The sequence below is a fragment of the Tetrao urogallus genome (assembly GCF_951394365.1).
Source record: "Tetrao urogallus genome assembly, chromosome: Z".
Classification (NCBI taxonomy): Eukaryota; Metazoa; Chordata; class Aves; order Galliformes; family Phasianidae; genus Tetrao; species Tetrao urogallus.
Window position 1 is genome coordinate 49,702,727 of NC_136816.1, and position 144,179 is coordinate 49,846,905.

Below are 144,179 nucleotides of genomic sequence, written 5' to 3' on the forward strand. Positions count from 1 at the left end.
CCACTCAGTTCTGAACACCATCTCATACTGTCCTGATGAGACATGGAACGTTTCCTATCCAAACTGGGACACCCAAGTTTGTCATCTTGCTTAAGAGAACTGGGAGTTCCCAATACTCACGGAGCATTTTCCAAACATAACTTGAAATTGCTGTTATTGGGAAATGCTAACATAACCATTACCTTTTGCATATATATGTAATATAAGCGGTAACACACAAAGACAATAGACCGTTACATCATTATGGCTGCTATAAAGACAAGAGATGCAGTTATAGCAGTCTCAGCTACAGAAGTGCTGAAGCTGCAAAACGAGGCTTCAATTCTCTTCCCATTTAAAACATGAGAGATTTTTGCAATGAGTTCGTTATGCCCCAGATTTGACACAGTATGAGATAAGGCTTGAAGAGATGCACAAGCAAATCTGAAAAGCAAGGCAATAATTGATTAAACTGGATGTAAGAGGAAGAGAACAAAGTGCCCATGTTAAGGATATTCCAATTTCTGCAAATCTAACCTTCTAGGACAGAGTAAGCCAACTGCATGAACAAGTATTTCAAAAAGGAAGACTAAAAGATCTCCAGGAGCACTTACATATTATTACAATCCCTCTGAAATGTTGAATATGCATATAAATCATGTGGCTCATGTGCACCTTTTTCCATTGGCACAGCCCATGCTTACCCACGGATGCTCATACACATCATCCAAACTTGAAGTACTTTCTGTCAGTCTCATAATAACACCCACAGCTGCATCTCAGGGCTTTGCTTGGGGACTAATTGCAATGCCTTGGGCCATGTGTTTATACCTGTCAGTCATTAAACCAGAAGCAATGCTCATCCCTGATCATTAGTACTTAGTTCAATATCAGTCTAGTTACAAAGCAGATGAGCTTTTACTGAGGTGGTTAGGTTGTGAAAACTGCATAGCTGTGAGCAAATCAGATAATTCCCAACCACTATCCATGTTATGTATAAAAATAATTCTTCCAGGTGGCTTAAAGCAATTGGCTGTGTGCCTAACAACTCACCTAAACATTCTGGGATTGCATAATGAAATACTACTTGCCGTGCCTTATTGCTTAATTATTGCTATCAGCTTCCAGAATTGCAGTAAAGTAAATGCACTGCACAATGAGGATAAGCCAGAGGCATTGTGCCATGGGTACAAAAGAACTGCAGTACTTTATTGTACTGAATATACTATTACCCCAACATAGTAAACTTTTAAGTCTCTTCTATTTTGACTGGAACTAAAATGTGTTTATAGCGTGCTTTTTTTCCAGTGTGCCTGGATTTTAAATTCTCTGAGATATAATGAACTTCCTTTGTTAACGCTACCGCAGAAAGCAAAAGCGCATCTGGAGAATAGATGAACAAACTCCTCAGGCTGAGACAGCAAAAGACAAAGCAAAAGGAGAACAATCACTCTCCCATGCTATGAAATCTCAACTTCACTCTTTTGCACAGTGACAATATCTCCCTTTTTAAAAACAGTGTTGCAGAATCACAGAATTGTAGAATGGTTTGGGTTGGAGGGGACCTTAAATGTCATCCAGTTCCAACCTCCCATGATGGCTGCCATCCACGAGATTGGGCTGCCCAGGGCCCCATTAAACCTGGCCTTGCACACCTCTATTGATGGGGCAGTCTCTCTGGGCAGTTCGTTTCAGTGTCTCACCACCCTGTGAGTGAAAAATTTCTTCCTAACTTCTAACCGAAATCTCCCTCTTTTAGTTTAAAGCCATTCCCCTTTGTCCTATCAATATCAGACTGGGTCTGAAGGCTTCCCTCCTGTTTGTAAGATCCCCTCAAGTACTGAAAGGCCATAATAGAGAGAGAAACACTTAGTAAAGAAAACAGTAGAATAAAAACTAGAGAAAAAAGCAACCTTGGAAGTAATATATATAGGGAGAAAATTGATTAGAAGATACCAAATGTGATACACAAAAATGGAGAAGAAATACCTTTGGTTTTGCTGTTTTTCAAGAATTGAGTATCTTCTGGCAAAATGCAACTAAATGTGGCCTAAAATTTGAAAATGATTGAACTCTGCAACATTTACCTTTTCTTCCCATGTATTTCAAGCAGCTTTCCAAAGCTGAGCAAGTGCAGCTTATAAATGAGAGGAGACTAATGAAGGTCAAAGATGTAATTTACAATAAATGCATTTATGTGACAAACATAAAATATATTGTTTCACTTGGCTGAGTGGCTCCTCTCATTCATTCATAATTACCTAAGTTTACTTTCCTCACTAAAACAAGATTTTAATAATTTTTACTGCTATTAGCAGTGGAGAACAAATTCAACTCTTGGAAGATGAGCTGGATTTTATTCGGTTTATTTATCATGAGAAGAAATGTTAATTGAATCCTCAGTGCAAAATATCAGTATAGTTGCATCAACCCAAAATAACTCAGCTTGACTTTCAGTGTTTATTAGATTCTAGATTGTGTGTTCATCCTCAGGCACAAGGAAAAACTAAAAAAAAAAACAAAAAACAAAACAAAACAAAAAATACAAACAGAACTAAGCTCTAAAAAAAGCTTTTAAATGGAAATGTGTCTTGGAAATCACTGGAAAATAACGCTTATGAAAGCTCTAGTGGTTACTCCAAATCAGACAGCAAGGCAGTGCCAGGCTGGAGATGGCACTGGATGCCTCAGATTAGTTCACAGAATCACAGAATCACAGAATCACAGAACTGTAGGGGTTGGAAGGGACCTCCAGAGATCATCGAGTCCAACCCCCCTGCCAAAGCAGGTTCCCTACAGCAGGTCGCATAGGTCGGCATCCAGGCAGGTCTTGAACATCTCCAGAGAAGGAGACTCCACCACCTCCCTGGGCAGCCTGTTCCAGTGCTCCGTCACCTCACTGTAAAGAAGTTCTTGTGCACATTTGTGCAGAACTTCCTATGCTGCAGTTTCCGGCTGTTTCCCCTTGTCCTGTCTCCATTCACCACTGAAAAGAGTCTGGCCTCGCCATTCTGCCCCCCACACCTTAGATATTTATAGACCTGGATCAGGTCCCCTCTCAGTCTCCTTTTCTCAAGGCTGAACAGACCCAGTTCACTCAGCCTTTCTTCATAGGAGAGATGCTCCAGGCCCTTCACCATCTTCGTGGCCCTCGGCTGGACTCTTTCCAAGAGATCCCTGTCTTTTTTGTACTGGGGAGCCCAGAACTGGACGCAGTACTCCAGATGAGGCCTCACCAGGGCAGAGTAGAGGGGGAGGATCACCTCCCTCGACCTGCTGGCCACGCTCTTTTTAATGCACCCCAGGATGCCATTGGCCACAAGGGCACACTGCTGGCTCATGGCCAACCTGTCGTCCACCAGGACACCCAGGTTCCTCTCCGCAGAGCTCCCCTCCAGCAGGTCATCCCCCAACCTGTACTGGTGCATGCAATTATTCCTCCCCAGATGCAAGACTCTACACTTGCTTTTGTTAAACCTCATCTGGTTTTTTTTTGCCCAGCCCTCCAGCCTGTCCAGGTCTTGCTGAATGCAGAACAGCCTTCAGGCATGTCAGCCAATCCTCCCAACTTCGTATCATCAGTTCTCCTGCACTTGTTGCTGGTGCCATACGTAGTTTGTAAACAGCCATCAGTGGCACAGTGAAGAGGTAAGGGAGTCAGGCAAGCAGCCTTGGGAAAAGATTCCCCCTAAAAGGAGCAGTTCAAAGAGATCACAACACACTCAGTCTGGAAAATGCTTACTCACAAGAGCATCCAATTAGCATTTGGACCTGGAGCCAGAGCACATTGGCATTGCTTGAAAAGCAGCTGACAAGCAGCATGCTGTATAGCAACCCCACGGCATGATGCTGTCTATGCTCCTGCTTTGGACAGACAGCCATGTTAAAGGCAGCAGAGTTTGTTACTGTGAGCTGGAGGTCCATAGGACTCTGCAGGTGCCTTCTCAGAGGATGTAAAGCAAATCAGGAAATCTAGTCTGTTGTCAAAGATCTAAATTCTCTGTGGTAATCAGCATCTCCAAGGGACAGTCTGTACACGTGATAAAGGCTGGAATTGGATTAAAATCATAGGGATGGAAAAATGGGTGCCACAGGGATCCTGACAACAGATCGCAGGGTGCTGCTGCCCTGGCCAGCGCTCTTCATGGGAAAGGCAGAGGACCACAACTGTGAGTTGTTGTTCTTCCATCCTTAAGGGATGAGGTGACCGCTTCAGCCTGTGCCCGCCTTGGCATACCTCTGTGCAACTCTTTGGGCTTTGCAGGGCTGGGAAATAGTGCTATAATCAACACTCTTTGATTTTTTTACTTTTCAGAAAGGGTAGTCAGGCACTGGAATGGACTGCCAAGGGAGGCGGTGGAGTCACCGAGCCTGGGGGTGTTCAAGGAAAGACTGGATGTTGTGTTGAGGGACATGGTTTAGTGGGAGCTATTGGGAATAGGTGAACGGTTGGACTGGATGATCTCTTAGGTCTTTTCCAACCTTGGTGATTCTATGATTCTATGACTCTCTCCCTTGCTTTTTCCCAAATTATGAATTGCCATTCCACTGACTCTCTTGAGGAGAGAGGCCATTGTCTAAACTCTGCAGAATGATCCTTGCTAAGCAAATCCCAGCCTCCTGCACAACATGGATGGCCAGGAATAACTTATCAAATAAAAGGGAAAATAAAGCAGAAGGAAACGAAATATCATAGGAAAAACACCCCTATATCATCTTCACTTTGTATCACTACTGAGAGTGCATGGAACAGACAGATAAATGGTAGATAAAATATGAAGGGACATCAAAAACAAGACAAAACTATGCTGAAAAATTGAGTGATAACAATCTTGCTATTAAGCCTAAACAGAAAAAGCAAGAAGATAGAAAGGAAGCAGATGGTCAGTCTTGCAGGTGGTATGAATAAATAATTCTGGTGTTTTGTTTTCAGGTAGGTAAAATGAAGCTAACAATTCCTCTTGTGCTGTACCATACCAAGTTCTACTGAAAATGAGCATGTTTTGTTGTAAGTGCAACAGTTTAAGATAATTATGAGAGTATGACTAAAGGGGACCTTAGTATTAGGACTGCTCTGAAAGTAGTGCTCCTTATTTTATTATGTTGGCTCACAACAACAGAGGAAAATGTTAGTAGTATGGCAGTAGAAGTTGACCTACATAGAAAGACTAAAGCCTACTTAGGCAGAGCTATACATTATTCTCATAAGAATAGGCTGCATTTCATTGCAACTTACTACATCTCTTCAGGTAAAATCCAGAATGAACAGCCACAACAGAACCCTTGCAGGAATGTGGTCTGCATGCATATTAAAAGTCCTGCATCGGCATGCAGAACGGTGCAGTGCCCTGGTTAGAGCTGCTAATTACATGAAATGGCTGTGGCCTTGAAGTGCTAGCAGTGCAGGACTATGATCTGCTGGACCTGTGCAACATGCTGATGAAATAAAGTTCACCTAGAATTCTTGCTTCCTGTTCCTTTTTATACAGTAGTAATATGGCATTTGTGCTATGGCATGTTCAAAAGAATATGCAGATTGTTACTTTCCTGCCCATGCTTGCAGTAACTAACAAGCCTGACACTGAAGAACACTCTCAACCCCCTGATGGGCCCCTGAAGGGTTGCAGCATAGGCAGGGAGCTACAGTATTGAATGCATGCAGGCAGCACCATGCCCATCACAGAATCACAGAATCACAGAACGGCCAGGATTGGAAGGGACCTCAAGGATCATGAAGCTCCAACCCCATGCCAGATGCAGGGCCACCAACCTCCCCATTTTATACTAGACCAGGTTGCCCAGGGCCCCATCCAATCTGGCCTTGAACACCTCCAGGGATGGGGCATCCACAACCTTCCTGGGCAGCCTGTTCCAGGACCTCATCACTCTCTCTGTAAAGAACTTCCCCCTGACATCCAACCTAAATCTTCCCTCCCTCAACTTAAAACCATTTCCCCTTGTCCTGCAGTTATCAACCCTTTCAAAGAGTTGATTACCCTGCTGTTTGTAGGCTCCCTTTAGGTATTGAAATGCTGCAATGAGGTCACCCTGCAGCCTTCTTTTCTCCAGGCTGAACAAGCCCAGCTCCCTCAGCCTGTCTTTGTAGGGGAGGTGCTCCAGCTCCCTGATCATCTTCGTGGCTCTCCTCTGGACCCCCTCCAACAGCTCTCTGTGTTTTTTGTACTGGGGGCTCCACGCTTGGACACAATATTCCGGATGGGGCCTCACAAAAGCAGAGTAGAGCACTAGCTCATGGGAGTCCTCAGCTTCTAGCTGGTCCCAAAATTGAGCAGGTGACAGTGCAGATGTTGTCATTCAAAACCTGAGCCTTGTTTTTCTCCTCCCTCCCCACTCAAGAGAGAGGTCTGAAGCAGGCTTGGAAGGAAGCACATGCTAAGGCTCTAGGCTGTGGTGCTCCTTAGGATGGTGTCACATCACGACAAACAGCACTTTGTCCTTAGAAGGCAAAGGATGTCCTTCAACAAGTATTAAAAAAATACAGCAGAACTCACTCTTGTAAATCCTAGCCACATCCTGTACCAACAGATCATTTTTCTCTCTCTTGTTCTTCAGGGCTTAGAGATGCTTAAATAGAACTAAAAATCTACTGCACGATGCTGATTTACATTCTCTTGCCATTAGTTTTGTTGGTGAAATTTTAATTATACATCCAGCTATGTAGGACAATGGATATCATCACTTTTAATGTTCTTATTATCAACTATTACTGAATTTTAAGTGTCACCCTTACCAGTAAACAGGGTCTAATTACCTAAGATTGTCTTATTTCCCCTCACTGCAGAAGAAATGTTTTTTCCATGCAACTATGGACTATGAATTTTTTGTAATGTATGAGGATAATTTTATTTAAAATAATTAATTTCTGATTTGTTCTTTTTAATAGGAAGAAATTCCTTTTCTCACATTTCTTTCTCATTGGTGACATAAAATATATTTTCATTTCCCTCCTTTTTTTACTTTTATCCTTTTCCTTTTCCATAGAACAAATAGGGGAAAAATACTCTGAACATACATACATACACACACACACACACACACACACATATATATATTGCAATTGGAATCTACAGCAAAATGTTTCTTGGTGTTATTTTTCTCTCACTTCAAGAGAGAGAGTCGAAAGTGAGATAAAATGTTATTTTTAAAATCAGCAGTGCTGCTTTCCTCACTTTTTTTTTCTTCTGCAATGTTTTTTTTTTTTCTTCTTCACTTTTTTTCTTCAGAGAAAGTGGGAGGAATGGGAAACAGCAGAAATACCATCTGAAATGGGTATTTCACCACAAGCATATGAAAACTTCTTGCTTTTGCTGTGTAGAAAATAGTAATTAAAGTGGAAGAATATAATTTAAATTAGTTGAAATAAATGTCAGCCAAGTAGTTTTTATTTGCAATGTAGTTAAGCACAAGGCTCACCATATTAAGAAGTCAATGTCTCCTCTTAATATGTCTTTCCCAGAGATGAAGTCCTTCAATTCTCTCCCAGCTCTCTCTGCTGCCACTGCCCCTGACTCCTTCTATTCCTGACTGACAGATGGGAGAAGCAAGAGCTACACACCTGCTTCCTGCAGACCGCTCTCCTGGGCTAGGGTCAGTGCCACTAAGGCCATCACTGCTGAGCTGTGGACATGAAGGCTGGGCTGAGTGGGTGCAATGCACCATGCAGCCCTTGCTGCTGTGGGTCACACACAGGGGAGCACTGGGAGTAGGTAGCCTGGGGAAGGCACAGGGTACTCTGCTGTGAGTGCCCCTGCTGGGGCTGGGGTTGGGCCAGAGGGGCACAGGTCCCTTCCAGCCTCAGCCAGTCTGCGGTTCTGCAGTCTCTGCTGTAGGCTGGCAAAACTTAATTGCCAAAATAAACAACATTGCCTCTTCTTATGAAAAACCATCCACTTCACGAACCCATTTCATAACATGTTCTGCAGTCCTCAGCTTAATGTTTTATTTAGTGAAGAGAGACTAGTTAAAGCCTAGTAGAGTAGAGTAGCCTTCTGAGCTACTCTCTTAAGTTCTTAAATTGGTCTGAAGCAGCTTACATGGACATGCATTTATTTTCTGCTGGTGGTAACATCTGTCCTTGGTTGAAGGGACAGCCTGAGGGCTTGGACATCACTGAGATCTCATTTAAAGCCTGAAGATATGACTCGAACAAAACCTGAATGTTAGTGGGTAACAAATGACAGCACCACCAAGAAGCGTCTTCTAGTTTTAGACTTCAAGAGCTTTATTTAAAACTATCTGTTTACTTTAGAAAACACCATATCCACAAGAAAAATACAGCTTTATGTGCAATGTTCAACTACATTCAGTTGTGGGATACCAATCTGCTATTAAATGCCCTGGAGAAACAAAACTGAACCAAAGCAAACAAGAACAGAACACTGGATATCAATTGTTGTCCCTTTAAAACAGCAAGACATTCTCCATAGTCCTCCTTCCACCACTGGAGTGGCATACTTACGTGATTTAGCTGCAGCCAGAAAGCTGACATCACTTCAAACACGGAAAGTCACATGACACTGAGTCAGCTTTACACAGCACATCTCCACATTTCACCCAGCAGCCGATCTGTTGATGCGCTCCATACTGCAGAATACAAATGGGTTTCCAGATACATAAAAACAAACAGACATGGGAGTGGCCAGCAGGGCCAGCTGCAGTTTACCCACAGGCCATGGAGCTGGGAGTCTGCAGGTTTCTCAAGAGGCATACTCATGGGGTTAAAGCATCTTCTCTTGTCTGACTTCCATCTCACATGAAGTGATGTAAGCTGGTGAAAACATGAGGGCAGAGGTCTACATCTCTTGTAGCACAATGCCATTTTCTCCCAAAGGCAGCCCTGATGCTCAGAGTTTAATATGTGAAACATCTCCACCATCACAAGGACTGGCTGTAACCCTCCACCTGCTGTCATACAATGTGCTTACTGCATATTCTTTACCACGCAATATCCTCATAGAACAGAGGACTACCTCAGCAGGCTATTTCAGGTATAACTGTATCACCTACCTGTACATCAGCATTTTCTTCGATTCAGTAGATTCACTGAGCCTTTTACTCTGTGTATCTACACGTATTTTTCCACAGATGTTTATGTCTTCACTTTTTCTTAAAAAAATATATATATATTGAAGTGCTAAAAAGCAAATATAATTCATTTTGCATACTGGCTTGCATTTCCAAGAAAAATGCCTACTTGTGAAACAGGTTATCGTTTTACCATTATGTCTGGGAATGACTACCCACATTTTGCAAACAGTGAGCAGATCCTCAAAGAACCTTCCACACAACAGGGATCAGATGCTCATGTTAGTGACTGGCACAGGCATATGCCCCAAAACCACATACTGCACTAGGAGAAGCAAGGAGCTGGCACTAGTGGGCACCACGTGGCAAAATACTGGGGAAATGTGTATGCAGAATACAAACTATCAGGGTGGGAGCATCATTGCTAAGCAGGTATGCATTTATCTTAAACTGCATCTGTCTTCTTTTCCTAATGGAAGCTGCAGGCTCAACAGAGAAGTACTGTAGAACAGAGGTGCCCATGAGCACAGGGCCAGTTTTAGGAGAAATGCTACTAGCCTTTGGGCATCTGCGTGACTTCATTTGTTCTAAAAGAAGTGTCAGACCTAACTCTGGAGGAGTGCTGCTCTTATCATCATCTCAGCCACCTGATGTGGCTGTAAAAGTGCCTACAGCCCTTGGTGTACAGCAGCACAGCAAAAGTCTCTCCTGGATGCAGCATCCAACCACATCATGCTGTACTAGCCAAGGAACTCAGTGCTGAATACAAGCAGAACTACTCATTCTGAAGCTTCTAGGTATGGTGGGCATAGATGATGCTATGGACCTGCATCTAGAATAGCAGAGTTTCAGTCTGAGATCTGGGCAGAGACAATCTGGAATTGTCAAGTAAATGACAAGTGCATGTCAATTAGAATGACTGCACTGTGCCCCAAAATAAAGTGCTTACTCTAAGAAAGCAGAGCTGGGGTATCAGTTCCTCCAGGCAAAGACTGAGTGCAACCAGGGCACACCAGGGCGTGGGAGCAGTGAGTGCTGCAAGGAGCTGCACGTTGACATCTCCTCAGCCAGCAACCAGAACATGTGTTGTAAATGAGGCTATCAACATTTATATCCTCTCCCAGGTCCCACACCACTTCAGTCACACAAATGATGCTCAGTGTATCCCAGCACCTGGTAAAGTGAGAGGAACATCTTCAGGAGGCTGATTTATCCCAGAGCGCTCCATCCAGATGGTAACTGAATTCACCTCTTGAGGGACTTTTGGTGAACACGGGAGAGCAGATGTCTGGCTTTTACACAGCTTTCCTGAGGAACCCGCCCTTCCCTTTTGTGATGGAAGCTGTTTTCCAGCACTACTGGAGCTGCCTAAGTGTGGTGAAAAAGAGCCACCTAAAGCCCTTTGAAATTCCGAGGCCTTAGCACTATGGTTTCCCAATGCTTGTCCTATCCACAACCCTTGGGGTGAGTCGCAAACCCATGCACCTTGCAGGTACGCAGGAGCCCTACGTTTGAAGCATCTTTTTAAGCAAGCTGTAAGACTATCACTTAGCTTGCTGGCCGTAAGGGTTATCGAGCTGTACTGCACCACCGCAGGGCGTTGCAGAAGGCCGGGTCCCAGAGCCGCATCCCGCCCGGCTGGGCGCAGCCGTAGCCCCGCAGTGGCCTTAACCATCGAGGGCCGCGGACTGCGAGACAGCGGGACCTTGGGGTCCGCCGACGACCCTCGGGCGTTGTTCGCACCCCGCGTCCTTCCTGCTTCCGGGGGCCGCCGCGGGGAGGATTTGCTGCAGATGACATCAGCCGTGGATGCTGGAAAAGCGGCGGCGGGGATGCGCCGGCTCCCCCCCTTCCTCCTCCTCCTCCTCCTCCTCGGCAGGTCCCTGCCCTGCCCCGTCTCCGTATAAAAGCGCGGCCGCCTCCCCGCCCGCCCTCACTCCCTGCCGCCTGCGGAGCCGCCGCCGAGCGGCCCTTCCTTCTCCCCTCAGCGCCCCGGAGCCCCGGGGCGGAGCGGGGGGCACGATGGCCACCGTGGTAGTGGAAGCGGACTCGGAGCCCTCCTGCAGCCTCCCAAACCCCGCCGCCCCCTCGCCCAGCCTGTCGCACCGCTTCCTGGACAGCAAGTTCTACCTGCTGGTGGTCATCGGCGAGCTGGTGACCGAGGAGCACCTGCGCCGGGCGATCGCCAACATCGAACGAGGTGAGACGGCGTCGGCGGAGCGCTCGGAGCGCGGCGCCCTCTCCCTCCCGCACGCTCCCGGCGGCCGCTCCCCGCCCGCTGCCCGCGGCGCCCCGGCGGGGGGCTCCGTACTGCCGCGCCCGCTGCCCCCTGCGGGGCGGGGAAACGCCCAGCCCAGCTCCGAGCGCCGGCGCTTCTCTTTCTTTAACCGCGGATCCCGGCCCCGCCCGCACCCCTGGGCGCCCCGCGGGGTCCCCCCGCCCCGCGCCCGCAGCCCCTGCCCCGCGCTCCCGCCCCGCGCCATTGTCGGGGCTGCGGCGGACGCCCAGCCTGTCTGCCCGGAGACACCGGCGGGTGGGCGTGGCGCAGTCCGCACTGCGGTCCCTATGGCAGCCCGGAGCGGACAAAGGGCGCCCGCGCCGCCGCCGCCGCCGCCGCCGCCGGGAAGGAGCTGGGTGGGGGCTGCAGCCGATCCCCGTCCCCATCGCCGTCCCCGTCGCAGAGCCGCAGACCCCGGCGGCGATGGGGCGTTTTCCCAGCGACCGCAGGACTGCGGCTCCATCCCTGCGCATTGTGCCCAAGTTTCGGCAGCGCGATGCAGAATCCTTCGGGACCCGAGCGTGACACACACCCACCCCTGTGTTGAAAGAAATAAAAAGATGCTGGTAACGAGGCTGCAGTCTGAGTGCCCAGCCTCATTATTGTCCATCTCGGGCTGCTGTGGCTCGCTGCTCGTTTGTCCTTTCCCAAAGGCAGCTTTAGGTGAAGGTACCGTACGTGAAATGACCAAGTTCTGTAAGTTTTTGATCCGGTTTCTAATAAAGGATATTGCAGTGTGCATGGGGAGGTGAAAAGCCCTGTTGCTGTAACAGTGGTATGAAGCACAAAGGAATGATTGGCGGACTCCGTAGTTTGCTAAACTAGCTTAAGATGTGATTTTTTTAGCATACACCTTGATCTGGGCTGATGAAAGTGCAAAAATCAGAATTGTGCTATTGTTAGAAAGGAGAGAGGGAGCCTGCAAGGGGGATTTGGTAGCAGCCTTGCATGTAGGTGTGGTTCAGCACTCCAGCTAGGACTTCGCTTGTCTCTATTGTTGTGTTCTCAATCCTTGTTGCTGCAGTTGGCGATTTTTCATGGTTCTTTCTCATGGCTGTTCACGGTAAAGAGCTGCCTCATCCCAGCTTACCAGCTTCACCGAAACCCGTTGATCTTTATCGCAACCATTGTCTCCTAGGGAGAACTACTGATGCAGATGCTTTGTCATTCAGAGCTTCTTCAGCACTGCGCTTCCCTCATTTTAACTAATTGTTGATTCTGTTGGAAGTGAATTGGCTGAATTTCAATTAAATTGATGCAATTTATAGAGCAAATGGATAAAACTTTTGTAAAGACATCTTGATGTCGTCCTTGCTCAGAAGAAATGTTCTTCAGTTGCTTCTTGAAGCTTCTATTGTACAGCTGCTGCTGCATAGCTCTGTTGCTGCTACCAATAAGCGTAGCACCTGCTTACAGTTCTAGATATTCAAAGGAAACTTTGGCATTTTTGTTCATCATTTTGGATGGGAGAGTCACCTCACTCTTCCTGGACTGGGATCTTGCCTGCTAGGAAGAAAACCTTGGTCAGATTTTGGGGTGCATTGTTCTGGATCAGTACACTCTTAAGTCTGAAGGTCTGTCTATTTGAGGGCTTGACTAATCTTTCTCTTTGGGAAGTGCAGTATAATTGGGAAAAACTGGCTTCTTTCAACCTTTGTCCTCAGCAAAGCCATAAATTATTTTAGGGTTCTTGATAACTCTGCCTCAAGGTCTTCTCTGGTGCATCTTCTAAGTACCAGAGAAAATTATGGATTCATGCACTGATCTGCAGAGCAATACGCCAGCGAAAACATCTCCTGATAGGACATCAGTGGCGTGATGCTACGTAACCTGGTGGAATGCAGAGTCATTTCTTAATATATCATGAAGTGGGAATTGCTTGGCAAGCTGCATTTTCAGTAATCACATTTGGGATGCCATTTTGCTGAGGGGGCAGTCTTCCAACCCACCATCCAGTAAAGAAGAAGAGGGGAGTAAGGAGAAAGCTTCAGGATCTTTCCACTGATTTGGCAGATGCTGCTGGGTGTGCCCTGTCTGCCGTCTCATTAGCCCTGTGTCTAGTGGCGCTGTGCTCCAGAGACTGCAGAAAGAAAGAAATAGCTACAGCTCAGTCATCCTCCCAGTAGTTTCTTCCATGCTGAGAATAATACACATCATTGGATTGACCTTGGATTTTTGTTCAAGATTTACTTCCATTGTATCCAAACTTGATTTGGTGATATAACATACTTGATACATTTATGTTACATTTTAAGGTATTTGTATAATTTTTGCATCCAAAATGCTGATTCATGCATCTGCAAATCTGGCCTATTTTACCCAAATCTCATTTTCAGACTCAGTGTGGATAGCATATCTAAGCATTTCTTTTTAGTTATTTTGCACCAAGTAGTGCATTTTGGACACTGATGGGCTCAGTGGTATGACTATGCCTAATCAGAATGATACACCACTGCAAAAAAAAAAAAAACAAACAAAAAAAGAAAATGGTTTGGGATGGTGGGCAGTCTCTGTCATTAGCAGCAGTGCTGAATCATAGTCCATATTGCTTAACTGACCTCCAGAAAGCTTTGCAGCCTTCCCACGCAGTCTCGCTGTTGAAGACCAGTGAGCTGCTGTCTTCTTGCTTCTTCAGGTTCAACACTCAGTGCACTCCAACTTCGTTATCAGCATCAGTTCACTACTCATATTTCATCTGTGCTGTATGTGTGCAGCAATATATCATATTCACTTTCTTGCTCTCAAATATTCCAACACCTGGAAGATATTAAAGCTTGCTGAGCTGTGTCTGCCTGCCAAAACTACGCCCTGAAAATGCACCATATGGCCAAGAGATTTTTGAGAAACGAAAAAAAGGAGACTTGCAGAAGAGTCACCGCTTATGCCTCTGAACAATGATGTCTAAGTCAGGAAACAGAAGTGTTTTACTTCAGAGTGGTAGTGAAACATAAATGATACTGTGTTTTCAAATCTCTTTAGAGATCTTTAGAGAGCTTTGCATCTACCTAACTGGGAGGATATCCCAGAGACACCTTGACTGGATTGCTGACAAGGAACAAGTACTCAATGAATTCTCTCTGAAAAAGCTCTTGAAATGCAGATACCTGTATTTGCATGGAGAAACTCCTCGGAGCTGCAATGGAAGACCAGGAGAGCAGATCCGGTTTCTCTGCTCTTTCTCCTCCTCATCCTTCAGCCCTGCAACATGGGATCTGCCAGAGGGAGCCCTGATGTTTCTGCTGCCTTAAAACAAGATAAAGCACAGGAGGCAGTGCTGACAGGAAAATTAGTGGCCTTACACCCAGATCAAGTTACCAGCAGAAGTGCTAGTACTGGTCGCACAGTGTAAGGAGTTGGCCACATGCCTTTTCAGGCTTCTCCAGTCCAGAAGTACCAAGACCCAAAGTGGTTTAACCCAATGTCTTCATGCACAGACGTGGCCAAACTTCTGGGAAGGGGCCAACAGATGCTTTCTCATCCGCAGTTCCTTTGGCATTTGCTACCTAATCTGTATAGGTTTCAAGACAATCTCTTAGGAAAAAAACATAAAAATCACAATAATGTTGGTGTTCAAAACTACAACAGTGTCTGGACCTATATAAAGTGCAACTGTCTGCTCATTGTTTTTGACAGGAAAACTATGGAAAAGTATTAAAATGTATTCTGTTAATTTGACTTGTTTGTTTGTTTGTTTTTAAAGATAGTCATCAAAATCATACAGTAGGAAAATAAACTTATCTTTTGGTTTCGGTTATTCTTCCTTCCTCCCCCATCAAATGTCAATTCTTAAAATGTGTGATTCCAAAGTATATTTTTATGATCATGTGTCAAATATCTCATTTTCTTTGTAGCTGAGGGGAGAACACAGATGTGATGTTTATCTTTTCTAAAAGAAAAAAGATCAAGGGTAGCATTTCTAAATATCAAAACTAGGGTTTTGATATTCATAAATAAAAGATCACTTACATTTTAATTTGAAATCTTGGATGCTTCAAAGGTTTTTGAATAAAGAAGTCATGAACTCATAGAATGACTTAGGTTAGAAAGGACCTCAAAGATCATCTAGTTCCACTCCCCAGATGTGGGCAGAGTTGTCAACCACCAGATCAGGTTGCCCGGGGTTCCATCCTGCCTGGCCTCCATGGATGCACCTCCATGGATGAGACATCTACAGCTTCTCTGGGCAGCTGTGCCTGCACCTCACCGCCCTCTAAGTAAAGAATTTCCTACTAGCCTCTAACCTGAATCTCCCTTCCTTTAGTTTAAAGCCATTCCCCCTTGTCCTATTATTATCTGACTGCATAAAAAGTTGGTGTTCATCCTGTCACTAAGTTCCCCTCTAGTAATAGGAGGCTGCAATAGAGTTTCCCCGGAGTCTTCTCTTCTCCAAGCCAAACAAGCCTAGCACCCTCTGCCTTATAAGAGAGGTGCTCCACCCCTTCAGTCGTCCCTGCAGCCCTCCTCTGAACCCATTCAAGCAGCTTCATGTCTCTATATTGTTGGTGGCCTTAGTACTTTGTATTTAAATATTAACTTGCAACGTGTTAGGTAATGCTGTCCTTCTTTCAGGGGAGCAAATACAGTGTCACCTGATTCACATTTCACATTTTCACTTTTATAAATTAGTCTTCTGCTATTTTTAAGTCAATTCAGGGACATCAGTGACTTCTCACCATGTGGCCACTAGGATGTGGGACAAGCAATCATTAAGCAGGGGCTTGAAAGGAAAAGGAAAGGAATCTGCCATTTGGAAAGGCAGATTTCCTCTTGCGTCTGACTGATCCCTGTCCAGAGTGCTTTGTCTGGGCACTCAGCACTTTGCAAAACTTGGTTGTGAGGTGTGACAGAAAGAGAGACTGGTTTTTGGAATTTAAAAATATGCAAATAACCTGGATGTAAACTGAGAAATTTTCTAGTGCTGATATATCAAGCTAGATGTGTTTTTGTATTTTGAATTTTAGGAATCCGATCATGGGACACAGACCTGATTGAATGCAACTTGGATCAAGAATTGAAACTTTTTGTTTCTCGCCATTCAGCTCGATTCTCTCCTGAAGTTCGAGGTGAGCTTTTAGGCATGTTTGACAAAGTGTTACATCGCCCATTTTCCTTTGTGGATCTTTACAATGAATACTTTGCTCTGTTTTGTTTTTTTGTTTTGTTTTTAATATTGCTTGAAAATTACTTATGTTTTTTAACTGTTAGGGCAAAAGTAAACGTCTGAAGCATTAAACTAATTAGACTTTAGGTTAGATTGATATGTATCATTGTGATTAATTTTGGGGCCCCATTAAAATGAAATGAATCTCAGTTTTTGACTGGATCACTTGTGTGTATTGCACTAATCTGTGTGGCTAATCCCAGAGACTGGAGCTTGTTACCTATGGTAGGCAGAGCACATACATAAAATAACCTGAAGGGTTAGCTCTACAGTTTGACAGAGCCAGAAACAGTATTACCTTTTCTTGTAATGAAAACCCAAGGGGTGGAGGGTCTGCCTTCACTCACAGGAACATTCATAGGCTCTTACGAGGAAACTGGCACTTTACAGGGCTTATGATACTCAGCCAATTCTTCTGCTGCCTTTTCTTCAATCCTGTCCTTTCTTTAGGAGATCCACACAGGTTTAAAAAAAAAACAACCAAACAACCAAATGATACAAACACCACCAAGTTGCCTCCCCTTTCCCCCAATAATTTTGTGAAGTGTAAAATTCAATTCTGTTCTGGTTACATGGGAATCCAGTTTGGTAAGTTTTTCTTTATCTCTTCTTTTTAACCATCTCCTTACTTTAACACAAATGCTAATTGTGCATGTGTGAAATTAACCTTGGCCTCCATATATAAACAAAATATACACTTCTCGAAGTACAGCTTGCTTTCATTGGTGAAAACACTGTGATCATGAGCACATTGACAAGTACAACATAGACGTGAGAAATGTTCTAAACTCTGGCTTCAGGATCATGGTGAAAAGGGCTCTGAAATGCTGTGTCATACTGCCACTTCACATGCATACGGTTTTTTGCTGTGCACAGTTGATGAAGAGATCCTGATAGCTTGCTAGCATGATTGCACTGACTTATGGTTTTAAATAAAATACCAAAACATCTCATGTAATGAATTCTTCCTCTTGCAGCATTGGATATAGCAAATTTTGCCATTATTTCTGCTTATCTATTGAGCCAGATTCAAGACAAAGATGTACCTCTGTAGCTTTTCACCTGGTTCAAAAAACAACTGGTAAAGCAATACTCAGGACTGAATTACTCCAATGCACTCAATGTTTTTTGCCATCTCATTAAGATGTTACTTTTTGATAGCATTGAATGAATTAAAATAAAGCTAGTTTCACATGGTTAAATACTGTGGTTTCACGTAATAAATGAAAGAACATTATGAACCTTTTTTTTTCAATTCAAATTTGAGTTCAATTTCAACCAATAATATAGAATCTTCTAGGAATTTTTCTTTAGGAATTATATATTTCATTGTGTTTTTTTTTTCTTGTTTGTCTAGACTTGTCTGTTTTGTCTGTCATTGTGTTGAATTACAGCTTAATTGCATGTGACTGGAATTCATCAACAGCTCTATGACAAGCAGTAATGAATGTGTTTTTCAGCACTGCACAATCTTTAAACAATAAACTGCCAAAATCTACATTGAAAGAGTACTGAGAGAGCTTTAAACCTGGAAAAAAGAGAAACATCCAGGAATAAAACTAACCCTCTTCACCAGCTTCTTCTCTCAGACTGTGTGGAAACCCACTGGCACTTTTTGAGTCCCATGGCACAGATTAAAGGACAAGATTTGAGTCTCTCTCTCTGGTTCTTTGATGTTGAATCTGCCTTGAGGCTCCTTTGAGTTCTCATGTCTGATAGAGTGAGGAGGATGGGATTTTTTTTGTTGCCCTATGTTGATATAATTTCAAAATATTTTCTGTTACAGTGCCTGATTGTTGAATTTTGGTGAGTGCTCAACCTGTGAAACTGGCAACACATACTACACGTGTTAAAGAGATTATTGTGGGTACATATCACATTGTGGTCTCAAACTCAGAAATTCAGTGGGCTCTGGGTAACTAGGTGACCTCTTGTCCAAAGCAAGTATTCATCCCAGGTGATGGGATAATGTGTGCCATGTCAAATGGGGTGTAATTAAACAGTCCTTTTCTTCAGTCTTCTGAGACTGAACTCGTTTGTATGACTCAAACATAGGGACAGTTTACTCTTGAGGAATGGGAGAATCATTTAGTGAGTCTGCACAGCCCTTCGTACAGAGAGGTCTAAATACTGACTGAAGCTTGTTTGATTATCATGTTTAATTATGATAATTGCTGTGCTGGCTCAGTGCATTCTTGTATGCTTCTCAAATCAGCTCAAGGATACACACAGCAGAAATATGAACAGTATGACTTGTTCTCCAAGACAACTCTTGGAAGAAATGGGGCCAACCCTACCATATGCCTGCAATGTTGAAAGAAGGACATGTGAGAGAAGATGTTAGTCATAGCAATAATTTATGTGTTTTCTCTTGAGGAATTTGAGGGGTAATCCTCGTTTGCAGTGAAAGCCATGTACATATTGATATAGAATAGAGCATGACTGAATCTGAGCACTCTTTTTGTGCTTTTACCAAGGGAATGGATTGTCACAGTGGTATTCATGTATCCTATACTCAGCTTCTGAACAATTTATGGATGATTTATATTCCTTGAAAAATCAAATTCAGAACGGAAATGCTAGCGAGATCTTCTCTGATACCTTATAAAGGGGCTGAGTTTGCACTCTCTTTAATAATACCAAATGTGCAGAGATGTTGTCAGGTGCTGGTGAAAAATGAGTAACGGCACTTATTAACTGGTTGCCAAGACAACAAGCAACATGACTTAAAATGGGTGTTTGCCTCTGTTTTCTCTGTCGTGTTCTGGCAATGACTTCCATCTTATGTTAACTTCACAAAGACAAAAAATTCAAACAATGTGTTGCAATATGTACGTGCTGGAAAAGGAACCATGTATCTGGTAAGGAGGCAGAGCAAATGGAGATTGTTCAAACTGCAGCTGTTGCTAACAATCCTTTCTCAATTAATGGATGGATGTATGTTTCAGCAGCATAAAGCTGTATATCCTGCTTGACAAAAGACTGAGTAACTGGATTTTGCTTAGGGGTGAAACCATTGAGGGCTTTCCACAAGACATCCACACCTGCCATTTTGTCCCGTTTTTTCCACCTGGGAGTTCAGCTGTTGCCTTGGTGTGTATGCAAGCTCTTGTCTAGATAAAATAATTTTTATTTACATAGCTGATCAGTACATAGCCGATCAGTACATAGCATACATACCCTTAACCTCGTTCTCTGAGAAGAATTATTGCTAAAGAGAGCTCTGTGGCTATTTTATGCTTCAAACATTTCATGAAGAACAGGCTTCTATGGAAAGCAAAGTCCAAGCAGCATCAGGTCTCTTATTACCCACAGGTCAGCAGCTGGTCACTGCACTGATTTAAGCAAGTCCTTCCATACCTTCCTCACCTTGATTTTCAGCATCCTGCCTGTGGCCATGGAGGAACCTGTCTAAGTGAAAGAGGTGTTTGGTATCCCAGCAGTATCCTCCTGCTTCAGCTGTGTCTGTGGGCTTATCTCCTCTGGACTTCCTGTGGAAGGGCCTTGTTCTCTGAAACTGTCATTGATCTCGAAAGCCTAACACCCTTCATTCTGAGAGTTACCATTTCAGAAGTTACAATTAAGGATTATTAGTGTCCTGTGGTTTTGAATCAGGAGGGTTTTAGTCATTGAAATCCATAGCTCTATTGTTTGCCAAAACAGTCTGTAGTCCCGTTAGTGTTACCAAAGCAGTTAATATATGCCCAGTAGATTGTGTGAGCTCATGGAGTTGCTGATGAAATCCTAAAATGCAGTGTTCTTGTGCTTTAAAAAAAAAAAAAACAGGAAATCAAAATTCATCAAGTCAGATAATGTAAATTCTTAAGCAAAACCTATCGATTACATTGAAACAAACAGAAAAAAAAGAGCCACAATGGCAAGGCCAGATCTCTATTTTGCTTAACTCATCTGAGGTGGAGGGGCAGAGATCATCAGTCTGACTCTTTGCCCGTCACTTTGAGGTCTGTCCCGTCAATGTCCATCTGTGCAGATGAGAGGAAGAGGTGAACTCAGCTGGTATCTGAGCCTCACCACTAAGGGCCTGGGAGTTAATTCAGACCAGGAACTCAAGTAGTCTAGTAGGAATATTCAGGGGCAGTCTATAAATATGATGTCACAGCTATTAAAGGCTCTAATAGCTGGAATAGCTATCGAGAGGAGTCATTTGAGCTCATTGTATGTTCAGAGAGGTTAATTTTAGCTGTCTACCAGACTTGTTTTGTGTTTTAGAGTATATATGCCTTAGATGAAAGAAAATGGAGGTGAAATAGGACTTGAATAGGGAGTCGATCTGACTCACTGCTGCAGCAGTGGCTGGTGTCCCCACAGTGTGTTGCTGCCAATGGCACAAGGGTACAGGGCAACGCTGGGAGAACAGGGGAACCAATGGAGTGGCATGAGCTCTTTTGTGTGCGAAGCTGGGGTTTGTTAGCTCAGGAGAGGCTTACAGCACAACTGTTTCTGTGCTTGGGTACATTCATCGACAAAGCCTTCCTTTTTTAGTACTCATCAGAATGCCTAGGATGGGCTAATAAGTAATTCTGTCTTTCTCTTTACTTCCCCCCCCCACTTCTCCCCCTTCCTCCCAGTGAATTAATTCTTGCACTTCTGCAACAATCATTCTGGCACTGAATTCCACCTCTGTTTTTTTTTAAGGAATGATCTCGAAGAAAATTAGCATGAATTTACATTAGTGCCACAACACTAGTACCTGCTGATGCTAAGCTGCTAACATGAATCAGCAAAATGACTGAGAGTTTATTTTTAACTGTGTTGTATCACAAGTACTTGCAGTGTGTTAGCCTAGCCCGTATTTTGTGGAAATATGTTTTTGACCTGTGTGAGATGGCTAGCAGAGGCACAGGATTAAGTTATTGGTGAACAATGTTTGAATTGAAATGCTACTGTGAAATTTGTCTTCCCATCCCTACTTTTTAAGTGGATAATTCACACCTAATGGTATACTCAAGGGTTATTTTGTTACAGGTTATTTAACAAATACTTACAGAATTATACTTTCTTTATCCTCACAACTCCCCAGTCTTCCTTTGCTACCATTATGTCTGTTGGATATCTGAAAATGAAGACTTAAACAATTTTTTTTTTTTTACCCTTGCTAAGTATTATTTACAGATGAACTACTTTTCATCCCTTCCATCATGGATTTAAAATAAATGTGTAGCCAAAACATCACTGCATTTTTTTCATCTGTTTTCTGGTTGTCACACGTAACTTTTTTTTCACAATATCTGTTTCTCTTAATTCTCAATTGCCTGCATTTTCTATTAGTTTTTGGGAACTGCTTATCAATTACTTGGGAGAATTATGAAATGTTTCTAATTGGACTTTATTGTATGGGGAAAATTTTGATCCATACTTCCTGGTATTTTTTTAGGTCAAACAACAACCAAATTGTGTGTCACAAAAATGGAGAAAAGGCAAATTTTAACTTCTGTTTATTGTCAGATTAAATCAGTCCTTTATTTTCCATAGTTGCTTACCACAGTGTTCCTCAGTAAGACCAAACCCATCCTGCACTGGGAAGAAGAGTTTAGAGACTCCATGTCTCCATGCTTGCTGGAATGGGGAGCATGTTTTCAGTCCCCCTTGCCCATTCTTGCATGAGAAGTACCACAGTGGGGTACTACATGAAGAGCTCCATCTCTAACTCACCCTGTAGAGACAAAAGCAGAAATCATGGCAAGAGATGCCTTACTGCTGACCACAGATCCAGGTGCTCCTCCTGTCTGTAGTCGGTCAGGAGCAGTCCTTAGTACATCACAGTCCATGTGATTAAGTGGAGATGATCATGCATTAGAAGGTAAAAGTCATAAATAGAAAGGTGGGTGTTTCCGTAGCAGACAGCCATGTATATGCACTGTATATGCCTTCTATGTTTCCATCAAAGACATGGTGGGTACTGGTTGCACGCTGTTTCTAGAATCAAGCAGAGAAGTCCGTATTTCTGATGTTCTGTGCTTGCAGACTGTGTGTGCGTTCTGTCTGCGCAATATAGACTCACATGTAAGTAAGGACATGATTCTTCTGATTCCTGGATATTTTGCTGGTTGGAGTATGTCTTTTATAATTCAAATCTGGTTGCTGATAGAAGACAAATTAAGTTAAAAAATAATAAAACTAATAACCAAGCACTGCTTGTAGAAGTGAATTTATGTGAATTTCAGCATTCTTTTGATGTAGCAACTTCATATGCTTTGGTAGCTGAGAGTTTCACTGTAATCGTCAGCAGAGTCATTCTCCTGTGTCTTTGAGTCTGTCTTCCCTGTAAGTGGGAAGCATAGAGTATAATTTAATAACAAAACAAAACAAACGAAAAAACAACAAAGCAAAAATCCTTCCAAGGAGGCAAACCATATTCTTAGTGGTATAATCTCAGGCTTTGTGATCTCTGAGTGATACTAATGTGCTATAGAGACTTCCAGCTGGAAGTTAAGTCCCCTCTGGAAGTTGTTCCAATGTTATGACAAAGAAGATTGGTCCCAGCTTTGGCTTCTCTCTCTGGGGGCACAAATAAAGCTCTGCTCTTACAAGCTCTTTGTGGTGGGTTGATCTGGCCAGCAGCCAAGCACCCACAGCTGCTCACTTGTCCTCTCTATCCCTGCCCCTCCCAGGATAGACCAGAAAGAGCAAAAGCTATAAAACTCATGGATTTGGATAAAGAGAGCTTAATAGGTAGGTAGTGGGTGGTGAGGGGAAAAAAGGCGAAGCGAAGGAAGTCACTCACAGTATCAAGTAAGGCATACACACAGGTGTATCACATAGGCCAGCCAGTCTTTAAGCAATGGACCACCTCAATCTATACTTCTTTCTTGACCCCAACTTTTATTGCAGAGCATGAGTTATATAGTATGTGTTTGGTCAACAAGAGTCAGCTGTTCCAGCCTTGTTTCCAAAGATTCTTGCCACCTGCCAGCCACTGTTGGGTACAGTGGAAGAAAGAAAGCTTTGACACTGTGCAAATACTTTCCAGCCACCGTCAAGTCATTTGTGTGTTATCAGCAGTGTTCAGGGCACAATCCCAAAACACATACAGGTTGCTATGAACAAAGTTAAGTCCATCTCAACTAGATGGACTAGTTAGAGTCCATCCTATTTTTCCAAAAAATAAGTTGTCTTTTAATATTTGTTTGTGTATGAATCTTTTCAAAAGACCATAATGAAAGGACTGACATTTCCTGGATTACTTCAAGTGTGAGGAAATCAGCATCTTGAAAACTGATCTGGCAACAGTGGATGGACAAGATGGACTAGAAAAACATTAATACAGGAAAAAATTACAAACACTACTTTTATGTTTTCATGTTCAAGTCATGTTTTTTGTTTTCTGTTATTGGACTTCTGGAAAAAAAATATGGGATGCTAACTGACATGGTCTTAAAAAAAGTCCTCACTAAGAGATCCCTCCTGGGGTACCTTCTGATTTGGTTGTTATGGCCATTCAGATTTCATAACCTCTTGCAGTTTTCTCAGTCTTCCAGGATGTGCATAGGGTTTAGGCGAGCAAAAAAAGTGCAAAATGCAAAATTATTTTGTGTGTGAACAGGACTTGAAGTGGATACAGAAGGCAGTACTCCCAAGAATATCTTTAGTAGGATTTAATGCTTGTAGCGGGCTACTAATTTAATGTCATTAGTCAGAATTGTCTCGTGTTGTTGGATTTTTTAAACTTATCGTTACTAGCTTCAAAGCTTAGATTCTGAAAGCTCCTTAGGCTTGGAAGATTTAAATCTTTTTCAGTGCTAGTTAGATTTTTGTACAGTCAACATTTCCTACCAAGTTAGTTAGCTTTTAATTTTTCTACATTTCAATAATTACATTACAGAATGCCTTTTGTACAGTTCAATCCATTATCCATATAAAAGCTTGAAATTTTTGCTTATTTCTTATTGTGTCCTACAATGTGATCTGCTGGATCAAATGAAAAACCAGATTGTCTTTCAACAGAACACATGGAAACACAGATGTCACCAAAAAGAAATCCAAATGGGGCTGGTGTATTTGACTCTTAAAAAGTAAGGATGGGCTCCTTTGATCACAGCACTGTCTCGGCTCGTCTTGCATAGTTTAGGTGCACTAATTGTATTCCTGAAGAGTCCCTGGCAGACTCAACTATTCCTGGTGGGAACAGTTGCTCTGCACCTAACAACCCTGTGTACCTACTAAAGCCTATAAATACAGCAGGAATTAGAATTTGTCACTGGTTTCTCTGGGATAATGTCATTGTATGTCAAATAGGGGATTACCATGTGGAAGGAGCTCTTTGTGACATTCTTCCTTCATGTTGAACTGGAGAATCAGCTTGTATTAATTTGCTGGGAGGAGCTTTCTACAGTGGGGAATAAACCTATTTTATAGGGCTTTGTTAATGGATGTAGGTCCTCCACTACGATTTATTGATGGTAATCATGGGAAGGAGGAGATGCAAAGCCTTCTGATTTCCTTGAACTGTAGGCTTACTCTTTGGGCCATAGAACAGTATAATACAATCATACATTAGAGACATATGTACCAAAAATGGGGTAGTTTCAACCTCTGGATTGTTTCTTGGCCTGTGCACTCACTTTGTAATTAAATTGACTTAAACTGAAAGCAGATTCCTAAGAAACCAGTTTCTTGCATAGAATCTGGAGGGAATATTATATAGAGATTTATTTCTTAGGTTACTACTATTTTTCAGCTTTGCATGTTATTGATTTGCAGAACTGATGCTTTTCTAACTTTCTAACTCTTCCAAACTTGTGTTCTTTTTCCTGCTGCTGTTGGACACAGCTGGTCATCTGTGAAATTGCCTGCTTCCTCCAATGCTTTTCAGGCTGTTCTAGGTACTCTGAGAGACAAACAGTGCTGGCTATTTCCAGGGAGGTCGTAACCTGGTGTTTTCAGCCTAGAGCAGTGTTCGTTTTGGCATGATAACTCTTTCTCCCTTCCTGTCTCAATTTGTGGTCAGAAAAAAAGCAGAGAAGACTTTAAAAGAAGTGACCACTCCAAAATAATTTTTTCACTATCAGAAGTGAAAGTGTGGTTCAAGGCAGTCCTGCAGAGCTACTTTACCTGGTCCTGGTGAGCTATTGACTCCAGCAGGATAGGGCAGTGCTGTGTGGGCACAACCCCAGACTCCCCTCTCTGGGAACTGAGTGATTACATCAGCAATGGAGGAGACTCTCAGAAGACCTGCAGGAGGGATCATTCTCCTCATCACATCACTATTCAATTTTGCTACAGCACTGTGTTGGCAGAGCCCTACTGCTGTGTTTTAAAGACAGTTTTTCCTCTGCATTGGCAGTTTTTGCATAGACAGAGTACAGATTGGAGACATATTTGATGACATTTGCATCCAAAGCTTTTTTCCAATTTCCTGTTTCATTTTGTTATTTCTTCAGCGTGTTCTAAAAATTGCATCCTATGCCCTTCTTCTTTCCTTGAATGGAATGCTGAGTTTGGAGATTTGTGGATGTTTTCAAGGTGACAGTGAAGTGAGTGTTGAAGAGATGACACTCACTCTTCTTCCTTTCCCCATTACTGTTCCTCCTCCATTCTTCTTGTGTGTCACAGTAAGTCATGGTGATATGGTGGTAAAATGAAAATTGCACATAGCTAATACTAGTACTAGGAAATTCAAGCTTGCTCTCTCTTTGAAGCCACACTGTAGATAGCAACAAATTCTTTTTTTCTTCTTTTTTTTTTTTTTTGAGTTTAGAAAAAAATGATCAGAAATCTCTCTGTTCACAAATGATGCTTTGTAATTTTTCAATTTTTCATCCTTCTATTTTTGCCTTCTTCTGGCAGTTCCAGCTTCTTTGATTTTCCCTTTGAGCAGATTGCTGTATATGTCAGAGATTCTTAATCTGGGCAGAATAATCTAGTAAATTTACAAGATTAGATTTAGGCCAAAGTTCTTTTTAAACTTCTTCAAGTTTTAGTTCCCATACTATTCCACATCTGCTGCTTATTTGCAGAGAAGGGACACTCTCAGACAATAGCATCTAGATGTGAGACCAGCTGTTTGTCACTGGATGTTCTAGGTAAGTTGGCTGTTGGCTAGGTGTGGTCTGAACGTAACAGACATCTCATCTGGAATGATGGAAGGAAAATGGATAATGCAGATGTAGATTAAGTGGATCTGGCTTGCCATAGTGCTATGACAATAGTTACTGCTTTGTAAGTGGAGTTAATAGAGCAGATATTCTCCACTGGGATGTCTGCTATCAAATCATGCTTTGGCTGTGTAAAGCTTGGAATTAGTGTTGCTAGAGCTGGCAGCCTAATGACAAAGAGATTCACTGCTGAGTTTGACACTGTTACAGATTTTAAAATGAAAAGCTTAAACTCAGTATTCCAACTAAATATTTAAAGAACTCTGGAGACTAATTTTTGAGATCCTATGAAATAAGAGGAATCACAGGAAAGTAAAAGAAATGTCACTCTACTCAAATTTAATCATACTCTCATCTCTTTTAAATTGCTGTTTTCAAACATTACTTTTCTTCTGTAATAATACTTTTTGTAGTAATAGCCTTCAGAACTCACTTCAACCAGATTTTCTACACAGAAAGTCAGCATTGTATAACGCAGTTAAAATTATGGAATTAAAAAACAAAACAAACAAACAAACAAACAAACAAACGAAAAAGCCAACTTCATGAGCAATTAATAAAAAAAACATACCAGCAATCTGCATCATGTTTTCTTACCCTTTCTCTTTTCTGGAAATTGCCCATTGTGGAATTAATGCTCAGTCATGCCTTTTTGCCAGTAGATGGCATTCTCAATGCCCATACTTACTGCAGCGCTGCAAGCATGTTCGAACCTCAGTAGGAATACTTCTCTACAGTTTTTAGGTCATAGTACCTAATATGATACACATGTTTCTGTTTTCTCTGAGGTTTTGTTTGGAGTTCATGTTTCATACAGCTGAGATCTGTTAACTGCGAAGGACACAATCCTCAGTGCCAAACAAGCTCAGCAAACTTGAGCTCTCTCATAGTCAGCATGGTAGCTCTCACAGTGTAAAGATCGCAGGTAGCGATCATTTATGAAAATGCTTAACATTGCAGTAAGTCTGCAGAACCAGTAAGGAAAAAAGCAAGACCACAGTATGTGTGGTTGTATTTGTGCATGAATTAGTGCATGCTGTAGATATATCTGAGGAAATATTTATTAAATTAGCCTTACAGATGATGCATTCTGTGTACTGTCATGTTGCTCCCAGTGGACCTGAGCTTCCTTCCTCTTGAAAGTGGAACAGAGTAATCACACCAAGACATGGTAATACCTCTTCTCAGGTGTTGAGTTTAGAGTGCAACATGAAATAATAGAACTGAGACCTAGGCAAGTAGACTCCGACTCACCTGTCAAGTTTAGTACATCTCAGTTTTTTTTCGCCTGTCTCAGTCTGTGGTGTGACTGTTAGGAACAGAGAAATACAGTAGCATGTAGTTTGACAAAGCACTTCAGTATTGTCTGTCTAAAAATACTCATTCGTACAAGTTAAATCTCAGTGAGGGATTTTTGCATTTCTCAGGAATTGGGGAAAAGAAGTGTCACTATGTGACTGCAGAACACTGTATTTCCTAAATTAAGAGATACAGAACTTAGTTCTTAACTTTCTCTCTCCACAGCATAAAGTCTATGATACTCAATTATTGCAGAAAAGCCTTGATCTGGATTATTCAGTCGCAGAGATTTAATGATGCTTAATTCTTTTTGTCTTGCTTCAATTTCCCATTAAGGACTGCTCTGCCAAGTGTGCCAGCAGGGAATCTAATGTCAGTGATTTATGTGGCATGGTCTTCATTAGAATTCAAAATGAGGCCACAGTCTCTCTTCAAATAAGCCACCAGCCAGATGTTAGAAAGTAATCAGTACAGGGATCACTCAACTTGCCTTGAAAATAACACAAAAGATGAAAAGCTGAGATTAGCCATTCACCAATTTAACTTCTTCAGATTTCAGTCCCGTATTTTTTTGTAAAGGAGCAATAAAAAAAAAAGACCATTTAATAAAATTGAACACCTGCATCCATCTGCACATGGAAAACCTTCCAATATATGCAAATACTGATGGACATCCTATACATGTTCCTTCAGCTGATTTAGCTGTGGGCAACACAGCAGGGCTTTGAATGCTTTCAGGGAGCAGGTGTCTGTTACCACTTACAAAACAAACACAGCCATCACTTTGCCTTAAATTGCAATTGCTACATCAATTTGGCAAATTCTGCTCCTAGTAAGTGTAAATTCTTTGTAATTTTACCGACAACCAAAGAATCCCTCTACATTTACCCAGCTATTTATTAGGGTATCATTGGAGTTCTTTTGAATAATTGCAGCATGTAGGACCTATCAGTAGATGGTTTGAAGGAATAGGCAGTAGAGAGCTGATCTGTATTTTATCACAGGGTTGCACACAGAATGAAAGGCAGTACTGCTGAGTTGCTGTGGCACCACTTGAAGTAAAATACTTGCTAGTTTTGGCATTGCTGGAGCTGGCAATAAATCACCTGAATTTCATTAAAACTAAACTCCTGTAGGAAGCTGGATGCTTGTCCAAAGTGTAATCCGAGATGGTGAAATACTGTCTGCCATCACTAACAAAGCTTCATCTCAAGTGGAAGTGAAATGCTTGTAAGTGGCACCACGTGTCCGTGGCAATGTGTGTTCTTTGATTACTGAAACGTTCCTGCCACTCCCAAATCCAGAAATGCTTACCGGCTAAGGTTAAAATGCCATGGGAGGATGAAATAAATGACATTTTGATTACCTCTCAGAGCTTGGCTTAATAGCTGACACAACCTTCAAATCCTGGAGGAAGTGGCAAGCAGGGGTCCTTGCCTTTTGTCACCTCTGCAGTGCCAACCCCGCCTCCTCACGGCTGCTTATCTCATGGCAGAGGGTTAACGAGAAGACTGTAGGGCTGGAGTTGTGGAAGGCAGTTTGAATTCCATCTGTGTGGATTATGATCTGGTGGAGTTCATTAGCATGCAGGCAGGCTCGAGCGCATATCTTTCAAGAGGCCCATGACTTCCAGGCATTTTCACACTCCGGCAGATCTGTTGTGCCGTATGGGGTTGGCCCACATTTTTGTATTAGCACAGTTTAATTAGGCAAGGAGAGATGGCTACATTTCCAGAATGATCTACTGATACGGTGATAAATACTGATATTTATTACAAGGACTCTTTGAAACAAATGTCTGTTCTGTTACACGGGTTTGCTCATTTGAGGACCCTAGAGCCATTCATGAAACAACTAAATCCTCTCTGGTGTGAAGTAGAATACTAAAAAGGATTAACACTGGCAGGGTGAGGATTCCCACTAGTTTCTGCTGTGTTCCCATGTCTTGTTCTTATAATCTGATATTTAGGTTTGATGAAAGGAGCTGTGTTCAGAGACTGCTTCCTGTTTCTTGCAGCAGTGTAGTAGGAAAAAAATGGGTTAAGGGATTGGCTAAAAATGATCAATCCCAAAGTTGTTGAGGGATATACAACTGCTCTGATGAGAGGAATGTTGGATAGCTCAATTCCATATGTTTATTGTGGTTATTCAAATTGGAGATGAAAGGCAAATATGAAAACATCCAGTCTTCTAAATATTTACGTGACAGCCAGTATTTCAATAGCCATCCAGTGAATGTTACATGAGGAGAGGTTGCATGTTCAAGTCATTTTTGATTTTTTGCCATAGATTCCAATAAAGACAAGACTTCTCCCAACATTACTAATTATTCTTGTTTTCCATACGTAAGTACTTTTTCTTCTCAAATTAGGAAAGAATGTTCCTTTGTATTTTTTCTGCTTGGAGCTATCAGAGAGGTGTAGGTGAGTTTGTTAAATCTAAGAGCTCTTACAGTATACACTTAGACAATTCCCTTAGACAGTGAAGTCGGGCTTAATGTGAATTGCACTTCATAAAAAAAAAAAAGTATAAAATTCTGCGTACAGTACAAGACAGTGATGCTTCTGATAGAGATTTAATGTCAACCTTAATATTTCTCTGTCAAGAGAAAATATGAAAATGTCAGAGGATATCTTCTCCCAGAGATGAGGAAATACATTAAATATTGAGTTATTTTAATTAATCATTGTTTAACTGATTATGGTCCTAAGAGTGTACTTGTGTAATGTTCATTTAGTATTAAGTGTGTTAAATGTCTCACCAATGCTGACACTTTGTCGTTCTAATGAAGTATAGTTCATGAATGTCTGTAATTACACAGTCTGTGTGTAATTAGCAAGATTTCTGAAGGGAATGTATCACATCTAAAATAATGTTTTCTGCTTTGCACAGACTTACTTCACCTGACATTTCTAAGTCAGAGCAGTTTTCTGCAGGCAGTATCTCTGGTCTCCCTTGTAAATATAAGATGGAAAATTGTCTTCTTCTAATTATGTCTACTGAATATGGAATCATGTAGATAGACCTGCTGTAGATGATAGATACTTCCATTGTTTTAGCAATTTGCTGTATTTGTTATGCATGAAAAATGCTTTTGATAACCCATGTTAATCACAGTTACTGATGAAGCAGCGCCTGCAATTATTGTACTTAACTTAAATAAATCTTCAGAAGATACAATGTTAGAGGGTTGATAATGAGCACACATAGAAGCTGGAAACACTGATTAATTTAATCGGGGTTATTTTGCTTGCTGCCAAAATAAGGGTGAGTATGAGTGATGCCACTGGAAACTGTGAAAGTATTTAACCCAGGGCTTTATATCTAGAGAAAAAATCAGTTCCTGTTTCAGAAACATTGGTAATGCAAAGTATTTTCTCTATTATAAAAGCAATAGACATTTACTAACTTGTTCAGATTGATTATTTATGAAGCAGCATGACAGTTAATACTATGAAATTAATAATGCCCAGAGGCATCCACGTGAAATGGTGTTCACATTTAATTTTCTCACTTAAACAACTATAATAGTGTAAAGCTATGCACAAAGATCTGATAGGTTACAAACGTCCTTCACCTAATTCTGAAAGATTCACCTTTTAATTTACTGCCTCAACTTTCAAAGTTAGATCAATATTTTAAAGACATAGTTAAACACCAGTTGTTGTTGTTGTTTTCTTGTTTGCATTGGTTTGGGGTCTTTTAGCTTTGATTTGATTTGATTTGATTTTTGCTGAATGTGAAAAACTGAGTATTTCCGACTTGTTCTCCTGAGTCAAAGTAGGCTACTCATCACCAAAGGCTACAGGACCTTCTTTGGGGAAAGCTTCACTCTGTCAACCCAGCTGGTTGAAAGAAAAGGGGTGATAAACACAACTTCTGTGAAAAAGGAAGGGCTCGGCACAACACTTTCTGTTGTGGGAAATCAGACACACAAGAGATGCAGTTGTCGTTGAGATGGGTGTGTATACTGGTAATGGAGTTGCCCACAGGAGCATTCTCGGTCGGGTGGTTGATTGGCGCAGTACAGCTTCTGAAAGGCTGCTGGTAGCAGAAGGATTTGTTACTGACTGCAGGCTTCAGAGGCAGCGAGAAATACATCAAGGGGAAAATTGGTGGTGAGGAGGCAGACTGGATGCCTTTTGCTTGTGGAATCTCTGGATGTCCCTGGTGACAACAAAAGACTCAAATGGCAGAAATTCACTGTACTTGCATCCTTTCAGCATCCATGGGCTGAAAGAAGGTCTTTCAACTCTGTTAGTTTTATTTTGCCCATTTTACGATACCTTCATGTCAGAACACTGTCAAGAACAGTGTGTTTTGTCTCTGCTGCTCGCTGAAGCTCTGCAGGGGCTGCGGGAGCTCCTGTACTTCTTTTTCTGCTCTCCCCAGTGCTTGACCACCACCCCTGAGATGCTTAATGGGAATCCCAAGACACAGCTGACCTGAGACCCCTCAGTTTCCACAGCTACTACCAGTTCTCTTTGTCATAGGATCATAGAAAGCTGTAGTGACCATGGCACTAACACAGCAGATGTGTTTATTCACTTCTTTTCTGATTGAGTGGGGTCTAGGTAAAGCTGAGAGAAAAGAACCACTCTGGATTTTATAGAGAAGATCCAGATTTATTTCTTGTGTCAGCTTTATTTGAGAGATTTTCAAACAAGCCCGCTGCAACTTGGCACATCCCTCCATCCTTTACCAGCCCTAAAAGTAAATTAGACCAATAATGAGAAGCATGGAAGAAGCTGATGAGAAGACAGACTAGAAGTAACCTTATTTTCCTGGATGTTGATCGGAGGTGCACAGAGTGGGATTTGTTCCTTACTAGGGAAAGGGTTTGTTGGCTGTATCAGGCTGCTGTGTAACTAATATTGGCTTCATCTAAATGTTATGTGAAAAAGACAGTGAAGAAAGTGTGCTGAACTATTAAAAAGAAAAAGAAAAGAAAGAATGAAAGAAAAAAAGAAAGAGCCTATTTCCTTTATACTCTATATAGCCCAAGGGAAATCTTGATATTTTTGAAATGATACAGATTTTTCCCAGGGGGCAGTGCTTATTAATAGCCTATGGTGAGATTCAGACCTGGAAAGTGCTTTTGTGTTCTCGTGAAAAACAATGCAGTACACACAGTATGTTTTGTGTACTATATAAACACATTTTTCAGATTAATAATTACTAAAAGAGAGTTCTTAGAAAGCTTACACCTTTCAAAATGTTACTAGACGAGTGGTTCCTCTGTAGATAGACGACCTGCTTCAGTCCAGTTCTCTGTGTAGTAATGTTCAAATGCAGTGATAATGCATGACGGTGTTTTTCCTTACAGGTGTTTTTTCCTCTTTTTTTCATTGTCCCATTCCTTTGCTAAAAGTACCTTTCCACTGTACTAATCTGGTAATCAGGGAGGTATTGCAGCAAATCTTGACATGGTCAAATACTTTAGAACTTAAATGGTTAATTTAATTATGAAGAAATCAGCATTTATTAACAAAGTCATAAAACGCAGAAAGAGGGAATAAGTCCCCAAATGGGAGATCATACATGCTGCTACTAAACTTGCAAAGGAATGCTTACTCTGCAAAAATCGTTAGCTATTTTTATGTGTTTGTATAATTTGCATAAACAGTGTAAATGCCAAAGCTGACACAACACACTCAGAGAAATGATTTTAGTATTAAGTGGAGCCAAGACTTCCCTTTGTGCTTTGTTTAAACCAACTTCCATTCTGAAGTTCTGTGGAGAAGAAAAAGAAAGAAAAGAAAACTGTCACTAATACCAGAAGAATTCAGTATAGTTCTTCTGTTATCAAGCATTATTAAATATTAGATACTATCAAGCATTAGATCATTGTGTGCTAGAACAAACTATTGTATCTGCGGAAGTTCTGCAGACATCACCTTGGTCATATGGCTATGGGGACCACAGGATGGTGCAGGCTAGAAATGGGGGTATACAGAAGAATTGATTCCCCCACTGAGAATCTTTGTAGTAGAGATGTTCTGGATGTACAGTCTGGGACCACAAGGCACCATGGTGTGCTTGTGCTTTTGGAAATCCTTTATATTCCAAAGCCTGCCAGGTCCTTCTCCTGGCAGCTGACAGTCCAGCTCCTTTTCAGTGAAGGATCCTCCTCATTCAGCAGTACTCTTTGCATTACCTTTTTTCAGTGCTTCTTTGGATTCTCTCATATATTCCTTATTCTGCTCCACTTCCTTTGTGGGTTTCCCATCAAGTTCGCTGCCAGCATAGGGAATATGTAATTTTCATAAAAGAGAAGACAACCAAAGGCAGAACTAGAGATTCAGAGTGAAAATTTAAGCTGAGGAAGACAATTTTAAATGAGAGTTTATTGTCTTTGTCTGTAGAAGAAATAAAAACAATTTTGGCGCTGGAAATGTAATGAAAACCCAATGTTTTTGTGAACTCTCATTACTCATTGAAGTATTGTACAATAGATCTTCTGCCCATGCATTTTTCTAAGGGAAGCAATTTACAACAGTCAGATTCTAAAACTTTCATGGTGAGCAGTTTGTGAAAAAATTGCTGACAGTGTCTTATCTGTAGACAAATGCAGAGCAAATCCTGGTAGGAGATTACAGTTCAGCTTTGAAAGGTGTACTTCAAAGGATCTTATACTGTCAGATGTAGAAATATACCTGCATCTCAGGAGGAAATGCAATAAAACAGATTTTTGTCAAGAAATTACATTATGGTTATATCTGGCTCCGTGAACTTCCTTTGCCAGATTAGATGACTTCACAGAGAGTGTTATGGATCCAGACGCTGTCATATGTTTATTCTGTACTCCACACAGAAACGGGGAGCAGCTGTATGGTTGTGTGTAAATCTTACTATCTGATGTATTATTATAAAAGGTAGCCAGGATTTTTGAGACAAATCTTGTAATAATATGATGCAAAACCATCATGAGAAAATAGTACAGGAAATTCAAGCCTTGTACCAAGAGAATGCTTACAAATTCTTAAATCTGCCTTTGGACTGGGCAAATGATGAAGTATGAGCCTTAGTTTTAGGCCGTAAGTCATAATGTTCAAAAGCATAAAGAACTGTGAGAAGATCTGTTTGCCTACATCAGGTCCTTGGGCTGTGAAGAACAGAATTTTAATGTTTTCTCCATTTTTGTCCACACAATTCATGAATATAAGTGTCATTTCACTTGTCTCACTGTCTTCTGAGTGATTAATTTGAAGTTAATAGCCATACTACTGTGATTTTGCTCTGCTTATTAATTCCTACTGAATTACTAGTGTTCTGATCTAGTGAAATTAACTAGCTACACAGTACAGAATTCTGCAACCTTAGCTGAAGAGATCAGTGCAGATTTGGTGATCTGCAAGTAGAGAATGAGCTAAGTTTGCTAAAACCAAATGCCAGTACTAGTTTAACAGGTAGTAAAAACTGCCTTGTTTGTTAATTAATAGGGAAACTTTCGCAGTGTAATACATTTCAGACCTTCCAATTTAAAAATTCACAGCCTGTAATTTTGGGTGGGGAGAATATTTTTTGATATCTTCAAACAGGAGAGAAGGTCAAGTATCTTTTTCTTTTTGAACTACCTGCACTGATGCACTAAAATGTTAACACTAGTTGAACTGTAGATAAATAAAGTTTGTGTCAGTGTAGCATTACATTGTGTCATTAGCACATGCTAATGACAAAAATATATTTTAATTTCAAACTGTTTTTTGGAAGATGGTGTCTTTGAGCTTAGTCCAGTAATGTAACTGATATCGCTGTCCAAGAATTTGAATAATTGTGTGCTCCACTGCAAGGTACAAATGCATGATAGGAAAATTTAATCTATTAGGAAGATACTGGATGATTTTTTTGTTTGTTTGTTTGTCTCAGCCATGTGCAAAATATATTGAATGTGCTTGTTTATCAAAATCAGATTTCACCTATTAGTAACAGTCAGAGAGAATACAGTCTTTTCACTTTTCTTAATGCCACATGGAAAAAGAAAGGAAGAAATAGGAAAGCCTACAAAAATGAAAGGAGAAAATGATAATGTAAATTCTGTAACTGAAGCTTCTTTCCTTCTATGGTTTCCCCCATGCCCAAAGGGCAAAGACAGGCTGTTAGGGCAAGACAAAAACACTTTTTTAAACTGGGCACTTCAAGGCAGTGTTCACTGATCCTTTTAACAAGGCAAATAAGGAAACAAGAATATTATGCCTCCAATTTGGACTACTACTGCATATGAGATGCTTGTGGGTTTTGCCAAGCCAGCTCTCTTTCGTGGCTGGAGCAATTGCTTATTGAAAATTTTACAACAATAGGAAGCATATTAAAACATTGCAAACAATTCATTAAATACAAGAACTGAAGTTGCTGATTTTAAAATAGCTCTGTATGGGCAATATTGCCATCTTTTTTTTCTATTGAAACCTTAGAGATCACCCAAAAGTTACTCAAGGTGCCTGAGAAAGAAACTAATTACTCATTGCTAGTAGCAATTGAGATGGCACTGCAATTTGAGCGATGTGAGAAGACAACTGTACCTACCCTTAGGGAAAAGGGTAGAAGTCTGACCCGGCAGTTTATTTACATTTATATTTAGCAAAGCTCTCCTGCTGTTGTAGAATATTTATTATGCATTCATCTTTGTGTCAGTTGATAAGCCGTGTGCTGTACAGCAGGCGATCACAAAGACAAGCATAAATAAAATCAGACATGCTAGCTGATAAGAGAGTGAAGGGAAATAACTTCTTTCCAACTTTCTGTTGCCCTTAAATTGTCACGGGCAAGTATCTAATATGATAGGACTTGTCCTCATCAGCAAAAGAGAACATAAATTAGAAGTATTTTATCTTTTCTTTATGGACTTCATCGTACTTGAGATTTCTTAATGGTCCGAAGAAGGGTAGCAGTTTGGGTGGTGACTTCCACACACACCCAAAAACATAACTGCCTGTGAATGTTAAATGTGGTGATTTAAAACAGCTGATTCTCAAATATCTTTATTTAAAATATATTTTAAACATATTAAGATGCAATAAAAAGCTAGAGTGTAGGATTAAAATTAAGAAAGCAAGAGATTGTCCTCAGAAATTTTTAGAACAGCTTTGGCATTCCAGTAGCAATACTGTGTGGTTGAACATTATTCTGAACATAGGTTACTCATTCAGTGGACTTCTGAATTTGTCTGGATTTTACAGATTAAGGAAAATGGCGCTTTGAAGTGTGGAGTTTTTCAAACTTCGTCTTTGTCTTCTTATCTGTCTCCTTGGTCTGATTTCTTTGAGAAACGCTTGAATGAAAGGATAGAAAGGACACACATCTCTGCAGATGCTTGGAATGCATCAATGGACCTATATGACTGGAATAAAAACAATGGCTTTAATTAAAAAAAAAAAAAAAAAAAAAGAAAGATAAAGGACATTTTTTTCTTACATGTTGCATTTTTCTCTATACTATTTGGTACAGCACTTTCTCTTCTAATAGGTGAGAGTTTATTCTGGTGTTGCTGCTGCATACATGTATCAAAATGCAATCCACAGAATCTGCTCAGTTATTAAAGATATTAAGTAGAATTTTTTCAGCCTACTGCTAAGTGCATGCTGAAGACAGAATTACTGTTGCTATGCCAATTTATATTAAGTGGAATCTGAGCCAGGGGGTAATTTCCATATAACTTGCAGATGGGATGTAGAGATATATGAGAAAGGATGAATAATTTATGGCTGAGTTCACAGTATTGTAGAATCAATCTACAATTAACTTATTCTTGAAGTCATGGGAAAACTCAGATTGTGGTGCATGGTGAATGTATTAATTCATTGAAAATCTGTCACCATTGAGGTTTCTTGGGATTATTAATTAGCAAGTTAAAATATTTTTGGCAGTGTTTTTATCTTGTAAAACATATTTTCTAGGCAGTTATTTTTAGTGATTTTATCTCTAGCAGTTTTATCCAACTCCCGCTGAAGCCAATGGAGAATGTTCTATTGTCTGAAGGCTGGAGGGATTGGCCCTTATTCTGTGTAACATTATAGGTTGTTTTTTAATAATTATCACCCAAACTGGCAAGTATATTAGCCAGGGAGATACTAGCATTTGGAATACAAACTACTTATATGTGGGAATTGTGTTGTGAGATGCAAACTATATTGCAAGATGCTAGGAGATGCTTTATGGACAGGATCTTGGTGTTATGTCCAGATGAGTCACCACTGCTGTGAGTGTGTCCTGACAGCTTGATGGGATGATATGACTCCCTGCAAGATGCTTTGAACATTTCCCATCCTGAGCTGGAAGGCAGAATTGTAACCCTGATTCTGCCACTGCTTTTCCTGGATGATTTATTTAGGCATAGCTAAAAGAGGGAATTAAAAAAAAAAAAAAGAACTGGGGAAGGCTAATACTTACCTTTTTACACTGAGGGTGCACTGAGGATCCCAGAGGTCCATTAAGAAACAAAGTGCTCTTGTTATTAGCGTCCCAGCCATCAGTTTAAGAGGCCTGATGTCATAGCCAGGGGCTCTGCTGCCATTTCCCATCCCAGTGCTCCCCTCCTGCCCTGTCTCCTAGGGAATATGGTGTTTTTGCCAAAAGCGTTCATGGATATTGGAGGCAATGATGTATATATATCTTTTGGAGGTACAGGGGGTTATGGATGACAGTGCTATTTGGAAGCAGAGGGAAACAAACATGATTGAATTGCACTCACGACTTTTATTAGAAGCATGACTGGAAGTTGTCTTTGCAGTGGAAGTGAGAAGTTAGTTTCATAAGTTAGTTTCATGCACCTTCATCTGCTCCTCACAGGAGACCTGCCTGCGTGCATATGTGCAGGAACACCTTGAGCATGTTCTGACACATAACAGTACAGTGTATAAACTAGGGCTGCATTCAGTCATTGTTGCAGAAAACTTGCATGGATTTTCCATAGGGATGTTACAGCTTCTCTCTGGCTTTTCTTCATTTATCTTCTCCTAAAGTATTGATTTACAGCGCTTTCTGCAGTTGTTTGATTGTATCTGGCACTGGCCTCCAAAAGAAGTCTCCAAATCTGTATCAGTCAAACTAAGAAATAACCTAAAGGATGTGAGAATAGGCCTAGAATAGGTAATGATCTCTGCAGGAGATAAGAAATAGGAACTGTTACAGTAAAGGTACTTGAGGAAGAAGAAAAGAGGAAGAGTCATCAAACCAGTTTCTACTTTTTCTGTTTTTCTATTGCACTGTTCTTGGAATCCTGCTGTAATGTGTTTAAACCGAGCAATAGAAGCGATTGCCTATTGAAACTAGGTTATCATCAGCTAAGAAAATGTTCCAACTTTAAATTACAGCTTTTGACGTATAGATAGACTGGATCTCACCTGAATTAGGGACTTGGCAATTTTAACAAGTTTTCCATGTTCCAGTGCTTCAGTAGCTGAGTCATATTAATAAAGAGTGTTTGTCTTCTAGGCAGAACTTCAATTTATTTTGTAGCTTATTGCTCCTATTGACTCTGTTTGAAATGCAAATAATGGCAAAAACAAAACAAAACAGAACAATAAATGGTTGGCCAACAACTGCAGCTATGAAACATAGTGTTCTCTGGCAGTAAATGTAGCACACAGGGATGAGCCACCAGCCCTGGGGGTTGTCTAGAATAAAGCAGGCGGGGAAGTGAGCTGGAAGGAGCACTGTAGAGAAACCAGAAGGAGAATTTCTACCTCTATCACACACACACACACACACACACACACACACAAAAAAAAAAAAAAAAAAAATAGAGTCGGTCAAAGAGTCAGCTAAGTATATTTTAGCAGAAATTTTCCCTTACATAAAATTCATGCTAGGATAAAAAATGCCTTTTTAAAAAATTCTTTGTTAAGCAAAGGCTTTTTCAGATGCGAAACAAGCCACATCTTTTCTTCCTTCTGCTGCTCCCACAGTCTCCAAGATGACATGGTGCAGAAGTTCAGCTCCACCAAAAACCACTATGTTGGTTCATATAGCCCTCAGGAGAGCCTTTATCCTGAACATTGCAAAGCATGTGGAAAAAGGGTCAGGCCAGGGAATCCAGAGCTTTATGGGCTGCCGGCTCTGCCTCAATGACTGCAGTTCCTCTGATGGATCTGTAGGCCTTGGGAGTGTGTTTGCAAACAGGGAAGAGCAGAGCTATGGAATACATCGCTGAGAGCCAGAATTAAGATCTTCCATGATTCAGGAAGTGTAGAATTTACAGGCTGTATAAACTGAAAAGGTTCTTCTGTTCATTAGGCTTAAGTCACTCTATTAAACATATTGCTTGATGTATTATCTAATGCTAAGATGAGCAATGAATGTTTTAATGGATGGTAAGGTTTGGAGTGAATGTTGAAAATGTGGGTATGTTACTGTAGCCATAGACCATATTTCAGTAAAGTGAGAATGAAACACCATCTTGTAGGTATATACAGGAGAAGCCATGTGAGCAAAAAAAGTCCTTCTCTAGAATGCACAGAATTGCATTAGTGTCATTAAACTTTAATTCAAATATCCTAACTGATTTTATGCTTGTGAATATATCCTTCCCCGAAAAATAGCCTGCATACCCTACTTGTGGCTTGAAAAATGACCCATACTCTGGTGATAGAAATGAGCCTTTAAGATTTTTAAGGACTGTCTGATATGACTGTGGAATGTTATAAAGTGTTTTTGAATGTTCCATGCAATAAACGAAATATTACAATGCTAACTGAATTCTCACTGTCCCTGAGCAAATAATGAAATCAATTTATAGCATTCAAAAGAGAGTGGCAGGGGACATTTTATAAATATATTAAAATAACAGCAGACATTCTGTGGTTTGGTGATACATCTATAAAATGTAAGTCCACATGCAGTGACCTGAGGGAACAGCAGAGATGTGTTTACAGTTGCATATCAAGATTTAATATTCCCTAACAGCAAATGGATTAAATCTGTATACAGTGAGATCTATGCCAAAGACCTTGTGTTTTTTGTGTTACAGACACCAAGCCAAGGACAGTTTGCAAATAAATGTGCTGATTTATTCGGATTCTTTGATCTTATTTTACTTTTTTATTCTTTGGAATATGAAGGAGAAAATATTTCCTTAATATAATATATTCCAATATAATTATGGAAGGTTTACTGTCAAATATAGAAATGTTGTCATGGTCTAATGTTCATACCAGACCATATCTCTGCTTAGGATTTGAGTGGATAGTAGCCTATACTTCATTGCCTTCTAAATCAGAAACAAAAGCAGATCTATACTTGTCTCATGGTATTTGGGAGAAACAGAACAAGAGAAAGTTACTGGAAATCCTGGAATCTTGCTGAAGAGTGGGCAGTGAGGGATGCAAGGGATATTAGGGAAAGGAGACAGGTATTATTTTGAAACCTCAGTTTTATCCCTACACTTTTGATCACTTAAAGCATTGGAAAGCATAGCTCTTATTCACAAGCCTTTCCCTGGAGGTGATGGGCACACAGATTTACTCACTTCTCTGATACCTGCATACAGCTGCACTCATCATTGCGGCTCTCAGGGTCCTCTAATTAGTATTAAAATAGGGGAGGTTGTGGGAAGCACTGTGTGTCCAGGTGATACTTGCTCTTCTCAACATTCATTTATTTTTTAAGTCCCCACTCCTGGCTGACCAAAACATAGGTTTTCTTCTGTTTTTTTTTTCCTGTAACAGTATTATGAGCAGCTTCAGGGCAAGAACCAAGTGTTCCCAGCAGCACAGTCCCAGTGTCTGGTGAGGATAATTGTAAAGATGTTTACCTTTTTTTTCTTAGGCATAAAGAAAAAGAAAAATCTATAATAATAAATAATGTATGTAAAATAAATAATCTACGTATTTAAAGAAACAATTACTTATCCCTTGCTCACCAAGAATTGTATAGGAATATTAGCTAAAATTCAACATTTTTTTTCCTATGGAATGATCTATTAAAAGTTGAGTCACAGTCTGTGGTAACTAGCCCATTCTACTTGGCTTGTGTGGAAAAGCCATGGTTCCCAACAGGTTATTTTATCATCATGGGGCACTTTTTTTTTTCCAGGTACTTACAAAACAGGGGCTGAGGGACTGTTTCAGCAGAGAGCTGTAACAGTTCCGATGAGAATGGCAGACACCAATCAGGAGTGAGTGGTTTTCTTCAGTTAAACTTGGACTCTGTGGTAACAAGGAGTGTGAGTTATAGAGCGTATCCTCTGCATCATTGTGTGAGCAGAATATTGCAGAAGAGACTCATTTTATGTATCAGATGAAAACAGGTTAAGAAATGTTCTTAAGAGAACAAAGTAAAATCCTACCTTGTGTGCAAAGGTGATGTTGCCTTGCCTAATGCCACATATGAAGTCCTAATGCACACTATTGGCCTTCAGGCAGATATGGCATAAAAATTACATTCAGTTTGAGTTGGTACAACACCTGTCTGACTTAAAGATAGTGAACTTTTGGACTTGACTGTCTTTTTTACTCCATAGATATCCATTCCTTGGCAGTACAGCACTGAACCATCATAGTTGAATAAGGAAAATGTTTTTCTCTTGATTGTTCCAGTGGTTTTCTTGAAGACATCTTGCAATAGGTCCCCTTTCAATTGTGCCTGTCAAGGACGCTGTATTAAACCTTGTGAATATCCTCATGAAGTCTTGCCAAATTCCCACTTTCTGCAGCTGTAGGTTCTGCAGAGTTTTGGGGCAGAAACCCTGCAGGAATTTTTAAGACTAGATATATCAAAATGAAGATGTTGTTTATTGTTAATCTACTTATACTCAGAAAATTTCAGTAAAACTCTTCTTACTCTCTCTACCGAATTTACTACTCTCCCTCATTTGCACCCATGTGAAAACTGAGATTTTTTGTCATGTTTTCTGGATTGTCTGCACATTATCTTCTGTTGTTATCAAACTCCCAAGATCTGTTTTATTTTCTTCTGCCTCTCATATTCCCCAATTGCTTTATCTGTTTTAAACTCAGCATGGAAATAATTCAACAGTATGACCTGGAGGGCTACAGTTGAGGTCCTCCAGAAGTGAGGAATGCTGGAGAATATTTTCAGGGGCAGTTTACGCAAGCTGATGGCAATGCCTGCAGCCTGTCAGACAGATGAGCAAAAGGAGCAGAAGGACGATCTTTGTGACAAAAAAAGTGGACAGTCTCTATCTTAAAATCTATATTTTTTCTAAATCAATTAGTTTAAATAGAACCTTTACATCTCTAGGATTTGCCAAAGATTGTTTAAGAGCTGTAACTTTAGATAAGTTGTCGATGTGAATCATGAGATCCCCATATGGAACATATGTATACAAAACACCTACAAAAGCATACAAAATAAAAATACAGAACATTTATTTCTTCACTGTTTCCTTCATAGTTGGAGCCCTCATTTCTCTATTTCGATATCAACAGATGAGCTATTTTAATAGTGTTCTGCCAAGACATCTCTAGATTTCAGTTTTGATACATGTGTAAATTCCTATTCTTCTCTAGTTATCTTTGAAGTCTCATCTTGGCAACTCATTGCTGGAAGGCTAGTTGGTGTTAATTGCCAAAAGGAATTAGAAAGATAAAATTTGTTTAAAAAGTTGATAATCACTGCTCGCCCTGCTTGTTATCCTAAATCATTGCAACTGGATGCAAGCCAGATAAACTAATTCTAACCTTGTGCCTAGTGCAAATGTCTTTCACTAAAGTTTGATTTTTCTGGATTTCTTGATTTGAAATAGAGAGCAAGGGTTGCCAACATTGTATATATGCATTTTTTTTCCATGGCATTGTGGAATTTGGATGATAAAACTTGCTTTAACTGCTTAGTTGGAGCCTACAAATGGTTGCATAATTATTGTTGTCCTTTCTGTTCAAATCTGTGGGAAAACTAATTTGTGTGCTAGGACACTAGCTGATGTAAGTCAGCATGACCCTGCTGATCTAATTGGTATATGTTGTTGACCTAGTTGAAAAAATTCTCCATGCTAATTTAATAATACTGTGGATAGCCTCTGTAGAAAAGACAGTGATGACCAATGAAAGAGATGTCTCGCATGATTTTCAGTGTACTCATTTCTCTTGTACAGATGCTTTTATTTTCTCTCACTGCTGTACTTGAGAGAGTATTTAAAATCAGCGTTGCAGCAACTGTACTTTTGGAAAGTACTAGGTGAATCTGATCAAGAAGTCCACTCTGTGTGAAGACTGCAGTGAAAAGCATCACAATATGCTCATTCCCAAGTTAACATCTCTGTATTTGAATCCATGCTCTCCATCTCGCCTCAACAGAACAATAATGTTTTAACTACCTACAAATAAACATAATTTAAAACGCTCCATACTTCAGTTTCAAATATTCAAACTGAAAATAAAACACATGTTGTTCTCAGTGGGGGAGAAAGTGTCAGGAGAATAGAATCATAGCAGCTTACAGATTAATCTCCTTGGCAGAGACCAGTCGGTCCATGTGTTGAGGGAACAGCCTTCCAGCTACAGGGCACCAGGTGGTCACCTATGGTTGATTTAAGGAGCACACACTGCCACAAATGCTATTAGCAGTGTGTAATGAGATTTACTCTGCATAGTACTTGCAATATCCTTGAGGTTTTTCCTAAAGCAGCGCTGTGTTTGATCACCACATCTTAAACAACGAAGAGTTTAATCTTTCATTGTTATGTGCACATAACTCCCATGGCCATTAATAGGTGTTAAGCATGCACATAAAAGGAAGAATAGATCTTAAAGTTTAATGAGTCATGGTATGCTAAAGGTTTCTAACAGTTCCACAAAGAACCAGACCGAAATTGGACGACTGTTCCCAGTGGGTGAAATTATTAAGTATTTTCAGAGATTTGTATTTTTGAGGCATAAAGGGTGATTAGAGATTCCTAAATAACAATGAAGATTTAGGAAGAGGCAGGAAGACTTAGCTGCAAGGGTTGGAACCTAGGGTAGAGCTCATATTTAATTCTTTTTTTTTGTTTTGTTTTACACCACAGGGTGAGCCTTTGCTTGCTTGAAAATTAAATTATGTGTTTTCAGAAGCAGGTCTATTCTTCACTTTTATTTTTACCTTATTTATTTATTTATTTATTTTAGTTTTTCTTCCATATTTAATGTGGCGCAGAGAGAATAAACAGAGAGAGAAAAGAAAAAAAGAAAGAAAAGCTAAAATTCAAGCTGGACTTCTTATTAGCCTCTGGAGTCTGCCCCTTTTGTCATAGAATGGCCAGCTTTTATTGTCATACTTACAGGTTCATTGATTTCTGATTTCCAAGCCCCTCTGATAAGAATTATCTTTTCTTTGTACCATGCCAGTGGATATGAGCTGTCTCCATTGTTCATGTATTGCTTATGATACTGCAGATTACAGCAATAATTATTGCAATTGTGTTGTGATTTTGTTTTTTAATTTCAGGTATTAAAAGACACAGATTTTTCAAGATAATAGGGGATCATATTTCCTGAAAATATTGCTTTTTTCCCTCTCTACTTGTTTTCGATATTCCAATCACAGGATAGCATTGTTGGATTATTTTTTTGTGTGTGTGTTGTATTATGTTTCAACTGGTTGAATCATTGCACATCATTGGTTAATGCAAGGGCAAATACTGGAGGGACTACTTTATGCCTTGTTTTAATTACAGAAAGGAAAGCAAAAAGAATTTTCACATTGTGTTGAAACACATTGCTAGCAGGTGTGCTTTCTCATTTCCTTCTTTATAAAAATTTGTAATTCATAGTACTTGACTGTGTTGTATACAGAGGTAATTTATTTCGTATTACATTTGCAATTTGTATAAGACTGTCGTGCTGATGAACTAGATGCACACATCCAGTAAAGAATCAGAGAATTAAGGTGTTTTGAGGCTTTCAACTGAGTCTCCCATTTGGAAGAATGAGATCTCTGTCTTGGAGTAAAGCAGTTGCCTTCCACTTTCAAACCAGAAGACCTTATGCTACTAGAATATCATGGTGAATTTGAACTCAGAAACTGATTAGTAACACTGTTTATCTCCATGGTGGTTTGATTATTTGCGTGTTTTATTTTTCTTTCTGTTTTCTTTCCTTCTTTCGTTTCCCGCTGACTACATGCAAAGCAAAATAAAAGCTTTGGGCAAGTTTTCCCATAGAGCTGAGAATCTGGATGGTTGCCGAGGGAAAAGCTTAAACCCAGTTCTCATTAAGGGCTTAGAAATGGGGCATCTAGTTATGTTTTACAGTGTTTGCAGAGGCTCAGGGATATTCCGCAGCTGGTAAATTAGTAGATAGTAACAATGTATGTTTGACAGACTTAGAAATTCTATAACTCATAAAAGTAAAATCGAGCATTCAAAAATACAACTTTTCTTCTGTAACACAGCTGTTACAATTCTGTGATTTGTTCTGAAAACAGCAATCAATAACATTACATGTAAAAGAGGAACTTCACCAGAACATAATGTCCTTTCAAAGAGCATCATTACATAAATTATGTTTAGGGAATTATTTTGGCAAGCAATGTAGAATTATTATTTTACGTAAGAAGTATTACAGCAAAAGTATCAAGAGTAGGTTGCAAACTGGTATTTGTTTTCTAAAAAAAATTTGATTGGCAAGCTCGAGGTAGATTCAGCCATAAATAATATTATTTTAGAAATATTTAGAAATTAAGTGTCTGGTCTGGAGTGCCAAGTTTGCTTCAACAGCCCTTAGTGCTTGCAAACAGATCTGTCACTCATTATTCATGGACTGCCACACCATTGAAATTCCCTCAACTGAAATAGGAGGAAGGATAGAAATTATATACAGACTGAGAATAATTCTGTAATAAATACACATCAAAGAAAATCTCTTTGAAGGAAGAAATGGATTCCCCACATACAAAACCCCTATACCTTGTCTTAAGAATTGTTTGACTTTTCACGTAGACAGCTGATGAACTTAAAACGAAGTTGCATTTGCAGTAATGACCCCAAGACAAGAAATATTCCCTAGAGGATTTTAACTGCAGTGATGTGTTTGGCCTCAGCTGCCATAGTGACTAAAGCCCATTAGTAAGCTAAAGCAATTTGGTAACGTTAACAGAGACCTTCTGAAATGATCAAACTGCAGAAAGGAGAAAGACTAAAAATTTGTTCAGGTAAATACGTCTGAGAAGAGAAAAGACAGATTACTGAAATGATTTCATTTTCTGAAATATTCATTTTTATTTGCATCCTTTTGCTGCATGCTTTGCATATGAGAGCTCCTCCCAAGTGTTGCTGTGCTCCATTTTCCACATGAAGCTGGGAGCTGTGGAGAAGTTCAAGCAAGCTTCTGCACATAGTGCTGCACAGAAGAGGAAGGAACTGCTGAAAAATTTCCCTTCTCTAGTAGTCAGGATGATGTGGGCAAAAAGGCACAGCCCAGCACTGCAGGACAGGGAAGTAAAATTGAAAGAATATTAAAAAGAGGGTTTAGCAACAATGATATTAGAAGGGCAGTAGAGTACATTTTACAGGTTTTTATTTATTTTTAATACAAGGATCTTGGCTACTTGCTTAAATTCCGTTAAGGAGAAACATAATGCTGACATTTCCTGTCTTGTTTTCAGCAGTATGCATTTAAAATTAGAGAAATTCTTCCAGTTTTCATTCAGCTCATTGGCAATTTTCCTATTGATTTCACTTGGATTTGTGTTAGACACCATGTTGTTTAATAAAAGATCGGCGCAATCATGCTTTATTTTAAGAAGCTGTTAAAATTAATCTGATGCTTTTTTTTTTTTTTTTTTTTTTTTTTTTTTTCCTTAAAGGCATTCATTGGAAACAGCTGCAGTCAGTTTCCATTTGATGCACAAATTTGCTCAGCATTCTTAACAGCCTAGCATTTGGTTTTGTTTGTAATGCTGTGTGTATACTGGGTGTCACTGTAGCAAAAGAGTACATACACTTCTAACTGTTCCCATGAATTACGATACATGGCGCTGCTTGGTAAACTCCAGAGAGTGAGGTAATGAGCCACAGAGGTATTGAGAAAGAAGTTGTATTTTTTTCCAAATAAGATTCTCTTTGGCTGTTTGACAGATACTGCAACCTAGGATGTGAAGGAGAGGTTCCTTTTCTGAATATCTCAGCAAAGTTAAAAATCACATTGTTGCAATTATTGCAGAAGCAATTACACTGGGAAATCAACTACTCTGCTCATGGTTGTTTTGGTTTTTGGGCCCAGGGTAATTTCTGGTGGTAGAAGAAGAAATGTCCTTCACTGTAGACAGAAAAGATTGTTTCTGGAACAGATCTGATGTACAGTTCTCTTTTCTCTGGCTAGTAGTGCTCCCAGAGGCAGGCTTGAATGCGGACTTTTTGTGACCTTCAGGATGATGAGTCAGCTCTCTGCACCACTGCAGTCTCCAGTCGGTGTCTTGCTGCCAATTGCTATGCAGTACCAGAGCAATGTGCTGCGCAGCTGAAAACTAAAGCTCCAGATCTACTCATCAGTTCTGCAGTGTATCTCAGAGCTGCCCTTGCTGCTTTTACAATTTAAGGGCAGGAGGGAGATTAATATGAGTCAATGAAAAGATTGCTGCCTACATTGTTGTATAGGGTTGACTATAGTATGCATGTCATTAACTTTCTAACCAGCTGCTGACAGCTTTTTAAGATTACTACTTGTAATGGAAATATGTAACTCAAGACCACTGCTTACATTTTTGCCAGCCTGCTTGTATCAAGTTTATGAGGTACAAATTCTAAGAGAGGAAAAGATTAAATTCATATGGTTTTGCTAGATATTCCCTGCCAAATCTCTCGCTAACTTCAGGAGATGCTGTTTTCTCTTTTCTGCTGCCATTTGTAGCTAGAGTTCCAATGTCTGGAGTGATAAAGCTATTATTCATCAAATAATATCTTAATAGCCAGGGAAATGGTTTATGGAAGAATTTCAGCTGTGGAAAGTAGTTAACGGCGACTTACGAGGTCTGCTAAAAAATAGTAATTATGCATAGCTTTTTAAGTATTTGGTATTTTATAATGCATAACAACACACTGATGTACCCAGCAGAACCAAAAAGATTGTGTAGCCAAGGATTCTGCCTGGCTTCTAAAGATTTGGGTTTTTGTTTCTGTATGACCTTGAAAAAGGTTTCCTTATCTCTATTTAATGGAGTTAAAATGTTGTCATATCTACCAGATGTGTTCAAAAGACAAATTTGATTTCTATTTTCTGAAGCCAATATATGGAAATATTCCAAAATAAGATTAAAATGTGCGTTTCAGGAAGCCATTCAGGAAGTCATTCAGGAAGTGAATCACAAATACTTTGTGTTTTATTTATATGAAGCATTAGTAAGTGCTACTTATTGCCTTGAAAATGAAATAATATGTGATTTATATAAAAAAGCAAAACAGTTTAAGAATAAGACAGAAAGCTGCCTATGCATATTTTTATGTTGATGAGTGCTGGTGTTCCAGTTGTTGCCGAAACCTCTCATGAGTTTGCAGGTGCAATCCTTGAGGAGGATTGAGGAGGATGACTTCAAGGGATTGCCATTTGCTATCAAAAACTTCAGATGGAATGACATGGCATGGCATGAGGTGCCTTCTCAAAAGCACAGAGTACAGCCACGCTATTGAACAAGGGAATTCACTTGATCAGAGACATTGCACAGCCTGGCCATTCACAGAGTCATAGAATCATGAAGGTTGGAGAAGACCAGTAAGGTCTTCAAGTTCAACTGTCAACCCATCCCCACCCTGACCACTAACCACGTCCCTCATTACCACATCCTCACGGTTCTTGAACACCTCCAGGGACTCTACCATTTCCATGGGCAGGCTGTTCCCATGCCTTACCACTCTTTCTGGGAATATTTTTTTTTTCCTAAAATATATATTCCTCTATATTGAAGAAGCTGGATTTCTGCAGCCTGGATACAACAGGCACCAGCACACCACAGTGCCGTAGCACAGACCACAGCTCAGGCCCCACAGAGAGTCTGGTTCCGCACTGGGCTGTGCGTTTTCAGGGCTAATGCAATTTGTAGTGACCAGACTAATGCTTGCAATTGTCCTCATGCCTTCCTTTGTTCTGCAGCCACGCCCCCTCCATAGTTCCTGGTTGCTCTTCCTTTTCTTTTTGCCCAGATACAAAACTGCAGTGCTCTTTAAACACCTCTTTTGTTCCTGCAATTATAGGGCACCATTTCTTGCAGTAGAGTCACAAAGCTGCACTCGCCTGTCTACAAAACATAATTCTATAGCATGCCAGTTTGGATTTATGACCTTTGCTTGCAGTTGTCTCACTGAATTTACACACTGAATGTGTCCAAATAGTGTTGGACAGGGCTTCTGGGATTTGATCTTTACCCACCTACTGGACTGTAAATGATCCTGATCCACGAAAGTACAGAAGTGCCAGAGCTCAGGAGCAGCCATGTCTGCCTGTAGCAACAGCTGAACCTCAAAAGAGAAAGCAAAGACTGCTCTCAGAAGCCTGGTATCTCTGCAGCAATTGGTTGGGATACTAGGTAGTTCCTCTGGAAATATGGAATTTTAGTCTCTGTCAATATTTTGTTATCCTAGAATGGATAAGGAATGTCTTGTAATGAAAGAAGGATTCCAGTGAGTAAAGGCAAACACTCATGTCTCAGCTCAGAACGTCTCAGCTCATAAGTCTACAAGTATTAGAGACTGAAGTTTGAGGCAAAAGAATATCTTTGCAACTACTTCTCAAAATATTTCAGTGTTCTTTAACTGTTGGTTAGAATTGGCAAGGATAAGATGCTTACTTCACAAAATGTCTGGTCTTTTTCCCTGTGGCTAGCAAATTTTAGTGCTAGAAGACTAACTTGCAGGTGAATTCATTGAACAGATTGGTGCTGCTGCTGACTGACTACAGGTTATATTCTTCCTTAAGCAAAGTCAAGGGTGAACTCATTTATCAGGAGCATGGGGCTCCACTACTGTTGCAAATGCAGTATGTAAACAGGAGCTGTATTCTTATTCTCTTTGGCTCTGATTTTATTGAGCTATCTTTGATTCTAGTTTCACTCACAGCCTCAGTGAAATGAGTAATGAAAACTGTAAGTGACTTAACTACATTTCTGTGATATGTCCTCTTTTTGTCAAGTAAACTTTTTTATGTAGGCATTAAAAATGTAATGCATAAACTTTTACTTGTTGTGCTCTAGGCTGATTTGCTTCAACTTGTCTCACATTACTTATTTTAATATCTCCATGTTCAGAAGAAGTTTTTAGCACATTAGCAGTCATCATTAGTGCCCTGAAATCATAAAACATAAAGAATTACAAGAAAAATCCTGTTTCTGAAGGTGAGTGATGACAGCTGAGGGTAGCAGTTTGCTCCTGACAGTACCAGAGGGGAGTGAAAGGCCAGCAGTTCGCTTCTGCTTGATGAATGACTGCAGTTTGACAGCAAATTAGATGTCTCATAAAGTTGGGACAGAGTGCAGGAAATCAATATGTGGTGTATGGAGTTGATGCAATTAGTTCACTGATCAATGAGATGCGTGAAGATGTGATTTAATGCACTGAATTCACTCCAGGAGACTTCAGTGGAAGCCGTGGAGTTCCCTGTGCTCTTTGATGTAGGGCAACACAGCAGCTCCAAGAATGTATCAGCTCATAAGTCTACTAGTATTAGAGACTGAAGTTAGATGTGAAAGATATGAGCCTGGCCATGAATGTTCATGCAGAGGCGTTGGCTTTCTTTCCCACACTGCTGCTGAGAGTCTTGGGCAAGGATTGGTGGGCTGGCTTCATGTACTTTTACTGGGAACTGCTTGTCTTCTGTCTAGCCTTCTATGTTCAAGACAGTATTATTATGTAGAAGTATAAACTCAAATGAAATCTGATGGATGAAGACACATCCAAGAACTAAGATGAAATTATCTAACTAGTCTTATTTCATCACATAGAAGTGATCTTAAAGATCCTAAAAACAACATGCAGGATGCTGCCTCTCAGGACTTGTACTTAATAAATCGTTGCAAGTTAGAACTGAGTAGGAAAGGCATTTAGCCATCACCAAATTGGCACTGAAGCATATGAAACCTGAAAATGAATTCCATTTATATTTAGAAGGAGAAGGTAAAGCAGGGATTCACGCTTCTTGCAGAGTCACAGCAGAGTTCAGAGTGCAACAGATCAGGAAGAGCCTAACTGCAGAGATTACACGCAATTCTCTGTTAAAAAGTACATCATGTTACATTTCAGTCTGAGCCTAACCTAACCTAACAGGTTTAAATAATTACAAGGAAAACAGTAACACTTTAGAGTCAGTGTCACTCTTCTAAATCTTCGTCACTGTCAGTAGGCTCAGCAATGTTAGTAAAACTGACTTTTTGTTCACAGCTGTCACGCCAGTTCAGCATCCTAACCAGAATGCATTTTATTTTCATGCAGAAAAGTACTCTGATATTCCTACAAGTCTATAAGAGTTCTTGCTAGTAAAAACGATTGTTTCTTCTTCGCATCCACTTAAATGTAAGAAGTCATTAGGTTACACTGAGCATGGGTGGCAATGAATCTTCTTCTTTGACTTAAACAGAGTTATGCCTGTTTTGGCTCATCCCATCCTGTCAGCTAATTGTGAGACAGACTGGTCAGTCCTCCCACACCCTGCATTACCTACAGGGCTCTTTCTGAAGTTCTGTTCCCATAGTCCAGTGCCTCGACTTCATGCAACCATTTATCTATCAAGTCTATGAATCCTATTCTTGCAGATAGAGAACTCCAAATTTTTACATCAGAATTTGTTTTGTCAGCTCTGCAAAACCCTCTGTTTAGTACCTGTTTAAGTAGCTTGCAGTTCAGGTCAGCAGTAAAGTACTCTGGTGACCCCATCTCAAGTGAGAAGGTGAATGGAATGGTGCATATCATTTATGCAAGATTTCTTCAAATAACTGCTACTCTGCTGTAAAGCAGGTCCTTCTTTTTTCCTTGATCTGGAATTCCTGCAACATCATGCATTCAGGTTGGCAGCCAGAAGGTTTAGGGGCTGATCACAATTACAGAGCTATTTTTTAATTTATGCCTGTTGATCTCTATATTGAAAACAAGAAAAATGGATTTATTCAGTTAGTATAGGAAATAGCAGCCACTAGATGACCAGTGATTTGGAACTCCGAATGCCTTATTAACAACACAAAGCGACCATGCTGACTGCAAGGTTATCATGACCTTTTTGAAATCTCACTGGAAAATAAAGTGAAACAACTAGCAGTTTGAACTTACTGAAAACGGCTATTGCACTATTGTTTGCTAGGCAAAAACCTCAAAAGTAATTTATTACCTTAAATGGATCACATACAAAGGATATGATAACCTCCCAATACCCTTACCATCCCAATACCATCAAGTGTGGTAAATCTGAACAGAGGTGGCTGAGATGACTCTTTAACATCAGTTACTGCTTTCCAGAAAAGTGACTGGCATACACGGATACTCTATCAGAATCTTAGTAGCTTGAATACTGTGCACTGACATCTTGTTGTATGCCTCAGGCTTTTTGTTACTTCAGTTTTTACCTGTTTTACATGTTGGTTTTTTTTGTTGTTTTTTTTTTTTCCTTGTATATTTTCTTCTATAAAATAAATATTAAAAAAGTGTCTCACTTGCCCATGCTTTGATCTTAGTGCTTCAGACAAGCCTGCCTTGAAGCTTTATACATTCACATATATAAAATCCTTACCTAGTAATATCTTTCAGTCATCAGCTCTTGTTTAACATGGACATAAAGCCATTGGGTAAAGCTTTTAAGAAGTAACTGTGTCTCTAATAACAATAAACAGGATTTTATCCTGAATAGGAACTAAAATATACCAACCTGTTCTGCCATCTGTACTCAGAAACGTTGAGGAAAAATTTTACACATTGCTGCTTCTCAAACGCAGTATTGCCTGGTTGGGAAAATGTCTCTTCTTCAGAATTTTTCTGTTAAGATGTCTTCTCAAGAACTCTAGAAATGAATGTTTCATGGTTCATTTCAAAGGATTTTTCCTCCCGTCATTGTACGGAAGTTATTCCACAAGAGGCAAGCAGCTAGGGAATTGTGGGCATTGCTGCTATTTGCAATCACAAAGCACTAAACGTTTCCAGCTGCAAAGAGTTCAGTGTCTACTTAAGACTTGTGAGAGGTTTCACTGGGAATCCTTGCAAGCTGTGCCATCTGCTAATGCCACCAGGGTAGTAACTGGCATAATATACTGTTAATACGAAAGACAAACAATACTTTGAAGTTTTTTACGATGAAATAGAAAAGACGTTAAAGGTTGCTGAAGAGTTGCATCTGAATGTTAGTTCAGGCACGAAATGATGGTTGTCTGTGGAGAGAAGGTGTTCTCCCGTTGCACTTTCTCCAAGAATCACCACAGAAGAGATTTTTCTGCTTTCTCTATGGATGAGTTGTTCTGAATTTTACAGGATTTGATAGCATTCCCAAGCCATGGTGGGAGTGAGGGAGTGCTTGCGTCCATCCTCATTGTGGGTAGGGCTGATGGGAACTATTCTGTTGAGTAGCATTTTGCCTAGAGTATGCATCCCCATGGGCTGGTGTTGCACAGTCAAAGCCAGAGAAGAGAAGACTGTCAGTAGTGGTCCTTGCTTCAAAGGGACCTGAAGCCGCACAAAATTAATTGCAGTATAATCCCTGTTAAAAGTGGGTCCTGCAATCATGCTGCTTGATTGGCCTGAAAAGACCAAGTTAGAAGCCTGTTGAGTCACTTCCCTAGAAGCAAGACTGATGTCAATAATCCTAGTATAGATATCATCAGTATTTGGTCAAGCAATGATCTGTGAGATCCCATGGCCATAGGAACTGGGATGATTCTGGGATGAAGTAACTGTCATGTGCTGTTTACTTCTCTACTCTATTGCACCGATTCTGAATCAGACAGCTTCCATGACTCGATTCATATATATTTTCAATGTAAAGCTTAAATTACTAAAATTAATGATGAACAGAAACTTAAATTTCTTCTGAAGAGAATTAATGTTTATTTCCTGAATCTTTAGATAGGATTTTGTCTTGCCTTCCAGAAACTAAAGGTGTATAAAATCTGGATACCCAACCACTACTGTGCAATCTAGAAACTTCTTCCCTTCTTCTCTATCGTGTCACAAAACCATTCCAACATAAGGGTAGAGATAGGCTGTAAAAATCAGTAGAGTTAATTTAGAGCAACCCCAGATCTTCTGCGCACATCCTCAGTTCTCCCACTCCATCTATAATTCAGTAAGTTGCAGTAAGTAACCACCAACAGTGGTGGTCAGCAAGCAATTTGGCTCCTCAGGTCTGTTTTGTCCCATCTACAGAGGTAGCTTGGAGCCATGTCAGTGAAGCCCCAAGTCATCATGTTGAGTGTGGTGTACACTATCTTTGTCTAACTTTGCATGTGGCTGAATGCATTTCTTTTCCAGCTACATTTAATATGTTAACATCTAATCATATATGAGACTTAGTTTGGCCTGAAGCAAAGTGTGTGTTCTGTGTCATCAGCTGTAACATGAGAAATTTCTGTGGCAGCTAGAGGGTGACAGTTTCTTTTGTTTCCTTCCCAACGTTAAAGAGTAGATTCAACAAACTGTTAAATCTCTCCATTTGACAGAAGCCTGTATCTAGTAGTAGACTAGTAGTAACTAAAACATCTGATCAAAGGGTGTATTCTGAAGGAGTCTGTGGTAACAGAGCCAGCTGGATGTTTTATTGAATGTAACTTTATGTATGCATTCCTGTTAGGCAAGGAAGCAGACCTATTAAAATAAATTGAATTACAAAGGCTAATGCTAGAACGGATGCTGCAGAGGAAGACCTCCCCTTCCATAAGGTCTGTCTCCTTCTTTCAAATTAGTACATGCAAGGCCACAAGCCCTAAGAAAAGTAGGTTTCTTTAAATGGATTTGATTTTTATCCACAAATCTTTAGGCACTATCAAGCAAAAGAAAGTAAGCAGTAACCCCATTTCACATTTTAATCAAGAGCGTTCTTTCTTTCTTTTTTTTCTTTTCCTTTCTATCGTTAGATTGCAAGTTGTTATGCTTATAAATGCAGAGCTTCACCAGAGCAACAGCAGAAGATGCAGTGAATAGAGACCTTGTTGAGCTCAGGGTGAGGAGGAGGAGGGTGCAGGACAAGCAAAGGCAGGGGCAGGGCTGTGTGGGAAAGGCTGGTGACCCACCCTCTCAGACTGCCTTGCTGCTCTTGTGCTTTCAGGAATGCAGAGCCCTTTTCACCATCACTGTTCTTGCACTTGTTATTTCAAATCTCTTTACAGGGGAGTTTTTCTAAGTTGGCAAATAGGTGACTTGTTTTGTTCCCCCCCTACGTCCTTCTAAGCACAATTAATTATTTTAATTAATTAATATTATGCTGAGTGGTTTGCTTGGAAGGGAAAGCTATTCTGGTTTTGAACTAATTACCAGTCTGGATTTCTGAATGACAAAACAGCTGCTAATTAATCTCACTACAGTTCTCACAGAAAGAGATGCTGATAAGGGTTTGCCAATTACCATAAGAAAAAAAATGTCAAGAGTTCTGTTGTGTTTCTTTGGCATCCACTCACAGTCAGATGAATATCACTATTAAACACACAGACAAACTAACTTCTAAGTACCAACGCCAGCAGGCTGTGCAGTGCAGCAAGACTGTCCAGACGTTATTCATCCAGGAGCTAGATGTTATTTTGCACGTCTGTTCACTCTTGTTGCCTAACATTGCTTGTTAAAGTTTTTGCAAGAGGGAAGATGAAGCACTATGGCAGGGCAGCATGGCAAGTGTCAGACCATCCTGTCAGGGATTTTTTTGTGTGTGTCCCAGTGCTACAGAACTTTAGGGAAAAGGCTGAAAAGGGAGTTTTGTTGGGCTGGTTGCCCGCTTTAATGAACCTGGTTAGTTTGGTGCAGCTGGGGAGGCTGGGGTCTGCTTGATGTGCTGCTGGCAGAGTGGAATGGAGACAGCCCCTGGACTGCTCTGCTCACGTCACCTCACCAACTGTGCTTGGTGAGTAGTACTGATGTGTGGCACAAATATTCACTTTCCTCCTCGCAAGAGAAGTTTGCAGCCTGTGCTGACTTCTCTGCTGCCACAACTGAGCTGCTCATAGTTCCTGGGAAAGCTCGATTAAATCCACTTGGGACTGTGTAGTCTCAACTGTATTTGTGGTGGTTATGTCCTTGAGAACATGGGCTCAGGTGCTCTGCTGGTGATAGTTACGGCAGTCCCTGATCACACCAGCTCAGTGGCACCAGGGTGAGTAACATGGTAAAGGCACAACAACCACTACTGCCAATGTATTCCCATTACCTTGAATTTTCTGGAGATTCTGGCCCATGGAACCCCATGCCATTAATGTTTCTGAGAACATGAGCCTGTGCAGTGTCTGTGGCTGTGGGGAGCCAGGGAGCTGTCACAAAGAATATATAGCTTGCTCAGGTAAAGAACTGGTTTGAACCTTGGTGCATGGCTTATTTAATTTAGTTTCTTTTTTTTATATTTCTTTCTTTGCTTGTAGGTCAGAAAATTCTTCACCACAGAAGTGATGTCTTAGAAACCGTAGTCCTGATCAATCCCTCGGATGAAGCAGTCAGTACCGAGGTAAGTCACTCAGAAATATTTCACTAGGTGGGTTGTAAAAGCTCTGTTAGGTTGGCAGGGTGAGAGCAGATCCTAGCTGTAGATGAAAACATTTTAGGAGTAAATACCATAAACATTATCAGCCTTCCCTTGATTTTCTTTCTAGTTTCCTGGACTACTGGTAAGACATCAAAGATGCAAGACAGAAGCAGATCTCTGATTCTAGCACTCCTTTCCTCATAATGCACCAACTTCCCTTCCTGAGAAGGGGAAGCACCAGTGATGAAACTACATCTGTTTTTCTTCTGTTCTTCTACTGTTGATATCTCTGGACATCTACTTTACTTAAAAAAAAAATAAATGCCTGAAAAGAAACCAGGTGCCCTGAGACAAATTTAAGTCTCAGAAGACCTCAGCCTGTGTAGTGGTGACTCTAATATGATCCATATGTTCTGTCCTTTAGAGAGCATGTGACGTGATCTTTGGACTCTTGATAGTGCCAGTTCCTCATAAACTTACTAGAGCTGAAGAACTAAGCAGGGAGTTTGAAGACAAAACTGAGAAATTTGTCTAGTGAGATTGAAGGTTGGAAAAACAGGCATAATTGTAGTGCTTGCTGGTGCTGGGAAACACTGACATAGTATGATTCCTTTGGAGAAATGTAGTGGCTCTACTTTCAGTACTTTGTAAAAAAATCTGTTTTTTTACAACAGGAAGAAACACACTGAAGCAAATGAAATTTATTAAGTTTTAAAAGTTTTTAAAACCAGCTAATCAACCTTAGTTAATGGCAACTCAAATGACTTCAAGATTATGTGTGAAAATATCTTACATTGCATTAGAGGAAGGGCAAGTGGGCAGCAGCTCTTTTAAGATTGTCTTTAATACATTCAGGCTTTCAGAATAAAAAGCTTTAAAGTGTGTGCAGAAGGAACTGCCAACAGCAGGGAAATGCTGTTTCTGTTGCTGTTGCTTGTCTTCTTTTGTTGAGTGACCACATGGAAGAACATGATCTGAGGCCAATTAATGACTTCTGAACTCTGGCTTTACTCCTTTGGCTCAGGAATATATTTGGCTGGGTTACCATTTCTTTCCTTTCACTAGACTGTGGGAGGCAATCTTTGCTTTGCTTTCATCATGCCAAGCTGGTCACAGCCAGAAGTTAGAAGCTGAGATTTACCTTGGCTGGCTAAACAACAGTCTCACTGGACAAAAGCCAGAAGAGACGATAAGAAAGAGTCAGGAGAATTACAATGAAGATTGAAAGAGACATTCTTTGCCCACTATGGCAAATTAGAAAACTGAGTTTCATGCATCAGAAGTTTTCCAGCTTGCAGTTCAGGAGACAGTGATATACCATGGAGGTCTGACTTCATCAGAAGAGGAAATTGAATCTATCAATTAAAGAAAAATAAAAGCAAAAGACTTTAGAACAAACTTCTGCTAATGACGCTGGTGACAGGCGTACTGGTGGTAGTTTAAGCATGGATCTGCCCGCAGCTCTTATCATGTTCTGTCAGCTGTCAAATACCTCACAAAAGAGAGAAGCCCAAAAGTGGAGAGCTGCCCTAAGAAAACAAATTTCTGAAAACTATTAACAGTTCCCTCATTTTTTAAAACCCCGCCCCATTACCATAATACTCCTGCAGCTGTACCATAAGTAATCTGCTTTTGGCTGAGCCTATGTTTTGCCATTCACTTTCTTTAAACAATCTGGGACTTCACCCAAGGGTAAAGTTGAACAGAGTCATCATCTTGCAATATTTTTTTTTGAAGGTTTAGAATCAGCAGACAAAATTCTGGTAGTCCCTCAGAATGCCCTGATTACAGCCAGACACAGAATTATGTGTCTCTGGAAGTTCTTTTGTGTGTATGATATGATATGCTCTGCAATCTGCAAGCATTTATTTGCCTTTTTTTCCTGCCATAGTTTTTTATCTCTGCAGAACCAATATATTCTGCAGAACCATCAATTAATAGAATAGATTGAAGGGCACTTAAGTGACAGTCACGTATTACTGGTTCACAAATCAGGAAATAATTTTGCTGTTGGAAAGCTAGTGAGTTTGTACATTAGCTGGCAAACTGCCTAGAGCTGCTGCCAGCAATGAGAGAAAAGACAGCACAAGAAAACAGTTCTTTCATAGTTTTAATACAACTGAAACAGATAGGGTTTCAGGCACACCTCATACACTCCACTGCACTTATCTGTATTCTTTTCTGAAATAGAAATAGATAGACTTGATCCAGATGGACACTGTTGAATTTATAATCATCTAGTGCAATTACTGATCAACCAGCTTTAGTCCTGTGTTTAATTAAAGAAACTTTCTGCTGCTTAAAGTCAAGGTTGCTTATTTAATAAAATAGTGAAGATGCGGTAATCATCCTCTTTCAGACAGAAACTCTTCAGTGTCTCTTTTCTAATTGTACTGAAAACATGAGCTGTTTAGCAGAGATTTAGATCAGGACTTCCTGGCTCAGCCTCCCTGGCGTGAGAGGGCATTATTCAGAATAACTGATTGCTTAACAGTCAGTATATGAATTTGAAAGAATGGCTTGTTGGGAGTGCTGAGCTGATTATGTCATCTCCATGGAGATGGAGTTTGGATGCAATATCTACATGCATAATTGTTTCAGATGGGCTCTTTTCATTTAGTTTAATATCTGAATAGTCATATTCTGGAATCACTACTCTGTTTTATATTAATTCTCCTTGAACAGAGGAATTACCAAACTTGAAATTCTGCTGTACAGAGGGTTAAAAAGAATGGCCTTCCAAAACAAAGTGTAGTTGTTCCTCATTAGTACATGGGAGACAGTTATCAAAGGCTATCCCAATACTGTGCTATTAAAATTTACTAAGAGTTATACAAAGAATGTTAATTGAAAATATTACTTATCATTTGGATTTTATTCTCGTCTGCTCCCTGCTTTTTTTCTCATGTCTTTAGTTTGATTCTGCCTAATCACTTCTTACGCCTTCTTTTGCTCCTCTCTCATTGTCTTTTGTTAGCAGATCTGTAACGATAATATTTCAGCAGTCCTGGAATAGTGCTCTGAAACATGTGTTAAATTAAGTGAGGTGAACAGAACTTTCTCAGAGGAATGGAGAAACACATGGTAGCTCCCATTGTTGATCTGTTTCTTTCCTTCACTCTAGGTGCGTTTGATGATTACAGATGCTGCAAGACACAAGCTCCTTGTACTAACTGGACAGTGTTTTGAAAACACAGGAGAGCTCATCCTTCAGTCAGGATCCTTCTCCTTCCAGAACTTCATTGAGATCTTCACGGATCAAGAGGTATGTTTAGAAAAGTATCTTCCATTCATGGTCATGCGATAGCACAGGTTTCAAGAATATAAAAAACGGCATAATGGATTAAGTTAGTGTAAGTGTTAACAGCTTTATGTTGATTTTTTTTATTCTTCATGATGAGTTTTTTTTCCAAAATATCTATTTCTTTTGCTTTAATGTGTATATGGATTGTTCAACTAAAGAATTGCATTGTGATTCGGAGAACTAAGTTTTAACTTTGAGAAACAGAAAACCAGTGAACTTTTTACAATAAAAGGAAATAGAGTATTTCCTGAAATGTACAGGTGATTTATTTAAGCTGCAAACACAGAGATGTAAAATTGAATTTCACAGAGGTTCTTGCCTGTTGGCAGCTGAGCCATAGGTGACATTAAATAAAACAGAGGCAGTCTGTTAAGCTGTAGTATTTTGTACACCTATCTGCTTGGCTTCTTTACTGTTATGTTTAAAATTTGGCTAGTGAAATCTGTAAATGTTGCAATTCTTGTTAACCAAAAATATAAAGTATACCAATATTTAGTGCTGTTTGTTTCATGGCTTGTTAGTTTGATGTCCTGCTTAATGTGCTGTGTCTGAAAGCTCCCATAGGGCAGGAACCCACAGTAAACAAGCTGTCACACTTAATTTGGCTGTTGTGTAAGTCATATATTTAAATAAACTATATGGCTGCATCCATAGGATTTTAGTTTCCAAAATTAATTAGGAGAATTTCAGTGCAGTAAGATTTGTAAGTTCAGAACTGAAAAAGTAAAGTTTGCACAAGTGTGACTTTATTGTATCCATTTGATAGTGTTCAAAAAACAAAGTTGTTTGGCATATGGTTGAAAGGCTTGGTGAAGAACTGGATTCCTGCTCTTTGAAATGCATTTGATCCCTAGAAGTCACTGTTAGTTTGCAGTTACTTTTTTTAAATAGCCAGCCAAGAAAAGGAAGCAAGGCATATACAGAGGCCCATAGAGGTCTACTGAAATCAAACATCATTCATTTATATATATACATTTTTTCCACTGACATTTTTTCCACTGATTCAGTTTGTGGTCCAAGACTTTCAAATTATTCAGCTGTAGCATAATGTATAACATCTTTGTGGAAACTGTTCTTATAGCTGAACTGACAATTGTGTTTCTGTAAAGAAGATTGTGATGTGTTATGTCTGAATTGCTCTTTAAAGAATTTTATGTAGTTTGGTGTTCTCTTTATTAAGAACAAACACAATAGAGATTAGCTGTGTTTCCTCACCTTTAGGAGAAGATTTAAAATATGTTGTTCTTTCTCATGTTTGCTTATGTAGTAACCTAGAGCTATTTAGTGCTGTGTTTTAGTTCAGGTTGGAACAGAAAAAAAGCTTTTCACAGTAGGGCATGTGGTAGTTTCACACTCATAGGCAGCTCAGCACCTCCATGCTGACTTCTCACTCTTCTCACTCCTCAGCAGAACAGAGAGTGAAAATATGATGGAAACAGGGCACGGCTTTAGATAAGGGCAGGGAGATCACAAATGAATGGGCAAACAAACTCAGTGAAAGTAAGGTTAGTGTAATGTGTTGGCTGTAGCTGACAGACGGGAGCAGTGAGAATTAAAAGCAATCCACAAACACCTTCCTCCCATTCATCCTCTTCTACCACTCCTGGAGCAACTTCTGCCCTTTTTCTGCGCTGACCCTGGTGGCTGCAGGGCTGTTTCTCTCACATTTCTTACTCCTCTCTCCCAGCTGCCGTTGGCAGTTTTCCCCTTTCTTAACCGTGGCTCTCCTAGAGCACACCCAGTGTCACTCATGGCTCAGCTCTGGCAGTGGTGAATCCTTGTTGGAGCAGCTAGAGTTGGCTGAGATCTGACATGGGGCAGCTGCTGGGCTTTGCTCACAGAGGCCATCACTGCAGCCCCCTTGCTGCTAAAACCTTGCTTCCTATGTGTAATACAGCCTCTTGAGGGAATGTGCTGTTTCTCATAGGTATTTGCATGGATCTCCTGGATTTATTGGAGCATCATAGAGATTCATCAGTTAGTGGCAGAGAGTGGCAGTGCTGACAGTGGTAGATCTCATCCTCTCTGAATATAAAAGATTGTACTATCCTCCAATAAAGGGAGAAGAAGAAAAGGGGAAACCTTGGGACTATTTCCTCCTTTGAGCAGTGAGGAAGGGACCAGGAGTAAACTGTTCCTTTGCATTTAAAAAAAAAAATAGTGGTAAACTAATTGTGGTAGCAAGGCCCTCTAGCTTCTAGGATCAGGGAATATTATGTTCTGACATACATTAACATGAAAAAAAAAATTACTTGCATTTTCTTGTTTTTGTTCTACAACCGTAGATTGGTGAATTACTGAGCACCACACACCCTGCCAACAAAGCCAGCTTAACTCTTTTCTGCCCCGAGGAAGGGGACTGGAAAAATTCCAACCTTGACAGACACAACCTTCAAGACTTCATTAATATTAAGCTCAATTCATCTTCCATATTGCCTGAAATGGAAGGACTTTCTGAATTTACAGAATACCTGTCAGAATCAGTAGAAGTGCCATCGCCCTTCGACATTTTAGAGCCTCCAACCTCAGGAGGCTTCTTGAAACTCTCCAAACCCTGCTGTTACATTTTTCCAGGTGGAAGAGGGGACTCTGCATTATTTGCAGTGAATGGATTCAATATGCTTATCAATGGAGGATCTGAAAGAAAATCCTGCTTTTGGAAACTTATCCGACATTTGGACAGGGTAGATTCTATTCTGCTCACTCATATTGGGGATGATAACCTGCCAGGAATCAATAGCATGCTCCAGAGAAAGATAGCTGAATTAGAAGAGGAACAATCTCAAGGGTCTACTACCAACAGTGACTGGATGAAAAATCTGATCTCACCTGATTTAGGAGTTGTATTCCTTAATGTACCCGAAAACTTGAAGAACATGGATCCAAGCTTCAGAGTTAAAAGAAGCGTAGAAGAAGCTTGTTTCACTCTCCAGTACTTAAATAAATTGTCTATGAAGCCAGAACCTCTCTTCAGAAATGTAGGAAATACAATTGACCCAATCATTTTATTTCAGAAGATGGGAGTTGGCAAACTTGAGATGTATGTGCTTAATCCTGTCAAAAGCAGCAAAGAGATGCAATATTTTATGCATCAGTGGAGTGGTATTAGCAAAGACAAAGCTGAATTTCTGCTACCAAATGGCCAAGAACTAGACATTCCATTATCCTATTTCACTTCTGTCTCATCCCTGATTGTGTGGCATCCAGCTAATCCTGCAGAAAAAATAATCAGAGTTCTGTTTCCTGGGAACAGCACCCAGTATAATATTCTAGAAGGACTAGAAAAACTCAAACACTTAGACTTCCTTAAACAGCCAATGGTTACACAAAAAGACCTGACTGGAAACATCGCTAGTGTTTCACCTGCTGTGAAACAAGCAAAGCTGAAACAACGAGCAGACAGCAAGGAGAGTCTGAAGCCAGCTGCAAAGACACCACCAAGCAAGACTGTCAGAAAAGAATCTAAAGAAGAAACACTGGAGCCTGCAAAGCCTAGTCCAGCAGTAGAAAAGCCACAGAAATTAGAAAGCAAAGAAAAAACTCCAGTTAAAAAAGAGAAACCGGCAAAACCAGAAACCAAAACTATTGTGGCAGAAAAAGATGTAACCAGTAAGGAAGAGCAATTAGGGAAATCTGAAACTTCTGAAAAACAAGCTACAGATGTAAAACCAAAAGTAACAAAGGAAAAGTCAGTGAAAAAGGAAGTCAAAGCAAAACCTGAAGAAAAGAAAGAAGAAAAAGAAAAACCAAAGAAAGAAGTTTCTAAAAAAGAGGAGAAAACACCCATCAAAAAAGAGGAAAAACCCAAAAAAGAAGAGGTCAAGAAAGAAGTTAAAAAAGAGGTGAAAAAGGAAGAAAAAAAGGAAGCTAAGAAGGAAGTAAAGAAAGAAGCTCCACCAAAGGAAGCTAAAAAAGAGGTTAAAAAGGAAGAGAAGAAAGAAATTAAGAAGGAAGAAAAGGAAGCTAAAAAGGATATCAAAAAGGTTCCTAAAGAAACAAAGAAGACACCTGCTCCTTCAGTTGAAGCCAAAAAGCCAGCAGCAAAACCGAAACCACAAAAGAAGGAGGAACCTGCTAAAAAAGAAGCAGTACCTGCTGGAAAAGCAAAGGAAAAAGGAAAAATTAAGACTGTGAAGAAGGAGAACAAAGTCAGTGGAGCACAAACTGCCATTGCAGCAGTTGGAGCTGCTGTGACAACCGTAGCAGCTGTAGCAGCTTCAGAAATTACAGCTAGTGGAAAAGAACTTGAAGCAGAAAGATCCCTTATGTCTTCACCAGAAGATTTAACAAAAGATTTTGAAGAATTAAAAGCTGAAGAAGTGGAAACAATAAAAGCAACAAGACCTCAGGTTGCACTCATAGAGGATGAACTAAAACTCACTGGCAAAGAACATAAAGAGGCCTTTGAAGTACAAAAGGAAAAATTAGATAACGAAGGACCTGCAGAATCCTCTGATGAAGGCATAACAACCACAGAGGCTGAGGGCGAGTGTGAACAGACACCTGAAGAATTGGAACCTGTAGAAAAGCACAGAGTTGATGATATTGAAAAGTTTGAAGATGAGGGAACTGGCTTGGAAGAATCATCTGAAGCTGGAGATTATGAGGAGAAGGCAGAGACAGAAGAAGCTGAAGAACGAGGTGAAGATGAGGAAGAAAAGACACCACTTGATACCACAATACCATACATGGAAGAAGCAAGAAGAATTCACGACTATTCAGAAGAAATAATGGCTGAAGCAGATGCTAAAATGAAAGACGAAAAATATATTGAAAAGGCAGATTATGAGCCATCAGATGAACGGGCTGAGGAAGACAGGGAAGAAGCAGTAGAAAAGGCAGAAACTGAAGAGACTGAAGAAGAGGAGGAAGACAAAGCAGAAGACATTAGAGATGAAGAGGAGGCTGAAAAAATGGAAGCTGAAGAAGATTATGTGATGGCTGTGGTAGACAAAGCTGCAGAAGCTGGTGACGTTGAAGATAAATATGGCCTGCTCATAATTACACCAACAAAACGCTCAGAGCCTCAGTCTCCAGCAGTTGAACCAGCCTCTTCTATCCATGATGAGACATTACCTGGTGGTTCAGAAAGTGAAGCCACTGTTTCTGATGAAGAAAATAGAGAAGATCAACCTGAAGAATTCACAGCTACTTCAGGTTATACACAGTCTACCATTGAAATATCTAGTGAACCAACTCCTATGGATGAAATGTCTACGCCCCGGGATGTCATGAGTGATGAAACTAACAATGAGGAAAGTGAATCACCTTCTCAGGAGTATGTGAACATTACCAAATATGAAACGTCACTGTATTCTCAAGAGTTTGGTAGACCTAAACTTTCTCCACTTCCAGATGCTTTTAATGGATTATCTGAAGGATCCAAAACAGAGGCCACAGAAGGTAAAGACTACAATGCCTCAGCTTCTACCATCTCCCCGCCTTCTTCATTAGAAGAAGACAAGTTCTGCAAATCTGCTTTCCAGGACGTGTACCGGCAAAAAGAAAGTGAAACTGCCAAGTTAGAAATCAAAGAAACCCATCCAGAAGATGTTGATGTTACTGGAAAACGTAGTCCAGCCAAGAGTCCAGCTGATAGTTTGTCCCCTCCATCACCAGTTGCCAAAACACCATTGAGTGAACGTAGTGTGAACTTCTCTCTTACTCCCAATGAGATCAAGGTCTCAGCTGAGACTGCCTCCATTACTGCACTGCCTAGTGCACACCAAGAAATTGCTGAAGAGCACTGTGCAAGTCCTGAAGATAAAACATTAGAAGTTGCATCTCCTTCACAATCTGCTGCTGGTAGTGCTGGCCACACGCCTTACTATCAGTCTCCCACTGATGAAAAATCCAGTCAACTTCCCTCTGAAACAAGTGAAAAGTCATCAGAAGCTCCAGTTAGCGTTGAATTCAGTGAGGTCAAAGATGAGTCTGTAAAACCTAGAATAAGCCCTATGGATGAGCCTGTGCCAGATTCAGAATCCCCTATTGAAAAGGTTCTCTCACCTCTACGGAGTCCCCCACTGATAGGATCAGAGACTTCTTACGATACATTTTTGAGTGCTGATGTAAAATCTCCTATCAGAGATTATGGAAGTCCTTCTGAAGAGAAACCTGAAAAAGAAAAATCGCCTGTTCAGATGAGCCCATCTTCTGAAGCCAGTTCAGTGGGCCCTTTCCAAGAAAAACAAGATGAGAAAAGCATGGAGTTTATGGTAATTAAGGAAGGCTTCAGCCTAGAAAGAAAAATGGAGGATACAGAACCCAGCAGCTCTCAGTCTTCATTAGTCTTGGATGAACGGAAGTTGACTGGTGATCTCTCACCTACTCAAATAGATATCAGTCAGTTTGGTTCCCTTAAAGAAGACACTAAAATGTCAATATCTGAAGGCACTGTTTCTGACAAGTCTGCAACTCCTGTTGACGAGGTTGTAGCAGAAGATACGTATTCGCACATTGAAGGAGTAGCTTCTGTCTCCACAGCATCTGTTGCTACTAGTTCATTTCCAGAACCAACCACTGATGATGTATCCCCTTCTTTGCATGCTGAGGTTGGATCCCCTCACTCAACTGAAGTTGATGATTCCCTTTCAGTCTCTGTTGTACAAACACCAACAACATTTCAGGAAACAGAAATGTCTCCATCTAAGGAGGAATGCCCAAGGCCTATGTCCATTTCTCCACCTGATTTCTCACCTAAAACAGCAAAATCAAGAACCCCAGTGCACGATCACAGATCTCCTGAACAGTCAACTATGTCAGTAGAATTTGGCCAGGAATCCCCTGAGCAGTCTTTAGCAATGGATTTCAGTAGGCAGTCTCCTGAATATCCTACTGCAGGCACTGGTATACACCATGTATCTGAAAATGGACCGACTGAAGTAGATTATAGTCCTTCAGATATACAGGAGCCTACCTTTGCAAGGAAGATTTCCCCTCTGGAGCATACATCTTACTCTCAGGAGAAGGATATTTCAGAAATTATTTCAGTTTCTCAAATTGAAGCTTCTTCTTCAAGCTCATCAGCTCATACACCTTCCCAGGTAACTTCACCACTGCCAGAGGAAACCTTTTCGGGTGCTGTTCCACCCAGAGACATCTCACTTCATTCTTTTACCTCAGAAAAGGTTCAGAGCCTAGGAGAAAAGCTATCACCAAAGTCTGACCTATCTCCATTAACTCCAAGAGAATCTTCTCCTCTATATTCTCCTACTTTTCCAGATTCACCTCCTGCAGTCACAGAAGCAGTGCCAGCTAGTCACACATCTCCATTGTCGCTGCAAGTGTCCTCTGATAAAGTGTTTGGTTACCAGGCTGTGACATTACAAGAAACCCTTACAAAGCACAGCCCAGAACCTTTATTCAGCCCCGAAAAAGAAGATTCAGAGAAGAGCAGCAGATCACCAGAGGAACTCAGTTATTCTTACGAAGCCACAGAAAAAAGCACTAGGTCACCAGAGGATATTAGCTACTCCTATGAGGCAGTTGGACGATCTACTAGATCACCTCAGGCCACAGATTATTCATATGAGACAGCAGGAAAAATTACAAGGTCACCTGAGGCCACAGATTATTCCTATGAGATGAGAGGGAAAATCACCAGGTCACCAGAGGCCACAGATTATTCCTATGACTTGACACAAAAGACCACTGTGTCACCTGGAGATACAGATTACTCCTATGAGATGACACAAAAGACCACCAGGTCACCTGGAGATACAGAGTTTTCCTATGAGATGACAAGGAAAGCAACCAGGTCACCCGATGATACAGATTATTCCCATGACATAATTGGGAAGACTACCAAATCACTTGATGTCACAGATTATTCGTATGAGAGAATTGGGAAAGGTACCCAATCACTTGATGCTATGGATAGTTCATATGAAACAATGGGGAAAACCACTGAGTCACCAGAAGCCATTAACTACTGCTATGGTACAAGTGGGAGAACCACCAGGTCACCTGACTCAACAGATTATTCATTTGACACCACTGAGAAAGCCACCAGATCACCTGAAGCCACTAGCTATTCATATGAGGCAAGCGCACATTTTACTCCAGGAAAATCGTTAGCAGAATCCCGTCAAGATGTTGATTTATGCCTTGTGTCATCCTGCGAATATAAGCATCCTAAAACAGAACTTTCACCTTCATTTATCAACCCTAATCCCCTTGAGTGGTTTGCAAGTGAAGAACAATCTCAAGACCAAGAGAAGCTGCTAACTCAGTCTGGGGGAGCCCAGCCACCCTCCGGGGGAAAGCAGCAAGGGCGGCAGTGTGATGAAACCCCTCCAACTTCAGTGAGCGAGTCTGCCCCTTCTCAGACTGATTCGGATGTTCCTCCTGAGACTGAGGAATGCCCTTCCATCACTGCAGATGCTAACATTGACTCGGAAGATGAGTCAGAAACCATTCCAACAGACAAGACAATTACATACAGACACATTGATCCACCACCTGTCCCAATGCAGGATCGCAGCCCTTCCCCTAGACACCCGGATGTCTCCATGGTTGATCCAGAGGCTTTGCCTATCGATCAGAATTTGGGTAAACCTTTGAAGAAAGATCTTAAAGAAAAGACTAAAACAAAGAAAACAGGTACTAAGACCAAGTCATCTTCTCCTGTTAAAAAAAGTGATGGTAAATCAAAACAAGTGGCTTCTCCAAAGCCAGCTGCAAAAGATTCTTTGGAAAAAAGTTCCAAAACAGCTTCTCCAAAAAAGAAGGAGTCTGTGGAGAAGGCAAGCAAAAATATCTCTACTCCAGAAGTGAAGACCCGAGTGGAAGAGAAAGATAAAGACACCAAGAATGCAGTAAATACAACAGCATCCAAGTCAGCAAAGACCGCCACCACAGGTAAAAACACATACGTGCTCTCTAGTATTAAGATTTTCCTAGCTGCTGCAATGAACTTAGGTTGCCTTTATAAACCCTGAGAACATGGTTTACAGCAAACTCTTGAAGTCCATGTTTTAGACATAATTCCAGGGTGTACAAGGCACGTTCAAATGAATGAAATTCACTGAATTAAGTCTTGTAATCTGAGAAACTTGATATCTCTGTTTGCTGGGATGTAGCGAATTAAGAGTAAGTACATCAAGTATAAAAAGCTTAATACCAGCTGTCTAAATCGTTAACCAACTAATAGAATTATAAGCACTACTCTTCTAGGTGAAATGAATTTAGTAATAAAGTGGCCCACTTTATTCATTCATTCAGAATCATGTGGACACAATGCTCTTAACTAATGCAATTTAATTTTGTGAGAGGCAAAGATACTCTAGGACATTGGATACTTTTATTACTTTGCTGGATTATTTTTAAAAAGAGAATTTTAGAATATGATAACAGCAGTAAGATCACTTACAGTGGGCTAAGCATGTATATCACATAATCCGGTTAAAGTCTTATGCCATCAGCAGTGACTAAACACATGGAAAGTTAATGTCATTTTGAATGACTGTTGTGTTTTCTAGGCAGTAATAAAACACGAATTAGATTACTTAAGAAGGCATTGTGCTAATAAGTTGTTTCCGGCAGATCTTGTTATAGTGAATTTTGAAAATACTTTGATTTTGAAGTCGTCATCAGGCTTGATGTTCTGTTGAAATCTCTTTGCGAGAAGCAGATCTGGGATTCAGTGCAAGTGGACCAGCATTCAGCTGTCCATAGCTTCTCTATTTGAAGTCATCTGTTAATTCTTTCCTAAACCACCATCTGCATGTCTTTCCTAATGGATGCTTTTCAAAGCAGCAGTATCGTTCCTCATGCTGTACATTTCTCCAGCACTTCATCTCTATATTGGATTCTTCCTGCTAGAGTCATACTTTCAGGCATACACTAGAGCTTAAGACAAGGTCTGCCTGATATTGGCGTTTGGTAGTAGAATATCGTGCCTAATATTTTGCTCAACATTGGTATCACAACTCAAGAAGATGTCACAGAGTTTTTTGTGATAAAACATGATAAAAGATCTTGTCACAAGCCAAATAGATAAAAATGCTGTAATTCAGAATATCTTTTGATATTGTGATGCTTATTTGACATACGACCTTCTGATGAATGTCAGATCATGCTAGACAATTGTAATGGACTTCCATGGCCCTTCAGCATGTGACCGTAAATAAAATGTACTGCTTAGATAATTTAGTGTGCCAGACATCACTCTTTATTACATCAGGAGAAGGCTAATAAAATATAAATGCCAGTTCACACTGTAAACAAGTGTAAGTATGCGAATGTTCGAAATTTTAACTTCCTTTTGATTGAAGCATTTCTTAGATAATGCACTAGCTATCGCAGCTTCTCCCAACTTCCTGTGGGACATGGCTGATTTATGTATGTAAATAAAGATTGATTCCAATCTTCATGGCCTCCCATATAACTCTAGTTTCATAATGATGCAGATCTGAGACATTTGAAAAACTGCACTGCTTAACTTAGAAGTTAATACTGCCACTTATTGAATGTGATTCAGTAGTCTCAGATCTTTGTAATAATTTTTGGAGAATAGTAACATTTTACTAGGAAAGGTACAGTCAATATCTGGTTATGTGGCAGTGAGCTTTTATTGTATTATACAGCTAGTTGGGTCCTCCCAGTTTTTTTGCTCCCAGTACAACAACTGGTATGCAATAGAAATGGGACATGTCATTAGGTGTAGAAGGGTACTGCTATTATTGTTTCAGAAGACACAGAAATATTCTATACTTAATTAACAGTATCTATCTTAAGAAATATCACTTCAGCAATTATAACAGCCATTAATAAATGCCTGTTTATAACCATCTTGGGGTGTATTCTTTTGTTTTGTTTCATTTCCAAAGGACCTGGGGCTACTAAGTCAGCAAAATCTACAGCAGTGCCACCAGGACCTCCAGTGTATTTGGATCTGGTGTACATTCCCAACCACAGCAATAGCAAGAATGTTGATGTTGAGTTTTTCAAGAGGGTGCGATCATCCTACTATGTGGTGAGCGGGAATGATGCTGCAGCTGAGGAGCCAAGCAGGGCTGTTCTGGACTCCCTGCTGGAGGGCAAGGCCCAGTGGGAGAGCAACATGCAGGTAGGCTCTTCGCTCATATTTCTGCCTGGAAATAAAAACTTCTCTGGGAGCAACTCTGCAAGGCCAGAGCAGTTCTGGAGTGGATGGCGGATGTGAGGTTCCTTGCCAGGGCACCTTGTTTCACTAGTGATGTGATCAGAAACTCAAGTGAAGCACAGAGCTGCAACATTCTCAGCCAATTCCCCTATTCTTAACCCTTCTGATCTACCTCTGGAGAATAAATCATAAAAGATTGAAACTCTTGGTTTACAAGGCTATTTGGCTATTTATTACTATGCCATATACAACCTAAGCTTGGAAATCTTGCAGAGGAAAAAAAAAGCAAACATTCCACAGTTTGAATAGCAATCATGTGCAATTGCATGCTTCTCATGCATTTTCAATGTGATAAGTGATCAAAATATTTGGCCATTACCTAAAGGACTTTCAATGCAGACTACACTTTTCTGCGTATCTGGAAAGCTACATCTCAACACCTTACAGAACAGAGACAAGGTTTTACTTCAATAAACTGCCTCTTTACAGTCATTTTATCTAATCTACATTATTATTTCCTTTTATCCATCCACTTACTTTACTACTTGTATATAAGTAGCAAATAATAGCAATAAGATCCACTCTTTACAAAAGGAAAGCATACTTATCAGTTGAGAATTTAACAGTTACTTTTTATCACTTGTTTCTGTAGTACATGTCTGAAGAGCTCTCCTTTTTTGTTGTTGCAGGTGACATTAATCCCAACCCATGACTCAGAAGTGATGAGGGAATGGTACCAAGAGACCCATGAGAAACAGCAGGACCTCAACATCATGGTTTTGGCAAGCAGCAGCACCGTTGTTATGCAAGATGAATCTTTTCCTGCATGCAAGATAGAACTGTAAGACGGGCCGTGCATCCCAACACTAAACTTCGTTTCCAGAAATTCTTCTATTCGAAAACACTTTTTCTAAAAGTTCGACCCATCTATTTCGACTGCTGAACTATATACCTGCCAAATACTATACTGTGTTGTGGTGATGCAAGTCACTAATATTTTTCAGTCTTTACTGATTGCTAAGCGAAATAACAGCATTCCCATAGTAGGGTTCAGATTACTGCGAAAATACAGATCCAGTTTCATCTCCGCTGAACTTTTGGAAACCATGCACTAGCAACCCTAACTGACTTCTGCCAGGTATAGGCATTTGCCCTCTAAAGAGAGGGCAAAGAGAAAGAAAGAGAGGGGTAGGAGGAGAAAGTAATAACTACTTAGATCTGCATTAGTCTCATGGCAATAGATGTACCGCTTACTGCAGTCTGCTTATGCTCTCGTATGAAAAGAAATTTTAAACTTTTTATCTATCTGAGCTATCACAATGGGGATACTTACTTTACAAAGTCAAATTATGTAGAAAATAAGAAGAAACAGAATGTGTCTAGGAAGGGACGTTCAACCTAAACTCTCATTAGCAGTTTTTCACTTTAATTTGAACTTTGCATACTGACACGCCATAACAGTCATAGGCCAAATATGCACATCATCTAAATCCCATCTAGAACTCTAAAACTTTCCTTTCAACATGCGGAATTGTTGGTCTAAGGCATGCTCCCAGTGAAAGTCCATTTACTCCACTCAGAATTGACCAGTCCATGTGCTTAAACACCCATGTCAAGTGTTGATTGACTGAAGCAAAATACCAAAGCAGTTGGGAGTACAGTAGACAATTTGCCTTAGAAAGTGACTTGAATGTACAAAGAAACTTGATGCACTTATTTTTTCTTGTTGAGACAACAAATTTATAAAACAACCATTTAGGATCATAGTTACACCAATAAAGAAGTGTGAGTGTGGTACTAGAAACCTATCTGACTGGTCAAACAGTTTGGTGCTATGAATTACGTATGTTAGTCATGTGAACACTTCATTGTTGCACCTGGACAGCTCAACAATGCAAGATGAGCTTTTTTTTTTATTTTATTTTAAAGTTTCTTTAGTACTGTGAAAGCAAGATTGAAGGGGTATCAGAGTTGCAAAACTAAGTGAAATGTTCAGAATGATGAAAAGGTTGCCTGTGAGTCTGTACAGTATTCAACCTTCCTTTGTCTTACCTTATTTTATTTGTTTAATTTAAGAGTGAATATGGGAACAAATGTACAGAAACCTTTTTTAGCATTGCGTGAACTTTTAATAGATGAATTTTTAACAAAAAGTTTTCATTTACAGGAAAATGCAAAGAAAAATTTTCAGGTGAAGGCAATTTTTTTAGTAGTTTTGTAAGGTATATGAATAATGTTGTTTAAGGTTCTAGTGAAAATGGATACTGAGGTAAAATTAGTTGAAAATCATTAACTGCCAAAACTTTTTTTTTTTTGAGGTGGGTGAGGGGGCATTTTGATGGTAAAATTAATCTATTGATGACAGAAGATAAGATTTGCAATGATGATTGCCTAGTATTTACAGAGATGTAGGCTATGTTTTCAATCCTCAGAAGATCTTGCAAGATGATAGAACAAGCAATACGCTAAAATAGGTCCTTTTCCTTTCCTTCTCCTTTTGATTCTCCCTTTCCCTTTTCCCATTTCCCTTTCATTTTCCCTCTTTCCCTTTACCTTTTTCCTGTACTTCTTCCCTTTCCCTATTTCTTTCCTTTCCTTCTTTCTTTTCTTTTCTCCTTCTTTCCTTCTTTCCTTTCCCCCTTCTCTTCTCCTCCCCTTTCCTTCTCTAGGCTGCCTGCAGAGGAACAGTATGTAGAATAGTTCCATGATTCAAGATAGTCTGGATTTTCAGTCTCAGAAATTTTACCCTAATAATAAAAGAAATACATTGCATTTAAGAAAATTTGTGAATTGGAAGATAAAGAAGGTGTTAAGGCCTCCAAAACGGGGATATGTGCTGGTCTGTATGATTCACTGTTATGGCTGGTATTACATTTCAAAATGTAGTGAACTATGACCTTATTTTATTTTCTTTACTTCTAATTTATTTCAGATACATTGTTAGGATATTTTTGTTTAATAGGTATATGTTTGCACTCCTAATTTTTATGAATTTTTCTTTATTACGCTTTAGGGCCCTTTATTTGTGGGTTCTTAAGGCCCATTCAATGCTGTGAATTACTGTTTGTCAGTTGTTGGGGTTTTTGATTTATTTTTAATGTCTTCCTTTTTTTTCTTAGGTATCTCTAGCAATATTGTTTTATTTATTGCTATACCATTTAAGTTTTTAAGAATAAGTCAGAATGACTATAGCACAAAAGGCAGTTAGAAGTGTGTTGTGAAAGCAAACATACTTGCTGGGCTCATAATCATTTACTTTAAGTTGCTTTAGTAAACATAATCTTCCAAGTTTTAGGCAACATGTTTGATAGAATAGTTGTGCTGGTACTGTTTCTGCAATTCTTTCTGCTTTGTCTACTTTCATATGTAGGTAAAATTTCAAATTTTTTGAGAGGATGGGAACAGATCTTCTGGTTTTCTGACAAAATCTGAAACAGTTTGTACCTTTGCTTTGGTAGAAAATCTGTTTTAGGCACAGCAGTGGTCCTGAGACACATCTCAAACCAGTGTGAATCAGGAGCAATTTTGCTGCAATCAGGGAAGTTACAGACACTTGATCCTACTGTAAATTAGAATCAAGCCTTAAATCTCTCAAAGTAAGTTTGTGATGGCTCAAGCATTTGTTTTACTTATTAAAAAAAAAAAAAGAAAAAAAAAGAAAAAAAAAAAAGGCAGTTAAAGCCAATCTTAAAGTGTACATTCATTTTCTGCTGCTACAATAATATTAAAAGCCCAGCCTGGCTCCTCTGAGGTATTGTAATGCCCGTTCCATCCATTTCCTTTTAAATGGTAACCATGCCTGGGTGCAACATAGCGATGAACTCCCTCCTCTTGCCCTTAATGTCTTTCCTGTCTGTGGAACTAATCTAACTGTGCTAGTCGTAATGCTACACAATTAGCTTAGTAACAGTCATCAAAATGTACCATGTACATTAATGATGAGTGCTGTTGATCGGCATAGATTTCTAGGAGCATGGTTTGTTATTGATTAATTATAAAGATTCAATATTTCAGTGTAAAGGACACTCCATTTAAGTGATGGTGTTATCCATAATAGCATCCCAGTCATGATCGTTATGCTACTAATTATTCTACTTAATAAAATTCAATGGAGAATTACCTTTAGAGATCACCCCCCACTCCTGAACTTGGACAGGGCCTCTCATGCATGCCTTTTCAAAGTCCTGTGGTGGGCCCAATGTCATTGACCTCTACTTTTTATCCCATCTTTCATAGAATTCACTTTTGTTTTTTTAAAATTACCTTACATGCAGTGGTTAATGGAGATAACTGTGTATATGAATGTTTTTTTAAAAATTGTCTATGATAGCTTACTCTATTTAGGAGAGTTCCAGTACTCATTTTACTAAGATTTAATTGATTTGTTAATTGAATTTTGAATTCCTCCCACTACAAGCAAGTCAGCTCCAAAGAGCGCTTACTGTACATCTGGGACATTTCTGTCATATGCTTCTCTTTGTTCATCTGTCACCAGAGGTTCTTGCTCAGTAATGATGTTTTGAGAGAAATAGTAATATTGTTGGTCTGGATTTATTAGAAAAGGAGAAGTATAATCTTTACATTTGAAAGAAACCGTAAGCTTTCATCTTTTCACATAATGATTGAACAAAACACTAAAAGCAATTAGGGATAAGCATTTCTTAGAATGCAGTTATATGTTCCACCTGGTTTAAAAATGTTTGGTACTTGAAAGAAAAACAAAAAAAAGTCTGATTGTTGTGACTTCACAAAAAAAAAATCTAAAAAATTAAACAACTAAATAAAACAATGGCATACAAAATATCAAAAGGTTAAAAAAAAAAAAAAGAAAAAAAAAAGAAAAAAAAAGAAAAAATAATACAAAGCTTCTCTGTGCTAGACTTGCTAGGAGCTCCAGATGGCAGGAGCTACCACTTCAAGACTGGGCTGTAATCACAACTTTAAAAAAACAAATCTGAAATATGCTTTCACGCATTTGCATGCAGCCATTTTCTTCCCAACTATGGAAAGAAACAGTCTTGTTGCTACTGAGAAGCACCTCACACACCTCCTCTCTCTTGTTCTGAATGGTGTTTGTGTCAGTCTGCAGCTGTGTATGGTATTATGTCTTATAATCCTGCATCACTTCTATTCTATCCAGTCATATCTAATGTAGAAAATTAGTTTCCAGTGAAAGTAATATGTAGTGCTTTTATGATATTTGTGTGCAATATCCCCTCTTCCATTGAGGATATTTGATGTAAAAGAAACAAACTCAGTTCCACAATAAAATACAAAAGTGGTAAATTGGTGTTGGCATGTTTCTTGTCTTTGTGTTTGTACATACTCGTAAGTTTCCCCTTCCTTTCAGTCATGATTACCTATTACTCGGGGTTTTGCTTGAAGTATCAGTGACTAGATATCAGATAGGAACCAATCTCCATTTAGGGATTTGAAAATAAACAAAAATTACTTTTATCTCTTTAGGTGTAGAGCATTACCATGGTATAACATGATATGACTTCTTTCCGTTCTCATTTCTGTATTCCTCAGCAGCAAAACACCTCATTTTCAGTAAGTACATGTTCAGCTGGCTGTGTCAAGAGATGGTACCCAGTAAAGCTACATCAAACCAAGCCCAACTTGGTTAGAAAATAAATCTTTTCCAAACCAGGCTTGCAGTTTAACACAAGTGCATTGCTTGTTTCCAGCAGACACAACCTGCATTGCCCATTGATCTTGGTAAGCTGGTCAGCACAAAGGATGTGAGAAAGGCTGGGAGTCGAGCCTCTGTAGTTTTGCTTTATGGCAGCTATAGCAAGGTGCAGCAGTGACCATGTATGTCTTTCTCCTCAGTGAGCCACAAGCCAGTGGGTGAGGGTAACCAGCAGCAAGGGGAGCTTTCCGTCCTCCTCAGCCATTCTTTTTGTGAAACCTTCTCTGTCTCCAATTTCTAAGGTTGCATTTCTGACTTCCAATGGTATCAATAAGAAATATTGCTCTTGGCTTGGATTGGGCTGAGCATGGTAAAGAAGAGAGAAATGAAGACCAGATGAGGGGAGAGAATGCTATGAATCCTATACCTCAAGTATAATCCTGCAAATGTTTGTGCCAAGGCTTTTTGAGCTTTGTGGTAGAGTAGCCCGATCCTTCTTAAAATATATTAAAATGAATGATTTAGGCAGGACAGGTCAGGTTGCCATCCCAATTATCCATCTGTAATTGAAAGGTATGGCTCTAGGTTTACATTGTTGGGACCACCCCTGGAGCCCATGAAAAAGGGTAGCCCTGCTCAGTCTCTGATGTCGGCTTTCTGCTCCCAGGGCCAAATGAAATCATTTCTTCAATGCAGCTTATGTGGAGGAGAATTTTTGTTTCCATTAGTGTTGCTAATAAACAAGTTCAATCAGCTTGTGAAGCATTTCAGAAGACACAGGAAAATCATAATCCCTCATGATAGGCCTCTTGGGTCTCTCTAAAATGATGGATCTGCTTTGTGGCATCCCAGACCTGGAGGCTGTTCAATACCAATTTTTAGTGCTTTATGTCTGGGAAGAACCACGGCTCCTAGAAGAGAGGCATGCAGAGTTCACTTGAGCAATGTCCATGGTGATGCATCATAGATTCAGCACATCCCCAGGGCTACAGCAGTCTTCCACTGCTGACTGCTCCTGCGGTCCTTACCTCACCTCTCAGGCTGGCATGAAGCCCACAGGGCATTGTCATCCTTGTATATAGCCCAAAACAGCAGAGATGAAAGTCACCTAAGCAAAGCTGAATACCCTCAGCTTCTAGGAGATTTACTGGCTTTTGACTGCATACACAACACCATTTCCACCAGAAAGGAAATCATTTACATTTCCTGAAATATTGAGAACTAAGGAATCAAATCAGTAGGTTCTACATGCTTCCTGAGCACCTGTCTGCTGGTTTCTATGGATCCCTACCACTTGATGTAGCTGCTTCTCCACCTTCTAGCAGCTCCAGTGTAACTGTTCCCATTGTGAGGAGGTGTCAGGAAGAGGAGTGTGGCTGCATCTACTGTCAGCTCCACTGCCGGAGTGACTGCATGTTCCATGATTGACACATTGCACACTGTGTATGACAGCTAGGATATGTGAAATAAAGGGTCTCTATATCCTGATAAAAACAAAGCTAACAATTTCTGTATAAACTGTAGTTACGTTCAGTATTCCTGTGAAGGTCCAGAAACATGTGAATGGATCTCATCATATCTCAGCCCAGGTGTGTTGCTGAGCTTGAACAGCTGATAGTAAGCTGAACCACTGAGTCACTTAAATACTTAATATGAACCCCCTGGACAGTGAGCCAGGGTTTCCAGCAAGGGTTTCCAGTTCCAAAGATAAAATTACAGCAGCATCTACCCTGTGTTTTAGAGCAGAATAGACTTGAAAGTGTTATTCCCAATTCATTCTGGGGAAGAACTGTCAAGGCTTGTAATAAACAAGATATATTGATAATCCTGATAACTGAATGGGCTCCAGTGCTCTTTCTGTGCCTTAGGCATTTGCAATTTAGAATATGTTGGGAGCACTTGAGTGTATCAGACTGCTTTAGAGCAACAGCAGAGATGGTGTCCTGTTGGTTGCTCAGAGTTCAGTGACAGCTTTGTGACTGCTGAATCACAGAATCCCAGAATCAAGGCTGGAAAGACCAGCAAGACTATCCAGTCCAACCATTAACACGTGTCAAGACCGCTCTAAAGATGTGTAGATTTATCTATCCCACCACCCCCTGGGCAGCCTGTTCCAATGCCTCTTTCTGAGAAAGAGGCATTTCTGTTTTCTGTCATTTTTCTGTTCCACACTCTTTCCGAGAAGAAATGTCTCTTACCTGAACAATGCCTGGTGCAACTTAAGGCCTTTGCCACTTGTTCTACTGGAAAGCTGAAGGCCTATCTGAAGGGTGTGTATGTCTCTGTGCAGAGCTTGGTCTATGGTGGACAGCACAGTGTCTATGGTGGACAGCACAATTTCACCTCTACTAAATTTACTCTTGAACTGATGTTTCATGACTAATTTTTGGCCAATGTCTCATTCACAACAGTGACATTCCAATGGAGCCTCTGTCCCGAGGTCAAGCTGTTCCTCACTTGTATCAGGAGTAGGTTTTCTTTGGGAGCAAAAGTGCCATGTCTTGGTATGAACATTTCCTACAATTACGCTTCTGGAAAGTGAACTTTTACTTTACTTTCCACAAATGTACTCTGTTATTCTCTAGACTCTTTTGCAAAGTTAACCCATACTCTCCCCCAAAAGAGCCCTAGCAAGACCAGCAGCACAACCTGCAGAGTTGGACTGTGCTCTGTGAGCCAGTTGTGAAGCCAGCAGCAGTGTCCTCTTATAAACATGACTGCTCCTTTTTGAGGAGTGTGTGCCAGTGTGTGCCGGCCCTGTGTGCACCAGATCTGGTGTTACTGCAAATAGGGCCCATCTGCGCCAGGCTCCGGGCAATATTTATTTGAGCTGCAAGGGAAAAAAAAATGTTTAAAAAAAGAAAAAAGTAATTTTTCCCTTGTGAATAATACGATCTTCAGAGCTCTTCTGGGAGTGTTCTGGCAATGACACTTGCAGAAGAGTTACGTATTTCCATACCTAATCAGCAGCATATTTGGCGTCTGCAGTGGATTTGAACTGGGAAGCTGCAGAATTCTCATTTCAGTTGATAGTAGAAGGCTGAACTTTAACTCCTGAAGTACTGGTCCTTCTCCCAGCAGCAGCAAAGCTCATGCAGACATACTGAAGAAGCTCTGCTCCTCAAGGATTTGTTTCCTTTGCAGCGCTGCAGGGGTATTGGGCTTGTGGCCACCGTGCACACATCAGCACTGTGACCAAGTAACAAGTAGATCACAAGTAGAGAAATAATTCAAAAACTATTATGAAGAAAGACATACTCAGTGGTTTACAAACACACTCTTAAGAGAGAAACCGAAATATCTTTAATTCAAATCACAGCTGTAGTCATGAAAGAAAGCGGGATGTGAAAGAGCATTTCCAGGAGAGGCAGTCCACAAAGAGATTATGTTACTACCAAGAGAGATTCCTGCAGGGAGCACTGCGACAGCCCTGTCTGCATGCAGCAGAGTCTGGCAGCTGTCTGACATGCAGCAAGGGGCAGCCACATTGAGGAAAGCCCAACTGTGGCCTTGTGAGGCGGGCTTGCTGGGGCTGTGTGTGATCTTGCATCTAATATGCACCAGGGTGCAGAACTAAAGGACTCCAAACCTTTTTGTGTTCGTAGAGAACGTAAGAGTAGGGTTTTTTATGTTTATATGCACATATATAAATACTTCCTTTGGCATCAAAGCTTGTGTTTAAGCAGCACTGGATCAAACACTACTGTACGGCCTCTGCTCAGCCCTTTAGATAAAGCCAGCTCTGCTACAGAAGGTGATGGCTGCCAGAGAGACACAGGCATCTGGTTAGAAGGACTCTGGGCTACCTGGAACCCAGACTCACTCCTGAGAGCTGCTGAAAGTTTGGACAAATTCCGTCACAAAGTGACCTGCGGCATTCCTCCATCCTGAAGGATGCAGGACCCAGTGGCAGATGTACAAGGTTTTTACTGAAGTTTAGCCATGACCACAGGACCGCTGCTCCATCAGGAAATGAGAGGCAGCGCCCTCAACCTGCAGTGGCTCCCACCCCCCAGCCACACGCGGCGCACACACCTGGTCCCACTCCTGCCCAGCCCCAACCCCACAGACCCAGACCGTCTGCCCTGGGCCACGCACAGCGCAGCTCCCGGCGTGGGGCGGGTGCAGCCCTGGGCGGCTCCGGCCCTGTCTGTGCTCCTGCACACCTTGCTCTTCTGCAGAAAAAGCAAATGCAGGATAACAATTGGGTTAAATAACAAACAAACACTGCTCTATAATTAAGAGCTGACAAATCAGCATGTGAAATGCTGTTTGAAGATGGGAAATTCAATTAAAAATTGCTCATTAATCAAGCAATTTTTGCTAAGCCCCACTGTTAGGATATCTTTAGGAAATACTCATCCAAGGCCACCATAATGTTACATTTAATGGAGGGACTGGGAAAACCGTTACAGGCACGGGGCAGATATGTGTGCAGTGCATCAGCAAATTGGGGTTCACAACCTCCTGACTGCGAGCAAGGCCTGAAGCTTTGGGTGCTAGGAGATGAGTGCAGTGGTGCCCTGCTGCCTGAGACCCTGGAGACGTGAAGACAGGCTGGATGTACAGGAGAATCAATGGAGATAAAGCTGACAAGAGGAGCTGCTGGCAAATTCAAGAGTGTACAGGCAGGCTTGTGGGAAATTTCGTTGATGATAAGACATTGGTTTGGCAGAAACTTGTTGCTATTGAGTTGGTGGTGAGACCAGGGGTGGGGGAGCAGAGAAGATGGGAGACCAATGCGCAGTGGAGAAATACGTACCAATGGCTCTGCAGAGAGGGAAAAGGGATCCACATGTGGGACTGGTGGAAGCATCAGAAGAGGTTTCTTGCTCAGAGTGATGCTGAGCTGAGAGATATATGACAAGACTTGTCAGAATTTCTCGCTCCTTAAGCTACAAATGATCTGAACCCACTGCCATGGGTACTGGGTTTGGTGTCTCTTGTCTGGCCACCACAATCTTGTCTGATGCCTGCAAAGTATTTAGCAGGGAAACTCCCTTTTCCCGGAGCTAGGAGGCAAGTGGGAGCAGATTCAAGTCCAGTGCAGAGTATCTGTTTTATCCATGGTGAGGAAAATCTCTCCTGGAGGACAACGTCATACAACACTTATTCTCCAGTTTATTTAAAGTTCATGCCTGGATGAAAGGCTGTATCTAGTCAGAGTTCTGGCTACAGGCGGAGCCAAAAGCATTCAAACCCAGTGCTTAAGAGTTAAAAAAAAGGAGGCAGCCTGCAATATTAACAGGTTGGTCAGTGCTTAGAGGAAGATTTTTTTTCTGTTGCTATAGCAGTTAAATCTAAATAAATAGTAAGGGGGCTTAGCTGTGTGGGAAGTAATGCATGCTCTACGAGATAGCAGGGATGTGGCAGCTGGCTGCTTGCCAGAGCCTGATGAGCATTAGCAGCCTGGCATGTCCACCCAGCAGGGTGAGCGAGCAGAGATGGGGCCAGAAACAGGCTGTGCATGCTGCCAATGAACAGATGCCAGCAAGCAGCTAGAAGCATGGGACTATCCACTGTGGCCTAGCCAGATAGTATCTCATAGGCATGGGAGCAACAGCTGAGATGTCTGAAGCCATACAGCAGACCCTCCATCTCTTAAAAATGTGGTGGTGTACAGAATATCCCTAGAAGAAAAGTTGGTTCTTTTATCAAGAAGCTGAGAACAAAACTCGATGATGCAGGATCAATTGTGAACCTTTGGAGGTACAACTCATGTTCTCATGCCAAAAAACTGAGCATAGGCACAGGAAGGACACTTCAGTCTCTTGTGGCCCACTAGGAATGCTTTCTTCAAGCCACCAGTTTTAAGGAAACTGTTCTCAGAAGCGTATTTGGCCTCCCAGTCTCTCTTAAGGCTAGAAAGCATTAGGAGTGCTTAAGAGGAAAAAAAAAAAACTTCAGAAGAATTGATATGAGAAAAATTGCCTGTAAAGACTACTGCTGAATTAGTTAGGCCAAAACACAGAATCACCGCCTCACCTGGAGACTGCACTCCCAGCGTGCTATGGGAGAGACCACAGGAATTGCTGACAAGAAGGGCAAAGGACCCTACTGTCATGTTCTCAGATGTGAAAGCAATCAACTTGTGAGTGTAAATAGCATAGGCAAAGCAGTTGGTGAATGGCAGTAAGACGCCTAACTACAAATAAGTTCAGAGAATTGCAGCATGTTCTGTTCTCAAAGGATTTAGTAAGTGTGTGATGTGAGATTTAGAGCTCTAAGGCTAGACAGGTACATGATAAAACTGGAAATACTTCTCAGATACTGTGGTAGAACACACTGAGGCACCACTGTTAACACAACAAGGTGCCATACAGAAAGGCTGTTGTCAGGGTCTCCCTGTTTTTAAGGAGCTTGCCATGCAAGAAGCTGAAGAAAACTGTCTCTTGACCAGCTTCTGTGGCAACAGGGAACATAAGCATGATGCAACCCACAACCTTTTCTCCCTTGCCATCTTCTTTTGCTCTGTATGAACAGCTACACCGTTTTCATAATCCGTAGAATAGGGGATGAGATTATGTATGCAGCTGAGGCAAAAATGGGATTAGGTCAAAAAAGAACATAAAACAGTGCCCAGAACATAAAAGGAACTGCAGTGCAGAATGAGGCCCCTTTGCTGAGGTGACTGCACCTGTTTTTCTACTGACCTTAAAAGTGGAGCAGGGAAGTGCTAATGAAGTCGTAAATTTCTCAATTCCTTAACAAGGAAGCATTTTTACAGGCACATCTAAGTGCCTTTGCAAGTGCTAACTCCCTGTTTCGAAAACAATCTAAAGTAGGCTTCCAGCTCCATGCAGACTAGCCTGAATTTTCCAAGTGGGCAGGAAAAAAAAGCAGTCAATATACATTAATCCTCTTAGTGGCTAAATTCAGAGTGGCCCAGGCATTCTTTTCTGTGAGAAACTCATACTGAAACAACTTGTGTTTGAAATTTTCCCCTCTTCTTTTGTCTCTTCCCCCCTCTACAACTTTTAACACAGGCAATGCCTTTGTTTCTTTGTGTTGTCTCCATACCACCCCCTGCCTGGCTGCCAATGGGAGGAAAATATATCATAAACATGATGATTTCTAAACTACACATGCTTTTGCTTCAGGAAGCAGGCAAAATGGAAATAGATTTATTTGCATATAGTAAACAGTCACATACAGTCTTATTTGCAGCAGTAATTAAGTGAAATATTAATAGTGAACAGTTCATATACCGAGGAATGCATACTATTATGGCAGTGTGAGTTTCAGTATTAAGCAGATGCCTTAGCTAGCTTCCTAGCTTCCAGTTCCTGCTTAGCTTTTTCTCTCATTTCTCTTTCTCTCTCAATCAGAAGTGCCCGTTCTTGCTCCCACTCCTTTAGCTTCTGCTCATGCTTTGCGATGTCCTCCACTTCACATGCTGGCAGCTTTTCCTTGACCAGTTGAGTGGTCAGAGTTAACAGGCTTTCAGATTCAACCTTGCCAAGTGAATGCAGCTTAGAGTACAGCTCCTGCCACAAAAAGGAGGGTTTGATGGGACAGAGAAAGAAAGAGACAGTCACAAAATAATCAGTGACCAAGCACTTCCCTGTAACAATCAATATATAGTTGTTTGAATCTAATGACTAGCTGTGCTGATCCAAGCTGGCCATTTTGTCCTACCTAAGGATTTTGACTGTGGTAGCTGGTATCATTTCTTCCCCTTGAAATGCTAACCTTTGGAATAAGTTTTTCTGAACAATAAAATGGAAACAAGAAAGTTTCGTTATGTACTGAAATTCTCTTCATTTTTCCAAGTGTAGTCACCTGGTATAAACAAGGGTTAGCTGATCAGTCAATAGTGAAAATACAATTTAAGCACCTTTTTTTGTGTCTTAAATCAAAGCGGAACTGATTGATGTGCTCCCCAATGCCTGCATTAGCATCACTCTCCACATATGCAGATCACTTTTAATGCTTGCTTACTAATAGCATACTAAGTAGCTTCCATGATTTTTTGCCAACAGTTACTGTGATCTGAGGTTTGATTGTGTTTACACATATTAAACACAATAGAGCTAAAGCAAGTAATATTTATTCAGGTGTATTCTAAAATGTAACTAAAGATATAGCTTCAGTAACAAACTGCAATACTTCTTTCTTGAGCTTTACTTACCAGAGCTCATGCAGCATAAATATATTAATTTACTTAAGATGATGAGTCATTGAGTCATTGATACTATTTCTGGCTTTATGGAATATTTGGCCTGATGGCTCTCTAACAAACTGATTAATTGCCTTAAAAGTGCAGATATACAGACAGTCAGGAAAGAGTTTCCTGCAGGAGGAAGACGACATGGCACTGGCACATTCCTTAACCCTTGCTCATTCATTAGGTAGGAACACATATTCCTGACCTTTTAAATAAAATATTTTACTGAAACAGGCACTTGCAGAAATGTTTAAAGTAGGTAGGTACATCCATGTGCTTCTTTCATGTGTTCTTTATAAATAATAAATAGGGTTTATATGAATAAACCCTACTGATTTGCACTGCAAGATAACTGAAAGAAGATGGGATAATTAATCATCATACGGTGACTCTGAGGACACGATGACATTTGATCTTCCACTCCCAGTTATCACTGGGAGCTTGCACACCATGCAGCTGGCCCACAGCGTTCCTCTTACCCAGCACTCACTGCAATAATCTGCAAAGGCACTGCAGCTCAATTCAAGCCTCGAGGCTATGCCTTCTTCTGAAAAAAGAAATTGGAGCATCTCTTCTGATGCCTTTTCACCTCTTCCCGCCTCAGCCGACACAACTATAACAGGTTTGCTCTTTTGTCAGGCCCAGGGAAGTTTGAACATGACTGACAGCAGATAAAAAGCTCTTTTAACACTATGTGTGCAGGTCTGAGGTGCTTGGGAATTTGGCTCTGTTGCCTTTGATTTTATGACAAAGTTTATAAACTGAAACAATGTGACATTACCAAATTAAAACCAAAATTAGTAATATCTGTGTATTTATCTCTCTTCTGTTTGAGATACAAGTGAATTTACAATACATCCAGAATAAATATGAAGACAGTATGGTTTGGGTTTGAGAAAGGAACACAATTCCTAATAACTGATGCAGTCTCCCTACCTACTAGTGAGGATGTGCTGGAAAGAGAGTTTGTATGCTAGAACTAAGCAGTATGAAATTGAAAAAGAAGAAATGCAATGAACTGGAAAATAGCTGGGCCTCTCTCCTAACCCATTATTGGTACTATTGAACTCTGGAATCTTCTCTGCTCTGCTGTTATACATTAATGAAACTCATTTAGGAAAGTAACTATATCCTGCAGGTACCAGAAGGGCACATCCTTATATTGCAAACTCATTGATTTTTATAAGCAGTCTCCAGGGCTCTGCACAGAGACAGAAAAGGTACACTGCTTTTAAAGAGGGTGCTCTCAGCATTTATATGATGTAATGCTTGCCCATTGATCACTGACACAGATGGAAGGAATTGCCTAAGGAACACTGTACTGAGTAGTATGCCTCAGAATATGATATCTGGAAACAGGTAATTACAACATGAATGAGAGCATCAGACACAAAATTCTAAATTACTGCTCTGAATGCTTTATCTGGAAATAGCCAAAGGCTCTTAAGTCCTGCCTGCTGGAGGCAAAGAACATTCTGCATCTCACATATCTGATTTCATGGACAGGCTGCCACAGCTCTTTCAGGTACTTCTACAAATGGCTGTTTCAGAGGTCTGTACTAGACATAAAGTCCAAGCCAGTGTAGAAAACCATGCAGAACGTGGTACAGGAACAGTATGTCTAGACAAAGTCCAGATGCTCTTCCTTGCATGCCTGGGTGTATCACTCATGAAACAGAACTGGACAAGCATGAGACTGAAGTGATTCACTTTCAGCACCAGGAGAAAGAGTGGGACATGCTTGCTAACGCAGAGCTGGACTAAGTGCAACAGTTTTTTCAGTAGCAGAAGTGCAATTACTGTGTTGGGATTAAACAGCATGTGCCAGGACACTGGCAGTGAATGCCAACATCACCAGTTTTTTTTCAGAGCAGCCAGACCCATAACTTCCCTTAGATCTATATGTATTTCTAGTGTACTTTCATCTCTGTCCTGCCACTGTCCAGGGGTTCAGCTGGGAAAACTGACTGCTGTTGGCTTAATGGATTTCAGAGAGGAGTATAAGAGCTCTTTCAGACTTAGCAGAAGTGGCATTCTGTCTTGAAAGCTCTTTTTTTCTCATCAAGAAAATTATGACTTCTTTATATATCACTTACTCTTGGATACCTAAGTGGATACCTAAGATTTCATGTGAGTGCTACGTTTTTCCTTAGATTTAGAATTCTCAGAGACCTTAGAGGTAAGGATGGACAAAGAAGTTTGCTGGATCATTACTACATCAGGGAATGAATGGGGTTAATTATGAAATGGGGTGAATTATGGAAGAAAGGTTGAAGCAATGAGAAAAATATCTTCTTGGCACCACTGTTCCCCACTGTTTGACATTTAGACCTTGTTTTGAGCATTCATCATTATTTTGTTTAAGGGCAGACAATGGATGGACAATGACAGACACAAAAAATGCCTCGTTCTCTCCTTCAAAGGGCATGTGTATTTACCTAACTCACTGTAATTCATCCAAGCATGAATTATCACATGCTGTCCTCTCATTCATTCCCAAACACTCAAAATACAAAGTCCTAAGTTCTTAACTGTAATATTCAAATATTAGTGGTAAACAGTCTATATAAATATAAACCAAAGAAGGGAAAAGCAAGTGTTGGTAATGTGAAACCATAGGGTAATAGTCATCTAATTTCTGGAATTATTTTAGAGCAACTGTATGTATTCAAAGCTGTTCAAGGTCATGATAGCAACAGTGGAAACTGATGGTCTAAGGAAAGAGCATTACTCTTGGAATTATAAGCCAGACTAGCTTTTTTTTTGATTTTTACCACAACACAAATCAGAGATGATCAAATAAAATGGGATTGTTGCATAGCTATGAGATGCTTTAAAAAAACCCAACATATAGGTATGCTGTAATGTTTGAATTTTATATTGTTATCAATATTGTGACAAACTAAAGCTAAGAGGAGAAGAGATATATCCTTACTTATTATCCAGACTGAAAGTATACATGCAACTTTTGTACTTAATGTACATAAATGGATAATAAATTTAGATTGGTCCCATCTCCAGTACCATTTATTTTAATGAGCAAGAACCCACACAAGGTCAGATAATGGATCTCTAATGACATACCACTTTTGCAAACAGCATTTGGATTTATCATTCTGATGTATGAAAAGTGAAGATAAAATCCCAGCAGACAGACAAAAGACAAGTGGCCTTGAGCACTTATTTGTTTGAAGGCTGCTTCCTCTTTGAGTAAGTGAAAATGTAAGGTGAAATCAGTTTCAAAAATGCCAAGTAGATTCTTGGTGTACTGAAAGAATGTCAGTCTACTAGCCATAATCTGTGAACTAATTTATCTTCTACTATGTACTAAGGAGATCTATAGCTTAGAATATTTAGATAAAAGGAAGTTTCCTACCTTGAATCGGCTGTAGTACTTAGGTATTTTCAACTGCTCCGTTTCTTCTGATTCTGCATATTCTGACTTCTGTTTTACTTCTTTGCCTTCTTCAGATGGTTCTGGACCAGGTTTTGCTTCAAGGACAGACCGTAAAACGGTCTCCAGAACATCAACCTGGGCAATCACATTTGTCACTGTTAGCATAAACGGTTTGAAACTACAGTCTGACTAATACCACCGTCAGATTTACAAACAGCTTTGTAAGTTACCATGTCGTTCCAGAAGACTACTCTAAATGATAAATTCTAAAAGCAAACAGACTCATTCTTGGAAGAATTCCAAACTGCATTTTGGACTTTTGAGGTTGGGCATTTTGAAATCCCTGCAGCAGAATAACTCTGTCAGTCTCTGTCAACAGGTCTCTGTCTACTCCCTGTCAGTCAGGTGCTGACTGGTATTTGAGAATGTGTCAGGCACTAGACTAATGTCTTCTCCAGGTCTGATACTTAGCCATAAATACTAATGTTAAACAGTAGCCCCTGTGATAGTGTGATACACAGTCACAGATACATCTAAATAAGATGTTACTACGGAACATTCAAAGAATACAGTATTTAATAGATCATCCTGGTTCCTCTTTAATGATACTAAGGGGGGAAATCACTTATTCAACAACACATTCATTCCTGTCATGGGTTGGATAATTTAACAGGAAAAATGATAATACAACATACTGGTAAAGGTATATTTTTAATCTCTATGACTCTTGTTTTTTTCATGACCTCCACTTGAGAGTTACCAAGAGAACCACCATCTCTTAACTGAAGCTGTATCAAAAAAAACTCATTAGTGTCACTGTGGGACTTACTAAATTATTTCCTTATCTATTATTGATACAAAATATGAAATTGCTATATGGATGTTGCTGCTGTTCTGGGAATAACACGACTGTCATAAATTACTGAATGCAGACTGACTGCGTTTTAATGTTCAGTCTTTACAAATATAAAGAGCTGTTACCCTTCTGTGAATCTTTATTCTGAATCTTTATCTTGGAAGAAATAACTGTGTAACCTTGGAAACTATGAAACTTGCCACAAGCAAAAGGTCTCCAGATATCTATATGGTTTCATTTTTGTAGCATTAAGTATATAATGCTAAAGAACAAAAATGAGGCTTACTTAAAATAACATTCTTAGCACTAAAATGCAATTCATAAACTACCAATACTGAAACAGGATTTAAACAAAAACAAAAACAAAAACAAACAAACAAAAAAAGAAATTCTAACTATGTGCTTAGGAATACATACATTCTCATTTGGAAAGTTTCTCAAACAATCCCACATACCAAAATTTGCTTGTTCATACTTAAACAGTATAGCACAAACACTAACTCCTGGTCTGTTGTTCTGATAGTAACAGAAACTCTTTCTGCCAGTAGTAATGGTAGAGAGAAAAGAAACTTTACTAGTGAGAAACAGAGGAAATCTTAAATCCTGAAAAATACACAATTGATAATGATCGACCAAATCACTAGAAAATGTTTACATTAAAACTGTGCAACTACAGAAGTTTTCATTTGAAAACTTTTTGTTTAGGTAACAAAATTTATTCAGCTAGAAGATAATATTACATTCTAGAAAAGAACTGAGTTTAAACAGGATTGTATCTTTCTCAAGTGTCCGCTACTGTGCAGGTTTATCAGGACAATGATGTACCACATGGCCCGTATTTACTAGTGCTATGAGCTGATATACCAGATACAATCCTGTTTCAGCACTAGAACATTTGCAGATTGCCCAGAGAAGTCGGAGGAGTTCCTTACTTTGTCTAATGTTTTTAAGTGGAAAGAATCACAAATCTATTAGGCTGAATTCTTCAGGCTTGGATTAAGAAAGAAAACTGCTGAATCACACCCCAAAAAATAAAATGGTGGGAGTTTCAGATGTTAATCCTTCCTTCCTTGTCTTATCCAGAAGCAGACCTGCTTCTCAGTATGGGACTTCAGGAAAACCTGCTAATCAGTGACCTGGCCTTTGTACATCAAGGGAACTGCAGAGCCTGGTACTGGTGCGAGTAAAAAAGAGACTCCCATCACCAGCCAGCTCTTCAGGAAAGAGCACCAAGAAGGGATGTTGAGAGCCTCAGTACTTTTTCTGTGTAGCATCCCATGTGGTTTTATTCCACCTAAACAGGCCGGCCCAGGAGCAACATGAAGGCTTGCAGTGATTGAAATCAAGCTACCCCTTAGTCAGACCTAACCTCACAAAAAGACTAAATCCAGCCATCCTTTCCGTAAGAGCACACTACAACCCTTCTAGAAACCACTCTGTCTCTGGAGCAGTACCATTTAGGACATAAAACCACCTGAAAAGACACACAGAATTAGCCATGAGCAGCACAAGACACGAAACTTCCTCTTCAAATATGTCTCTGAGTGAACTGGGAAGTTAACTCAACATGAACATAGATGGCATGTGGCAACAGCAGATACTCACTCCCAAGGACACGGCAATAGACATAACTGCTATTGCTATGTTAAGTTGGCTGGCTTGCCAACTAAGGCAATATCTCTGTTCTAAATCACCTCTCCTGGACTCCAAAGAGCTCTGAAAAATTGCTGGGCCTGGAAAGGTCTGATATCTTCTCATTAGCAAGACAAGTAATTTACAAGTTTTACTGGAGTTTGGCTTGTAGGTAATCTCTTATTTTATGCAGGTTATATGAAGTTTTCATACTTACAGCTTCTTGGCAGATTTTGCTGTCTCCTGGCAAAGAAGCTACATTCTCCATCACCTGCAAAGCTCTATTTAAGTATCCAGGTGTCCACATCAATGGCATTAGGTTGTATACAGCTCTCAGACCTTTATTCAACTCCACTTTCCCTGTGATAAGACAGTATCAGGGATAAGACAGACACTTTCAGATTAGTACTTGAAAACTCAACTCCTAAGGAAATCTGTAAGAGTTGACACAGTTCTCTGTGAAAAAGCAAGTTTTTATGTTTGTCTGGTAAGAACAACATTCTTTTCTATGAAGCTGCTTTGACAGAATTGTCATTACTGTACTTAAATGAAGTGCCTTCTGTTTGCTCAGTTTCAGGATTATCATGTTTGTTTCTTGTTTCTCTCCACTTATTTTTTCCACCACCTGGAAATTTTATTCATGTGGAAAAGAGGAAAAGTGGAGAAGCTTCCTCGTTGTCTGGCAATTATAACAGCACTTCTAAGCAGGATTTCTGAACATCTCCGACAAACAGTTTCAGAGCCTTCATGGACTCACTGTGCAACATGTGTCCACCAAATCTGAGAGACTGGACTCACACCAGCAGTTTTGAGGCTCTACTCACACATGTATCAAGGATAGATTGTATGAGATTAATAGTACATGCTCTATAACCCTACAGCTCAGTATTCTTATTTCTAATTGGAACTTCCTGAGAGAAAATATAGGAGACCTGCCAAAATGAAATCTTGGTTCTTGATTTATAGTACTGTGCAACAAGGTCTGCATGACTTTAGCAGGACCAATATGTGCAGCACTACAGACAACATGGTGTTTCTTCTGAGGTGAACATGAGTAGTGAGTACATGAGTATGAACATGAAATTCCCATTCAACACAACAGAGGAAATCTACATGACATTCCAGTTTGTGAATACCAACTGGCAATGAATGCCACCCTAAGTTCTTGATTTTGTCATTACCAATGAAAAAAAATACTATGACTTCAGTGTATCCTATCAGAGACATGCATCCAAGTTCTCAATTGAATTTAAACTCTGATTGCAATAATGCATGACTGTGAAAACACAACTTACTCTTCTTCATAGAAAAATAAGGTAATATGTGCACAAAGCTTATAGACTACAGATAAATTAAAATAGCTAAGGTGCTTTAGGCCACTCTGTGCCTGAAGACGTCTTTCACTCTTTCAGAGGTTGGTTCCATTAGTGCTGGCAAGACTGTGAAATATGTGACATAACAGTAAATAGCTTTTGATCTACTGAATGTGAATGTCATGGAACAAGTACTACTGTTCACAAACACTGAAATGCACATCTACAGACGCTACTCAATCAATCTATATGGCACAAAACCGAATGCCACTTAATAGCAGCTCCGTGGAATAACAGATTTCCAATTAATTTTTATGTTTATCCCCCTTTTGGCTAAAAATGAGGTCTTCATTTTACAGTCATGATAAATCATAATCAGCAACCTAACTTTGTCACTATGTATTGTATTTTGAGGTCATATTTTAAGAACATGTACACTTATTATCATCCTGAATGAATTCTAGAATAAAATTTAATTCTGCAATGGAACAAATGCATAATCACACATTCTAAACTAATTTACTACTTTCAATCAAATAATCATTTTGCAGAGGACATACGCTGTCTGGACTATACTCCCGTGAAGGAAATTCAATAATCGCTTATTTCTTCTTCCCCATCCCACATCCTCCTTCCCACCTATCCTGGATGTACTAGCTGTTCTTCAAACAGTACTGCATATCATTAGCAGTGAAGGCTCCTTAAAATATAGAGGATAAAGGTGGTACCATTTGCTATTCACAACAGAAACACTATTGTTGTGGTGAGTACTAATACTTTATTTAAATATTCTAAACATAGTGTCTTTCAGGTTGTGGCCTCCAAACACATTGGGATTTAGGCATTATTTTAAGCTCATGATTTGAAGTAGAAAAAAAGCTCATTCTTCATAACTGTCGATTTGTTCTGTGGAACTCTTTTTTGGGGGGGGTTATTTGGAAAATACATTGTTCCCTAAGCAAAACAACCTTACTCCTCTCTAAGATTACCTTCCTTCATTTGGTCTTAACTCTGAAATTGTTCCTCCCATGATTTCTACATTTTTTTCCTCAGTCTTTTCATCAATTACATTTTAGTTAAGCACAGACACCAGTTCAATTCATCCAACTAATAAAAGGATAAATATGACTGCAAAGGAGGCAAGACTTACCAAGAAATGCATAACCATACAACTGGGAGCTAAATCCCACAGTACTTGTTTGCTTTAGACCCGTCAGCAATAGTGATGCGCCAAGATTTCTCTCCTCTTCCCACTGCAAACAGTAAACTAAGATGTAAACTAAGCATGCATTCCTTGACAAACACAAACAAAAAAGTTGCAGCAGCAACCACTTGGCCTTAATTACATCTTACTAATAAAGTACAGAATCATGCAACAAAGTCAGTGTTCAGTTATAGTACTCATATCCAAAACAACAGTATATTTACGCAAAGGAACATCTTCTAAACAAAAATAAAATGCATGGAGTCAACATTCTGAAGTTAGTCAGTGTGTTCACATAGGGTTAAGAATTATATTGATTTACATTGGTCAAACTCTGCCTCTGTCCTGTATGTCCTCACATTTGCTTCAGTCTGATACTGCTTAAAGCAAAAATTACATGCCTTCTATATTGGAAAAGTCCTTTAAGTGTGTGGTAAGATTCACGCTCTGCTAGAATAGAAAATGCTCAGAGAAGAATATGCTGCTAGCAGCTGCTTCAAATCCTAGTGACAGATCAGACCAAATATGGCTAGAGCCCCAATCAGTAAGTGTATTAAAGCCACAAGGGAGCTGTGAATTTTATTCTGAAAAATTCCCTGCACTCCACTGACTCTTAAAAAGCACAAGGGTTTGACCTGGCTTAATGCAAGAAGGTGTCTTTTTGGGATATGGCATTTTTGGTGTCTCCATTCAAGTGCACATGAACTTACATACATACATCCAACAAAAAACACCATTATCTGACAACCATGAAATGCATTTGTCTAACCTAGGCAAGAGATACAAGGGGATAGTTCTGTATCCTGCTGCATTCAGTATTCCTGCTGAATGTTACAGGAAGAGCAAATGAAACCAGAAGAGAACTTTAAAGGTCTAGATTCTTTTGGGAGCTAGTGTGTTTGGCTTCAAGAGCTGGAGAAAATGGGAGAACTTAATACCTTTGCAACTGAACATGGCAATCATACTGATTGTTTTCAACAATCAAGCATGAAATTTTCTGGTGAGAGCTAAGACCAGTGTTTCAGCAGCGCTTACAGCAGCAATAAAATAAAATAAATTAAAATTACTACAAATACTGAGGACCAACGTAGTCAGATTGCCTATGATACAGTACAAGTTTAACAAAACATTTTGCCAGTCTGCTGATCCCTAAACTACAGCCAATGCTCTGTCTGCAACAGGACACTGGCTGACCTTTCTTGCACCTTGGAAGGAAGGAATGGGGATTTTCACAAGCAGCTACTTTCTACTCTCTGCACTTTTTCCTAAATTAGCCACAGAAAACTGGTACTGAGCATTATGAAGTCTTGACTGGTACTCCCCATGTTGTATACCTATAAAAATATGGCTTATAATGCTGTCCTTGGATGGAGTTATTTCAAAATACATACTAAATAGGTCACAGCTGTAAAAATAAGCTTGCTTTTTACAAAGTGTTACATGTCCACACCACCACTGCTTGTAAGTTCAGCTTTCAAAAATACCACATGTATTGAAGAGTGCCTCTCTGCAGTGAGGCACAAAGACAGACAAACATAATAGGAAAATGCTTCTCACATACAAGTGATCGAGTATACTTGTCTCCTAGGGAATGGAGGAGGTAAGAGTGAATAGGGCAAACACACACCTGTTTCCAGCAGTGAAAACTAAAATTACAACCCAACTGATTAAAATCTTATAAATACATTTTAATAAGACACATAGAGGCTTCAAATACTTTTCTTATGGATGATGGTAATAGGCTTTTGAAGACTTATGCCAAACTACAGGAGAAGTAACTGCCTAAAATGATAGAAGAACCCTTTGTGGTTAAGTTCTAGCGAAATGTTTTGTTACCAAGCTCCAATGGTGAGCAACACTCACCTTAACAGTGTCCTACATAACAGTTTTTTTGTTAACTGACAGAGCCCTCTTTGAACTGAAGTGAAATGTCACTTCATAACCTTACAGTGATCATATACCACCTCTGAAAATCCTGACATGCCTTCAGAGAAAGAAACAACAAAAAGGGATGATGTGTGATTTGCTGGTTTTCCTCTTGTTTTTGTTTTTCTTTCTTTTATAGTTGTCAAAATGATAAAGAAAACTTGCAAGCATTTTATTTTTTACAAAAACTTAAAGGGAAGTTTTCATTCAGAACAGAACGCCTAGCTGACTGCAATACAACATGTAGAAACAGAAGCTCCATGTATCATTTTGAGTGTGGTCAGCTTACCGTATATTCAGACTTGTTTGCTAGGTACTGGTATAAAACATAGAGAGAAAGAAGCTGTGTCGAGAACTCATCAAAACTTTCTTGCAGCATGATCTCTGTAACTACTGATAGAGCATCTGTGGAGGAAATAAACACACGTTAAGTGGAAAATTACACAGCTTCTTCTTCTGCATCCATTAACGTTCCCCGATGTTTTACTGCTGTAGTGTTTTTTGAAGTGGTTAGGAAGAAAGTTTAAGATTTCCTATGACTAACAGTAGAGAATTAGTCTTATCCACTTGGATTGTTCTAACATGTCATGAGAAGGAGAAAGCTCAATCAACTGGATTACGTGGAAGACAACAAGTAGCTTTCTAAACACATCTTAACCCATTGCTCTCAGACTCTGATTGCTTCTTTGCTCAGCCCTTCAATCATTAACTTCTTTTTTTTAATCTTCAAAATACTTATTTTTTCTTGTATTTAAACTAAAGACTGGCTTAAATTCATTGCTTTCAAGGTGACTGGAGTGCACAGCAGAGAAGAAATACTGTCACAGACCACCCACAGCATTCATTGTATTCAGCAAATAGTGCTCTCAAGGAGCTGCTCAGGGAGTTCCAGTGATACTCCCTCTCATGAAGGTCTGAAGGCTTTGAGCCCGTCAGAGAAAAAAAAATATGGATAGAAAAAAGAGGAATTCACAGGATAGGGGCCTCTCAAAATAAAATATACATTAACTTCCCACTTAGCAAAACCTCAAGACAAAAGCTTCAGACAAGTCTTTCAACAATTCTGTTTTCCTTCTCAGTTGTTTGGTTCGCAAAAGGTTTATTGCGAAGAAAGATCACTGCCAGTCTATAGTGCAAAAAAAATCTGCAGTGAAATGAAAACCTTAAATATTTGTCATCAAACATGAGAGGATTATTCTTCTCAGCATTTCCTCCAGCAACAAACAAGTCTAGACAAATAGCTCAGTTTAGATGCATAGCTTTTTGAATAGTTTACAAGTGGACAATGTTGTTGAATTTTCACTAGCACCTTCTAATAGAATATTAACATGTAAATCGGAATTCTAAAAAAAGTGGAAGAAGATGGCTTACATTTTGAATAGCATTAATGGTCATAGAAACACTGTGAATTGCATGTTTCAAAATCATACAGTGAAAGAGATCCAACCTAAGTGATATATAAATATGCAGAAAAGTAGTTTAGATAAGGAAAGTGTGTTTTCAAGGTGAATTTAGAGAAAATATGGCTATATATATTAATACATAGGAAGGCTCTGCATATTTAAGAGCATACAACTGAGGATGAAGAGCTGGTATCTATTTTCTTACCCTCATATTTCTTCTGTTTTATAAAACAATCCAACAAAATATTAAATGTAAAATTATCTGGGAAAATTCCATACTGGACCTGAAGAGAAGAAAAAAAAAATCAGTGAGAAAATCTGCTGTTCAAATCTTTCAAAGCAGAGCTCTGCAGGTATCAGAAGGATCAAGACCATGGAGTTGCACACTGGTGCAGTATGACAGTCAGGCAATACAAGAAGCTTATTAACATGGCTCCTGTGATGTAGGCCTACTACTTTTCAGTCTACTGGGTTTGTTTTAGCATTTTGTCAGGGCCTTTGGGACTAAGAAAGGCACTGCCTACCAGGGCTTTTATGTTTTTATGTTCTATTCAGTGTGCTTTAAACGCCAGCACTACTTAAAACCAAAAAGCTCGAAGAGAAAAAAGAGGACAGAAAAGCTGTAAAGAGTTTTTGCTGAAACTAAAGTTTAACTCGAGTTTCAGCAACTCAGGTTAAACTTTAGTTTTTGTTTCGACAATTATATATCTGAACTTAAAACAACAGTATTCATAACAGGCTGTAATAGGAGTTCCAGGTAGGGCACAATTGTCTCAAAATGTTGATCAAATATAGTTATGCTTTTTCCTTATAAAATCTTACCTTGTTTTTTAATGTGTATAAGGCTTTGTCTTGTGCACCATGTTTTAAGCATTGTCTGATCCAACTGTGAATGGTCCAATCTCTCAAGTACCAGCAATTTGGACTATGCCGAAACCTAAAGCGTGATAAACACTCCAGGTGACAATTGATTCGCTGAATCAGAATCACAGAAAAAAAAAATCTGTAATCACAGAATCGCAAGGGTTGGAAAGAACCTCAAAAGATCACTGAGCCAAACTGCACTGCTAAAACAAGCACTCTACAATAGGTCGCACAGGTAGGAGTCCAGATGGGTCTTGAATATGTCCACAGAAGGAGACTCCACAACATCTCTGGGCAACCTGTTCCAGTGCTCCATCACCCTTACCTTAAAGTAGTTCTTCTTCCGCATGTCAGTACGGAACTTCCTGTGTTCAAGTTTTAGGCCATTCTAATTGTCCTATTGCTATGCACCACTGAGAAGAGTGTGGGCTTATCCATTTGCCTCCCACCTCCCTTTAGATGTTTATAAACATTTATCTGATCCCCTCTCAGTTTTTGTTTCCCCAGGCTGACAAACCCAGTGTTTCCTCATATGATAGGAAGCCTAGGCCCTTTATCATTTTTCTTGATGGACTCCTAGGAGATCCCTATCTTTTTTGAATTGGATAGTCCAGAACAGTAGATTAAATGTGGCCTCATCAGGGCAGAGTAGGTGTGAGGATCACTTCCCTCGACCTGCTGGCCACGCTCTTTTCAATGCACTCCAGGATACCACTGGTCTTGGCCACAAGGGAACACTGCTGGCTCACGGCCAATTGGTTGTTCACAAATCAATAATCAATAGATTGTGTTTCAATACTTCAGCCCTTCATGGACCCAAATATTAATCCTCCTGTATTTAACTTTGCAGCCAAACAATGCTCTTCCAAGAATTCTAGTTAGTCCTTTAAGTAAAAGAAACAATACGCTGATACACTTCAGTAGTTTGTTTGAAGGGAGAATCTGATCTTTTCACAAATGCAAAATACTTCAAATTTCTCACTTTCCAGAAAGTCTAATTCTTTTCCTCTGAGGAATACGACAAAAGAATGGCTTGGTGTATTTATGATGGCAACTAAAATTGCTATCAACATTGTGGTACTTTTTAGCACTGTCCTTCTGATTGTAAAACACTGTGTTATTAATCTCTTCTAAACACAGCGCTCCTCCACAACTGACAACATTAGCAAGTATCAGAACTACATCAAAACACTGCTGCCTTTGAACCTCCAGAATCTGTGTATCTGATAGCTCCAAACACTTAACTCACACCTCACTTCAGTCACTCAAGCATTCACTGCACCTCTGCCTCCTCAGACTTCATTTGTGTTTAGAAATGCTTAATCAGAGATGCATGCCTCAAGCACAAGGAAATTACTGGATATTCTTCCCCTACCCCTCTGCATCAGCTGCACTAGCATTGCTCCTCATGGACTTATTTTAATCAGTTCTGAGACACCTTGTGCAAAGGATTCAGCAGTGTTCAGAGGCAACTCACTCCAATCCTTAACTTTAAGTTCAGCCTCTTTTGTTTCATCCTCACTTAGCGATATATGACTTACTTCGTGACTGGAAAAGTATCGACTAAAAACATATAGAGCTTTATCTCCGACAAAGTCTCAAAAAGCAATTACGAATCCAGTGGTAGGAGCTGCTGCCTTGATCCCATGCTGAACCATGCTGACCTCGGTGTCAAGAGGTACACATAACTTTTCTCAATTCAAATTCAACGCATGAAAATCAGACTTGGTCCCCAGCGCAGAAGTGGTGCCACTTTCTGTAGTAAACATCAGTGACTGAGCTAGGCTCATGTGCAGATGCTTGCAGCCTCAAGCCAAGCTGCAGCACTATTTAGAGGCAGGGTTGGCTCTTCCATCTGAGTGAGCATCCTTTCCAGAACATTTATCAGATTAACATGGCCACCAACTCTCTTTTTCCCCCCCACTGAATCTCTGCATATTGTATCTCATGGCTAAGGGCTACACAGATTGCCAAGTCTGGAAAAGCGTTCCCGTCATAGAGTCTACAGCATCCAAAAGACTTCAGTGCCAAAAGCAGAGCTAAACAACTACACAAAGTCTAAATATACTACTTCTTCAGTGGCACATGAAATCTCTCTCGTCAATGCAAATTTAATAGAAAAAGTCTGCTTTGAATATTAAATTATGAACATCCATTTTGTTGCTCTAATTGCTTTCCATTTTCTTCCCTCTGGAATTCAAACACTGGGCAAGAAAGAATATGTATCTGATTTCATTGAAGATCTGTTTCAATAATGCTTACAGGAAGCATCAATTACAGGAATTTGGATTTAATCATACATTGATGCAACAATTATCTAATTGCTACAATGTTCCACCAGCCATTAAGATGGGTCAGAGCACAACACTAGCACCCAGCAACAAAGCTGTCTGCATCTTTTGAAGCTGCTTTATTAAATGGTTAATATTGTTACAAAAGTGGAAACAACAATCCTACAAATATATAACGCTGACACTCTCAAAGACTTAGGCCTTTCCTTTGATATAAACTTTATCATCTTTCCTACAAATGTGTTACAGAGGGAAGTAAACAGTAAAAGAAAATGAAGGTTTTAGAGGGTTTAAGCATTCACCTTTAAGCCAATGCATATTTACTCTCAAGTATGTTTATACTCAAGCATCCCACGCTGAGAAAGAGCACTCCAGGAACCTCATACACCTTGGGAATGTTATGGCCTACTGTAATGGAGAAGGGCTTGTAGGTTCCCAATCACACTTGGACAGTAAAAGGTCAAACAAGAAGTGGTGAAATCTATGAAACGTGATGAAACTGATCACAGAATCATACAAAGGCTTGGGTTGGAAGGGATCCCAAGGATCATCAAGTCCCAGCTCTCCAAGAGATCCTCAGTCACGACAAGTTTCTGGAATCAATATGCACAAAATTCAGGCACACATTGAAAGAACTCTCTAAAAAAGCCTCAATATAGGCTTTGAAGGCCCAGGGGCATGTGTGTGGACACGTTTATATGCATACACACAATCACTGGCCCTATGAGTCATAATTTTTATATGTTGCTATTAATATCCATAATTTTGGATTCTGCCTCCACTGTGTTGAGTACCACAAAAACAGGAAACTCAAGGAGATTCCAAGACAAAGTATTTTCTAGTTAATCCTAAATATTCATTACAAAACAGTTACACGGGAATGAAGAAAGGGAAGCTAAAAAATGTCAACAAGTATCTTTATGCATGCATACAAAATTCCTCAGCATTAGACACTTTCATTAACCTATAATGTTGTAGGAGAACTGGAAGTTAAAGAGAAATAAGCATGCTGAAATCCTTAATTGTTTCAATCCACACAATGCTGAGATAAGCTCTGTCTCTGTTCTATAAGATGAGAAGAGAAACCAAGAGGATCTGTTTTTACATCCGACCCAAGCAAACTAAACAAACATAGCAGACATTTTTATTTCAAATGGAACAGTGAAAGAACGAGATTGCTGGTCATTTTGAGTCTTCCTCCTTCTCCACAAGACACAGAAAAGGATGTAATTACACAAGGAAATGTGTTTGGAGATGAAAGGACAAAAGGAAGTTAAACAGAGGATTCAGAGTGAATTAAATAAAGGAAGCCTCTAGCAATTGCTGTGTGTTTAATGGATAGACTAGGAGGTTATCTTGCAAATGTCTGCTGCTGAAACTCATTTTTCTGAGAACTAATAAAAACATGGAAGAACAAGGTTCTTATAACGTATTCAGAAAAGGCAAGGAGAAACATCCATAAGGCTATTAGGGGAGCTCACTGTTGGTACACCTTCATGTGAACAACTGAAGAATCAATATGGTGATCCTCCTCATCACTGATCTGAGAACATCTTGTCCCACAGAGAATGGGAAGAATAATATCTGTAAGACAAGTAGTTACCAAAGTGTCAAAATCCTTGCAAATTTAATAGCACATGGTGCAATGGTACTAGAATTCTCCTTTTATTTGAAAATAGTTGAAGTGATTCAGTACAGAAACTATTTTTTATTGTGTGATGATGATTATTATGTAGAAGAGATACTGTGAGTATACAGTACAAGGAAACCAGAGTATTTTTAGCCAAGCAAGTGCACACTCTCTCTTGCTGACAAACTGACCTATCAGGCTAAGAATGCATTCCTAGTTTAGTAATACTCTGCACAAGGTCCCAATGCTAATTATTTACAGCAGTGCTGAAGTGCTCGTAATGTGTTAAAGAAACTGCACAATGCTAAAGTTTATCAGGAGTGTCTTATGAAGTACATTACTAACTCAGCAAACATTGATGTTCTCCCAAAACAGAAATGCTCCCTATCAGTTCTTTCTTTCTTTTAAATAGTCTTTCAGATTTGTTTGGTGCCATCAAGTGGTCATACAGTCTAGTGCTGCTTTCACATACCTCCCATTTTCAAGAGAAATAATACAGCAAAAATGAAAGTAAAGTGAAGCAGTAAGATGCCACACTGCACCCTTTTCCCTACATTTGTTGCAAGATGTTTTGGGACAGCCACAAATGAGGAAGATTCTGAAGGAAAATCTGCTGGGTTACAGGGCAGCTTCTGCAGAAGTATACTATCAGTAACAGCTCAATTGTATGGAGATAAAGCTAGCTCGGCAGATTCTTTGCTAAACAGACTCCTTTTTGCACTCTATGGCTTTCCTGAGGGTGGATCAACTGCTGGTTGCCAGCCAGAGGCTGTCCTTGTGCAAATTGTAATGTTTCTTTTTCTCCCATCTGTGAAACAGAGCTTCTATTTGTCTAATATGCCTGACCTAACAAGAAAGTATTTTGTTGTGACCTAAACTTGCTGTGCACTCAACAATATGATCTCTTAGGCTTGCAGATCTCTTAAAAACTTTCTAAACTTCACCTGCATTTTGCTGTGCTGATTTTTAATTTCCATATATGTAGGTTGCTCCAAAATCAATACCTCATATTTGTTTTCATGGAAACTACAATCGAGACAAGAGCACAGAACTCTGTTTGACAGAGCAAATTCTCAGCTACAAAATGCTATTTTTCAACAAAGGCATTGCCCTTACCTATGCATTTTCACTACTGATGAACAAGAGCCTACATGCTGAGCTCATCAAAAATCTGCACCAGTGGAGGTGATCCACTGGCGCCAGAGCTGAAATGTACCACTCTCTGCCTCACTGTGCTCACATGCACTGGACTCCTGTAACAACAGTGTGTGACATTTTTTCCACATGGAGAAATTCAATGGCACATCTTTTCCTCATACACACCTCCATGTCAAACGCCATTTTGTCACACTGCCCTCTGCTGCTATATCACAGAGCAACAACACGTAATAGAATATTTCAGGGAAATTTCAACCTCTACTGCCATACAAGGAACAGCCATCTATAACATTGTCAGCCAACACAGAAGCCATTACTTCTGGAGCAGACCTCATATAAAACAACTTCCCTAAATAAAATCTCCTGTACATAATGCTTTCTTATGTGTTAGAGATTCCTAAACTGTCTTCTGCCATATTGCAAAGTACAGAAATTAAAACAAAAGGACACTAAGTACTCTCATTCTTTCATCATTTCTAATACAGATCACTGAAATGATCTATCTGCTTTCCTCGGAGTTTAAACCCCAAAGTTTCATGTACTGTTAGAACACTAGTAGGTTCTGCTCCTACTTCTAGGAAGGAGCCCAGCTTGTGACTGCAATAAATCTGTTCCGTCTAGTTTTCAGATCTCTCTTATTTCTTTAAGAATTAGAGAGAAGTAGAAGCTTGCATGTTCACTTGCTTTAACTCAGAGAGTGCAGATTTCTTCTCATCCCCTTATAATTCTAAGAAGCCTGAAAGTAAAATGTAAGGAGACTTCAAATGAAAAAAAATATCCTAAGAAATATCTCTGAGAATCAGGAGAAAGCTCTCTCAGTGGAATGATTCCAAAGACACTTCACATTTTACACAAGTCATACGATGCTGTGAAGTTCTTTGGCAATGCCATGGTTTTTACTTCACAGGCACATTTTTTAAGCTACACTGCATAATGATCAAACAGATTCCATGCAGGCTTAGCTTGGAAACTGGAAGGCTAAGGAAACATCACCCAGAAGTCTCCCTTTGTGATTTCAAGTCACGGGCCCTGGGAAAAATTCTCTGCATTTTAAATGGCACCAGAGCATTGCTCACGTGTCAGTGTAAAAGAAAAAAAATTTCCACCCATACATGAAAGAAACTACTTTTCTATTTCTTTTTTGCCTGCTTCTGGGTCTAAAACTTTCTTTGCATACATCATTTTACAAATTTCATATAGCCATATAAATCCGATACGAAACACCTCGTACATTAACTGTTAACTCAAGTGAAAGCAGAGGAAACACTTCTGTGGTGAACTCAAATAGTATACATAATAAATTTATTTTTATACAGATGATGATTTTTATACAGATGCTGTCTGTGTACTTCCAGAAAGCATATGGATGCTTTCTAATGAAAGAAGTAAGAGGAGAGGTTAAAAAAAGTAGATAAGACAGCTATAATAGAGAATAGTCTAGTGCTCTGTATTCTTATACAGGAACCAGCATGCAAACTCCCTAAAAAAGCCTAGCATTTGTTTCAATTTTTATTGACTGTCTCCAGACTTGACTGCCTCAACTAAAAAAAATAATTCCTCTAAATTTGGCTTGCTCTACCTACATATGAATGCATTTCTTGTAGTATTTTTTTATTCAGGAGATACACAGAGATCTAACACTATCAATTAATGCAACCTCAAAACAGGCCTCATTTCAGACACTGAGAAGTGATGGTACAGAAGCACATTCTAAGATTAAGTCTAAACAGGAGACTCACAAGAATGTAAGCAACATGTAGTCTTTCTTTCCAGCTACACACGTTCATCTTTTATTTCTACTTATCCCAGTGCTACAGTCTCATTTTTTTCTTAACCCTTGAACCACATGAACTGGGAAGTGAGATGTTTTTAGTGGCAGTTCATACTACACAGTCCCTTAGGCATTTTCAGGACCTTGTTATGGTAATCAACCTTTACTAACAACTGAAAAGATTGAATTCACCTCTCAGTAACATCAACGTACCTATTTATAACACTACACAAAACCACCTTTCTGCAAAGAAAGCTCAGCTTTTCTTTCTCAGCTCTGCAGTCTTTTTAATATCGTCTGTCATATACAGCAATCAACTACATGTTGGCCAGGATTTTGTGCTTCCTTTACCAACCTAACTACATTTTCTGACAGTCAGTTCTTAGAGTCGCCTAATGAAACAGCAAGCTCACTTTCTGACAGAAAGTGCATTTCTGCCTATTCTTATAAATCTCTGGCAGTACATCACTAAAAAAATCATCTTCCTCTTAGTAGATTTAAGGCTCTCTTGTAAGTAAACAACAGTGAACAACATTAATACACTAAATACAAAAAAAATCAAATAGTCACAAACCCTAGTTATATGTTATAAATTTCACTAAAATGTTTGAATGGAGGAGCAGCTTTCTGCAGCACAAAAGAAAAGCTCTACTCTCTTGCAGTCTTAGAGAGTAAAGGGGTCCAAGAAAGCTGGTCACTCTTCAAGAAGGAAGTCTTAAAGGCGCAGGAGCAGGCTGTACCCCTTAGCCACAAAATGAGCTGGCAGGGAAGAAGACCGGCATAGATGAATACGGAGCTACTCTTGAGGCTCCAGGAGAAAAAGAGAACCTAACTCCTGTGGAAGAAGGGATGGGCGATTCAGAAAGATAAGCTGTTAAGATGTGTAGAGAGAAAATCTGAAAGGCAAAAGCCCAGCTTGAACTCAACTAGGCCACTGGGGTAAAAAGGAACAAGAAACTCTTTTACAAATACATCAACAGAAAGAGGAGGACTAAGGAGAATCTTCATTCTTTACTGGATGAGGCTAGGAATGTGACCACTAAGGATAAGGAAAAGGCAGAGGTTCTGAATGCCTTCTTTATGTCTGTCTTTAAAGGTCAGACCAGTTATCCTCAAGGTACTCCACTCTCTGACCTGGCAGTCTTGGCTGGGGAGCAGACTAAACCTCCCACAATTCAGGAGGATGCAGCCAGAGACCTACTACTGCAACTGGACTGTCACAAGTCCATGGGGCCAGCTGAGATTCACCCAAGAGCGCTGAGGGAAGTGGTGGAAGGCATAGCTGAGCCCCTTGCCATTATCTATCAACGTTCCTTGTTGACTGGTGAGGTCCCAGAAGACTGGAGGCTTGCCAATGTGACAAGAAGGGTTGTAAGGAGGATCCGGGAACTACAGGCCTGTAAGCCTTGGTGCCAGGGAGATTATGGAGCAGACTGTCCTGAGGGAGATCACATGGCATGTGCGGGAAGACCGGGGGAATCAGGCCTTGCCAGCATGGGTTCATGAAGGGCAGGTCCTGCTTGACCAACCTGATCTCCTGTAATCTAGTGACCTGACTGGTAGCGGAGGGAAAGGCTGTTGACGTAGTCTACCTAGACTTCAGCAAAACTTTTGACACTGTATCCCACAGCATTCTCCTACAGAAGCTGGCAGCCCATGGCTTGGACAGGTACACTCTCGGCTGGTAAGGAACTGGCTGGAGGGACAGGCCCAGAGAGTGGCACTGAATGAAGCTAACTGCAGCTGGTGACCGCTGGGGCCTGTCCTCTTCAGTAACTTTATTAATGACCTGGATGAGGGCATTGAGTGCACCCTCAGTAAGTCTGCAGATGACACCAAGTTGGCAGGAAGTGTTGATCTGCCTGGGTGTAGCGAGGCCATACAAAGGGATCTGGACAGGCTGGATTGCTGGGCTGAAGGCAGTGGAATGAGGTTCAACAAGCCCATATGCTGGGTCCTGTACTTTGGCCACAATAACCCTAGAGGAGTTCAAGGAACGTTTGGACATTGTGTTGAGGGATATGGTTTACTAAGAACTATTGGTGATAGGTGGATGGTTGGACTGGATGATCGCGTAGGTCTTTTCCAACCTTGGTGTTTCTGTGATTCTGTGATACTTGCACATAATTTTAGAGAAGAACCACTCAAAATGCAACAGATCCAGAGCTTGCAGCAAAGTCTGAAGCTACTTATTGAGATTCCTGCCTCTGAAACGTACCTGAATTTACTGTCCTGCCCTCCACTGACAGTCAATGTAACAAGTGCAGTAACAACTCTTCCACCAGGCCACAACAGGCTGTTATGAATCCCTCTAAAGGAGAGGGGAAAACTCCTTCAGACATCTTTATCAGCCTTGCTTGCACTGAATTCCTCTAAACTTCATAGAGCGCTTCAGCCCTCTCTATAGCTGTTGTAGCCAGTTCTCCTTCCTCATTTAGCAAAGAGGATACACTCTCATTGGCCTGTCTCTTCTAACTTGTGTACCTTTAGAATTCCTTCCCACTGTTTTCAACATCAATTGCCAAGTTCAGTACATCAATGCCTTGGCATTCCTAATCCCACCTCTGCATGTCCAGGCGACATCCTTGTGTCCTTTCAGGGTGACACATCCTTTTTTCCATTGCTGGTACATGCCCTTCTTTTCCCTCGGTTTGCCTAGTTAGACTGAATAAAGGGATAATTTTCTCCATTGCAAAATGAAAATAGCAGTGAAAGTGGAGAGATCAGAATTGGATAAATATTATTTAAAGAGGATGAGCAAAAAGTTGACTCTGGGATTAAAGACAGCTTTATACACACACTCAGTCTTGGAAAAAGATATTACTCAGAAAGATATAAACCTGCGTGCAAATCCATGCACTTTCAGCTTGTCAAGCTGCACAGTAATGACCCCAAAATAAAAAACAAAAACATCCTTGTTCATTTTTCAGCAAGAGAAGTCGTATTTGTTATATCTACGTTTACAGCTGATACAACAGGAGTTTCTACCACTTGCGTTTCTGTATATCCTTCAGTTCTGAAGATGAAAGAATGCTTTCATCATTGACTGCTTAACAATCCTTGAACTACATTCTTGGACAAATCCTTACCTGGTCCAAAGAAACAAACTGCTCACCCAGCTGATCTAAGCTTCAGACAGCTGGGTACCTGGCATACAAAGCATACGCACAGGAATCATGAACAAGGCTAAAGTTGGGAGGCAAGGACCACAGCTCTATCACATTTCAATAATGCGTATCACAGTGCACCAAAAGACTTGTTAATGGATGAGAAAGGAAAATAAATGCTGTAAGAAAGCACCCATGCAGTTATTCCTGAAGTGAGTAACATCATTTTTAACAGTTCCTCAAGCTTTCAAACTAGGATAAATAGTGAGACAGCTGAAAAACCTGGAGATATGCTAGAGTTTAAGCAAATAAGGTAAGCAGTATAATAAGGAGGTAAAATGAGCTGAAAGAACAGCTTGGGACTTCTATTAAGCATTAACATTGCCATCTCCAGTCACATCAGTCACTCCCCCTCCAAGAAAAAAAAAAGAGCACAGAAGGGATTATTCTGTTCATGAACTGGAGATGCACCAAGAAAAGGACAGAGGTAAACTAGGGTAGTCAGGACCCTGCCAGAAGGAAAACTGAAGGTAGCTGAGCAGAGTGACAGGAGTCCTTGGTACAGAGACATTGAAAATGCAACAGTCCTCATTCCAGCAGGCAGTATAGATATATTAGTTGGAGCATGAAGCTTTAAAAATAGCTCACTATTAAAGTAGTCTTTTTAAAAAAAACAAAAAACCCTCTATTCTGTTCTTTCACCTGGTTAGTAGGCATGTTACATTCAGAAATTTGCACAGAGAAAGAAACAGACAGAAAGGGAGAAACAACCTCAGAAATCACCCCCAGAAAATGTTAAGCTACGACCTTTGCGTATCAGTACCTCTATTCAATTACAGCAAAGAACTGCTGTGCAGTTCTGTTCACAACACAAGCTTCTTTCCCCCTCAGGAAGTAAAACAGTTCTGTACAGACAGGACTGTATGTGTTCCATAAGTAAGCAATAATGCAAGACGGATAAGTGTACCTACCTCTTATTTTTTTTTTTTCTCCTGCACATTTTGGACATTCTAGGTAAGACGGAAGTATTAAGAAAAAAAATGATTCATTGAAATCAAGCAACATTAAGTTAGTTTGTGAAAATTCTTTATTACTGTGGCCAACAAGAGATCTATAACCTGAGGGATAAAATCAGGTAATTTTTAAAACAACTTAGTAACTGATTGTTCACCAAACATCTTCAGACCTACTAAAGCGCAAACATCCATCTGAATAAATTAAAACAGTCATACTCCCAACTATTCTGCACCAGAGAAAAAAGCATGCTTGAAATAGGTATCTCCCTGGCAAGTGATTTTGATTGCATGTAACAGAACAAAAAAACATCATATCAATGTGCGATGCACCCTTTACCAAGGTCCTTTTTAGAAATTTTTCCGATTTCTAAAAGCATTTACATTCCAGAACCTGCATTACTTCCACTATTGTTTGCTACGTACTGTGCAACACACAGAAATACACAGAAGTTAACAGAGCACAACACAATAAACGTTATTTTGGAGCATTCAATTGATCCAACTGCCCAGGAAAGTATAGAACACTCTTTTTTACCACTAGGAAGTCTAATAAGATGCCTGATCAGAGTGTGTTCATCTTAAATGCTATCTGGAACCTAACAGGCTTGTAGACAATGATTCATTTAAAATTCGGATCACGTGGGTTTTTCCTTGTACTGAATTAAAAAGAAGGGAAGCTCTCATTGAAAAGTGCATGCAAACCTTCTATTTCAACTGTGACATAATGCAGGAAAAAAGATTATAGTGCCTTTGTCCTTCTCCCAACTAGTTTACACCACAAAACCTCTACATGATTTGTCACCATTCAACAGCACTGAAAATCTTAGAAAAAGATGGTGCAGAGGGAAATTCTCATGCAGAAGAATATTAGAGAGATGTTTTGGTTCCATCTCTGCTTCCCTGCATCCTCCAATAGTTGGTATGAAATCAACAATGTCACCAAATAACTTGTATGTTTGTTATCAGCATGTACATGAGACTGCTGGATAATTTTTCTTCAAAGACTGAAATATTGCAAGGTATGGGGAAAAAAAAGAAGACAAATAAATAAATCCCTTTCCCTGCTAATCTATACTGTAACATGATCTGGATATTTCACACACTTAATGGATCTCCAGTTCCAACTGTTACAAGCATTTCTTTTAGTTAACAAAATAAGAGAAAAACAAAACAGAAAATCCTGTGTCAACCCAGGTAAGAGGACCAGCTTTGTAACATAAACATTCAATCCAACATACATTTTAACAGCTTTGATAAGTTACACAACTCTTATACCAACATCAGGATACTGGAGAGCCAACACAACTTTCTATCTACATTTCTTCTTTGGCTTCTAGCTTAAATTTCTCTAGAATAAAGTTTACAAACTCTTGGTTTTAAAAACCAATACTCTTCATTTTAAAAACCCACTTCCAATAAAATACTTGTTCTTATCTCAAGAAAAGCTCATCCACAGCTGCTTATGCATTTCATCTAAGCCATGAACATCCTGATTCTCTCGAGAGAAAACCATCACTAATGGTAACTATAATTTAGCTCATAAATTTCTTTCACTCATTTACTACTAAACACAATAAGGTATTCACAAGCATTAACATTCCCAAGAAATTCTTCACCTGATTTGTTAAACTTCTGCATTTTCACACATTTCTACATTTTCAAATTGAGACATTTAATGTACTCAGCATTCTCACTATTTACAGTGACACAAAACTATGTATTTCCCAATGAGTAAATGTGCTACTTTCCTTAACTTTCTTCATTATTTTATACATTATGCATGCAGACAGATGAAGTTAAAATGGCTTGACCTTTTCTTTCTCATTTGAATGGCTACCTTAATTGCTGCTTTCACCACTCATGGTACTAAGCAGTGAGACTCAGTAAGTGAAAGATGATGAAAATGTTGTTCAGTTCAGCTTGACAATGAGTAACTTGTGACTGAAAGCAGCAAGAAACAATACTTCACTGTTCTAGAAAAAGGATGAATAAAGACAAATACTAAAAATACATATAAATACTAAAATCTTGATATTGTGTGAATCTTCTAATTTCACCAAATAGAAACAAAACTTCCTCTAAGTATGAAGTATTAAACGCAAAAGATATCCCAGTACATACTTTACATATTACATTTAATTTAATTAATGTTTACATAATCATTAAAATGTGTATGTTTGCAGAAATGTAATACTTTCATTCAAACTTATTTCTTACAAGAATTATCCATATAAATAAAAACAGCACTCTGATAAACACTTCTTTCTTTTTAAAGATTATCAACCACGAAATTTAATCCTGCAAATGAATACCTGTTAACCTGATAAGTAAAAATAAAATGGTCTTCTTGGTCCGCAAAAAAAATGATCCCAAATTTTGTATAATAATTCCAAAGAAAATCAAAGTTGCTTCAAGGCTTATCAGAAAACAACAATATGGCTTTCCTTCAAAAGATTAAAAAAAATAATAAACATAAAACTTTCAAATAGTTCTAATTCAAATCAGTCTGCCTGTAGGAAAACAATTCTGGTCTACAGCACATCAAGACTATGCTTTTATGCTGTAGTTCACTGTTACCTTTTTTCTGCTGTACTTATTTTTATTCAAAAGAAAAAAAAAAAAAAAAAGGAAAAGAGTAAGTGCTTGCACCTTAAAGGAATGATTCAGGTCGACAAGTACAATAACCACCAAGTTAGCAATTCCCAACAAAGGGATTATCATAGTCCTGTGTACAGTGTAAGCCTAATAAAAATTCAGTATTTTATAACTGTAGTGGCAATCCTCGACTTACCTGTAAAAGATTACCTTACTACCTAACACTACTTAAAGTTATAGCAGGAGAAATTCAAAAGAAACAGTTCTTCTGCTCACACAGATTTGGACCTGCTATCTGGCACTGGCTGCCAATACTATTCAGGAGCTGTAATCAAATCTGAAGTTCCTTTCAGGGGAAGCTGGACGGGGATAATTCTCAAGTGAATCTTCACAATTATTAGTCATCAAAGCCAGCCAATGAATAATCTCTGCATGTGTTTGTGTTTTAAATTCTGATGCTATAAAAGGCCTTACTCTGTTCTGCTCATTTGTATTCATATGAACTACTCACTCTTTACATTTTTGGCTGCAACATAACCTCTGTCTAGACTTTCAATATTTCTAAAATATAATGCACAATCTGTCTCCAGCTGGGCTTCTTGCTGGTCCAAGAACTTATGAAAAAAAAACTTTAGAATACCCCTTAATACAGCAAACATTAGCTTTATGGTGAGAATCAGTCAAACCTTCACACAGTGCTGCCTTTTCTCCTTCAGCATGTAATGAGCACAACATTCAGCCAAGACCTAAATACTTACTAAGCATACTGTACTTCACACTATTTCCAATACTATCTACTACACAGAATGCTCTGAGCTGTTGGCAAGAAAGACGCCTGCTGAAAGATATGCAAATTCTTCTGAGAATAATAATGAAAGCTTTTCTCCCAGTACTAAGTGCAAAATGCATCTGGAACCACAGAATAATAGAATTGTTCGAGTTGGAAGAGACTCTCAAAAACCATCTAGTCCAATTCTCCTGCAATGAACATGGGCACCCACAACTAGGTCAGGCTGCTCAGAGCCCTGTCCAGCCTTACCTGGGCATCCCTGGTGTCTTCAGGGGTGGGGAATCTACCTCCCCTCTGGACAGTGTGCCTCACCACCCTTACTGTAAAAAATTTATTCCTCAGATCAATCTAAATATCCTCCCTTTTAGTTTGAAACAACCTCCCCTTGTCCTATCACAACAGAACCTGATAAAGTGTCTGTCTCCTTTACACACTGAAAGGCTGCTACCATGTCTTCCCAATGCCTTGTCTTTTCCAGGCTGAAGACCTCCAGCTTTCTTAGCCTGCCCTTGTAAGCAAGGTGTTCAATCCTTTGAATCATTTCTGTGGCCCTCCTGTGGATGTGCTCCAACAGGTTCTTGCCTCTCCTGCACTGAGGAACCCACATCTGGATGAAGTACCCTAGGTGAGACCTCATCAGTGCAGTGCAGAGATGCAGGATCATCTACCTCACTCTGCTGGCCACAATTCTTTTGACTCAGCCCAGGACACAGTTGACTTTCTGAGCAGTGAGGGCACAGTACTGTCTCATGTCCAGCTTCCCATCCCCCAAGTCCTTTTTGGCAAACCTGTGATCCAACCTCACTTCCCCCAGACTGTACTGACAGTGGGGGTTGTCACAAATTGCCACAACCCAGGTGCAAGACTGCTGTCTAGATCTCTCTGGAAGGCATCCTGTCTCTTGGGCATGTCAACCACATCATACAGCTTGGTATCATCTGCAAACTTGCTGAAGGTGCACTTATTCCCAGTGCCGATGTCACTGATGAAGTGACCAAGTCAGTTCCCTCTATGCTGCAATTTGACCAACTTCATCATGCTATTTATTCCAGAATTACTGTGAATTTTTTTCTTCTGATATTAATACATAAATGTACTTTGCAGAGTAATCTTACTTTCTCCTGGTTTTAAATATGAAGAGCTTTTAAGATCTAAATTCTTATCTCTCTTGAATTTAGGCAATGCAGCAAAAAAAATTACTGCTGAATGAAAGTCTTCCAACCTTTTCTCTCTTTTTATGCAGTGCCTTGAAAACATTGTCTAGCTTCTGCAAAGCTTAAAGGACAGCTTTTATAACAGGCCATATTAGCTACAAAAAGATAATTGAAAAGATCTGTATTATAGGAAGAGATCCTTCTGAATACTTTCCAGTGTTATATCTTAATTTTTTGTGCTTTCTTTTTTTACCTGATGCCCAGGTAAGGCTGGACAGGGCTCTGAGCAGCCTGACCTAGTTGTGGGTGCCCATGTTCATTGCAGGAGAATTGGACTAGATGGTTTTTGAGAGTCTCTTCCAACTCGAACAATTCTATTATTCTGTGGTTCCAGATGCATTTTGCACTTAGTACTGGGAGAAAAGCTTTCATTATTATTCTCAGAAGAATTTGCATATCTTTCAGCAGGCGTCTTTCTTGCCAACAGCTCAGAGCATTCTGTGTAGTAGATAGTATTGGAAATAGTGTGAAGTACAGTATGCTTAGTAAGTATTTAGGTCTTGGCTGAATGTTGTGCTCATTGTGATTGTCCGTTCTAACACACTTCCCAGTGCAGCTCCACTAAGTCCATCTACCTGAATGACGTAGGGCTACAAGACTCAGCTTGTTGAAATTTCACCCTGGTCTCCCAAATTTAGCTGCTAGTTATTTTCTCCAAAGCTTTCTATGATTCGAACTCTGATAAAACTATGGACACACAATAATAGTGGACAAACTCTGAAAGATGAGAAGGATAGTAAGCATGTACTGCAGAAGCAACTTGAATGATGGGACCAGAAGAGCTGTGAAGTCTACATGAATAGAACCCTTCCATCTGCAGCACTTACCTGGCCAATGACCAACAGTTCTTGAAGCAGCAATAGCTCTATGAAGCAGCAACAAATATTGACGACCATTTGCAATAACATTAGAAAAAAGAAAATCAGTATTTCTGTCAGTCGTTTATCAAAAATCACTGGAACATCCTAATTAGGTAAACCTCTCTGGTACCTCCTTTTATCACAACTCCCACAGTGCCAAAGTGTAGTTCAAGTCTTTTGCAAATGAAGTTATTTTGGCTTGTTCAGATTAGACAGTTATGCAGATCAGTAAAACATACCATTCTGGTTATGGAGTGTTTTTTTCCCCTCAGAAACTTCCATCACTTCTCAGCATCACTTCAAAATGTAATGATTGCACAACTTGAACAGCAGGCAGATATTTCTGATTCATTTAATTATGTATCTATGTATTCTTTAACATATTTCTGTGAAGGAAGCTAAAGCCAAGCCTACATCAGTTACAGCTTTACAACAAGACTACTCAAAGAAAGAATTAAGTATCTTGTAGGATTTTGTGCATGTTTATTCTCCTTTTTCTATTTGTGCTGGAACAATTTAGTGGGACTCATTACATTTTGCAGATGTATCAAGTCAGGTATCAATTTAGTGGGAATGAACAGCATACACAGCGTATGCTAAGAGACAACGTCTTTTGCGGGTGCACTGTGATCTTTTATTATAAGCAGTACTTTAGAGTAACTAGATATTTTCAGGATGTTAAATCAGTTGATTGCCACTGAAGTATCAAACACTGCAACTTTCACATCTGAAAATCAGATATGCAGATAAAGATAATACAGTGAAACTTAGTTTACACACATCATTGGAGTAACTGATACACTAGCACTGCAAGGAGTAAGCACATTTTCATGCATATGGAAACTGCCACTCTCCTAAAATCACTAAATTGCTGCAGTTTAGCTTCAAAAACTCCACTTTCTGCCATAAAAGATGTAACAGCATGCCTAAGAAGAACTTCCAATAGTTTGACACAGTAACATTTTATTATAATCCAATACTGCTTCCAGGTAGTAGGCACTAAAATCTGTAGAACTAACTTAATTTCCAATAAACAAGTATCAGTCAAGGAAAGTCAAAAATTCCAGTGATATTGAACAAGAATTTGCCACTGAAGTATCAAACACTGCAACTTTCACATCTGAAAATCAGATCCACAAACATCTGCACTTTACTGACAATGTACGTTTTTTTTTTTTTCTACACCAAGGTCACGACTTCAATGCAATTAAAAAACCTATCAAGGAATCTCAACATAAAATTTCCACAATAGCTTTCAAACACATTGAAAATCATTCTTGGCACAAAACCTATATACTCCATCAGAAAGTTACCTCACCATAAAACCGCCATTATGCTAATGTTTTGATCATCTGAAAACCACCCTGATGTGAGAAATCGTGACATTTCAGTGAGACAGGACGAAGTAAGGCAAACTGCAGGTCTTTGATCTAGCAGAAAGTGCATTCTGATTAGTACTTCTACTGAGATCCTAGGAGATGAAAGGATTTTTAAGTCTGACAGTTAGGGTGGGGAGATACTCAGAAGAGAACAAAAAGAGGAGTACTGAAAGCAGGTGATGTCATGCCTTTACCATTTTACTGACACGCTCCACAGTGTTGCATAGCAGTCTCCACATAACTATTTTTGAGAGCTCAAGATCCTCTGTGGAGACAGTGTGGCTAGATATTCAATATTTTAAATGCACAAAAAGTTGAAACAGGACTAAATATAACGTGTACATTGTCTTTTGTGCTCCTGAACATGTTATAGCGATACTCCAAAATACTACTTTTCAGAACTATGTCCTGCCTGACATAACAGAAGAAAAGCCTACTCTACAAAGCTTACAAGCTCTGGCACTCCCATCTTCCGGAAAAAAAACACACAGTGAAAATGGAAACGCCACTGTTCTTCCCCTGAATCCTCCCACTGGCACAGCTTGCCCTTTCATACCATAAACATCTTCCAAACTTTTAAGTGCTTTGAAAGTGACTACCCTTTAACTCAGATTGCCAGAAACACACAACATTGAGGACAGACATTAAAATTCTCCTTTACACTCCGTAAGTAGTTATGAGGCAAAACATAGGACTCTGGGGGTATCTTGCATTCAGGCAAAAGCACATACAGGCAGTTTACCAGGAAACATACATGCCGCTTGTTCACAATGGATTTATATGCTTTAGAAGATATAAAAAAAACTTTTTCAGTGACACAGCTTTCTCTTTTTTCAAGAAGCTCACTGTCATTACAGAACAAAAAAAAATGTGCTTTCAACTGTTTTTCATTAGGGAAGTAACGAGCTAGAAAAAGATTTCTTGACAAAGCTTCTCTATTTTTTAACTCTCCCTCTCTTCCACCTCAAGTCTCATGATGTGGCCACTTTTGCAGGACTCTGTGACAACATCCTCTCAGCTGCCAAGAGATATCTTTATAAACGTGCCCTCCATTTGAACTCTAGCCTAAGCACAAAACGTAAAGAATAATAAAAGGGATCTTGTGGGTACTAACCACATCTTGCATTTCCTGAAGCTAGCAAACTTATTTTCATTTGAAAGGGAAGCTTACGTTGTAATTGGGATTTTTACGTTTTCACATGAATTACAGACCTCTTTATACTGTGTTTCATTACCTGCATGCTAATGCGCTTTGAGAATAGTTTCATGTAACATGCTAGAATGAAGTCTCCTGGAAAACTGACACTAACATCACCAAAAGATTAAACATTTTACAATAGCAGAACCAAGCAACATTATAAGGAAACATAAAAAAAATTCCAACTATACACATTGGTATCCTATTTTCTCCTTATCAGCTACTAAAATTTGTATCAATTACAAATGATCATACTTGATGCACACATAACTAATCTTACTAACTGCAGGAGAATTATATCCTAGAGCAGTTGTAAATAACTGCAATTATTTTTGAACTGCAAACCTCTACTTTACAAAGTGCTCTTAAAGATAAAAAAAAGCCCTGTATTTTAAACTGAGGTACTAACCAGCCATAGATGGAGAAGGAGGAAGATACTTATGTTAGAGTTCACCACTCTATTTTCTTCCTTTTACTACAGAAGATTTTTGGTATTTCTAAGTTTTTGCCACTCTCTCATCTTCCTGTTTTCAAGAAGAAAGAAAAAGCTGTTAAGATACATTACGAATGAACATCTAATTCTACTATCAGGATTTTACATTCAGAAATTAAACCATCAAACTTTCCTCTTGTCTGCCCTGATGCCCCAACTCAATCAGTGAGAACTGGAGTCTCTGTGGCTCTTTTCATGTAATAAGCTTCAAGAATGCTAAAACAAGATACTAACAGTGCATCTGTGAAATGGTAATAATTTATAAAAAAAAGTCTTAAAGAGACTTGACTTCCCTGTTTTCTTCTCTCCAGGGCCTGCTGAAGAATCCCAGAATGATTTCTAAATTTCATATGACAGGACAAATGAAATTTGGTACAGAAGTAACTGAAGCTTCCCTAAACTGCACTTTTTATAAAAGATTCTTCCTTCTGCTTTTATTTTTTCATTGTAAGATATCACTTGTAATAGCAACGTGGACTCTTTTAAATACAGCTTGAAGCTGAGGTTCAGTTATTGCCCAGAAATACCAGAAGATCTTAAGTACCATGCACTCATGCACTTACAACTATGAGTTTACTTAAAGCATCCATACCATCAACTTCTTCATTAAAGTAACAACAATTGCTATTTACATAAAACCACATGGCATTGTTTGTATTTTAAACATGCTTTCTCATCCACTTTGATAATACTGGTTACTTTCTCCACGAGGAAATCTATGTCTCAAAATGTGTATGTAATCATCCATGAAAGTACTAATCTATTTTAGAGATCAGTGAGATTTACTGCCCTCTCAAAGTCGATATTGAGATGTATCAATCTGAAGCAAGCAAGCATTCAACCTGATACTAGCAGCAACACAAATTAGTTGCAGAAAACCCTAACAATGCCTGCAATGAAGTTAATATCTGGGACAGAGAGAACAAGGAAGATTTTTTTTTTTTAAAAGCAACAAAACCATATTCTGTTTAGCCTTGCTATCTTGATCATGACCACAGCAATCCAGTTTACAGTTACGTTCATTCTGAGAAAACAAGCTAGTTTTCCTGCACTTACAGAATGCATATAGCAATTTTTAATTAAATTATCACTTGAAAGACAAAAAAAGCTAGAGAAGGAAATACTGTAAACAGATGTAATTCCTTATAACACCAGCATCCGTAATTTAAATCATCACTGGAAGTAGTTTTAGCTGCTCAGCAGCTCAGACTAACATGCCTGGCAGAACTTAATGGCAGAGGTCTGGAAAGAAAATAGCCAAAACAAAGGGGAAGTTATCAAAAAGGCCCTTGGGTGTGAGTTGAAAGATAGCAGACACATGTATTTTTACAGCACATAAACGGGTCACAGTCTTAAAAGGTCAAGACTTTATGATATTTACTTGTATTTTTCAAAGATTATGTTTTTAGTAAAGACACTTACTTGTAAAGGTAATATTCAGCCTGATCCACTTCCTCTCGTGAAGAAATGTTGTCAACAAACTGGATAAAAAATAAGAAATAAAAGCTTAAGAGGGAGCACTTATCTAGCATATTAGAAGAAAATGTCACTTGGATACACACAGCAAATTTGTTCTGCATATTTAGGTATCTGACAATAATGGACATCTTCAAGTCTTCAGTTGCTCCTAATCAGGTTTCTTCTAGGCTGCAGAAAGTAAAATCTTTCTAAGTTCAACCAACTCTCCCCACGCTATAAGCAATGCTACGTATCGCACATGGGGACAATCAGAGAACATATCCCTACAGCACAGTACACACTATTTTGCTTGCTTTTTTTCTGTTTGTTTTTTTTTTTTTTTTCCTTAAAACACATCCCTTAAGCGTGCATTCAATTTCTAACTTTTTTTTCCAATTTTCAGTGAGTCTTAACATTCGTTTGCTCTATTTCTAAAAAGCTTTCTTTTCCCCTTTGCCTGTTTTGCACATTCACACTATAAATTCTGAAGGAAGATGGCATCTTCTGTTTTACCACACATACGAATAATGGTAAGAAAAAAAAAAAAAAAAATCAACAGCCAAGCTGCAAAGCACAACTTTCCTCCCACATAAAACCTCACAAAATTCCCAGTGCTTTCAACTACAAAAGCAAAGTTTTTGATCAGACTTCCTCCTATGCCAACAGTGAATCTTCTTTTCTGGTATGTTCAACATGAGCATAAAGTTACACAATGTCTTTAGCTCAGAATACATAAACAAGCAAGGAAGGTCAGAGCTTCTTTTTAATCTAAGAATAAGCTAAAAATTACAGTTTAAGCCGACTGGTGCTTGTTATTTAGTTTCTTAACTTTCATCATATATATATGTATACATAGATCATCTCTGAGCGTGGCAACAGCATGCCTGTGTACTTTATTTTAGAAAATCTGAATTTTATGTGAGATCCAGTTACTAGAAGGGGAGGCTGTTTGAAAATTTGAAAATGTTACTTAACCAGTGCAGAGGTCAGCCCAAAGCAGGAACAGGAGGAGGGTACAAAGTAAATCTGATTAAGCAGTAAAAAGGAGAAGAACATCCATTTCCTCTATGGATAGTTTCAGAGCCAATAATCGAGGACGTTCAGTAACTGCACAAATTGTTCTGTGACTCTACTGATAATAGTGCTAACGATTCTAATTAGCATTAGTGTACCAGTACACTGTTACCGCAGTGGTGATTCAGAATGTAGGCAGTATGTTAACACACTGCATTTCCTTAGCAGCCTGGGTTCTTATGAAGTACCTTAGAGGATATTATAAGCTCTCACTAATACAGAAAACACAGGAAGGGAGGAAATGCGTATTATGAAAAACTGTAGCCCACTAACAAAGTCAAATCCAGCTTTACTGAGAAAAAGTTCTATTTCAGCTTTTGAAGACTCAATAGTCCAGGTGCTAACTAATGAGCTCAAAGAAACAATAAAACAGTTTTATACAGCAAATGAACAGTATAACAAGACATTTATGATCCCACAGTTCACAGCAGAGGTGATATCATTTATATCCTCTGAGCTCCCTTGATTTCATAAGCATTCCATTGTCATTTCCATCATTGTCATTTCCATCACTTCATGATTGGAAATAATTTTCTTACCCGGGCTATTGTCAAAGAGCTGACAGGCAGCTTTCTTTCATAGGTTCTGTCCATTAAGTTGGCTAATTCAGCTGGAGAAAAAAGAAGAATAGTATATTTAATCAACCAATATTACAGAAAAACTTCCAGAGTTATCACGTAACTTGGAACAGCTGGGGCTGTTCAGCCTGGAGAAGAGAAGGCTCCAAGGTGACCTGATAACAGCCCTTCAATGTTTAAAGGGGAGCTACAGGAAAGAAGGGGACACTCTTTAGTACCATCTGTTGTGACACAAGGGGAAATGCTTTCAAGCTTAAGGAGGTTGGAGATTTATGCTAGATATAAGGAAAAAGTCTTTTACAGTGAGGATGAGGAGGCACTAAGAACAGGTTGCTGAGAGATGAAATTGATGTCCCATCCCTGGAGACTTTCAAGGCAAGGCTGGATAAGGCCTTGGGCAACCTGACTGAGCTGTGCACGTCCCTGTTCACTGCAGCAGAACTGGACTAGATGACCTTTAAAGATCCCTTCCAACTCTAAGGATTCCATGAAATTAACTGATTCCTTATTTCATTTTGAAGTTGTATAAAAATAATATTTTAAGTTATTTTTAAATACTCCAACAGGAAATAATTTATGGAAAGGTTCTCAACCTTATAATGTCTTGGATGAGGTAATGAATATAACTCATCTAAAAAGCCTAAGCAGATGTCCTGATAATTTATGTTTGCTTTCGAGCTTTACACATGCTGGACAGTGCCTCTAGTGTTCATCCTTTCTTCTTTGGTAAAACAAAGAAACACAAAAGCAAGCCATACCATCCTCATATACCCTACAGCGACAAACAACAGGTCAGAAGAAATTCTGTTAATCAAACTGGGCCCTGTGCCAGTGCCTTATTAACTTAATAGCATTTTGCTTCAGCAGTCATCTAACAATATTAAATTGGCCATACAGGAATTTTAAGCTTTTGTCTGCGGAACAGGTAGATTAACACTGAACTTCATGAATTTAATCTATGGTTTTAGTTTTGTACTATTACCAGAAACTAATGACTCAGAGACTAAACTGTTCAGCATCAGCTGTTAGACGAGAACTGATGACATTCAATCTATAATATTTAGAGACTCCAATCATACTCTCTTCCTTCAGTTTTCCATGCACAGGAATCCAATATATTTATTATCTGTATCACTTTCACCTCTTTTTCTTCTTTGCGTTGCATGACACAAAGTTCCATTGGCTGCACTGCAAGAGCTGATAGCTTGGCTTGTTACAATTCATTTTCCATAAATGTCATCTGACCTCAACCCCTGAAGTGAGTGCCATATCAGAAATGACCAAACCACTTATTCTGGCAATACTGGAAAGGACAGAAAGCAGCACTGTACCAGTAACCATAGAAAAAGTTAACTTAAATTGTTCTTGTACCACCAGTTAACACTGAGAGGTATACAGTTCTAACGCTACAAACTGTATGCAGTGCTACCCTAATCTTACAGCTACTCTCTAAAATTACAAGGCACATGCAAATACTTTTTGCTACAATAAATGAGAAATCTTGCTTGACTCTTCAGTTTGGATAATGCCGCTGTCTGCTGCACACCATTAATTTTGTATTTACGTAACACCTTCCCTCCTAAGACACTTGAAAGTATTCTCAGGAACACCAAAACATCATCTTTGACAAGCAGCTTATCTCCAACTAAGAGAGTATTTCATCAACGTGAAATGAAAGGGAAATTGAGAGCAAAGGTGCCAAGGCAAGGAGCAGCTCTTGCAAAATACAATATGGGATGCTGAAAAGACACAGGCCATCCATATAACACTACAAAGCCCCTAAGCGAGCAGATCAACCTTTACATGGTAAAGCATTTTCTGTGGAAATATCCTCACAGAAAGTATCCGTATTTCACTTTGCATTTCCTGTTTCTCCAGCACTCAAGAAGGAGCACACAGGTAAAGACTACAAGGGCATTTCTAGCCGTGATAAAAATAAGAGAAATGCTACCACCATGTCAACTTGACAGGAAATGGCTAGGTTCTCACCTAAACATATCAAGCCAACTATCAGCCAACATTCATCATCTGTGTTTTCAGAAAAGTATTCAATCAGAAATCTCCTGCATTTGCAACAGGGGTCTGACAGATGCACAGGTTGGGGCATAATTATCTACTCCAGAACAACTCCTGTTAAACACCTCACTGAAAACTGGAAGGTGATATCTAAAACCACTGTAGGCCATATTCAACTCCTGAGTCTAGCATTTCTTTTATCTAGGTGCTCACAAAGATGAAAAGTCCACCTCAGGAAACATCAAGTATATAAGGACAATGTAATTCCAATAAATAAGAAGCCTTAATTTCAAGACTGTTACATACACATCTACACTGGGACAGTTCACATGCAGAATTTTAATGATTTTAGAACGTAAGGTCACAGAACATGAGCTAACCTTAACTCCCTGAAGTGGTCCAGGACAGGTCAGAAACCCACAGATGAGACAGCATCTTAAAAGCTCATTCAACTGAGCCCCAGGTTTTTCAGAAAGAAAAACATGAAGGAAGGCTGAAGTGAGTAAAGCTTATGTTTCACATTTCTCTGTTTATCCACATCCCTGGCAGCTTCTGGAAAGATCCACAGCCTTATACCAAAGACTACTTCAATTGGAAACAACGGGAGTTTGCAAAGGAAGCGCTGCCACCTGGTGTTTCAGATAAGCCATTTCAGGTACCAGGAGATTTTTTTAAAACAAACAAAAAAGAACCATTATCGATCTCACTTGAATTTTGCCGACCTCTTAGGTTTGGATAATTGCAATCTTTCTCATCATGATACCTGCTATTACTTAATTTTACCCTTGTTTAGCAACAAACCAACTGAAACACTATGCAATCAAAGTCCAGCCATGCCTCCTGTTCTGTTGCTATCTATTTTTCAGTATGTACAGCTCAAATTTCTTCTAAACCCCTATCTTCCTATCACCACACATTTGTAAATTTCAAAATAAGACATTTATAGTACTTACATTTTTAAAAATATATTCCGTGTACACAAAATACAATCTTTTTCTTTCCTGCATTTTTTTCTGTGCTGGAGCTGGCTGCTAATGCTTGGATTGCTAAACGGATACTACAAAGAAGTAAATCTGTAGTATATCTCTTATATAGATGCAGTAAGTGAGTTTGACATGGCAGCACACCACTGCATCAGAAACTGGCTTTATATGTATTTAAATAACACCTTCATCTTTAAATCAAAAATACCTGTTTTTTCCCCATCAGTACATTCTCATACCATAGTTCTGCAGAATAACAGTTCTGAAACTATGGAATAAAAACAAAGCAGTATCTCCTCAACACAAAGAATTCACACCAGCTACAATCATCATCTACTACACAGAAGACTGTATGCACAACATGGAACCGAGAGCAACAGAGCCAGCATCTCTAGTGTGCCTAGTCTTGGAAAACGCTAACACAGCTGACACTGAATTAACAGAATGAAAATGCAAAGTAGTTCTACATAGTCCACATTGCAAGTATCTGCTTTGGATCAAGATCTTTGGCAGAGCAGCAGCAAAAACTGTGCTTGTAAGGTCTTGCTAGGCCTGGAAATGGCCAAACATGGACTGTACAAGAAGTTATATGACGTTTTCCTCTACAATAGATTAGTATTGTCTATAAAGTTGGTCAAAATATTAATTCTATTCTATCTGCAAGTGACAGGTTCAAATGCAATGGGGGCGTCAATGTCTGCAAATACAGACTGAACACCACGTGTTGGTTGACTATGAAGATTTTCAAGGAACTACTAGATCCAAGCTATATTAATCAGCCCCTACCAGCTGTTCTGGTCCATGTACCATAAAACACTGACAAATCGGTTTGCTTCTTTACAGGCAAATAACAAATAGATTCCTTCACTAAAAATACTACAATTTCATAGGTACTCCTGATTGAGAAAAGCCCTCAAATTTCACCTCCTGATTCCTCTTTCAGATTCATACTTCGAGATACAGTTAACAAATACAGTGTACTTCTCCCTCTTGTAAAATTATGAATATTAATTAAATAAGCACTTTAGAAGGTTTTTAGAGCCCTTTAATACTTACTGAATGAGCCTCTTTTGCAATGCATTACAACTAAAACAGTTGTACACAGAAACAGTTGTTATAGATTTCACACACAAAAACGTGACATTCATAAAAAGTCTGGATTTTGTGGAAAAAAAATAAAAAAGCTTGTAGAAACCAAACATTGTGTAAATGGACAAGTCCTTTCTTTCAGAATTACAGCGTTGAATACGTAAGACATTCATAGCGTTAGGCAGATTTTCACACAGAATCACTGAAGCATTTTGGCCCTTTTTTTTTTTTTTGGATTTATAAGTGATGAGGTAATCTAAAATTACTTCAGGTGCAATTGTCAAAATGGTGGAAAAATAAAGAAACTTTTCTCACCCAGGTTATGCTCCTCTTTTTGTCTGTTTTCCCATTTTGAGCTGTCCACATATGCTGCAGAAAGAAGAGATCTTCTACCTTAAAAAAAAAAAAAAAAAAAAAAATCACTGTGTAAGTTAGGTTGACTATCTAAGTGAGCATATAAACTTTCTATCAAGTACCCTTATCACATTCACTGACTCAAACGCATTAAACTGTACGATAGCAGCAGTAGCTATCTAAACAGCTGAACTTCCCTCTACCTGGAAATGCCATTACCTTGTTATTTCTTAGAGTTTCCCCCTAAAAGATTTTTCCAGCATACAATAGTTTTTTTCCAAAACTGAACAGTGCATTTAAGAAAATGTTTTATAAGGTGGGAAATTATGAACAATAAAGGACAACTTCTTGTGCTCATGGGCCTTTTCATCAGACGTCAGAGCTTAGCTAGATGTAGGCAGAAGTGGCAAATATGCACAGAAAGGTTTCTCTGTTCTTGGCTGATGTTCTTCTCCACCCTTAAAGATTTCTCACTGGAAATGAAAGCTGAACTTTCATCTGTGAAATATTACACATTTGATCAACTCTTTTGCTTGCAGCTCCTGTGATCCACGGGGTTCACAAACTTTTTTCCAGATACTTTTCATATCTGAAAGTTTCTGAAGACTGTCTTCCTTTCTGAAGCAAAATAAATGCTTCCACTGGAGAAACATGGGCCATGTTTGAGCATCACTGACAGATGATAAGGTCCTGAAGATGCACGATGGACAGAACTGGCTAAAGGAAGATAAAGAAATAACTCCAGACTTTTACAGGAAGGACGCCATAGAATTACCCAACGTTGTGATTCCTTCACACAGGTGGCTTTTTTTTCTTTTTTTTTTTTTAAAAAAAAAAAGCAGAAACAGCCTTTCAAAACCATCGGCCTCGACTACACTTCTGCCCCCTCACTCGTTAGATTCTGCTCAGGCTCGGTGGACTGCCCTCCGCCCCGCATGGATATCCGCGTCCCATATAGGCAGACAGGTTGGGAGCCGCACATCTGAACAGAGAACTCGTCTCTGTCCCTCAAGTTCTGCGAAAGCTGCCCCAGTCCCGGCGTCTTGCGAGTGCTTCCGCGCATAGCCCGTCCCTGCACCATATCCCACAGCCCTCTCAGCCATCGGCCTCCACGGAGGCCAGGCCAGGCCCGGCCCGACAGAGCTCGGCCCCGCGCGACCCCGCGCGGCCCCGCGCACCACCGACCTGCCGCCGCGCCGAGGACCTTCCCGCCCCGCAGCGCGCCTCGCACGAGCACGGCGGCAGCCATGACAGCCAGGAAGGAGGCGGTGGGGAAGGGGCTGGCCCGCCAACGCTCCGCCTACGCCAGGCCGGGGCACAAGATGGCGGCGGTGCTCTCCGGCGGGTCGCGGCGGGCGATGCGGGCGGTGGTACGGCGCTCGGTGGTTCGCCTGTCCGCCTCGGGCTGCCGCGGCTGCGTGGCCGCAGGTAATTGTAGGCGGCGCGGGGCCGCGCCGGTCACCGGGAAGGGGGGGCGGGGGAGAGTTGGAATACTACAATTCCCAGCATGCCTGGCGGGCGCTGCCAGCAGTCTGCACGTCGAGAGTTGTAATCCCGTTACGCCTGGCGGTGGATTTAGCGGGGGGGCTGAGTTGGATAGAGGTAGAGCTCCGCTGCTCAAAGCTCCCCGCACAGCACCTGTCCGCTCCCTGAGATGCACGGGCTGTCTGTGAAGGCCTAACGGGGCTTCCCACGAGGCGGGGCAAATTAGGGTAACTCCTGCCTGCTTCACCCACTGGTAATCCTCCGGTTAAATTTAAGAGATAGGTGTGCTGCTTTGTGGATTCTTATCAGTACATTGTTATCATCTCTCATGCAGAAAACAAACGTTGGTTGTATGGCTTGTTGCATCTTGCTGGGCAGATGTGAAGTTGATGTGTAACTTCCCTGGGTCAGTACTTCCTCCTACCCTCTTGATTAAGAGTCGTTTTTTTCACAAGCAGAAGACTTGGAGGGCTTAGAAGTTTGGGATAGATATTAGGAGGAAGTTTTTCACAGAGAAGGTGGTGACACACTGGAACAGGTTGCCCAGCAGGTTGTGGATGCCCTATCCCTGTAGGCATTCAAGGCCAGGCTGGATGTGGCTCTGGGCAGCCTGGTCTGGTGGTTGGCGACCCTGCACATGGCAGGTGGTTTGGAACTGGATGATAATCGTGGTCCTTTTCAACCCAGGCCATTCTATGATTCTATTGTGACAATGTGAACTGCTGCAAAGATTCTTTGTTACCAGATTGTTTGCTACAAATAGGAATCTGCTGCTGGAGAACTAGCTTTGTGACAGCAAGATCTTGACAAATGGCATTTGCATGACACCTTTCTTAGGCTTGCAGAACCCTTTGTCTGAGATTGGCACCCAGAATTAGCTTTCTGATTCTGGACCTGTGCTTGTATTCCTCTGGTGTCTGCCTGTACCACAGCTTCACTGGGTCTCTTGAGCATTACTGCTTTGCAAATTATAATCTTTGCATGTCCCTTTTTTGTCTTCTCACAGAAACAGGGGCAGCCAGCATCAAGCATACTGCAGTGATGATGGCAGTTGTGCTGCCAGGGTATTCTTAGCAGCAGAGAGACAACAAGGCAGATCCTTACAAAAGCAGGCAAGCAGGATTCTTGTGCAGAATCCACTTGTATCTTAGCTAGGGAAGAGGGGAACATCTCTAGCTTTTATTTTGCACATCCAATAAATACGTGCCTTTTTAACATTGTTGATATTAATACTGGAAAGCTATGATGTAGTGGTTGGTTGGTTTTTTGTTTGTTTTCTCAGCAATGTGAGCAATTGCAATTCTTGCAGTCTTTTAGTGTTGTGCTGCCAATAATTTGGTATCATACAATAGTTAAAAGCTGTAAGTTATAATTGCAAAATTCTGCATTATCAAAGCAGTTAGTAGAATGTAAAACTTTAAACTTCTTTATTTTTCTTATGGCAGGTAAACGGTATCTGCTAACAGAAGATAATATAAAGTTACAAGAATTTCAGCAGGCAAAAGAGGCAATTAGAAATGAATTCCATGGCAATAAAGGTATTTATATTTCCTTGATAAGAACCTTTGTAATTTTAATGTGAGTACTGGAAAGAAGATGGTGAAAGCCATTATATACAGAAAATTGACTACAATGAAAGGAATAGTTTGCATCTTCCTCTTGCAAGTTGTTTGCAGCTAAAATTTCAGATCTGAAGCTTTGAAGAATGGTGTGAGTTATATCATCTTGAAAAATGTAGAGGAACATTAGAAAAGGACCTGAAATGTTTGTGCCCTTGCATTTCCATTTTTATCATGTAGTCTAATGTAAAGTACTGCTTAGTCTACAAATTGTGTTTCAAATAGAACTTCAGCAGAGGAGGTTAACACAAAGCCTGATACCTACTTACCAGTCCAGAGCAGGCCTATGCCAGTAATTGATTTAATCTGCTCTGTAAAGTTATTGAGTTCATTCCCTTAGCTTTTTATGTTTGGTTTATATCATATAACCTCTCAGTTTTACGCCTAGATTATGTCTCTAAACTGTGAATATGAAAAACGAGTTCAGGTTCCCTCAACTGATCAGAGAGGAAGGATGGTGGATTTTCCTTGATAGAGACTTTGTCATGCTAGTTTAAAGTGTTTGTAAACTCTATACTTTAGAGAGGATACATATAAACATAAATCCATCCTTAAAATCTACTGCACCTTTTTTATCATGTGTAGGTGTTTGGTGATAACAAACTTTTGGCAGTTCTTCCAAATGATGTAGTTGGTTTTTTTTCAGTGCCAAGAAAAGGACAGATATCAAATTTAGTTCTACATAAACCAGTCATCTGAAAGAGAGTTCAGCAAAAATTGAAATAATTGTTTTTCTGTACCAAGTAATAGCAGAGTTTGAATCGGGCATTGATAAGTCATAATGCCATTATTTTGCTGTGATAATGACATACTCATATTGGACATGTTTCATATTATACCTAAGCAGAAGCCCCATATTTGGGTTTACAGGTAACAATTCACCTTTTTGTTGTTGTACAAGCAGTAGCTGAAGATAGGTAATGAAAACAGAGTGCTAACTATGTATGTTCACATGGTTTCTATACTTGGTATTTAGGCTAGAAACTCAAATATGAAAAGAAGTAAATAAGGCTTGTAATTTATTTTGGATTAGAAGTGGGGAAAAAAAGCCTTAATAACTAATCTGTTACACAAAATATGTGAGATCTATTTATTTATTTTAGTTATAATATTATAGTTATAGCAGTATAATAGTTATACTGAAAAAAACAGGCTTTTTGCTGCATTGAGTCTCTGTTTCAAGTAGGAGATATGCAACATAAATAATGGAATTGTCTATAGACTGTTTTTATAATGTGCTTCATTTTCAGATCCATATTTCAAAAATATTAAAGAAAAATTAAAGGAAAATAGAATTATTCTCAAAAATGAATTAAAAATTTTACTGCACTTATGTCAGACTTCATCTGATGTGGAGCTAGCCAAAAAAGTTATTTACAGGTACTTGTAACAATCCAGGTAACGTTGTTTTCTCTTTTTATTTTACAGTTTTGTTATTAGATCATCTTAAGTTATGTCTGCAAGTGAGGGTTTGCCCTAATTCAGGGACAATTTGCACAGTTAGTCCATTAGGCTAAGACTGCATTTTCATTTACTTTGGATCTTCCAACCCTTCAGAGATTCTCAATCAAAGAAGAGTCAAGCTATGGGAATGAACTGGTTTCTGCTATATATAGAATGAAAAGTGAGCCACACAGAAACTTCACTTGTAAGCTGGGAGGTACTGGTGTGCTCAGAGGCATCTTCCAGCTAAGATGTTTCTGTTTATAAACTGGTCTGGAAACCAGTGGCAGGTCAGGAGGATTTGTGAATGAAAGCCTTCCCAGCAATTACATGCAGAAGTTTTGGGAAAAAAAAAAAAAAAAAAAAAAAGCAAAAAATATATTATTTTTTAATTAGTTTGGCTTAGAAAAGGTTGAAATGTTTTAGCAGGTATCACTGCTAAAAATGGACCACTGCAACTTCCTGTGCAATTGCTCTGTGAATAGATAGCAAAGTAGCTGGCAATTCTGGTGAAGAGGATGCATTCTATAACTTAATCGGATATGAATGTCTTCACTATAAATAGAATAATTTTCATATTGCTACTTCACTTTATTAGTTGAGTCAAAATTACATTTTTTTCCAGAAAATATTTCCTCATTTATCTAAATGCCACTTACTGAAGATAGAAAAGCAATGTGTCTGTCACTGCACATGCAGATTGTGCTGCCTGTTTAAAGCTGTTTTCCCTTGGCAAATTCTACGTGTTATGTGATTTACTCTTTTGAGTCTTTCTAATAGGTACCATGAACAGAGTGGAATCACAGACATGCATGGTTTTAAATTTGGGCCCCTCTTTATGAGGTTATGTTTTGAGCTAGACCTTGAAACACCTGCAGTAGAACTTATCAAAGATCAGGTAATTTCCTCTATGTGTTTCACTAATATCACTGTTACCTACTACTTCAGTGTGATTCGTGTGCTTTGCATGACCTCAGAAACTTAAAGTACACTGTATATCTGTTGCAACAGCAAAGATGTCTATCACATTAATCTGACAACACTGTTTATATAGCTTTTGTTTAAAAAAAAAAAAAAAAAAACAGTTTGAAAGTTAAACAGTAATTAAAAGTAAATTTAATTTGACTAACTTTTGTATTATCGCACTTCTTTGTAATTGCATCATTTCAATAAAGAATATTGATTCGAGGATAATTCCTCAAAAAAGCTCTGATACATATTTTCCCGCATTCTCTATTTCATATATCCATCCTGTATAAATAATTCTTGGAAGTGATCACTTCTGAATTTTTATTCAGTAGCAGTTTGCTTAAATTCCTTAGATTGTTTACACCAGCAGATTTACCTTGTCAATGTGTACTTCAGACTCCCTCTGAAGTGCTGAAGAAACTTAAGGACTTGGTTTTGAACATCTCTGAAATGCTGTGTGCATTATTATGACAAAATATTGTTTGTACCCTATATCTAATATATGTAGATGATTCTGTGCAAGAATGTTCTATTTTCAAAACTGGGGGCTAGTGGTAAGTCAGCTATATGATAAGGAATCAAGGTAAGGATATATCTACTGAAAATGGGAAAAGTATTGCTTGGCCTACTGTTCCTAGGTTAGGTATGTGTAAGTATATGAAGGTGTTATTTCGCTATAGATGAGATCAGTCACTAAGACGAGTCCTGTAGTACTTACAGGACTTGGTCACTGATGGATGATAATGTACTGTATCACATCTTGAGACCCTGCTTCAGAAAATTATCATAATGTCTTTTACATTTCATCTGGCTATTCATATTGTCATACCATGCAGTGAATGCTGTGGAATGTAAAATATACTTGCTCTTTGTTCTGCTACTATGTTTGTCATGACCTAAGCCCTAGTGTGGATCTATTTACCATTTGATATTGTGATTAGCTGAAATTTATTTAGTATGAGTGGTACTTCACCCCAAAGATACTGTTATTCAGCTGCATATCTGCTAAGCTTTTGGAGTAGCAATTAGTCAGACTTCTGCTTGCATTAACTTAAAGGTCACAGTCTGTCACTGAAAAAAGCATAGAAGTATGAATCTCTTGTAAATATGTTTAATTTTTAAGTGTGCTGTTGAGTATATTGAGATACTGCTAGTTTAGAAGTTACCACAGACAGAGGAGTCAGGGAACTGAAATAATTAAATACTCAACTTGTAAAGATGCAGCTCATTTCAATGGGAAGACTTGATAAATGCTGTGCACCGTAATAATGCTCATTTACTTTATTCTAACTTTCTTTAAAACTCACTCTTTGTATGTTTGTATGTTTTTCTACAGAATTTGCATGGTTTTTTCTCAGAGAGTACATCCTTCCATATTTTGATGACTATGTTGTTTAAAAAGGGTCATTACAAAAGTAAGTACTGAGTTTACTATTGCAAATGCACTTAGAGGAGCGTACTTCTCACTATGAGTATGTGTATAAATATTAATTGGCTTTATCAATATGAAGTACTGACAAGATTTTAGAAGACCAAACATCATGTGAATCAGTATAGATGCAAAATAGCTGTACTGTATTGTGTAATAAAGATGGAAGACTTTATCTGTTTCATACTTGGAATGGCATTCTTACCATTTTGCAGTCATGTGGAATTATGATTGGAGCATTCTTCTTTAAAGCTCTCTAAAAGCTTAACTCCTCTCTGGATTCTAATTTCCTGTAGTTTTGTTTTTGTGTGTGTGTATGCATGTGTGTCTTCCTGTTCTATGTTTGTTTTATACAGTTTTCGGAACAGTAGGTTCTCCAACACATTTTTCTAGCAGTTCTGTGCTCCTAGAATCACCAAGGTTGGAAGAGACCTCCAAGATCATCCAGTGACCAGTATTTTCCGCTAAACCATGTCCCTCAGTCCAACATCTAAGTGTTTCTTGAACACAATCAGGGATGATGATTCCAGCACTTCTCTGGGCAGCCCATCCCAGTGCCTGTGCTGTCCAGTGTTCATGCCTTCAGAGAAGGAGTCTTTCTTAATGTTCAACTTGAATCTCCCCTGGTGCAACTTGATGCTGTTCGCTCTATTCCTATTGCTAGTTACACAGGAGAAGAGGCTGACCCTCCACCTTACCTCAGTCTCCCTTCAGGTAGTTATAATGAGGTCTCTCCTGAGCCTCTTTTTCTTAGAGGAAATAATCCCAGCTCCTTCAGCCACTTCTCGTAAGGCTTAAGCTCCAGACCCCTCACTGTCTTCGCTGTCCTTCCCTGGACATGCTCCATGGCCTCAGTGTCTTTCTTATACTGAGAGGCCCACAAATGAATAAAGTACTCAAGGTGTGGCCTCACCAGGCCTGAGTAGGATCGTCACTTACTTGCACCACTATTTTTGATTTCCAGGATGCTGTTGTCCTTGGCTACCTGAGCAGGCTGCTGGCTCATATTCAGTTAAGTGTTGACCAAAACCCCCAGGTCAATTTCTTCTACACAGTCTTCCAGCCACTCTGCCTTATGGCTGTAGCATTGCTTGTGATTGTTATGGCCAAAGTGCAGGACCTGGCACTTGGTGTTGTTAAACTTCCTCCTATTGGCCCCAACTCAGTTATCCAGCTTGTCCAGATTCTTCTGTAGGTCCTTTCTATCCCCAGGCAGATCATTGCTTCCTGTCAATGTGGAATCATCTGCAGGCTTACTGAGGGTGCACTCAATGCCTGCATCCAGGTCACCAATAAAGATACTGAACAGGACAGACCCCATTACTGACCACTGGGCAATACCACATGACCAGTCACCATCTGGATGTGAGTCCATTTACCAACACATTGTGGGCCTAGCCAGCCAGCTGGTTCTTTACCTAGCAAAGAGTGTACCTGTCCAAGCTATGGGCTGCCAGCTTCTCCATGCAGGATACTGTGGAAGACTGTGTCAAAGGCTTTGCTGAAGTCCAGATAGACTACGGTAATAGCATTTCCCTCATAGACTGCACAGGTCACTCAAGTACAGAAAAAAAATCCAGCAGGACCTGTCTTTCATGAGCCCATGTTGGCTGGGTTCTCCTGCACATGCTATGTGACCTCTCTCAAGATCATCTTTCAATAACTTTTCATGGCACTGAGGTAAGGCTGACAGACCTGTAGTTCCCCGAATCCTCCTTACAACCCGTCTTTTATATGGGAGTTACATTGGCAAGTCTCTAGTCCTCTGGGACCTCTGGTTGACCAGGAATGCTGATAGATAATGCATAGCAGCTTGCTAATCACCTCCACAGCTCCCTCCCACCTTCAGGTGGAACCCATCCAAGCTCTCTGTTCATCTATGCCAGTCTTCTTCCCTGCTGGCTCATCTTGTGGCACAAGCAGGCAGCCTGCTCCTGCTTTGAAGACTTCATCCTTCTGGCGTGACCAACCTGAACCCCTTTCCCCTTCAGGACTGAATCCCAAGGAACCCTTCTTACCAGTGTCCTGGACAGTTCAAAGTCCACCCTCCAGAAGTCCAGGGTAGAAATTTGCTGCCCCCTCTCCTGACTTCACCAAGAATCAAGAACTCTACCATTTTATGGTCACTTTGTCCAAGACAGCTCCTGACCTCATCTTCCACAAGACCTTCTCTGTTTGTGAACAGCAGGTCTAGCAGTGCACCTCCTCTGTTACTCTCTCTTACCACTACATCAGGAATTTATCTTCCTATATACTAGAAACCTCCTATACTGCTTCTGCATTGTATTGCATTTCCAGCATATACCAGAAAAATGTCCTCCATGAGAAGAAGGGCTGCCAATCACACATCTGCCAGCTGCTCATAGAAAGCCCCATCCATCTCTTCATCGTTATTAGCTGGTCTGTAACAGACCCCAGCCACCCATGTTAACTCTTCCCTTGATCCTTACCCATAGAGATTCAGCCTTCTCATTTGCAGCCCTGAGCTCAGTGACGCTGAAACACTCTCTAATGCAGAGAGCTTTACTACCACCCCTCCTTCATTACTTATCCCTTCTGAGTAGCCTAGAGTCATCAATTGCAGCACTCCATAGGAGCAATCCCACCATGTTTCCATAATGGCAACTAAGTCATAGTTTGCCTGTTGCACAATGGCTTCTAGGCCCTCCTGTCTTTTGCCATGCTGCATATACTGGTGTAGATGCACTTCAGCTGAGCCCTTTGCCTTACCCCCAGATCTCATAATCATTCTTCTGTGCTCATCTCTGGCAGGCTTAGTTTTATCCCTTTCTTCTTCACACCTAGTTTAAAGCCCTGTCAATGAGCACTGCCAGCTCCTGGGCTGGGATCCATTTCCCCTCTTTGTGACAGGTGAGACCCGTCAGCAGCCTTTAGGCCAGGCACTGACTAAACCTTCTCATAGTCAAAAAAAAAACAAAATTCTTGACAGTAGTCTATCAGAACCTATTTTTGAGAAGAGTTTTCCTGCTCCTCTCAGTATTGTTCCCTTCTACTGAAGTGATAGAGGAAAATATGAACTGTATACCCACTCTGTGCACGGACTGCCCCAGTCCTCTGAAGTCCTTTCTTGTAGTCCTCAGGCTTCTCGCAGTGACTTAATCACTGCCAGCCTGAGCTGTCAAGAAAGGATACTAATCAGAGGGGCAAATTAGGCTAGCAAGTTTCCTAGAAATATCCCTGACCCGCACTCCAGAGAGGCAGCACAGCTCCCTGTGGGTAGGGTTTGGCCAACATATTGGGCCCTCCATTCCTCTCAGGAGGGAATCACTTATGAAAGTTACCCTTCTTTCCTTCTTGGTGGTGGCTGTCTTGAAGTACAAAGTTGACCGCTTCACCCTAGACAACTTTGTGGGTGGACCTCTCTTCTGATATTTGTCAGAACAGTGAATAGTATCCTTTTTCCTTTGGTAAGAAAACAGGCTGGAGTCTTGATTTGTCTTACCTAGCTTCCATGCACAGTGTGGCTACTGCAGCATTTTAAGGCAAGTGCATAAAATCACAGTTTGGTCTTTTCTGATGATATGACAGGGAATCAACTGATTTGACTGAAAAGAGTATGGAATAAGTTTTCCAACCAAATCACTCTCTTTGGAATTTGTTGGATGTGCAGCACTTAGTCTTTCACTGCTTGGCAAATCAGCTCAATAGTTGTCCTGAAGGCTTAGACTGGATCGTCCTTAAAGAAACTAGATCTGAACCAAAATGCCGTGTTGCAGTGTAACGAAGGTTAAGGTTACGTTTTTAGTGAGGAGCATTAGGTTGAAAGTGGATGAAGCTTTTGTTGTGTGATTTGTCTTTGTTCTGGACTGCTAGGAGGAAAAAAAGAGTGGCTTTGTAAATTATCCTGATGTTTGCTTTAGGATTGTGTGAAGATAATAGAACAGTAAAGTCAGTCAGATGCTGTGTAGACTGTGTACTGTGCTAATGTAGACTGAAAGCTTCCTTTCTCTGCAGTGCTTTCACTCAGCAGTGTCTCATCCAATTGATCCTCTGTTAAGGTTCTTAAAATGTATTAATTTGTAAAAAGTTAACAGATGTCAGATTGCACTCTGATTTTGAAGTAAAGTTCCTGAGCGCACACAGTGCTGAGATTATTTCAAGTCATTAAACATATAGCATTAAATTTCTGAATTGAGTAACACGACTGTGTTTTTTGGCAGGTGCCTTGGAAGTCCTAGCAGAAATGAAAACACGAGGAATACCTTTCAACAAAGAAACCTATTTACTGGCATTTGCAGTATGCTACAAATTGGTAAATATTTTCAATTAACATGATGAAGTACTTGAAATGCCTTTTCTGTGTGTTCCTTTTCGGAATTTTGACATTTTCATATGTTCCCAGTCATGATTTCATATCTAATGCAAGTATTTTAGACACAATTAAGTCATAAATCGCTTCATTGTTCATGATCTTTTGTACATATATGTCTTCCGATACCAGCTAATATCACAAAGCATATCTCTAAAAGAATTGAAAGGATGTTAACATTAAGACATAAATCTGATACAGCCTTTGATTAACTGTTAGCATTCTTTCTCTGAGGACTGTGCCAAGGTGTACAGCCACAATATTAGATTTATAGTCTGGTTTCTTTGGGAGATAGGATATATATGATATATACTGTTTGACAGATAACTCTCTCTTTTCTCTTCCAAAATCTTGGACCATTTTTACAATTGCACCCAAATTTGACAGGGATTAAAGTTCTCAAAAGTAATCTGTTCTAACATGCCAGCTGAGTCAAGAAAAGAAAGATAAATGAATGCTTCAGCAAGAGATAGGCTTCCCCTAAACCTTAAATGTACATTTAGAAAAATTGTGAGCACAATAAGGAATTAGGCTACATAGGTTCTATAACAGTTCTTAGAGTAGCTTCCCATCTGTAGTGAAGAGAGTCCGCCAAACATTTTTCTTTATATATCTCTCCAGATTTGAATCAGTTCTGCAATTTGAAGTATTTACAGGCCCTTTCCAAACACAGTAGAAAACTCTTTTTCAGTTTAACCATGCTTTTTGAAAGAGACACTGGCTGAAGCAAAATGATTCCACAAGGCTAAATTTCCCATATTTCTCAGTTAACCTACAGTGAATCTGAGCACATGTGATAAAAAGCAGTCAGCCAAAAATGGTGACTCTCAAGTACTTTCTGAGGTGTTTCTGGAAGTCTTAGTCCTGATGAATTGCAGCTGCTTTTAGGTCAGGGAAACAGAGATAACTATATGGCTTTTATGTTTGTAGACTAGGGCAGTAGGTAGATCTCAAAAAGAACTGTGGAAACAGTTTGCACTTAAAACCAGCTAGCGATTCGTGGCAGCAGTTCATTTAGGAGTGCTACCAGTTCTATCCAGAGTGGGCTGTTTTTAGGAAATACTGAATGTAGAAATACGATGACACTGTGCTGCAACACTAGTTTATAAGCTTGTGTTTGCTCCTAGTATCTACCTAGTCAATATCTGTGACTGTAACTTACTTTGTGGTCTGCACTCTGTCCCTTCCACTCTATGAAAAGTAATGACTTTCACTGAATCCCATTGTGTTTCTCTGAGGTCTACTCAATCTATGGTAGCTTTACATAATCTCCAAAATTTTAACATGTTACTTTCCATGGCCTGTTGCATGAGGGCTCGGATCCCTAGCATATAGAAGAGGAAGAGGTTCCTGAGACTTTTGCTTTCTACTACTGTCTCTGCGTCTGTTTTCAGCAATGAATCTGGCACATTGTTATTTAGAATCATAGAATGGTTTAGGCTAAAAAAGACCTCTAAGATCATGTAGTCCAACCATCAGCACATTAAACCATTTCCATCAGTGCCACATCTACACATTTCTTGAGCATCTCGAAGAACACTGCCCTCATCAATCCTCTGGGGAGCCTGTTCCAATTGTTGACTGCTCTTTCATAGGAGAAATTTTTCTTCATATCCAACCTGATCCTCCCCTGATGTGTAGGTTGGAACCATTAGTTCCTGTCCTATCACTAGATGGATGGGAGAAGAGACCAACCCTCACCTCGCTGTCAAGTTGCAGAGAGTGATAAGGGCTCCCTTGAGCCTTCTTTTCCCTTCACTAACTTTGTTGCTCTGCTTTGGACATGCTTTAATGTCTTTCTTTTAATGAGGAACCCAAAATCAGACACAGCACTCAAGATGGGCCCTTACTAGTGCCATGGGGCAATCATTTCCCTAGTCCTGTTGGCTTTGCCATTTCTGATACAAGCTAGGATGCCACTGACCTTCTTGGCCACCTGAGCACATTACTGAATCATGGTCAGCTGGCTATCAACTAGCACCCTCAGATCTTTTTCTGCCATGCAGTTTTCCAGCTGTTCTGCCCCAGATCTGTAGTGCTGCCTGGGGTTATGATGACTTAAGTGCAGGACCTAGCACTTGTTTTTTTTAAACGTCATGCAGTTAGCTTCAGCTCACTGATCCAGCCTGTCAGCCCATCAATACAACCTAAATTTCTTTAACAAATTCATAAAATAGAGGGGAAATGGTCATAAACTGACATTCAATTGTTTTAACAGACACAATAAAATAACTCCTTATGTGCTGAAGATGATTAGGCAGAGCTCCTTCAACAGCTTGATCTTGTTTCAACTGTTAGTGCTGAATGCTAAGACTCCAAGTAAGGAGGAGACACAATGAAGCTCCAAAGTGCTTTTGCTTTGCCAACATGAGAAAATTGAGGAAAAATCTTGAAGGGAAATGTCTTTGAGATATATAATTTGAATACTGGAAACAATGGCACTAGTACTGTTAACAACAGTGCTGGATGTTTACCTGGTTAATTCTTGATTTCTTTTAAGGAACTGTGCCAGAGACCACTACTGGAGAATGTACAAGGCTTAAAGCTCTGATTACCGCTAGTGGATAAACTAAGAAGTTAGTGTACAGAAGTATTTCTGAGGACAGCCATTGGGAAGTTTTAAATATTTGTAGGGTCTGCTATTACCCGAACTAAAAAAGAGGTTCTTCTTTTAGTGCAGGAAAGTGCTATAAGCCTTTTGATAATAATGAAATGTGTATGTGCAATAGTTATCTTTTTTTGTGGTCAGAATGTTTCAAAATGTTTAAAGAACATGACATTTATTATGTCATTCAAAAGGTGTTTTCACAAGCTGTGCAAACCATTGAGCAGTGAAATGGAGAAGTATCCCGTAAAACCCAAAAGATGACCCAATCTTACATCACAGCTGCTGTTTTACATGAATGGCACTTTGAAAAGTAGGAATAGAGAGCAGGTTTTTAATTGTTCAGGGTCCAATTAGCTCTCTTTACCATTTCCATTGCGAAGGACATTATTTTTGATAGCTGGTGGTTTTTGAAATGATGCACAGGTGAACACATTGCCTTTTACTCTAGACTTCTTTTGAAAATAGTGACATTAATGTTATTACCGTATACCATTCACTACAAATAAGATGCAAGTTATGTATGCCCGTAAAGTAAACTGTGCTGGTAATTCTTGACCTTTGGAGTACTTAATTGCTAACTGAATGTGGAGATGAAGCACTGATGCAATTTATTGTTTCTCATGAATAATGCAAGCTTTCCACCTTGGAAAAGGCAAATATGTAAACTATTATCACAGAATGGCTCAGGTTGGAAGGGACCTCAAGGATCATGAGGCTCCAAACCCCTGCCACATGCAGGGCCACCAACCTCCCCATTCAATACTAGACCAGGCTGCCCAGGGCCCCATCCAATCTGGCCTTGAACACCTCTAGGGATGGGGCATCCACAACCTCTCTGGGCAGCCTGTTCCAGCACCTCACCACCCTCATAGTAAAGAACTTCCCCCCCCAACCTAAATCTTCCCTCCCTCAACTTAAAACCATTTCCCCTTGTCCTGCTGTTATCCTCTTTCAAAGAGTTGATTCCTCTCCTGTTCGTAGGCTCCCTTTAGGTACTTAAATGCTGCAATGAGGTCTTCTTTCCTCCAGGCTGAACAAGCCCAGCTCCCTCAGCCTTCACTGGGCAGCTGCTCCAGCCCACTGATCATCTTTGTGGCTCTCCTCTGGACCCTCTTCAACAGCCCTCTGTCTTTCTTGTACTGGGGGCTCCAGATGTGGACACAGTACTCTAGATGAGGCCTCATGAGGGCAAAGTAGAGAGGGACAATCACCTCCCTGTTCCTGCTGGCTACCGCTCTTCTGAGATTACATTACATTAGAGTGTTTACTTTGGAAACATCTTGCCAAATGTAATCTTGAAAAGAGAGGCTCAAAACTGCTGAATATTCAAATTTATTTGTGTGCAGATTTCTGTAATACAATGGTGCTGATTAATTTAATGTTTGGGAAACACTGATCTTCATTAACTACCCTTTTAGAATGGCTTAGAATTAGAATTAGAAAAAGTCAGCCTTTTTCCTGATTTGGGAATGGTAGGAAAATTGAAATTGCTTTTAGCTGAGTGCCAGGGGTTGTTGTCTCTTTTGTAGAACACAAAACAATCAAAGGAATGAAATGGTGGTTATTTTTACCCTCTTCTGAGCACTGTAGCACTAAGTATCATCTTTTGGTGTTGTGTATCTTAGGAAATACAGAATCTCCTTGGTTCAGACATAGATTGCCTTGCTGGCCTTACAATGCATTTACTTCTGAATGCCTTCTGAATGTCACTGCAGTTGCAGTACAGTAATTTCAGATCACATGATTGACAAAGGCAACTTATGTATGAAATTTCTACATAGGGCAGTCTGGAGTCTTGCAAAATCTCTGCAAAACTGCTTGAAGAAGCACAGCTAAAAGGTGACACATTACCACTGCGAGCATTCTACTTTGCTGCGGCATCTGCTCTGAAGCAGGTATAGTGCCTTCTTCTTTTGATTTATACCTCAAAAGGTTATTTTGTTTTATGGTCAGCTGAAGAAAGCTAAAAAAGAGGAAGCATAACTGATCTAGGCAATTATTTTAAGTACTATAACTTTTATGGCCCTGAAGAAAGGGTTATAGGTAACTCCCGCATAAACTGAATGTCAAAATTCTGAAGCCTTTGTCTTGAGTCTAATACACAGATGCATTTTTCCACTGACAATTAGATGCAGAATTTTCTTACAAAGTAGAAGAAAGTTGGGCTAGTGGTTTTTGATATTCCCATGGCCCAGTCCTTCAGATTGTTGATGCTTAGTAATGATTTCCTTCAAGTAGGATAAAAATAATTTTAAACACTTGTGCAGTAAGCTCTTCAGAATGTTTATCTGTAGAGGCAAATTCAAGGACTGTGATATCTATTGCCCTTTTGTTTTGGAGATGGCCTGTCCTTAGTAGCATGTGACTTCAAGGTGAGATTTTCCATATATCTCAAGTGCCTGAGCATTGATTTGAAGCAGATCGGAATGAAAGACTGAACAGGAGAATAAGAGTTAGGAAATCCTTATGTATACTGTTTCTTCTGCCATTAACCTGTGTGTACATTTTGAGGAAATTATGAGGGAATGTTTTGAGGAAACATTCTCTCTTGCATATCTAAAGAGATATCAGACTGTGAGTGTCTAAAAGAACTAGAGATTTGATACTGGTAGATATTTTGGATGAATGAAATAAGAGGTTAAAGCTTTGTTATGCATTCATTCTTTGATCTTTTTGCATAATCTCTGTATGAACACCACAGCTGAACAATAATGTCACTGAAATTTAACTGTTCATTTGCATGGTGGTATGATTTGGTCTTCTCATTAACATTGGGGTTAAAAACCAAAATCTCTGTCTCTGAAACAACATGAAATATTCTTGGTACTTTGTTTTATATAAAACTTAGCTAAAATTACTGTTTTGTAAACAGATTAATGATCCAGATTACACTTAACTATTCCTAAAACTGCCTGTTCATTGGCATCTTTAATCTTGCTTTGAATAAGATGTCTCTTGATTCCTTGTAAATGTCAGTGTAATGTTTAAATGTCCATACAAATCAGTTGGTGTTACAGATGTGGTACTTTAAGTGTGCATATCCTAAAAGTTAAAAATGCTGGGCAGAATAAGATATCCACTAATCACGTCCTGCACTTCATTTAAGTACTCTGACATGTGCCAAAGTCCAAGCTTGGATGTAATTCTTCTATTTTTAAAGTGCACTTGTGCTTGGTGCTGGTTACATGAATTCATTTGTCTGCTGATCTAAGAACTAAAATTTGAAAATTCTGTTTGCTATGCTGGAGAGCTAGCTAACATGCAAATTCCAGTGTGGAGTATTTCTTTCACAGGCTGGATGCTACATGGGGCTGTGGGACCTGGTGAAAGTGTTGTAGATGCTTTTGTGTTTCAGTGAGAAGTTGTGAGAGCTTCTTGTTCTACTTAGGCTTTTACTGTGGGAATGTGTCACATATTTAACTGTATTTTTTTTTAATTATTTTTAATTCTTTTTCAGGATGATATAGCACAAGCCCAATTTTATTGTTCTCAGATAAGGAAAACAGAGAATAAACTATACAGTAATCTTAAAGTAAGTATGTATGCTTGCTTTGTATTAGAGTTTTACAGTATAAATATGCTCTAATAGGCAAACAACTCTTATGTGCAAAGCAGCTGAAGGCTCCAGGTTCTCTATTCCTTTCCAAGTTTCAGCTGCAAAACAAAACAAAACAAAAAATTATGTGGAAATTGACCATTCTGTCTGCCTTCACAATTAACGGATTTTATCAGCCCAGCATCTAGAAAAGTATTTTGGTCATTCTTTCATTCATTATGTTTTCCTCAAATATTTTCTTTTAAGGCTTTCTTTCTAATGATTACTTTGTGGATATATTTAATTTTATTTTTAAGGTTCTTGTCCAGCTCAGATCTGGTTTGCTAGAAGAAGTAATAAAGACTTTAGAGTCAGCAATGGACGTAGATACTCCTCCTTTTGTGAAAAAAATCGAATTTTCTGAGCAAGTGGTAAGTATACAGTAATGAACTGAATCAGGCAAGTATGTCATCACAGATATGTGTTGGGGATGCAGGCCTGGGGGTGGTAGGGCAAGTCTGAGAGGAAGTCTTGGGTGCTTAGCTAAGCTACAAAGTTGAGTTACAGAGCTTCAGGTTTCTGAGTACATCTTACTAAAACTGTTTTGTTTCTGATACATTCAGATGCCAAAGCAGCTGACTGGTTTATTGTGCTGTTGGGCAAAGTGCTTAGCTGTCTACTTCCCTTTTTATTGAGAATCTAGCTTTTAGAGGCTCGAATTTCAACTGAGAAGATGAAGAGTTCCCTAGTGGCCTTAAATAATTTATTCCCTTGCTTTATATGCTGGCATCGTTTGATGTAAAAATGAGACTAAAGTCCTGATCACACTCATATTATTTAGTAGCATTTGCAAACATCTGTGATGCTATACAGAGAAGTGTGATTTAGGAAATGATGGATTCCTTTACAGTACTGGTCACTGAGAAGGAAACGTGTGTATGAGTGAAACCCTTTCAGCTTGAAAGCACTGCTTCTTCTTTTCCTGAAATTTATTAGTGTGCTCATTTTGAACATGTATGGAACAATGTATTTTAAGGTTATGCTAGTAATTAAATAATTACCTTTTTAGTGCTGCTTCATAGCAGAATAATTGATACATAAGCAGTAGGTAAAGAGGAGGTATGGCTTTCAAAGCGTAGTTAATGGATATTTGTGGCAAAAAAACTACATGTGTCAGTGCTTTATTTCTGTAAACTTGTAACAGTACCTAGGAAGACCAAGCATTTGTCCTAGCCCATTCATTTTACAGTAGTTCACTAAATTTTTTTAACAGATCCATTCATTCTTTAGCTTATACTCCATGTATAGCATAGTTTACTGAAGTTTCCATTGTTCTTTTGTATGACTTACTGGTTTGAACTCTACTTTTAGCTTCATGTGGAATAATAATAATTGTGCTTATTTGGAAAATAGATTTCGGGAAGCACTTGTGTTGCCTGGGTTTAAATAGAAAACAATTATGTTAGT

At 39.7% G+C, this 144,179-nt stretch overlaps 3 protein-coding genes across 7 annotated transcripts in view; 2 read left to right on the top strand and 1 right to left on the bottom strand.

Moving 5' to 3' along the window:
- Window positions 1-11,046: 11,046 nt before the first annotated feature.
- On the top strand, window positions 11,047-72,688 carry MAP1B (microtubule associated protein 1B; the record flags this gene model as incomplete). 5 transcript variants are annotated; one of them, XM_079548185.1, is made up of 8 exons in its annotated part: window positions 11,047-11,224; window positions 16,264-16,365; window positions 57,332-57,414; window positions 60,557-60,697; window positions 63,022-68,393; window positions 68,619-69,598; window positions 71,569-71,807; window positions 72,533-72,688. In XM_079548185.1, 8 exons carry the CDS (start codon window positions 11,047-11,049, stop codon window positions 72,686-72,688), a joined length of 7,251 nt encoding a protein of 2,416 aa, XP_079404311.1. The 5 variants fall into 5 exon arrangements, with proteins under 5 accessions (XP_079404311.1, XP_079404313.1, XP_079404310.1 ...); XM_079548187.1 differs by having other exon boundaries at window positions 68,700-69,598; XM_079548184.1 differs by having other exon boundaries at window positions 63,022-68,391; window positions 68,578-69,598.
- Window positions 72,689-84,725: 12,037 nt separating this feature from the next.
- Window positions 84,726-126,543, bottom strand: MRPS27 (mitochondrial ribosomal protein S27; the record flags this gene model as incomplete). The annotated part of the gene is made up of 11 exons (XM_079548363.1): window positions 84,726-84,965; window positions 89,022-89,177; window positions 91,748-91,890; window positions 93,994-94,096; window positions 96,263-96,378; window positions 97,582-97,660; window positions 98,199-98,313; window positions 119,165-119,223; window positions 120,814-120,884; window positions 125,256-125,329; window positions 126,476-126,543. The coding sequence occupies 11 exons, from the start codon at window positions 126,541-126,543 to the stop codon at window positions 84,726-84,728; spliced, it is 1,224 nt and encodes a 407-aa protein (XP_079404489.1).
- Window positions 126,544-126,616: 73 nt separating this feature from the next.
- Window positions 126,617-144,179, top strand: part of PTCD2 (pentatricopeptide repeat domain 2) — a gene marked incomplete at both ends in the record, with an annotated part of 18,048 nt that continues 485 nt past the window's right edge. The window contains 9 exons of the mRNA XM_079548364.1: window positions 126,617-126,722; window positions 128,225-128,317; window positions 129,649-129,778; window positions 130,622-130,739; window positions 132,147-132,225; window positions 136,421-136,512; window positions 140,959-141,072; window positions 142,635-142,709; window positions 143,030-143,143. Coding sequence (XP_079404490.1) covers window positions 126,617-126,722; window positions 128,225-128,317; window positions 129,649-129,778; window positions 130,622-130,739; window positions 132,147-132,225; window positions 136,421-136,512; window positions 140,959-141,072; window positions 142,635-142,709; window positions 143,030-143,143 — 921 coding nt within the window. The remainder of the gene's footprint in view (window positions 126,723-128,224; window positions 128,318-129,648; window positions 129,779-130,621; window positions 130,740-132,146; window positions 132,226-136,420; window positions 136,513-140,958; window positions 141,073-142,634; window positions 142,710-143,029; window positions 143,144-144,179) is intronic.